Consider the following 144,179-nt stretch of genomic DNA (forward strand, 5'->3'; position numbering starts at 1 on the left):
AAATTTATGATTTGAGATGGCGTGATGGTAAAAAAGGAAATTTGAGGCTTTTATCTTTAATCGTTTTTGAGATATTCCTATTCAAACACTGCTTCGGATTTCAATCTGCGAAAAAAATGGCTTGAAAGTGGGTCAATGGACCACTTTTCAACACACCATATCTTGAAAAGTATTTGATATATGAAGCTAAAATTTCACAAAGATCATTATAAATGCTCAAATTTTCTACCATAAAAGTTTTATGTAAGCGAGCAGCAAATGTTCTAAAAATTGGCAGATTTCAGATGGGATGATGGGAGAAAAAAAACAAAACAAAACACAAACAAACTGTAATCATTGGTGCTGAAACGGTGTTAGCAAACAGCTGATTAACGACACATCTGGCAGCATTACTGCTCACTTAGAGCTGAATTTATACCCTCTTTGTGAACAGAAGTCAAATTTTCACTCTCATTTTAGCTCTGTTTTGTGTTTCGGCAGATACCTTCTTCAGCTCCATATTATCAGTCTCTAACAGCTCCTGTCTGCTGGGCTAAGAGGGTACAGTGCTGTCTCTCGAAACCATGCTGATGAGAGCAGTGAGGCCCGAAGCAGCAGGTGGAGCAGGTGATCTACAAATTGGGATGTTGGTGGTTCGATCCCTGGCTGCCTTAGTCTGCATGAGAAAATATCAGTGGGCAAGATACTGAAGCCTGAGTTGCTCCACATGTGTTCACTGGACTTTGAGTGTGTGCATGTCAGATAGAAACAGAAAGAGTGCTTGTATTAATGGGTAATTGAGACACACTGTGTAAAGCAATGAGCGCTCAAGTTGGATAGAACAGCGGTGTACAAGAATCAGTCCATTAACCATTCACCTTAACATCAATTAAATGTTGTTTAAGTTTTGTTTAGCCCTGATGAGCACCAACCCTACCCTATGGTATCAATGTGGTGATCTATTATAAAAGTCCTCTCATTTCTTCCCTAAATGCAGAGTTAGGGTTGCCAAAGATCATTGGTGTGGACTTTGACCTCAGATGGTTTGTTCACTTGTGATTTTTGGTGGCTGATTCCATTTTTACCATTAACATATATGAACAACAAACAAATAAAAGCTACTTATTAGCGCAGCCTTAAGGAATAGAAGTGAAGTGATTTCCTCAGCAGTGATCCAGAATCTAAAGGAAGTGATACGCATGAGATGCAAATCAGCGCTGACTGAATGGAGGTTTTAAGTATCATGAATTGAGTTTGACCTGCACCTCATAACCATTTAGTGTGCCCAAACTATTGCAATAAACTGCTGCTCATTAGTAAGGCCTACATGTGGAAAAGTGCAGGATGTAGATTCTTCTTGTTCCTTCATTGTATAATGCAGCCAGAAAGGCCTCACCTAAGGGCCGTCACTGCAACCAGAGCCTCGCTTTCCTTCATCTAACCTCATGCACAGACACAACGGCTCAACAGACCGCACGAGCACGAACCTTATCAGTAGGCAAAAGAAGTGCCCCTGCTTCGTACCAGAGCTGACAATTAACTGTCGCGCAATGACTGGATTTCTCTGATAACCTTTTATTTGTTCCGCCTGCACCTCGCCACTCCTGCAATCTCTCTCCATACATGTCCAGCCGGGGAGATATGAGCTGAGGTGAGCTCAAATCTCTTCCGACATATTGTACATATGTCACATCTATGTTGATAAATGCCCACTGTGTGTGTTAATCTAGACTGCTGCGCTTTCCCAAACACACCACAGTTTTGCTGTGAGGCAGTCCAGCGTGACCCAAATGATCTTAGTTGTCTCAGGCTGACCTCAGCAGTAAATCAGAGAGGTCATTAGGCCATTGACTGCATGCAGGTAAATGTGATGAGAGACACTGCCCTCTGGTGGCTAAGTGAGATACCAACGTCGAAATCTTTATTTGCAAGGACATGAAAAGAAAAATATGAAGAAGAAAAACATTATATAGGGAAGAAACTTTGAGTAACATATATGTATGCACAAACATGAAATAAGAAAATCCAGTTTAACAGAATTGTATTTTACTTCTTGAGAAAACATGGATGTATCAATTTTTGACAAGTACAGATTTAATAAATTGATACCTAGTATCTGGAACATGTGATTAAACTGCTAGGTGCTGCTAGGTTAAACTGCTCTTTCTATGACTATTCCCTGTAAACTCTAGAGAAATGTTTTCTGTAATTCTCAGCCTGTCTGGCTCCAGTAACCCTGACACATTCAAAATCACTTAAATCACGTTTCGTCTCCGTTTAGATGCTCGGTTTGAACTTCAGCAAGTCATCTCAATCATGTCCATGTTCCTAAACATGTGTGGCTGATTAGATATTTCAGTTAACGAGCAGTTGGACAGGTGTGCCTAATAAAGTGACCAGTGAAGGTATGTTACTATGTTGAATATTAATATAATGTATCTTTGTTCACACTTAATTCACTAGTTGTGATTTGGAACAATGTGCAGGAAAATCTACATATAAATACTTTGGTTCTCCTGTTAGTTCATTCTTGTGTTTAATCTTACTGTGAAGCGTTCTGTATGCAGCAGTGTAACATTATTAAAGTGGTAACAATAGTATTGAAAGGGAACTGTGGTCCATTTGTGCAGGTGCCAGAAGATTTCTGTGTGTGACTCATCAAAGACCCTGTTTTCCAGCAGGAAGGTTAATAAGGAGGGGAAACAGTTCACTTCCTTTTGTATAGCCAACCATAACTAAACAGCAATGCTGACAGTCCAACACTGTTAGAAAAAGAGAGAATTATTAAAAAACAACAACAACAAAACAACTTTTGTTTGGAAAGCTGCTAATTTTGTTACTTCAGCAGGACACAGGGAGTCAATAGCCTGCGAATGGCAATACATACTCAGATGAACAGTACATGATATATTACACTGTGCTGTTAATTACTGAACAAAAACAAAGAAGCAGAAGCTGTGTAAGAAACTAAGTTGATATAATGGGTTGTAGAACCACTATAACTGTATGACTTTATCAGTCTCTCACATACTTGTGGAGCAGTTTTAGTCCACTCTTCTTCACACTTTTTCTTCAGTTCATTGAGTTCACTGTTAAGGTCCCACCACAGCATTTCAGTCCTATTCAGGTCTGGACTTTGACTGGGACACTGCAGCACATCTACAGCCATTCTGCTGTAGTCATTTTGGGAAAAGCTTTAGCTGTTGGACAGATGACCTCACAATGGACTCTAGAATACTTTGTTATACAGAAGAGTCCGCGGTCGGTTTCATGACTGCATGGTCCCAGGGTCACATGGCTGCAAAACAAGCCCAAGCCATCATCCCTCGTCCACCGTGCTTTACAGTTGGTATGAGGTGTTTGCAGCAAACCAAACACATCATATATTTACTTTGGTCTCATCTGTCCAAAGAACATTCTCCCATAAGTGTGACCTCTGATCTTGGGGTGAATTAACTGGGATGTCCAGTCCTGGGAAAAACTGGCGACTGTCTTGAATGTTTTGGGCTTGTGAATAATCTTTCTTACTGCAGAATGATGGACTTTGTTTCGAAATGGCCTTATAACTCTTCCCAGATCAATGTGCAGCATCAGGATCATGTTTTTCCTTCTTGACTTTAACAAAATCAGATGGATTGCTCCAGACCAGCAAACTGTCAAAACTATGTGTTCATACTTGCTGATCATCAATCAAGTTTGATTGATCAGCACCTGGCTGCTACTTACCCCTTTCATTTTCAAGGAACCAGCAAGTCTATACTTACATTTTCACTCACTGCTTCTACATTGTGGGTGATTTTTTTGTTAGTAAAATAATGAAGCTGGGTATTAAGTCATGTTGTAGTTCATCTAAGGCTGTATTTCCCAAGTTTTAAGACTTTTATTATATCCTGATAGATAAAACCTCATACCGCAAGGAGGGTTTTCTTTTATATGAAATGCATTTATGCATTACAGATAACAAATAACATAATTTTAGTTTGAATAAGTAGTAATAGCTGCACACATGCAGAGGTCTAGTGAGAGCTGAACCCTTTCTCTTACTTAGTTCTACATGTACAAAGCATCATTTCATAATGAATTTCCTCAATTAGCTCTGAGCGCCATTTAAATTATAGAAATTTATTTCCTATAACATTTTTTGTAATGGCACCTGAAAGAAAAGAAAAAGGAAACTTTAATCAAAAGCTACCAAATAAATAAACTGTTAAGACATTAAAAACTAATCACACAGAGACCTACTGCTATGTACAACCTTTTATTTTTGATTTGCAAAACATCAGACAAAAATAACATTACATAAACACCAATTTATAATAGAAAAAGAAGATCTGAGACAAAAGATAAATTGCAATTACATTAGAATTTAGGTGACTTTGATAATTGGAGCCATATGATGCTGACCTACAGAGGCAGTTTATGGCTAGTAGCTTGATCAGTATACATGTGTTACAAACATTATATTAAGTGCTTTCGTTGGTTCAGGCATTGAAATTCAACGTGGCATGGATTTGGGTTCACAATGCAGGGAAAGGATTCAATACCAAATTCAAACGGATTCCTTATTTAAAAAATAAAAATAAAAATTAATTAATCATCAATACACGTGGCTGCCAGAGTACCAATTGAGAAGCCAATCGCACACTTGGACAACCTTCCCGCTCAAATTAAGCCGGGGAACATCTGAAGCCAGCTTTGTTAACACCCTCTCCTGCATGAAAAGGGTCATGTTATGGCACACAGCTCAGGGTTGATGTGACCACAGCGTTCCTCAGTATTGACTGATCAATAAAAACTCTCTAATTTTATTCAGTGTACACCTGAAGCAGTTTGACATGAAAGCAAATAAAAAGAAGGAATAAAGAGAGAATTAGAGAGAAAAGAAAGGTTGGTTTGAAATCACCAAAAGTGAGCAGTTGCTCCTTAAATATGATACTTGGGTCTGAATGGAATTACCCCCCCCCCAAAAAAAAGCAACTCCAAGCTGCACTTCCAAAGACACCATCTTCTAATGAGGCTTGTCGCGCCGCTGGGGGCCGACACTTTGGACGATGCCAGCATCAGGTAGCGTCAGTGTTGCACAACTTGGTGATGCTCAAGATAAAAGCAGCATTGCATGGACACTGAGGATTTCGCCACTCCCAATTCCCCTGTTTGACTGAAAAGCATCAGGAATGACGAAGGTGCACGACAGAAGGAGAGGTGATGACGCGGAGAGGGTACGGCGGACGTGATGGGACAAACCACAGGGCCATGGTCATGATGACGCACTACACAGCATAGGTCATGCTAACAGTACCAAGGGGAGCACAAACGCACCTCTCATTTCTCCTACTGCCACTTCTTTAAAGTTGCATTCACACCGAAAAGTCTTCAATTTGCCCTCGAAAGGGACAAATTACGTGCACGTATCTACACCCCTCTCGTCTGCAGTGGTATAAATGTGAAATACAAAGAAATTGTTCCTAAATGAATCTGCTCACAAGGTTTGTGGATTTGTCATTTAATCCTATTACTCTGCCACTAAAGACACATTAAATTCAACAGAAACACAGCTATTCTCTCCAAAACTTACATCAAATCAGTCTAGAGCAAAGGGTGTCAAACATAAGACATGTGGGCCAGAATTGACCTGGCAAAGACTCCAATCTGGCCCACTTGAAGGCTTTGAAAAGTGTGATGGAGCGCATAGATTTGGAACTCTTTGTATTTTTATACATTTTAACAGCTTTTCCTACTTATAAAGACCATTGTCACCCTGTATTTGCCATCCTCTTTCCTCTATGTACTAAAGAAATTAGTTTTCTTCCTAAGCTCAGTCCATATCAAAAACAAACAAACATACAAACAAAAAACAAAACAAACATTACAAATACATGTCAGTCTGGGCAAGGAGCTACCGGAACCTTTTCTGTAATTTTCCACGGTTATTGTGCAGAAAACTGAGATGTAGTGTTGAAATTGCACTGCTTTTTCTTGTATTAAGCCTTCTCAAAGATTAAATGTATACTTAAATGTCTTTACACTGACAGATAGGTTACTTTCACTGGTCCATCCCACGTAATGATCAAAGTGGGCTGTATGTGGCCCACGGTTTAAAATAAGTTCGACATCCCTGATCTAGACTGATAAATAGCTACAAGCCAGAGGAAAAACATGCACATTTCATTTTTGAGTAAATGGTCCCTTTAATGCCTGTAGGGATACTTGTCTGCAACACCGCAGCAAAATAAACTGCACGTGTTTCTGAAAGCAATGGAAGAAAGAAAAAAAAAAAAAACGAAAAACCCCCAACAACCCCGAAACAAACAAACAAACTACCGAGCTAAAGAAGCAGAGAAGAATGAAAGTAAATGCAGCCTCATCCTAGCCAGATCCCCGATGGTAAGAGTGCAGGCACTATTTTTAAAAAACACTCCTGGTATTTTTGTGCGTAAAAAAACAAAAATGCCTTTGCCAAGTCTGAGAAAAAAGACCAAACACAAAAAAAAGAATGAATTCTTTAGCTGGACTCTCCCAAATCTGTGAGATATCTCTGAGGTAATCATTGAAGTATGACTCATTAGACAGCAATAAATACCAACATGAATACAAATATTATAAAAGTAAAAACAGAGGCAAATGCTTAATGCTAAAGCAAAATCTGAGCTAAAAGAGGTAGGTTTTCTTTTTAGGTAGATTATGGTGTACATCCATTGTGGACACTCCTCTTTTTTGTAAGAACTACATTATGTTGATTCCATTACAATCCCTGTCCTAAAGGGAGGAGCAGAAAGAATACAAAATAAAGACTTAAAATCATTTGCATGGGAGATGGCCAACAGTCCTCTGTGAAGGCTTTCATACATGTTTTCAGACAGGATTTGTAATGGCAACAGTTACACACGCATGCACGCCCGCACACAAGCACGCACGCACACCCTCCCGCCCGCCCACCCACCCACACGCGCACACATGCATACACACACACACAAAACACCTCCTACAACATCTACGAATATGATAAACTGTAAAGCTTGCTGGTGATAGTGTACCATGAGCTGTATATTGCAGGCATTGTTACTGTGTTACGTCGCAGTTCTTACGGATATCTCAACAAAGATGGCTCCATCTATTTTGAGGTCGGATTTCCACTGATGTATAGATTACAAGTTCCAGTATTAGAACAACTACAATGTAGAGTTAAAAAAAAACCCAAAACTGAACAAATTCTGAGCAGCCTATCATGATGAAACCAAACAGGAATCTCTGGGAATGAACCACATTCAAATTTAACTTTATTTATGAGCTGTATATCGTGTTGGGACAGAGAAAGAAAAAAAAAATCAGCAATCAGACATTCGGTTCGTTAAAAAAAAAAAAAAGGGTGGGGTGGGGGATTCTTTTTACGACAGAAACTGTCACTACACAAATACTAACTGCTCATTTTATACATCCACAAGAGTTTTCCTGTTCGGTTTTCAAATCCCCAAACTCAACTCCTCTTTTTACCCTGTTTGTGTGTGGAGGGAACTTTCCCTGTGGCACTTACATATTCATCAAACCTCCTACTGTATTTAAACATACACAAGTCAACACTGCAACTTCTATCTCAAAAAAAGGAAACAGAACAAATTCAAAGCCATATCTACATACAGGAGTATGTATTTCGAAATAAAATCAACATGGAGACTTTTCCAAAAAATAAAAGAAGTCAAAAGTCAGTATTCAGTAACCAAGCACATCACACCCCTCATCAAACTGACATACTATACATACAAATGGTACTGCCTAACGACACTCGAGCTTCAACTCCTTAAAGATCAATCACAGCAGGGTAATTTGTGGGGCGTGCAGATTTTTTTGTTAGTATATTATATTATATATATCTCGATGATTTCTAGGAATAGGGCAAAATTAAAAGATAATACAAAATAAATCAAGCCTATTATGTGACTACAGGAACACTGAAAAAAGCGATCAAACGGTTTGTGATATGCGGATTATCTAAGCGTCGAGCCCCAGCTGTCAGCTTGTGGCGTTTCACAGTGACTGCAGAGAGTTGGAATAAAGCCACAGTGATGCTGAATGGACTTTAAACTGTTTAAAAACAGATCAAAGCGACACCTGTCACAACTTCTCACAAAGCAATTGTGAGAAAAACTTGCCATCTTCCTCACAGAGTAACCCTGGTCTACTGAGATGAAGGAAAATCTGTGTGTGACAAATGTGGACCGGACGGTCAATCGCAGGAACTCTTTAAAAGATTTCTTTTGTCACACAGCAAATACAGGACAAAGAAAAAGAAAATATAAACTTTTATATTTAATTCTTCAAATGACTTCCTTTAAGCAACACTGCCTCATGAAATCATGAGCACTTGGCAGGAAATCGACTTTACTTTAGGGAATTGTCTTGATGTAAAAGATATGTTGCCTTGTATAATTTTACCATAATCCCACATGCAGCAGGCCATATATTACTGGCCTGTAAACTGAAGCATTTAAAGTCTCTTGGCAGTTTGGTTTATAAGCCATTAAATGCTGTCTGATGAAGCATAAGCCAAAGATGACTGACAGCAGAGAGAAGGCATACAAGTTCTTATCATATACAAGTTCATGTTCCAAAAGCCACAGATAAATAGCATATGAATTCAGCAGATGGCACAATGAGAATGTCCAAGGTTCTGGAGTCATCATTTTGATGTACTGTAATGTACCAGGTGTATAGCTAGCTTAGTAATCTAAATGGCTTATATTTGAGAGCAGCACGGTTTGTTTAGGTTGTCCTTTTTTGTTCTGAGAATGAACCTTGGATATTCACATCAGTCCACCACTAAACAAAGAATTGTTTGAGTGTGTCAAATATACAAGCAGTTCCCTGTTTAAACCATTCCTAAATACCCCCCCCCAAAAGGAACTAAGACAAGAAAAACAAAGATCAAAGACAAGACAAAGAGCATAGTGTTTGGAGAACATGGTGCTTATGGGTCAGAAACAAAAAGTCAGTTGTGTTTGCATATATTTTTTTTTGAGGAAAAACAAAACAAAACAAAAGAATCTATGTAGCCCTATGTACAGCGGCAGACATTATTTATATATACCTGGTATTTACACAATGCAGCCACTAGAGGGCCACGCAGCATACATCATCAAACAGGAGGGCCCGGGTGGAGGACGTGCGCAGCAACACCACCACAAACAGGCCCCTGGACATTCTAGAAAATCCGCTTCCCAGTCAGAAACGAAAGGGGTGTGATATCTGTGGAGGTCTGAAACAGCTTCTCAAGCTCTCCATCCACTGAGCTCACTGTATACTGAGGAGGAACAATTCATGGAATTGTTTTTAAGGTGAAGTGACATATAAAAAACAACAACAAAAATATCTATTGCAATTATATCCGTAGCTATGCCAATTCTGAGTATGCTATGCAGCTATATATTAACAAGGCAGGCCCTTTGCTTTGCCATCAATTTACTATTCCAGTTAGATTTGGCATTTTAGCCCTTTAAAATCTGTGATAACATATCAATACATAGGCTTGAGTAAAAGGTGGTATAACAGTGCTTAGGATACATTTGATAGCAATTCTCTATTTACACGGGAAAAATAACAACAATTAAACAAGAGAGGAGAATAATGGAAAACAATTTCAAAAGAGAGCAACAAGCCATAAGGTTGGCTTGGTTTGATTGACAGTTAGCAGTGTAAAAGTAGCTAATACATTTAGTGGCTAATTCTCACCTCAAAACCAGGCACCCTAAGGTCCTACCAGAACCTCACTAAATTACAGTCTAAGCTCTGTACTCTGCTGTATAAACCTATAATAATATAACATTTTCCTTCATAGGCTGTGAGGCTAGTCAGACAACTTGCCGAGCGGCTGCATGAGTGAAGCGAGCCAAGGAGCAGCAAGGTTATTTTTAGGTACTGGAAGCTTTTTGAGAAAGTAGTTGACCATACCTTTGGTGAAAGGTGAAAGGCATGTGTTTGATTTGTACACAAAGTCATATACATATGCTGCCTTGGAGAGAAGCAGATTAAAAAACAAAAAAAAAAACCCAAAACAAACAAACACATAAAAATACATGATTTCTGAAAATCATCAAAAAATTCAAAGTAATGTGCAGGCACTGCGTTTGCACCGGTAAACTGAAATGTAATGCGTACTGTATCTAAATTGTTCAGGGTAAAAGTTTCACATTGGTGATGTAAATATAAAAACAACCCCAGTAAAACCAAGAGGTAGCTCAACTGAATGGCTAAATGAATAACTGAGTATGCTTGTTGTGTTGGTGTGTGCACCACAGGTACACACACATAATGTCCAGGCATTTGAAGCAGCTGTTTGTTGATTTAAATACAGACAAAAACACTGTATATAGCCAGAAGTCATATGTATAGTTTAATTTGTACTATCTGAAATTCCCTTGTTTACTCTATCTCTTCATATCTGCTTGCTCTCCTGCACAATCTTGGCCTCTACACCAAGACAGACTTCTTTATATGGGAATCCACACACACATGCAGTCGCACTCGCACTCACGTGCGCAGACACGCAGACACGCACACACACAATTTACTTTCTCTTTTTCATTTGCTTCATACACCACACCTGCATCTAGTCCAACCAGGACATTCTCAGCTCCCCTCTCTCTGTTTTTCTCTACCTACTGGGGTCTTGCCGCCAGCTTCCTCCCCGACCAACTGAGGTTCGGAGATTGCTTCTAGGAGACTTCACTGCCAAACACCTCCAGCACCAGTGGAGTGAGCTGCATGCTGTGCTCCGGCTGAAAGGACAGTGAGCGGTACTGTTTGGAGTGCTCCTCGTTAAGACTTCGCAAGTCGGCCAGCTTTTGGATCATCTTGGCGTAGAGCAGCCTCCCTCCCGGGTGGTGAAGCCTGATGTAGGCTTGCAGAGTCTCCGACAGTCGGTCTTGCAGGGCTTCGATCCGTGCATGATCCTGCACACCTGGGCGGTCTGCAATGAGGGAGGGGGGAAGAGACTCAGTGGCTTGATGTCAGAAAGGATTATGTCATTTGTGTTTGTTGTGAACTACCATACTAAAGAACAAGCAGAGGATCCAGTCATAATTCGTTTAAAAGCTTTGTGCTGCTTGTCACTTTTATATAATCAAGTGGACATGTGCACGAATAATAGCAAAGTTGGCAACAATGTTTCAAATATTTTCTGTTGCAAGAAGATACACCTCTACACTCAAATCATTCTTTCTACAGTCCTTTCTCCACACCTACACTACCTGGAGAAAGCAGACAGATGGCCATCAGCAGCACGTGCTCCTCCTCGTGCAGGTTGAGCTTCTTCAGTCCCACCTGGAACTTTACCAGCGGCTCCAACAGCTCCAGAGTGTGTCCCGCTGCAGAAGAGAAACATGGCATTAAAATGTGTAACCTACAACTCATTTCAGTGAAAAAAGGCAATCAAAGAAATATAACCAATTCTTGTTAAGACTTCATTTTCATTCTCCGCTTTGTTTACACTAAAAACCGGCAATTTCTGGCTCGCACAATTGTCTAATTACCAAAGTTGAATTAGGCTCGTTGTACAGACTAATAAGAAACAGCAAAGCTAAATTTTGCATGCAAATGAGAAGACACACAATTATATATAACAAATGAAAACCCCAACTAAAATTCCTAAAACACCAGTAGGCAGATCTCAACACTGTCTTTCTTTTGTCCTTACAGCAGTAAACATGGCAGCATTTAGACTGATGTTTGGACTGACCTTTGGTGACGTCACTGATCTGATATTTAAAGTCAGGTCCACCACAGCTCCAGGACATGTCTTCCAGGTTGAAGCTTTGATTTGAACGCAGCATGATCACCTCAATGGCACTGGACTTGAGCAGAGCAATCTGGTCCTCTGCAGTCAGCTCTCTACAGGGAAACAAATCATCCATTACGTTTGGATGCTTATTTAAACGATTAAAAGTAATAATCCTAAAAATGGCAACAGATGACCTGAAGATCCAGTACTGCTGTTGCACCAGATCACCTTACTGTTTAAATCACTCAATTGTATTATGTTAATTAAGAGCCAGGTTTTACTTAGCAATTTAGTAGAAATATGCAAATTAAATACTGCATGTGAACCCTCTCGGTCACGGAGCTTTCTCCATTGGATACATATTCAACCCAGGTTTATTCTGGTTTTACTTACAGTTTCTATCGCTCTCTTCTTCACCTTCTTTGCCTGCTTATTTTTGGGTTTTTTGCCTTTAATATAAAACAACAGTGGGAGTGAGAAACAGAGGCTTTTTTTTCTTGAGGAGGGTGTGGGTATTTCCTACAGTTACATTGGCCATGCCACCATTTTTGCTAACTAAATTACTGTTTTGGTTGTGGCTTTATTTAATTTAATTTATGTTGTAGGTTTTTAGTTTAGTGTTTTGTAAGCCTATACAATGGACCACAACAGCTGAAATATTAATTAATTAATTAATTAATTATTATTAATAATAATAAAGAGCAGTAATAATATCAATAACATATCATATATTGTGAAACTGCTAGAATATAAGCATGATGTTTTAAAATGTTTTTAAATCCCACTAGTAAGAGACAAGAGCTAAACCTGACACCCTTTAGGGAAGGTATGGACTGTTTTTTAAGGATTAATCAGAAGTGGACAAACATTCCAAAGGTCCGACACAAGTTGCTGGGAAGAATGACAACTTCCAGGAAATACGGGCCCTGACTCGTTTCAGCCTTGACCCCACGAAACACTGTGGATTTGTCAATGTAAACACAAGGAGAGAGTTTCATGTGTGGAAGGTGGGACCCTGGTCAACCATTCTAAATTTGTCTTTGTAGACATGTAATTTATTCTATGTGTTTAGAAAGAAAAAAATAAAATAAGATAAATCAGTTTTTCCTGGGGGTGCCCAACATAACCTGGTATGAAATGAGTTCCAGGATTTAATACTAAGGATGGTATAATCAATAAGTTATATATCTATTCTGCACTAGGGACTGAAGAAATCATGAAAATACATTTGCTATTTACAGGACTGCAGAAGGGGGCAGCATCCATAGGTAACATATATAGTATATAGGTAGGTAAGTTGGCAAATTTAGCAGTTTTAGTAGCTCAAACTTTTACTAATTTAAAAAAAGTGAAGTGAAATTTGCCTTTTAAATTTTGGTTTCCTTTTTGTTGCACAGTCTAGCACATTCTTGAAGATTTTTGGCACCCATGTGTGAACTTCAGTAATCAGTAAAGCACCTTTCAAGGTTCAAATGGCTGCCCCATTAAAGACAGATTACCATTTTACTGTTCTATCCCTCTCCAAATATTTTTTTGTATAGTTTTGTAGTAGTACCCTTGTAGAAGGCAAGTAGTTCAATCTGTGTCAATGGAGTAAGACATGATGCAAAACTTAGTGATATGTGTCTTTATTAAAAGGTCCCTCTGATCCTGTACAGATTACTGTAGAAACAAACCCCAAACTATCACAATCTGTTAACTTTGTGTGCATCTCACAATCATCTGTTTTGGTCATGTTAATTATTTTATAAATAAATAACTATTCATTAACTCTATGCTGATATCATGACTGAAAATCCGTAGTTATGGAAGCATGAAATTAATTGTTTTAAAATGTACATAAAAATGAAGATTGCTCATAGATCTGACTCTATAATGACTCCCTTACTGATTCCTGATCATAATAGCACACCTACACAGGTTTTCAGGTTCAACAACCGTTTTACTATCTTAGTCCAAACAAGTAGAAAAGAAAATATGCCTGCCTGCATGTGACTCAGCTGTGTAAAAGCTCTGCTGCTATGTGTTTGACATTACTGTTTTGCAATGAGAACTGCCAGAAAAAAACATGGCAGCATAGATAAAAGAAACTGATAAGCAGTGTTGGGTAAGTTACTTTAAAATAGTAACTTAGTTACATTACTAGTTACTTCTATCAAAAGTAACTCAGTTACTTCAAGTTACTCGTTACTTTCAAAGTAACTAGTTACTAGGGAAAGTAACTTTGGTTTTACTCAGAATTCTCTTGTTAATGTGTTGCTTCCATAACTTTGCCAGTCTTCTAGCTTGCTTACTTGCCACAAGTGCACTGTGCCACCTACCAATAGAAAGGAAAAGAAAATGTGCATATTTCCACGAGAGAATGCCATGATTCTAGCCTACGTCACAGCGTCATGTGCGCCTTTTACATCCAACACAAAAACTGCAGTCGTGGTGCTTTGATTGTACTCAGAACTCAGAAATTCTGCCTTCTGAATAGGAAGATGTAGGCAACACCAGACTGCAGATGAGCTGCATACAGAGCTGGACTGGGACAGAAAATTGGCCCGGGCATTTTGACTTGAGACTGGCCCGCCATTATATATTTTTTTTTTTTTTTTTTTTTTTTTTTTTTTTTGCCTGTCCCGTTTGGTTCTTTTGCCATCAGAATTATTGTCTAAAGGCGAAGAAAGATGCCCAACGGATTTTCTTTACCAAATTGACCATCCCAGCTTTGCCGTAATGGTCCATTTGATTCACCTTTTATTCTTTATTTTATTTTCATTTGCTGAATACGGGACAGACTTGACTGGGGGAAAGAAAAGGGAGAAAGAAAGAGGGGAAGAAAAACAGTTGAGAAGAGGGACGGGGGAGAAGGGCAAAAAACAAAAACCAACAGAATAAGCAGAAGAAAAAAAAAAAAAAAAAAAAAAATACATATATCGATCACCTGGATCACCTGTTGAGAAAGAAAAAAGAAAACAAGCAGAAGAAAACGAGAGTAATACAATAAACCACATCACAATGATATATGGGAATATGACAGTAAATACTAAATATTAAACATTATTGTGCAGCACGTAAGATCGACAGCACAGTGTGCATTGAGGTAGGAGCCAAAAAGGGTGTAGTTTGTGTGTGTGATCACCCGTGTGTACACCTGTGAGCATGGACGCGCTTGTTTTCTTAAAAGGTTCCCTCATGTAATGATCTGCTAGAGGGTCTGTGGGGGGCCACTGCCCCGTCCTCCAGGGCATGAAGCAGGTATGGAGGAGATCAAAACCCCAGACATCCAGAGGCCCCCAGAACACAAGAGACCAAGGAAGACCAACAGAGGGGCAGCCGCGCCACTGTCCCAGAAAGAGCTGAGGAGAGTCCCAGATGAGGGGTCACCCAGCAGCCACGGAGCAGAAGCCAGGGGGGGCTGCAGTGACGTGCCCGTGAGCTCCGCCGGCAGCCAGCTGTGCCTGAGTGACCGAGCCCCAGGCCGAGAGGCCGGGGGCACCCCACCTCCGAAGTGGCCCAAGCGAGCCCCAGGCTCCAGGCCCCGATAAGCAGCCGCCAAGGAGTGAGCCGGTGTGTACCCGGACGCCCACCCCCGGACACAAAGAACCACCAACGCACCGACGTCTGAGGGAGTCCGCCCCCGGCAGGGGAAGTGGTGGGGGGAGATAGGCCTCCAAACCTTGGAGGGCCTGAGCTGTCCTCAGAGAGGTGGCATCTGATACCCAACCTGACATACAGACACAGACATACAGGCACACACAGATACAAACATCCATTCCCACCCTCATGCTCTCATATGCACTTACTCCACACTCAACCAACGTGGAGACAGACATAAAGAGACGCTGTACACACAATCACACTCCCCAAGCGTACTCTACGAACCGGGTCTAGGTACCCTTGCCCCTGGAGGGGGGAACTGCACCCAGACCCAGGTTGTGTTACCCTTTTCCCTGCAGTGGGGAGAAGCAGACCGCCCCGACTCCGCAGCAGCAGGGAGGCCCCACACTCCGGACCCCAGTCGGACGGCCAACTCCTCCTCCTAGCCCCCCTGCCCGGCCCGCCATTATAGGAAAAATCATAAAGCCTTTGAATGAAAACAAACGCTGTTGTGACAGTGATGTTCACTGTTTTGATGGTATATATGCACCAATCTATCAATCGTTTGTTGTAAGATTCAGATAATTAATTTTTAAAAGCCAGACATTTTAAATGAGAATAAGAAAGAAAAGTATTTCCTTGTGCCCCCCTCTCCCTGTTAATGCCCTACTTGGCCCCCCTGGCAAACCTTTGCTAGATCCGACCTGCACAGTTACCAGCTGTCAGCTACCTAAAAAGGATCCTGGTGTTATTTGTCTCTCAGAAACAGTTCATAACTTCCCTTCAACTCATTCATGTCACCTAAAAGGTAAACCTGTTTCTCCATCACCTGTTCAGCTCTGATGATTCAGTAAGGACATCTCCTGGTTTCATCTTCATGTTTCCCTCTCACCAGATAACCAAACCGATATTATGACCAGCAGCTTTTTTGCAGCTGTGGCTCCAGCAAACATCAGCTGATACTAGAAATTAATATTAAATAAATTCTAACAACGGCTGCTCAAGCTTAAACGTGCTGCTGTTGTTTAGCGCGACATCGGCTTGTTTCCTCTTTCTGGCGCAAAGTGGGCGATAAACAAACAAGAGAGAAAAGCCGATCAGCTGATCATTGATCAGTTTTCATGATTGAAGTAGAAACAGGAGAGGGAGGGGAATGAAAGAAGAAGAGGCAGCTGTGCAGCAAAGACACAGAATAACTCCAGCTTTGTGCCTTTTTCATTGTAGCTGAATTACGGGACAAATTGTTCCTTTTCACCTCAATAAGAAACGCGTAATATTTTCTCTGAATACCAGACGGGACGGTTGGCAACTCTAATAACTTATGAACAAAATAAAGTTCAACATCATTAACTTCATAGCACCCACCCAGCTGTATAGAAACTCCGTCATGCTAGCTAGTACGCAGTACGGAAAAAGTCAGAATAACGAAAATAAACTCCACCTAAACTTGGTTTATATCTGACCCAGATAGACTGCAGGTCATAACTTCTTACCTGAAGTTCAGTTCACACTTGGACCGGCGGCCGCCTCGGGTCTCTTTTCCTTCTGCGTCCCCTTTCCCTCATCCACCTGCTGCCTCCACCACTTGCTAATGTTACAGAATCTGTGGAAGCTCCGCGATAGCCACCACACGAAGTAACGAGTAACGACCGTATCTAAATCCCAGTAACGACTAACGCGTTCCTGATTTTGGCATAATAACTAGTTACTGTGCTCGTTACCACAATAATAACGTAGTTACTGTAACGCGTTACTTAATAACGCGTTAGCCACAACACTGCTGATAAGCTTGGATGTAGGCTTGTCCTCGATACTGTGCTTGCTACTCCTCAAAGAGGTTTCACTCACAGTCATAAGAAAATCATTTCCACTGTAATAAAATTATTTTAAAATTGTTTTTGTGAAACTGGATTTCGTTTACTCAAGTAAGCAGACAGAGTACAGTACGCAATCTGTGTAATCTATGGCCTTTGGCCCAAAGCCATCACTATACCACAACAACAAATCAGGCAGAAAAAAAACAAGTACAAAGTCCTCAACACCAATTTAGGTAAAGTGTCACTGAGACCAGCAAATAAAGAATGCATAAAGAGAGGTCACAAAAGCACATTTAAGCAATCAGAATCAGAAAATATATTAATCCCTAAGGAAATTATCTGGGTTACAGTTCCTCGAAGACAGTAACAGACTAAACTATTTAAATAATACAATATGTTACTGAGTTTACAAATTTAAGAAATAGCATTAATATATACAAATGGCTCAAATAAAGGATTCGATTTTTCTAGAGCTGCAAATGCTTTACTATTCTAATGAGAGCCACACACACGGACGCACACCTAGCAGTTTGGTATGTGACCAAACTGCTTCACATACAGTTTGGTATGTGAAGGATACCAAACTGCTCAAAAAAAACAAGAACATTTTTAAATCTCTTTTCTTCCTGTCAGTGACTTTACTGTCTGCCAAGAGACACACAGATGAATAAATGAAAAAAAAAAATCAGCAACCTAAAAACAAAATTGGTCAGATGTCAATTATTGTAATGTTATTTAGTAATTATTCTAATTTAATTAGCCTTTCTTGACATTTTAACATCGTTTTATAATTACTAAGAACATTTTTTGGCTGCACCAAAGGCCTTGGAGTCAGATTAATCAGAAAACACTCTTGATTCTTTTGACTAACATCAGTCAGAGTGCACGCATATACCTGAAACCGGGAATCATCTTGGCAAAGCCGATGACCTTCTGAATACTATAGGAGACCAGGTCAGCCAGGTGGGGCAGCATAGAAAAGCTGGAGCCTTCTTCTTCACTGGAGTCAGGACTGCTGCCCTGATCCTGGTACATCATCAGCAGGTTGTTGAAAGTCATTTTGGTGTCAACTGACTCTGCAGTGATCATAACACAGAGAGCAGGGGGGGGGGGGGGGGGGGGGGGGGGGGGGGGGAAAGGAGAAAGAGATCAAACATGAAGCAAGAAGAGTAAAGTAGTCACATGATGGCATGCAACAATTTCACACCATTTCAGTGTGAATATGCACTCAGAGATAGGGCAGTTGTGAAAACAGAGAGGGCTTGTTGGTGAAGCTTTACGACTTTAAGCTAAGAGGAAGAGCGCTGAATATCCTCTGAGTGCAACTCAGGGAACATAGGAAGCTTCAGAGCTTGCTGTGGTTGTTTTAAGCTATCCGTCTCTGCTGTGTGCCGGTGCTAAGGCACGTGACCCTTGCTGTGCTCACACCATTACTGACATATGCAGTAATGAACTGAGAAGCCAGGTGTCTGAGGAGTGCAGGTAATTCACACGATTTCCACTGAATTCCCAGTAAAGCAGATTATATAAGTTAACGTGAAAATAACTGAACTGGAAAATGAAATCCTTTTCCAAGTCAGGTGTTCACTCTTAGTAATTTTCCCAAAACATGTCTACCAGAAAGAGGGGAAAAAAGGGTGTTTTCTGACTGCAAGCTATTAGTCATTTCTGCTTTAATATCTTATAATTGTAGCCTTTTTCTGCAGGACACTGCTTTCACTTGATTGCCAGTGAAGTCTTCACAGAATGTAAATTTTACCTGGAGAGTGACTGAAAGAATCAGAGGAGGCATCAGACAGGGAGTGGAGCGAGGCAGCTCTGCTAGCGCTTCGTGTCACTGGGCCCTCACGCACAGGGGGCTAGACATGAGAAAAGGGCACATGTAAAGGTTTCACGCAGTAAAAATTAAAATATAGACAAGCATTTGACCTAAAAGTACGCTATTTTTCTGCTGTAAAATAATCCAAACTTTTATGTAAACTGGGTTAGGGATTCCTTAATCAATAATCAATTTAAAACCATTATGGTAAAATAAGGTGAACTTTTTTGACTGGATGATGTTAATTTGATGAAGACACAAACCCTAAATCGGCCGAAGTCAGAATAGGAGTCGTCATATGTTTTATGGTGAGCCTCCACCAGCGTGGCAATGATCTGACTCTGTTCTTCGGTGAGTCTGGGTCGCCGTGCCTCTTTCTCCGCTTCGCGCTGTGCCTCCTCATCCTTCCTCCGCTGAATCAGGTCCTTCTTCCTCTGCACTTCCTCATCTGTCAGAATGACTGGATGGGGAAGATCGAGAGAAAGTGTGAGAATTGTCAGCAAAAGAGAAAAAAGTGCACAAATAAATTCTTTGCATGACAGTTAAGCTCAAACACATATACAAAGACAATATTAATGCAAAGAAAGAATAGGAAATATCTGGGGTAAAACTGGGAAAAATGAAGAAATGTATAAAAAGTTATAGTAACAGAAGTTCTAAGGTACACCACTTTTAAAGCTTTTCAGTCTGGATTTGTGTGCTACATTGTGTTGACAGCTATGTCAATGTTGTGCTGGGTAAAGGGTGTCTGTTGTTCTCTGGAGGAAGAGAAAGGCCGGGGATGGGTCCATATGGAGACCCCTGCTGCACTGAACAACTGAATGCATTGTCTTTGTTCTGTCCGCTCCTTGTTGTTCTAGCCACTGAATTAGCTCACAGAAACAGAAAGAGAGGCAGAGAGAGAACTGGCTCTCAACAACATGCTGCTGGTTTTGTTTTGTTTTTTCACTTTTAACAGCAACAGCAATGACACTGGCTCCTGTTCACATGCAGTAAAGTGAAGTGTTGTTGCCGCTACAAGAAACTTTTTTTTTTCTTATTGGAGGAGGGAGTGGGACATTTGGTTGGCAGGGAGAGACTTGGACAATATCCGGATATTAGCAGAAGAGAAGAAAACATGTATCTGCTATTTACAGACTATAAAAACAAACAACAGTGTGTGGAAAGAAGAACCTTGGCTAGACGGTACATTAGGTGTTTAAACTTCACATGGAGTATACTTACTGTACACAATGTGAGGAGGAACTGTTAGTTCAAATGAAATATGTAAACACTAAAGGAGCAAAGACCCAGAGATACTTGACCTCAGACCAAACATTACATAATGGTTACAAGCGGGACAGCAAGCCCCCATGGTAGCAAACACCACATGTGTACATTTTACTGTGAATTCAATAAAAAGAAACAAGAATGCTTTAATGTATCTAACACACAAATCTGTACACAATGTGTACATTTTTCAAAGTAGGAAGTTGGTCTTGGGCGGTCCGGGATTCCAACATTATATCCTGGATTGGTGTGAGATCCGGCATCCAGGGAACAAAGGCTTGTGGCTTCATTTCCAAGCCCATGTGCTATGCAGTTATTTCAAGAAAGAAGAAAAAAACTGATTGTTTTTTTTGAGAGAAGTTTTATTTATATAATTATTGTAATTTATTCTTTTAATCTTAATTATTTTGTTTCTTTTTGTGGCTTTTATGTTTTCTATGTATCTTTTTTAAATGTTAATACCTCAATTGGTACGCATTTTAGGTAAACTTTTGTTGTTTTTTTTTATTTTATGTGCCATTTAAATAGAAATGATTTGACTTCAATAATTAATAACCTGGTTTATTAGAACTGCAATCTGAACCCAAATTGAATCCACCTACATATGCGGGTTGGGGCAGTAACTGAAGACAAATGGGTGACCTGTCATACTTACACTCTTTCATCATGCCAATGTCCACACACCGTTTGAGGCGGCATGCCTGGCAGTGGCGCCTGTTGTCCTTGGTGATGGTGCAACTGCCGTTAAAGGGACATGTGAAGGTGGCCTTGCGCTTCATACTGCGCCTAAATATATTGTACACATTACACAGTATATTAAAATACAAACATAATGAAGTCTGTTAGCGCACAAAAATAAAAATCAAAGAATTAAATTAATACAACATTTATTTATTTTTATTTTTTTAAAGAGAAAGAGAAGAAGAACCTTAAAAGTGTTTGGCTGAATTCAACTGCTAAGGCAATGTGGAAACCTTTTGACAAATTATTTTGAGAGAATTTCCAAGACATCAAGAAATTCTGTACTTTTCCCCCTCTTTTACATAAATAAATAAAAGATACCGAATAGTAAAAATGCTGACTAAACAGGTTACCGTCTTTGTGCAATTTAAAAACAGCTGTATTGAAGAAGGTGGAAGGGCATATTGATTAAATGTAATGACCTGAATAATAACACTAGAAGACAGCAGAATCATCTCCAACAAAAACAACATGAAGAAGCTTCATAAATAAATTACAGCAGCACAGGTTGTGGTAACTGGATGTTGGGAAAAAACTGACATCTGTCATTTTGCCAGGTTAGAACACTGATGCTGGGTCTACTGAAACAATAAATGATTTACAACACTGTTAAGAACAGCATCGGTGGTCTGTTTCTTTCACAACATAATATTAAACATACATGGCAGAATATACCCATGACCACTACAGGGGTCACAGGTGCCGCTTCTCTTTAGTGCAGAAGGGGCACGTGCAATACGATTTCCTGTCAGTCAAGTGAGAATCTGCAAGATTCGGAAAATCCCAAATTCAAAGATCTTTGTTGACTTCTTATCATTCCCCTGAGAGAAAGGTTCCTCGGATTATAATCAAAGGGTGCTGGTAATATCAGTCTTCAGCTTGATAACAGAAGAAGTATTAAGCTTTTAGAATAACATAACAATTAATTAACAACAAACAAACAAACAAAACATCAAATGGGGAAAAAAACGAATGCCTGTCTCGATACATTGATTATTCTTGAGCAATCACCTCAGTCCACATACTTCCTATCTGCCTATTAAGACATATTGACTGCGTTGTTTAAGCATCTCTGCTTTAACTGCAGATAAATAAATAAATAAATGAATAGCTTCTTGGGACATTAACATGGAAATTAACTGCAGTTAGTATTTCTGTTCATCTTTTTTCTCCAAGGCTTCACAAATCCATACTCTTTCTCATTATTAGTTATTATCAGCTGTAATGCTACTGTACAGGCCATTTAAGAAAAAGAATCCTTACAATTTTTATGACCCTGTTGAGAAAATCTAATATAACCTCTGGATGGCAGAGTTGTTGCACTTGACTGCATTAGACTTTATAGGCATGCCTAATAAAATGGCCATTTAGTGTATAAATGAGTGCAAGAAATTTTAGATTTTATATTAAACATTTTATATTTTATTTCTGAATTAATGTAAAAGTTCTGTATATACTGTGTCTAGTTACACACCGTCATCGACCTCCTCCATGTGGTAGCCTCACGTGCTTCTTATTACTGACTTCTTAGAAAATCAACAGTTAGCACTATATATATAAACTGACTATTGCTTACTCAACATACTTTATCTAGGCCATCAGACCCAGATAAATATTTTTGACCTTCAAGTCTGAGACTGTCTAAAAGTAAGTCAAAGGCAATCTACGGGTCAAAAATTTGTCCTGCCAAACGGTGATGCAAGGCACAATGATTTACTCAGTAATGGACATTTATGTATGAAAATGTATACACAGATGTGAGCAAAAACACGTGCTTCGTGAAAGTTCAAACAAGGGCCATCAGCGAGCCGAGGAAGGAGATTATTAAACATCCGTCTCCCCCCCCCCCAACCTCCCGTTATATATATATCAACACTGCTGAGAGAAACAGGCGGAACTGCACGGACACATCAAACACACACACAAACACACCCGACACAAAATCATGACTTGCTCCAGTTTCGTCTTTGGATAAATTGGAAACTCATGTCTGTATCAATGAGCAAGGAGCAGCCAAGACATTAAATACAGGAATGGGCTCGTTTGTATTCTCGGCCTGCTGCCGAGCATTAGTGTGAACACGAATGCTGTCAGCTGGTGTGTGTGTGTGAGAAGCTGTGGGCAGCGACTATACTTTATATCATAATACATATATATCATAATATAAGCATGTAAGTAGCCATTATATATGCAACTTGTGACTGTATGTCAGTGTGTACATGTGTCAGTAACTTGGTCAACATGCAATATTTTCCAATCATTTTGAGCTTCTTCTTTTTTTTTTCCTGCTGGCCACACAAACGTTATGTCTGCACAGGCGAGAATTAAAACCATCAATTTTTATACCTGAAGAAGCCCTTGCAGCCCTCACAGGTCATGGCGTTGAAGTGGAAGCCAGTGGCTTTGTCGCCACAAACACCACAGATTCGTGGCACATTCCTATCGAACTCATCAGGGGCCACAGTGGACGTACTCACAACCGTGGGCTCCATCACTAAAAAGAGAGATGAAGTCAAAGGAGGAAGAGGGGAAACAAAAAGACACAGTAAACAACACTGTAGAAACTGTATGCAACAATTAACACACACACACAAGAAAAAGAAAAAAAGAAAAGAAAAGAAAAGAAAAGAAAAGAAAAATTGACCCGCTTGCCCAACAATCAGCTAAGGACCCGGGGTGGTGCAGCTATTCAGGCTGAGGCACCTGATCTGTTGAATTCTCTACCTGGATCTGTAAGATCTGCCCAATGAGTGAATTTCTTCAAAAGTCAGCTAAAGATGTAGCAGTTTAAAGGGACTGTTGAATTTCAGATACAGAATCTGCTTTTACATTTTGTGCACTTTTATTCTTTAATTCTTGCATTGCTTTCAACTTGTAATTTCTGCATGGCTTTAAATTCCATCATTTGTGTGCATCCTACATAGATAAACTTTATATTACTTAATAATTTAATTTAGTTTTAATTTTTTACACTGACGCACAACACTACATATTTGAGAACACAGATAATAAAAATAAAGTTCCACTGTCAGATTTTTAATTGTCTCTCAATTATTTGACTGTAAAAAGTGAAACACTTTTTTTTTTTTTTAATTTAAACTTCTATTTTTTTTTGTCCACGGGGAAAAAATGAAGACATATGAATTGAAAATAACAACAAAAAACAAGAAAAAAAACTTGTTAAACTTCAAAATGTTGAAGTCAGTCTCGGTAATTTGAGTCTGAGGAGAAGAAAAAACTACATGTCACCACAAGGCTAGCATCCTCATGAACAAGCGATGACTGTCTTTTTCACAAAGCTTCTTTCTTTGCTTGCACTCTACAATGAAAGTGAGATAAAATGATTGAAGTATGTGAGGAAAGGGAGGGTAAGTAAACCAGTAACCCTCTTCCTCAAAAAAAAAAAACCCCTAAAGAAAAGAAAAACAGCCACTGACATACCTGAATAATAAAAAAGTTTGACGGAGTTCTTCATCATTCACAGGTAATTAAGAAACAATATTCAGCCCAAAAGTCTCAGCGACTTTTGTTGCTTTTCTGTTAGTTCAACTGTGAATATTAATGGTGTTTTGTTAAATTAAGGTCCTCCTGGTCCAATTTCATTAAGGACGTTTAGTCTTCATTACAACAAAAGGTCTAGTCATTGCCCTTGTTCTTTGCACGCATCAAGTGTCTACAGTAGCTTCAACAGAGACCACATGCCTTAACCAGGAATATGTGCTATGGTACAGTAAGACTTGTCTGCAAATATTTGTTTAGCCAATTCAGCACATGGTCACACAAACGTCTGATAAACAGACCACAGGCAGACAACAGACAACTTTTCAGACTTTTCAGCCTCGCTTCTGAAACAGTGAGCCCCAGCGAGGTGATATAAAGAAAACTGAGCAATGTTTCGCATCCTACATAAGAAAAATAGTTATATCTAGACTAAAATGGAGTAGTTTTGTGTGAAAGCTGGAGAGTGTTTACCATCACACAACACTGGCTGTGAAAAAGCTCCTACGAATACTGTGGGGACCCTGTTTTGTTATTCCAACTAGTCTATAGTGACAGACTAGGCAGGGTGTGCCTAAACTCTTGTTGTTCTCTGTCGTCTCAGTGCATAGCTTGTGTTTCTTTTCCCACCTCCCCTTTCTCACATCCCTTTCTTTCTGAGTGCAAAGTACACAAGTTGTCTCAAAGGTCCTTCAGAGACTGCTATAAAGCTGCGCTAATCATCAATCATATGACCAAACATTAACAAATTTCATGTCTATGTGACAGTGCCCCCAGGTTACCATTACATGGCTATGCTTGATGAAAATATAAATGAACATAGGTTTTACATTTCAAGCACTGGGGCTCCATGTATCCAAAATATAGAGCATTACCTATGCTGGCCAGGATTCTGGATTTTGTTTGCAAACACCAGAATGACCCAAAACACATTTGAAGAGGCTGTTTCCAAAGCAAACCAAACAAACCCACAGATGCGTATACCACCTGGGTTAACCTTATGTAGTTGCAATCTTTGCCCCTAAAATTCTCACAGGTATGTGTTATAAAAGTTCTATCCTCTGATAGTTTTGCAGTGCCAGTAGATGGAAGGACTAACTCCTAAACAAAGAAATCACATCCAGGCAATGCAATGTCCCTGGGGGGGTTGGGGGGGGGGGGGGGTGGTCTCGTGGTGCATTTTTCTTCCTACATAAGAAAAATAGTTATATCTAGACTAAAATGGAGTAGTTTTGTGTGAAAGCTGGAGAGTGTTTACCATCACACAACAAAACCAAGAATACTCCATGATTCAGCAGAAAAAAGCAATGCTATGGCTGATTAAAATTTATAATAATCCTTTTCACGGGTTTAGTATAAGAACCACAAAGCTGTGAGTGCTGTCATGTAATATTACGCAATTATGACTGGTATAAATGAGAAAAGACCTTTACAGAAAAAAAGAAAACACACACAAAACATAAAACAAGTTCTACTAAACACAGGAAAACTACTCCCAGTACACATTCACACTCATTACTCACTGTGAACCAAAATGCCCATTTGCTTCACTAGATCATCAAATGATCACTGAAGTCAGCCTTCTGTGATTGCATTCAGGCTTGACAGGCCATTACACTAAATGCACAGTAGAATTGAGAGAGCTCTAAATAATGCATCAGGTTATTAGACCAGATCTGTAGTCATTCCAGTATTGGGCATGCAAAGCCAGGCGGCATGTTTTGTAGCTTCGGGCTTCTACTGAACATCTCACTCTTGAATGATATACATATTGTGTGTATGCCGCTTGCCATCAATCAAATCTGTCGCTGTGGTAATCATGCTAAATAGTATACTACACTGTGTGTTACAGTGGTATAAAGTATAACACTGATTTGCTTACAGAGTTGAGGCAAAGGGTAAAAGAAGACATTATGTACATTACAAGATATAACTCTGTACAATGACATTACAGCCTTTCACAAAAAATGGTTAAAGTTAACCTTTTGGTTTCCTCAATAATTTTGAGTTCCAGAAATTACAATATTTAAACATCAGAATGAAGTGCTAACTCATTTAGCAAGTTGTACCCACAAACTGAACAGGTGAAATGCACAGCCATACTTCATTCTTCTAGTCCCAAGTAGAAGAATAATACAAAGGCTAGAATGTGCTTGTCCTACATTATATGTATACACAGCAAGACATAAAATGTGGTACCTAAGTCCTTTATTAATGCTCCAAAAGGTAGCAACAGCGCAAACATGGTTGTGAGGTACAGTTCAGCAACTTTATCTAGAGAAGGGAAGAACGTTGCCTGTGTCGGGACACTTATTAGTCAAATGACCACACTACAGTCGTTATGACGGTGGAAATCAGCTATCTAAAACAGATTCCCTAGCAGCTTGTTATCACACTGTTTTTGTCTTTTTTCATTTTATGATGGTAGTCTACAGAGACTGACTTGATTTTGGAGCAACTCTCAAATGACTACTGGAGAACCTGTGATAGATTTCAAGCCAATAAAATATAACTTGTCACAAGATCTGTAATAAAGAAAAAAATATGTCTACAAAAGAGAAAGTGATTTCAGTTTTCTTAAGTGATTTTTTTTTCCTTCGAGTTATAAACTGCTGATACCGATTTTTGCTGACTCAGATTTTCTTCTTTGCCTCAACGCAAAATATTATTTTCATAATAACAATAACAAAAAACAAATGTCAGGTGCTTACATAATTTTCCAGGGTGTTTATAAATTTAACAGAACACGTGTCATTGGTCCTTGAAACTGCTTTGATTCTTTGCTCATACTGAGGCTGCCGACTTGTGGTTGGCTCAGAGGTCTGGAGAGCTAGCCACTGTCCCCTTTGTTGGCTTTGTTAAAATGTCCATGTTAAACTGGATGAAGGTAATTAAAGATTCTGATTAGATCTCTTGTTATGCACATTTTTTGTGGTGGCCCCCGTGTGATTTACTTTGGCAAACTTACAGTACCTACAGTCACAGTGAAGAACTTCCAGGATAACGACACATTGTTTGGCTGTTAATGCATTTGCACACGAAACTGACCAGCCGATAATTGGTCATACATGAGACTGACCGGCCGGTCACTGGTCATGACTGATAATACTGGACACGACCCACATGTTCTGATATAAATATCTGTATGGCTGTCGGTGTATCAATCAGTCAAACCACATTGTTAAGCAAAGTAAGAAACTTTCCCTATCTATGGTAATTTAACTCAAAGGTAGGGTTAAACCAGGCAGCAGCTCAGTGGAGCTGAGAGCTGTGCAGGAGCTCAGCTCCTCCTCCTCCTCCTCTGTCCCATTATTGCTAAATTGCACACAACTCTTAAAATGCACTTTCAGACACTGCAGATTTCTTTCTTCTTCATTAAGCAGGTCATCTCACAGCTGCAGGATCGATGTGTGGTTTTCTAGATTAGACCGTATAAATTTCTGAATTACTTAAATCTCCTGATATGATCTTATTGTAGCGTTATTAGAATAAATGCTTTTCTGAACAGCAAATAAGTGAGCATCTGCACTAGCTGATTCAAGTTTATGAAGGAAAATCATTTGAACCACTGCAAGATGGTTTCAAGTTATTTTCAGCAACAGTCCAAATATCACATTCGCCTCATAATTAAAGAATATAAAGACACTGCATTAGTCCAAACCGTCATTGGGCTGCAGTAACCCAAAAAAAATCTTGGTGTTAAAGTTGTGTGTAGTTGACAACAACAACAAAAAAAATCTCCAGGTTACTTTTAGATGACTTTAATGGGCCCTGGTGCAGAGTATCATGTATGTACTAGCCTTATTACTTTAATGGGCCCTCAATTACCTCAATTAAATTATATTAAAGTATATTAAATCATTTTCCCATAACATATGAGAAAAACTATTAATGCTATCAGACTTCATACCCTAAAAAACAATTTCCAAAATTACATATGTAATATACTGACTTTTTTTGTGTAGCTGCTGCTACTGACAAATGCCTGAGTAATCGAAGCTGTTCCTACCAAACAGTCATTACACCAAGCATTTCTGATATGTTCACACTAAAACTCTCAAGTGTTAAACAGTAAAGTTTAAAAGTTTATCTGACCATTCACCTTGCAGTGTAGGTGATGTAGGTTTTCAATTACATGCTGCAACGGCGTAGATGGTATTGTTTTCCCCTTCAGAATAAGTCTGTTTGTCATCATGGCAAAATGATCACCTCAAGGTCCATCTTCTGGAGGACAATTTTTTTTTCAAAGCAATATTATCACAGCCTTGAAAGGTGCAGATACACAACTTTACAGGTGTGCAGTTGACCATGGATTCAAGGCCCAGTTTGCACTGCAAAAGAACCAAGTCAGATTTTTCAAATTCTTATATTTTAACTTCGTGTTTTCTAGCATACTTGTTTTTGTTACTAGGTGGGAATATCTTGCAATAGACGAAGGGTTGATAAGAACTAGAATAAACTGAAAGTCAATGTGTTACTTGTTTCACTGTTATTATGCACAAAGCAGAGTGTGCTTTTGAAGACGCGGGCGGTCTAGCAATGCTTTTACCTTTTTTTCCATACAAGGTGCATCTAATCAACCATGACATGGCTGCACGAGTTATTCAAAAACATCACCATGTTGCCTCTGCTGTTATCTTAGCAGGAAGAAGGAAAAAAACTATCCTACTGTATATAAACATATTTTTATGGACATGAAGTCTGCCAATAAAGATTGAATTGAATTGAATTGAATAAACGATGGACACAGCCAATGAAGCCATTTCAAAAGTGCCAACTGAATAGAGATCTGAGAAAAATTACCCAAATGCTCATTTGATTTACGATACTAATGAGTGTATAGTTATAATCATTTGTTTCAAATTTTACTGAACACAAGCTGTTTTTCATTTTATAAATTATGGTCCTATTTAGCCTGAAAAAGACAAAAAAATGTAACAAACAACAACAACAAAAAACCCCAACATCATCCCCTTGCTTGTGATGTCTGGTTTCAAAACACAAGGCAAGAGCCACAGTGCTCAGCCTTAGGCTTCAACATTAGAGTCCACAAACCAGTGGGTGATGTCATGCTGGCTACATCCTCCTTCACAGTTTACCATCTTAAAGAAGCCATTTTTTATTCTTTTTTGATCTGGTGCAGTTGATGTTCATCCTTTTCTTTTAATTTCCAGGGCAGAAAAGAAGAAGAAATGTTAAGGGGAAAAAGAGATTAATTTTATCTTAATTTTAAGGCTGCTTTTATCTTCCTACAAGTTTGCTTACAAATATGCTCCCTTTTAAAGAACATGCTAAGCAATTGTGCATTGAATAAGCACAAGACAACATAATTTCATGTTATGATTTGCATCAGGACTGCCATCTTGGCAAATCAAATGAAGCAGGGCTTGAGAAAGAGGGAGTTACTATGAATTTGAAATGTATTGTATATTTGTGGCAAAAGCTCTAAATATAAAAAGAACATGAAGAGGTAAAACAAGGACAGTCAGTAAATGACACAGAAGGCTGTACATATTCTGTGTGAAATTATGTGGTACTGATGGCAATTAAGGTCACCCATCTCAGCCGTATGACTAGCACAAACAGGGATAAGTTTACCTCAGCTAAAAGAAAAAGAAAACTATAGTCTGACATGCTCATCTAGACACCTCCACTGGTTTATTTAAAATACTTTGAATCTCTTATGCTGCCTGGGTTGTTTATTGAATGTGGTCTGTCTCCAAAGCAATAGTTGCAGTGTACATGCACAAATTCATAGCTTTGCCCTTTGCTAAACCACTACTTAGTCATAAGTACAAAAATATGGGTTTAACAGTGTAACATCAAACGGTTTTGTTGTTGCACAATTTCCGCTGGATTCCATAATCTTCGTTTAATCTTGGTGTTGGGAACATCACAGGATGCAAATCTTTTCCCTTTCTTTATGTCTCAGTTACACCTAACTACAAGGATCATGGCTGTTTGCACTCATAAAGACGAAATGCCATCCCACAGAAGCGAGCAGTGAGTTTCGTAGGACAAGAAGGATGCAGACGAGAAGCAGGCCAGAGAGTGAAAGGAGATGTGGGGGTATTGGAGCAATAAGAGATAAAGACATATACAGCAAGTAGAGGAGGGGTGACCTCTTTGTCAATGTGACTCTGTGTCTCACAATGGCTCACTGTACCCTGCTTGCTGTTTTGGAAATGAGGAAGAAATAAATACTATGAGGAGCGGGCACACAGCACTGTCCCAAAGATGGCGATCAACACAAACAGCCTGTTTTTGTCATTTAAAAGGCTGACTAAAAATACACACAGTCATAAGCCACTTCAACTACTGGCTAAATATAAATACATGTCTCATCTTTGACAGGCCCTCATCTTGAGAAGGATCAGGGGGGAAAAAGCAATTTGCTATTTGTGTTGGAATCACATTTAGAGTATGATTTATTTCTGCTGGTCCTGCTTCACTCTCATTTTAAAATCAATGAGCTCATTTGGCTATTATCTGTTGTTGTATGCATACACACACACTAATGACTAAGTTTCTCTACTGATCGGTTAGGGATAACTAGGGCAGCTATTAACTGGTATATCTGACTATATGTTGCTTCATCATTAAACCTCCTAGAAATTCATAAAAATATATATCCCAAGGGCCTCAAATCTTTGCTAACAATCCAACAGCCAAAAATATTCAAAATATGAAAAACAAAAACTTTTAATCAATTTCTTAATACAGAGATAGAAATTGAGAAACAAATTGATTATAAAGCGTATAAGCAGCTTCTTTTGCACCGTTGGCACTGTTCTCTGAATAACTCTCATTTTAGAAATAATTGCTTGAAATGAAATGAAATTACAAAAAAAGGCAAAAGCAAAATGTACTGAAAGACTGGAGCTCGGAGGTCAGACATACAGTGGCAGTGGAGGATGAGCAAGAGAAGAGGGCCGCAGTAATTATGCACAGTACCACAAACTGACTCTAGCATGTCATTTTAACTGGGTGGTGAAAGCTGCAAAATAAAGACATTACCCCAATTTTGGATGAGAGGCTAGGGAGGTTCCCCGTCTTTTAACCCAAAAGACCAGCTGAGGGAGAACAAGTGCTACTTAACATGCAGTGGAGCAATGACTCATCTTTTCCTCCTTTGATTTATTCACATTATGGCTGAAATGACACGCATGTTTCTCATAATCCAGAGTAGGGCTGTGCGATATCACCAAAATCTCATATCCCGATATAAAACATCTATCATCCGATAACAATATAAATCACAAAAAATGTAATATTTTCTGTAAATTCTGTGAATCTCGGGTAGGTGAAGTGTTTCCAGCTGGGCGTCTCGTACCTGGAGTCAAGTGTTTTAACCGATGCATGAAACTATACATTTTTAGACATGGGTTGTAACGGCCGCCGTTTTCTTTGTGAGTATTTATTACACGGCGTGCTGCGGGGAAAAGCCTGTTCTAACGTTTGAGTCTAAGGTTTATTTTTTAGCACCTGACGGCTCTTTTTTTTGCTTCTCATCCGTCAATACTCTGCATACTTTTTCACGTGATTCCGTTTATTTTGAAAATTCTCAACAGGATCTTGATCTTTATTGTGAAAGGTTTATGTGGAAAATAAACAAGCGGACATGCGATGGTTTTACCATCGTTGTTGCTAACGACAACCCATAAAAACAGGCGCTTGTCCGTCCGTAGTGTGGTTATATTAAATATAAGAGAAAGAGAGAACTTTAAGAAATTAATATAGCCACTACAGTGACCATCAAAACAATGAAAAAAATATTGCCGTAAACAGTTTATTTTGCGACGCCAGGAAACAAACGATAGCGTAAAATGAAACCATAGACGTTTTTATATCGTCATCCGATATATATCGTTATATCGAACAGCCGTAATCCAGAGACTGATGCTATAACTGGTCCCAGGTTAGACCAGCACTGTCTGCAAAATGCTTAATGCTTCGCAATTGAGCAGCTCATCAATTCTTAAGATAAATGGTCTAGAACTGTGAGTGGTCTGGTCTGAATTAGCATCAATGTGCCTGAAAAAAATAAAATAAATTAATTTTAAAAAATTAATCACATCTTGCAATAAAACAGATTATCCTTATTTGCCTTAACAAATGAAAAAACATTTAATTAAATGCTAATTAATGAACACCTGGCAGGATTTTAACTCTGAGGACTTGGAGGAATATCCCACCAAAGTCTGCATAATTTCTTCAGAAAATGGCAACAACCACATCACATTTATTAGTGCAAAGTGTTTGCACCACACACATCCTTGTGTCCCAAATGATCACCTCTATAACCGCACCTTCTAACAGGTTGACATTTGATGTCAATCAATGCAAAAATGATGTCTTGAATACAGATGGTGTTAATTTGAGGAACACAGAGAGCAGACATCTTAAGAGCTAGTATATGACATGCAGTAACACAATAAACATGAAGGATTATTAATATAGTAATGCACCACTTTGTGTACCCCTGTGTGATTCTAGGTATCTGTAACAGTATATTTCTGCTACACTTACTGGATATACAGGGAGCTGCTGTGAAATATTCATACAGGGATAAGTGCCAATGTGAACCATGGCAAGAGTCCAAAATCACTCATAAGATAACTTATTTCCCTCTGTTCTTCTTGCCATTGAATTTCCAGCTGCATCACAAGTATGTGATTACCAAACAGGAAAGTGGTCATTGGTTTTCATTGTCAGGTGCCCTTGTTACTTACAGAAGAAAAATAAATAAGACTTCAGCTGTGAAAAAGATTTGGAACACAGCCCAGATGTTAGATTAACTTTCATCTCTGTCAATATCAAGTGATTATAAAACACACCCTCAACCCATGCCCACCATCTAACAAACCTAATTAAGTGGTGCCATTAGAGCCTGGATGCTGAAATGAACCATGCTTGAGGACAGGGCAGGATATAACAAAGCGAGTAACAGGGAGGACCCAGACAGCATTTTCAAGAAGGGATCATTTTAAGTGCACCCAGATATACAGAAGAGAGAGGGGAAAGCGGGAAATAAAAATCTCTGGCATCACGTCCCAAGAATGTCAGCAATGAACTTACAGACCACATCCCAACACATAAGAGTCAGAGTCAGAATCACATCCAGACCTACAACAGTACTGGAAGAAAGGGAGAGATTGCTATGGTGAGGGTGTAAACTAGAGAAGGAGGACCTGCACCACAGTCCAATGTGCATGCTCCATCTACATCACATGACGCAATCCCACAAATGAATCTGAAATTGTTCTCTTCTGCCAAAAGTTTTTCTTAAAGGGAAAAAAAAACAGACAGTTAAAGAGAAACCGATGGAGGGGGAGGTTGGGGAACAAAGATGAGTTTTTGAGGGAGTTAGAGAGAAAAAGGAAAAATATAGGCAATGGGTTTTACTGCATACTTCAGGCTGGGTCACTACGAGTACTTAACACATCAAACAAACTGGATCTGGAATGACCCTGGCTACAGAGGACTGTTCTACAATGGAAATACACAGCCTTGTGACTCATGCTTAGAAAGGTATATAGAGTAAAGCCAACAATACCATTTTTTTTTGGGGGGGGGGGGGGGGGACGAAAAAGGAAACTGAAGGAACAAGGAAGGTGGGTCTGAAAATAACACAATCTGGGATTAGTGAGGGGAAAATGTTCAATTGAGATATGACTGGCTTATATATAATATATATATAACTTTTAAGTTAGGAAAAATAATGAATAAATAAATGGAGGAAACTGTGTAGAGAAAACAATAGAACACCCCCCCTTCCAAAAAAAAAAAAGGACAACGTAGACCTAACAACAACAACAAAGCAGACAACCAGAGTCTGTAATGCAGCTAAACAACCGGCTGAGCAGACTAGTCCAGTCCTGTCTCTTCACTTTGCCTCTCTCTCATTCTTCCTCCTGCAGCCTCCATGGGACTATCTCATGCTCTTTTCCTACAATCGCAGGGAGCATGTTACAGCCGCAGTAATAGCACATGACAAGGTGACCTGTGCCCCACACAGGATGGGCTAAACTGGGGTTGGAAAGGGTGGGGGGTCCCATGTCCCGTGTCCAGCCCTATGGTCTCTGCAACCCCCTCCCCACCTCACGCTCCCCCAACACCCAGGCCCCTCTGCTGGCCAGCAACGGGAGAGAGAGAGAGAGAGAGAGAGAGAGAGAGAGAGAGAGAGCGAGAGAGAGAGAGTGAGAGAGAGCTGCAGTGACGGCAGGCTGCCCCCCTTATGCTGGGCCCCTTGCTGGACTCTGGAGGGGAAAGAGACGAGGCAAGGAGAGGCCCACTCAAACACACACCAAAAGTCTTGTTTATGTCTATGTTGAATTTGACAGAAAAATGCACATTCTCTAGCACACGGAGTCACACACGTAGAAAATCCAACTGGACAGAACCGGACACACTACAGACATGTGGGTGAGGTGGATGCAAAAACACTTAGCCGACATGTCAGGTTATATAACCACCATAAAATGCTCTCTCTCATTCAGGAAATAGTCCTATTAAAAGACATAAACTTAAAGAATTCACTGTTTGTATTTCTATAAAGAAGTCAGATTTTGAAAGGTGAAGAAATGTACAATGTCATTAAAATTTTGTACTTTACCTATTTATACTAAAATAAACAGGGGAAAAAAACAAAAACAAACCGCTACATGCAAACTGTCCCAGTTAAAAACAATGACATGGTTTGCTTTCCAGGAAGAATTCATTTCAGCATGACGCACTCCATATACATCATGTTACCTGTGTGATGCTTCTGGCCTAGAAAGCATCAACCACAAGATGTAAAAGAGGACCCAAAGACATTAGTGGGAACTTAACACTTCATTAGTCTTACAGGCAACAGAACATAAGTGTCAAAAAGCATGCATGCGCAGAGGTACATATAAGTGGGTCTTTACAGCCAAGCACAGCAGCTTCTCTCTTTCTATAGGGTCACATGTAAGAGGAAGCAACCAATTACCGTAGTCATGAAACAGAGGAGGGGGCTGGGGTATTTCAGTGTGTAGGAGACCTAATAGGTTATGCTATCACCACAGCATACCCCTCAATAAACAACCTGCTACCTGTTACTGTAAATAATGACACAAACCAGGCCTTTTTCGTAGCTTCCCACGAACCGTCTGTGCTCAGTCCTACAACAAAAATGATTTACGTCACCGAGCCTAGTTTGTCTTGATTTAGGTTGAGTTCAGGCCCTGACCCAAATAATACCAGTTCTTGAGTAAATTTCCAAGTTGTTTGAATTCAGAACATCATTAATCATATGTTAGTTAAGACACTGGAAAGAGACAGACCATTTATTTCACAATGCGAGGTGTGTACGCTGATACATTAACAGGCTCACTAGAAATCCAGTCTAATCCAAAAACACTAATTTTACAACCTTCTGAGTTTCTGTTGACATCAAAAGGCTGACAGTTTCTATTTTAGGTCTACTATTGAAGTCATACATATTGTGGAAATAAAATCCACTCCGATTTCTATAATTATTTCATTAGTCCTTTATTTATCCAGGTTAAAATTTCACTGAGGTTAAAAACTCATATCCAAGAGAGACCTGGCATCATAATAAACATAATAAAGTAGAATCATCACCTTAGACAAAATTTACAAAAACTGAAACTTTGTAAATGTCTAAGAGCTGGTGTTTTGCCTGGAATAGAATTTACAGCTATATGTAATAAAGTGAACAAGTGTGTATCTCCCATTTTTTCATCAAAAATGGATAGCTGTGAGCCCACTGGGAAAATAAGCAGTATATATACCCCTTGCTATTAGTTTTACCTGGACCCATAAGTTAGTTAAATGAAGAACAGGGGTAGGCAACCTGTGAGCAGCAGGTTGTTAAAATTTCAGACTTGAAAGAGACAGGAGGCTTGTGTTAATTAAGGGTGTCATTATTCTTAAATGGCTCCATTCCCCATTACTATTAATGCGAGTGCTTAAGGTGTAGTAGTATAAATAATTCCAGCCAAGCAGAAAGCAGTATGTATTGTGTTGTGTTACAGTGAAAGGGATTCTGCTCCCATGCTCACATAACAGTAGTAGCACAGAAAAAGCTGAATTGTACACCAAGTACATCAAGTCACTGCAGCTTCTCAGTATCTTATCATGTTCTTGTTGAGCCAATAAAATGTCAGCTGATATCAGTTTGTTATTAAAGGTGAATAAGCACGCAGCAATTTAATATTAATATTTTCACTCTGTAAAAGTTTTTATGGGGACATATAACAATAAATTTTAAGTAACCCTGATATTCACTTTTGCATATAAACACACCTTAGTTTTGGGACTGTGACTGATTTAGGTAACTTTCCAAAATTTTAAAACTACTGACGCTTTCACTGAAAATTAATTTAACTTGTCATGGGGTAATTAACTTATAATCACTCGGGTCCATGTTTTAAAAAAAACATCCAGACACTATGGGAAAATTTGCGTATGAACAAAGTTGCATAATTTCTTAGTGTACCAATATACTATTGCACATTGCAAAATGTGATTTAAAAAACAAAAGAGAAAGAAAAGTCTCACCTGACGCTTTAGCATGTCCTTGCACAATAGGTAAGACGTGAAACCCTTCTTCAATTTATCCCAAGTTCTTAATCCTGTTTAACAGAAAAGCAAAAATAAAGTGCAAGACGCAAGTCACTGAGTGGGCCTTTTCCAACGGTACCTGACCTGCAGTTACTCTTGTTTATGTAACGCTGAACTATTTTCAACAGCAACGTACTTACTCCGGGGTAATCATATAGCGTTGAGTGCGGGAACAAACACCGTGATAGAGCCACAGAGTGAAACTGCGCTAAATCAGTTTCTTCTAAAGTCTCGAGCGACTGAAATCACAACAACTCAACTCTCGACTTTAACATTCCTCCTGTGTGTGCGAGTTTCATACCTCAGCTCAACTTTTCCCCATCAAGACCGAGTTGTTTTTAATCCTCTTTAGTCGTCGTTCGTCGTAGTCGTCGTCTTCATGCTCTTGCAAAGTATGTCCCCTCCATGTTGACGAGAGGCAGGTTAGCTTAGAAAGGGAAGACGAGCGCGCGGCACCAAACTCAGAAACGTGTGGAGACTTCGGGGAGAAAACGTTAAACTCGTACGCCCTTCCAGACGTTGGCTCACACAGCAGCCGCGGTAGTAGCTAACGTTAGCGTGGCTAGCTTGGCTGCTTTAACCCTAAAACGCGGCACCAAGTTCAGCCAGCCCATTAACCGTTCTGCAGCCGAGCTCAACGAACGAGCCGCGGGGGGAACGGTTAACACGCAACTGGGTATCACTCAACAGGCAAATGCACGTGCCAAAATGATAATAACGCAATAACAGCGACGATACTCCGACGAGATTTAGGCTATCCCTCCTTCTTCAGGACCCAAATAGATGGCCATTACTTTTTTTTCTTTTTTTGTTATGCACCGCCCCCTCCCTAGGACCTCTACGGGAAAGAGGGATTTCCCCCCAGCCCCTACGGCAACCAATCACGCTTGGCCTTGATGTGTCTCCTCCGTTGTGGTTGGCCACGCGTCTCTCAAGCTCTAATCTGTTCGGTGGGCTCCGGTGCCAATAACTCGGAGTTCCGTCCCCCTCAAACAGGGGTGTGTCGTGACGTCAAAGGTAACGAAGAGGTAAACAACTTTGACCGCGTGAGGTTTAAAGCGACACCGTTTGTCTGTGATCCCTGATTCAACGGAGACCCGGTGTGGGGATTACCGTGCTTAACATTAGACACGGTATGTCGTCCCAATAGGTGGAAATTGCCTCTCCCGGGCCGTGTTTTTTTCACCTACACAGGAATGTCTTTGTTTGCAGCTACGTGTAATATGAACAATATTGATTAAAAACGTAAATATTGCCACAACACCCTCGCAAACAATAACACACATCTGAAACAATAACAAGAGTTCAATCTGGCTCTAAATCTTTTATTTTATGAATTTAACCCCGCGATTTTTTTTTTGACACTTCGCAGATGTGTGCATTGAGGCGTGCGTATAGGAGGGGTGTGTCTACTCTGCAGTACACTGGTAGGCTGGAGACGCAACGTCGCTGCATGGCGATGTTGCCATACATTTACAATACACCAGCGGTGGCCGAGTGTGCTAAAAACAAAAACAAAAAACCAACCCAAAAAAACCCCTAGACGATTACACACCTCCACTACACGCTTTCACAAGCAAAATACGGTCAGTATCTTGTGCTCTAGTGCATTTATTTATTTTGTATTCATTTGATTATTTTGTCGTAATTTGAGTGACGTTTCTTCGGAAACCGGCTTTGTGCGTGAATAATCTCTGGGATGTAGTTAAAATGGTGGTGGTGTGTGTGGTATTAGGGCCAGCGCTGGGGGGCCTGAGTGAAGGTCAGAGGTGTGTCTGTAATGTAAACACCATAAAGGTCTTAGATGTGGAGGGGAGAGGGAAAAAGAGAGGCGGCCTATCCGGTCCCAAGTATCCTTTTCCAACTAATTGTAAAAACAAGCGGTAGATCTGTGCCAATTGCAAAAAGAATGTCGATGTCAGTGCGGCTTTGAATATGATATTTTGTAAGCTCCTGTTCAAGTCTTAAGGTGTAATTTTTGCCGTTTTACAAGGCCTGTGTTTTACTGTAAAAAATAATACCGCTTTAGGATATATTGTGCATGAGCTTTACCATTTTATATATTACTTGTTTGTGCTACCTTGAAATGATAATACAGGCACACACACACACACACACACACACACACACACACACACACACACACACACACACACACACACACACACACATAGGCCTATCTTACAAAGTACATGGACATGTTGCATAGCCACCTCTGTTCATCAGATTGTATCACGTACTTTGCTGCCTCACAAGCCTTCCAATTATCTCTGCATTGATCTAACAGTGCTCGAGCCACAGTATATTGTGCACTGCTGTTCTGTTTTCTAAATCCCCTGTGAGTATAGCTTTGGCTCTAAAACAGCAAGAATTTTTTTTGCAACAAACATTCCCTAAATATTCTGGTCCATTCCTTGTCTGAGGGTTTTTACATTTGGTACCCCCTGTTTGGCAAGGATTAGGCACAGACCACTAAATAATTTGACTTGAACCATAAAACCCAAAGGTATGTGCAGAGTTCATTGTCGACTACAGATGTTTTTTATGCCAGGTTTTCTATCTGCACCGCAGAACTAGCATATCCAGAGCCTGCCAGCACCTTAGATATGTGTCATAAGCTTATTAGGTGTTGATTCATGTGCAGTAACTGGTAGTAAAGTGTGTGGGTGTTAGGTTAATGCTCATGGAGAGTTGATCCTTGTCCTGTGGCTTGGGCTATTTCCAAGTCTGGCACCAGCACTGGATCAAACCATTCTGCTGCAAGGGGTTTATTTGGCTCCACAGCACCCATGTCAGACATGTATCCTGGCCCAGCCATTTTGTGTCCTCAAATGCTCCGGCACTTCTCCGTGAGCTGGCTTGCTGTTTGGAAACCAGGAGAGTGGAAATAATAAATCAGAAACACTGACCCACTAAAACTATGGGAATAGTTTTCGTGGCACTAGTGCAGACACATAAATAACTTTCATAGTAACAGAGCTTAAACTGAAATATGCTCTAAGGACAGCTCGATTTCACTTTTGGCTATTATGCCAGGACACCAGCTGATCACACAGCCAAACTGCAATGGGGCTTTATGTGCACTTTGTGTATTATAATGCATTATGATATTTTTATTTTAGCAAGTAAAATAATTTGCTGAAGTGACAAATTTTACAGAGCAACTGCAAATCTATTGTGCAAAATAGTGCTGATGCACTGAAAGTGGAAAATTAATAAATTACAGAGGACGTTTGAGGGACAGGCTCAGAGGTCTGACAGCAATTGCAGAGCCTCCAAGGAAAGCCCAGCAATGCCAAATGTGTCTGCCTTTCTCCCAAACAAACACATTCTACGTGTCTTTTGAGAAGAAGAAGAAATAGTATATCTAACAGCACTCAATTATCCAGAGTGATCAAGAGTGGCCTTGGGTCCACCGGATCATGTAAAGTACCTGAGAGCTTTTGGAGCTAGATTGTGAAATCATGTGTTGATCAGCTAGTAGATGTCCTGCTGTGCAATGCTCATGCATCCATGTTATGCCTATGGAACTCAGGATATCCTGCTTGAGGCTCTGCCACCCTGTTCCACTTACATCTGTCATCATCGCATGCCTCGGGCTTCTGGTCAGAGCCCTCATGGGCTCACTTCCCCCAGGCAGTGTAGACGGTCGGCACTTTAGACAAGCAGCAGATCAGCTGAGGGTGCCAGCACTTTAACCCCACAATGCACTGTCTCCCAGAGAGAAAAGCAACAAACTGTAAGTGAGAAGATTGTTGATTACAACAAAGCATTCATTATAATTCCCCTCATCCACAGGGCACCGTGTCTGAGCACCATTATGTGCAAGTGAATCCTATACTTGGTGACAAGCAGGCTACTGGTGGTGAAAATGGGCACTTCCTCCACTGTTGTTCTCAGCAGTGCATGCTAACACCTACGGCAGTTCTCAGTGATCACACATATCTGTGGCAGAGCCTCATGTTTATCGGTATGAGAATGACACAACAGCCGCCACAGTTCTCACTGAAGAAGAAACAAGTCTAAATATTTCTGCACTTCAGCAACAGTCCAGTTTTTGGAAAAAAAAAAACCCCAAAACACAAAACACATATCTGGATGCAGAAATCACAAACATAAATCTGACAGTTTTGGATAAAAATATAGTCGTGTTATGAAAAAAATACATTTTTATGTAGAAATGTAAATCCATCCACATATTTCTTGTGATATGGTTTCAAGTGACGAGAGTGGAAGTACATGCGGCCATTGCCAGGAAAGAAGAGCCCCTTAATATGGTGACAGGGGAAGATGAAAGGCATGATGCTGGGATTCAGGAAACAGCAAGGACAAGGAGGAAACAACATGATCAATATGTGTGATGTGGAGTCAGCACTTTTCGGTTCCTTTGGCTCAGTATTACTGGGTAATGTAAACATCAAATTCAACATGGCTCTGAACATCTTTAGAACCTTTGAATCTGCTTGAATGAGAGTAACTGCAGCAGCTGCATCACTGCATGGTGTCCGGGCTGCGCCATGCTGAACTGTAAAACTATACAGCAGGTGATGTAAACAGCACTGTTTTTCAGCGGCAATAAATGGCCATCCCTCTAGAACATTTACCACAGGAGGTGCGTGAAGGAGAGCAATAAAGTCAGGCAGGACCAAAAACAACCCAGTTCTCAACTTTGCTTTCTTCTTCTTCTTCTTCTTCTTCTTTTAATTTAAAATCGCTGCTACAATTTAATTTGCAGAGCTAGCAGGTTCAGAACAGTATAACCATCAGTCTGGTAAATTAATAACTGAATATCGCCTTTGCCCATTCCGCCTTCAGTACCTGTACTACTATATACTAATTTTAATGTACCTTTGTTTGTATGGTCTGTTGAAGTCAACAAAACAAATGCAGTTCTTATTATATGTGACTTAGACTTTAGTGATCTTTAGTCTGCATTCACTCTCTGACTTTATAAATTCCTTTTTCATCTTCATTTTTTTTAAATGTATTTTATAAATGTATTTTTTAAAATAATTATTCGGGGTTGGGCGTTAGGACATGGAAGCTGTTCCTGGACTTTATAAGCCACGCACACAAACACACATTGAAGACAGTTACGTGAGTTGTTACATGATCCGCTTCTTGACTATAAGGGTGCGGCGAGACCAAGCATGTTTTTATTCACAAAAAAATCTTAAAGAGAAATCTTAAACCTCGACTTGTACTGTTTTCCCTTCAGAACCTCGCCAGGAGTAGCAATGTGGAGATCCAGTTGCTTATTAAAGTTCCTCTAGTTCCCTCTTCTGGAAGAATCAGGAAGGACATGTCTACTCGTCACACGTGGGTCCTTGTGATATAACAAAGCAACAGTACTAAAGCCCACAGGGTTAGATTGCTTCAGAACAGCGTAGAGCTATTCAGCCATAAATCCCTGCGTGCCTGCCAGCAAAATGCATTTTTATGCAGTAGTTGAGCTTATTCCAGCAATCATAACAAAGAAGCCTTTTGTTGTTTCAAAGAAACGAACGGGGGAAAAATACACAAGTATAAGCAACTTATGGCTCTCAACCCTTTCAGTTGATTTAAAATTTGAATATTGGACAGAGAACCTGCTAAACAACTGGGCTTGAAAAATACATAGGTGTGCGGTTATTAAGTACCCTGGAACACCTGATGTAATTACTGTGTCGTTATGTTCATTACACAAACCCTTACCTCAGTACACTATGTCCATGGCGCTTCTAGTGTCGATTTGAGTTGATGGCTTGCGACTTATTTTCTTGGATTAATAATTTCAAATGTATGTAATATTTCTCACCTATAGTGCTATTGGTTAAAAATAAAGCCTCGCTTTTCACATGCACAAAGCTTCACGGTATATTAGTTTATAAATTTAACTGAATCCACACTTAGCGCTAATGAAATTGGGGAAACTTTATTTTGAAAACGACGCTTTTATTTTGTCAAGTCGTATCGGATAACGAGTAGCTAGCTAGATTCTAAAGTGATTATCCCGTACGATACAGGATTGTATTGTTTTCATCAAACATGTCGGTTAGGCAGACGTGGTGAACAGTTTGCATCTTTACATCGATGCTTCGAATATAACGAATTAGCTTTTGTTTCTTATTCCGACACGGTCAAGTCTCTGAAGCTATGATTGTTAGCTTGGTTAGCTTTATATATACGTATATATGTGTGTAACCAGCAGTGTCCGAACACCAGGTAGTTGCAGCGAAAAGCCCAACGTTAGGCAAGATATAACCGGAGAACTAATGTGTTTAATCCTAAACGACAGGTTAACAGCGTAATTATTACCAGTGCGGACATTGGAGGAGAGTATGATGAAACATATATACGTGTACTTGAAGCCGTATGTGCGCAGCGCTAACGTAACCGGTCCCATGGTGTAATGGTTAGCACTCTGGACTTTGAATCCAGCGATCCGAGTTCAAATCTCGGTGGGACCTCGTCCTTTTAATCGATGCGTTGTGATTCCTGTCGTGCCTAAATTATGCGTTCAAAGGCTGAGATGCACCAAATCAAACTGGCAGCCAGATGTTTGCAATTAGAACGTCACAACTAAGCTATCACCTGTTCTTTGTAAGTAACACAGAGAAGATGATCCTTTAAACTGAAATTGTCTCAAGATGTGCGTAACTTATAACTTTAATTATGAAGACACTACTTGGTTTCAGAACACTTGCTTTAATGTTCTTGTCAAATATGACATACATCATTCTTTTCACCACCTCAGACACCTAAAATATATTACTTCTTGTACATAAAAATCCAATATGAAAAATAATAATTGTGCTGAAGTCACCTAGATACTGTTTCAGTGTACAGAAAAAACACAAATAGCAAAATGAAAAATATATTTCAAAAAAGAAAAAGCAACAGTTCAAAATATCACAATAGTCTTTGGTTTTAAGTGAAACAGTTCACTCATGAAGTGATTATTAACTAAAAACTTCTCTATGCGCTTTTATTATGACATTACCAACATAAGAAAAGTTGTTCATATTCATGTAATGCTTATGACCTCTTAACTTACTGCATGTTTGTTAAAATCTATTTTAAGATTATATTTTACATTACAAAATTTTTTGCTAGATAGTCTGCATTTTAAATTCTGGTTAACATAATGCTCTATTGTAGTTAGACCTTTATTAGTATTCATGCTGTGAGGACAAAACTGATAATGTTTCACTTTTATATGTAATGAGTGAGTTAAACTGCAGCCACACCTTTGCCTTAGATCATCAGAATACACACTTTCATGAATTCACTTGCTTTACTCTTTCTAGTGTTTCATAAGTGCAACTATACCAGTTTACCCTTGAACACATGACTCTTACTTCCTGCCACATTCTGAGCCCTTTTTCTTCAGCTTTTGATACTGATGTATGGAAAATGTTAGGAAAATAACATGGATGCTTGCTCATGCAGTTTCAAAAGTTTGTTCATCATGTGAACAGTTTGAAAAATGATAACAAATAAATGATTTTAACAACAATAATAAAAATAAAAGATACAAACACAAAACAAATTAAATCTCTTTTTCAGTCTTATTCAGCAAATATCACCAAGTTTAGGTCAATTATTGGCTATTCCTCTAAATAATACTTTGACCTACAGAGCAGTGATTTGTCAGAATTAGATTCTCTTATAAAAACAGTCATACAGCGAAGTACAGTGATGCAAATTGTGTAAACGCAAACAAAAATGGTATATACACACACTTCATGAGAAAATATGTCAAAAACCATTTTAATGTCTTCCCCAGATCCCTAACAGTCCAGAGAGGTTTTTTTTTTCCAAAAAATTCTCAATTTTTCTCATCTCCGTAGCTGTGGTCCCAGCATGACTTTGTTGATAAAGTTGACAATTGCTACAGCTGGTTGCTCGGGGTCCATCTCTGCAAACAGGTGACACACGTTCTCTGTAGCAGTGCCTGTCCGTCTCGCCACAAAGCCAAACATCCTGCACCAGAGGGCAAACACAAGAGTTCAAAAGAAAAAGCAAACCCCATTTAACACTGAGGGAAAGTCAATTGTCTTTTGAAAAGCGAGTAGCAAATCCAATGGTGATCAATTGCCATGCAAAGAAGCACATAGTGCCAGCTGGTAATGTCACTGATAAGGGAAAAACACTGCCACACAAGCACTTACTTGCTTGACGTGCTATCAGAATTAGTCCACCTGAAGCACGGGTACACAAATAGAGACAAAGTGACAAGGACACAGAGACTGTTTTACTAGGGAAAAGAGTAGCAATATACATCCATTTCTCACATAAAAAAGCGAATATGCAACTCACAAAGAGAACTTATATTAGAAAAATATAAGTCATTACAGCAGCGACAAACACACGTCTGTTCCCACCTTTACTAAAGATAATCAACAGTGACATAGAAACAAGGGTAGTTTTTTATTAACATGGATGAAACTGGTTTTAGTTTATCAGCGACCCACCTCTGATCATGAGGATCAAGACTGCTAAAGGTGATACTGTTGATTGGGTAGTGTCTCCTAAAAAATAGCCTTTGTAAACATACATAACATTAAGAGCCTTTGTCTGTCATGAAAGAAAGACTTCATACTTCCTATGGTTGTTTAATACAATAACAAATACCACAAAATTTACGAATAATACTCATTAAATGAAACTGACGCTCTTCCTAATATGTAACATTGTAGTGATTCATAAGTACCTTCTTTTGCTGTCGGTTAGTGTGATACCCTGAGAGGACACTTTGAAGTGGACCATTGTTGCCACTGGACATGGGTTCAGAGACAAAGTGAACTTCGTTGCCTTAGAAACTGCTTCGGGCCCAGTTAACGACTCTGTTTCCACAGAGTTCAGGTAGAGGACGTTGCACGCTGGTTCATTAGGGAAATGACAAAGATTATTATTATTATTCATATTATTCTTACAGGTCAACGTTGTGAAAATATGGAGCTTGAGAAGTACCTGCTCCTTGTTTGAGGAGCTCAGCTGCAGTGCTGGTATTTGTTGCACTCTGCATTTCCTGAAGCTCCCCAACCAGATCTGAAACATGATGAATTTCATTTAAGGCTGTAAAATGCCTCCTATTCACAGAGGAGCATTTAACTGTTCTCCTATAATAGATTTAGTTTTCAATCTAATTAAACAATTAATACCTTGTTCTGGGATGTGAAGAGGACATGGCAAAGAGATGGGAGTAATTGAATGCTGGTACACCAAGGCGGATAAACTTCCTGAGACAAAAAAAAAGGTAAGAAGATTGCAAATGTGACAGATTAGAAGGGATTAAAACACAGAAAGGCTTGGAATGTAGTAAATATTCAAAAACTGTATGTAGATTAAAATGCTAAGTTTATCACACAACACTGAAAATGTGAAATAAATGGCAGCATTTGCATCTACAGTGTAACTAACCAAAGTAGGACTCATTCTGACAGCCCTTGATCTTCACTCCTCGCGGCCCAGACTCAATCAGGAAGTGTCTCACCAGCTGTTCCAGAGGATCCCCTGGGAGACAGGAGATTTAAAAGGAAGGAAGGATGAAAAAGGGCTTATTTTGCTGCCAAAAATCTTCTATAAACATAAACCAAAATATAGCATAATGTAGCTGATATCTTTTATTCTGACCATATTATATTTATTATGTTCACCATGAACAATTTTAATACATTAACACACTGTATCACCATTACAAAATAATTTATTTGGTGTTTTTCAAAATGCAGCCATCAGTGTGTCTTTAGATGCTTGTCCATTTTATTTCTTTATTTCTTTCTGTGTTCCAGTTTGCATGCTTTATGGGCCCTTTATACCAGCCGTTTTCAACCTCACAAACAACACTGCATAGCAAAAGTGCCATACATTCTTTGGCGCAAGTGGTCATTTCGGCTGATTATGCACCTCTCAACTTTTGTAACTTCACCCAGGATCTGATTTATTTATTTATTACCAACAGTTTAACTATATATCAGTGCAGAAAATCATAGAAAAATTCACTCATAATACAAAAGGAGACATTGCAACACTGGTTTTGACTTCCTCTGATTTGGAGGTTTTGTCTCAGTGGTGACACCTATTGTTCAGGAGAATACTGCAGTGACAAGTTGTGCCCCAGAGCAGCGGTCCCCAACCCCCGGGCCTCGGACGATACCGGTCCGTGAGTCGTTTGGTACCGGGCCGCGAGAGTTGAGGCTCAGGTGTGAAATGTATGGTTTTCAGGGTTTTTATCGGTTTTCAGCGTTATTTTGTTATCGTTTTTATTGTTAACTCGGTTGTCCTGGGTCTTTTCACGTGTGTTATGAATAAATCTTCTTTTTTTTGGTACTGGTACTAGTTTTATTTTGATGTATTTATCCGCGACACCTTAAAGGCCAGTCCGTGAAAATATTGTCGGGCATAAACCGGTCCGTGCCGCAAAAAATGGAGGAAGGAGGAATTGAGGCACAGAGGTGTACAGTGCTGTACTGAAAACGTCCGGACGTCTGTAGTTTGCATGGAAGACGCTGAAATATATGCAAACATTTGCCAACTGCTTGCTGCAAACCATATGCAAATCAGACACATGAACTGTCAGCCTTCAGAGTAAAAACATTATGCTTTCTGAAATGTATGGGTTGCAGTAGTAAGGCACAATTTTACTTTGAATGCAAAGGTTCTCTGTTTCCAGTTTGTGTTGCACTAATTCAAGTTTTACTGTCTCTTGTCGAGTAGTCAATGAGTGATTGCAGACAAGTTGATACCTTCCATGCAAACTACTGTGTGCAGCAAACATTATTGTTTGCAGTTATTGCCTTGGTTACTAGCAGATTGCTGCTAACAAAGAGGTTTTAGCTGCAGCAACAAATTTCACCCAGCAGCAGCCAGCAACCTCCAGGAACTGCTTGTCAAATGGTTGGGCAATACACCGGTTCACTAGTGAGAGGTTGCCTGGGGGTCACCGACCAGTCTCTAAGCCTGTGTGACTGAGGCATTATAAACAAGCTAAACTTATGATAGATACCTTTGCTCCAAGAGAAGTTGGCATTAGGAGGAGGGGTAGCCACCTTGAGAGCCAGGCCATAGGCACCCTGGAAGGAATTGCTATCTCTGATGAGGAAACTTCCTGGCTCCTTGTCCTTCAACACAGCTATGGCTATGGTAGAAACATTAGAGCTATGATGTAATGGCCCAAAATAGACACACTGACCATAATACGAGTTAAATACGAACCATCCTGATGTATTAAGTGTTCCCGATACTACCAATTCATGTTTCATTAAAGCTCTCACCTTGGTCTCTGGTGATGCCTGGTTTGTACCAGTACTTGGAGCTGTCCTGGACAAACTTAGCATTGACCCTGATGTCTGGCTCCTCCCGGCAGCTGTGCTGTGCAGACCCCCTCCTCTGGTCTCCAACAGCAGGGGAGAAAGTAACATGATGTGTGGAGGAAGGAGCTGAGGAAGCCCGAATTAGAGAGTTGTGTCCATTTAGGGATCCTGCTGTTGTGGAAAAGCGTTTCTTCTCTGGGAGCGGTGGCTGGATGGCAGGGATAGTGACTGCAGTGTACCCAGTGTATGGAACATGGGGGACATTTAGTAATGAGTAGTAATAGGATGCTGAGGGAAAGTTTGGTGTATGGTATCCATCAGGAACAGGTGAAGGCGGTTTGGTGTCAGCTGAGCTGTCTCTGTCTGGAGTCAAGCTTTGTCCTGGTGTGCCTGTAGCAGATGAGGAGTGCAGAGGAGAAGACTGTAGCTCCGGGGAACCAATAGGAGAATTTGGGAAAGTGGTGGAAGGGCTAGAACTTAAACTAGTTGCTGGATTTATGGATATGCCTCTGCTGCTGTCTGATGGGCTATCATTAGGGAGGGCAGAACCATTGAGTTGCACTTGAACTGGGGTGATAATGACAGTTGCATAGCTTGAAGCATGTGATGTGTTAGATCCATGTGCATGTCCCGTTACCTTGACTGCTCCAAGCTTACCATCAGGACTGCTACTTTCAGAAGACTCACCTGATGTTTGCATTGGGTTGACAGGTATGATTGAACCTTGAGTTTGTGTTTCTGTTGGTTTCACATTTTTGTTACTTGCACTGGACTCTTGAGGTGTTGATGTGTCTTGGCTTTGAGAAGGACTGTCAACGTTTACACTAATGAAAAGACCACATATGATAATTTTCTTCATATCTTTATATGTAGCTGTATTTTCCAGAATTGTGAGATGTCAGAAAGCAAAGTTTCACTCACCTGTCTTCTGTGTGTGTGGGGCTGCTGCTACCAACCAGTGTGTAGTCATGGTCAGAGTCTGGTCCAGGGGTGCTTGATTGTCCATTAGAATCAGACTTAGTTTCTGAATGTTGGGATATCTCATCTTCTGCGTCTGTCTTGGCCTTTTCGACTTTGATAAGAGAGATTAAAATATATGAGATGAAAGTATAACATAAGAGAGTGATGATGATAAAAGAAGGGGAAAAAAGCATGTTAACCCATCCACTTAGTCCTTTCCTCTACCTTTGCAATGCTCATTGTGCATTTGGTCTCTGGATCCCAGTGGGGTTTTGGGCAGCTTTCCTTTTGCAGGTGATGGGCTATTAGCAGGTAGAGGGGAGGCTGATCCAGAGTGATATCCTGAGGCATAACCTCGGCTCTCATGGCTTTCAGCTGGAGATGACTCATAAGGTGAGCAGGGGCAGGAGTGGCGTGGCTGTAAGGGCGTGTGGTATCCACTGCTGGCTCCATCCCGTATATCTATTAGTGACTGGGGGATTGGGTAGTTCTGGTGAGGTGCAACAACAAATCTAGGGTGCTCTAGATTTGGACCTCGGTCCAGAGAGGGTTGGTAGAGATGAAATACAGGTGTATTGGTTTTGCACTGCCAAAATTCTGCCTCTTTTGCTATGTCCCATGGATTTTCAGTTTCCCATTGTGGAGGTACACCTGTTCCTTGAGACCAGTGTATTGTTTCTGATTGGTCTGGGTAAGCTGAGTGTATTGTTTTAAGTGAGGCTGATTGGTGTTCACGTCTGCAGGAGCAGTCTTGCCAGGGACAACCAGAGGACTGTGCAGGAGAGCCAAAGAACATCTCTCTGTAAGGGCTTGATGGCTGCGGCTGGTTGGATAGATGAGACCCTGGGATGTGGCTGGAATAATGAAGAAGGTGACACTCTTCCCCAGTGCAGAGTCTATTTGAGGCTGGCAGGGTGTGGCTGTGTGGGTGTGCATGATCGCGAGTGGAATAAGGGTAACATGGCCTATGGACAAAAGGTAGAGGTAGAGGGGGAGTTGAACGTTCCCATGGCAACTCTGGTAGAGGATGGGCACTGTGGCGATGACAGAGCTCCATATGAGCTGAATGAGGATGAGGGGACACTGATTTGGATGGTAAAACTGGCAGAGTTTGACTTTTTGGATGATTTTTAATGCTTTTGCAACGTCCAAGACAGTGACTGTTGGGAAGACAGGTCTCTCTGTCCCTCTCCAACCCCATGTCACCACACTTTATACTTGCTTGTCCGCAACACAAGTGCTCTCGTCTCAGCCCTCCAGGACCCAATGGGTCTGTATCATCTAATATAGCTGTTTCTCTGTCCCTTTCTTTTCCTCTTGTCTTCTCTTTTGTTTCATCTTCCCTATTGCTTCTCCTCAATGGATAGTCAATATTATCTCTTTCATTAATGGATAGAGCGGTGTCAGCCAGGTGATCAGAGGGGACTGAGGAGTAGCTGGAATTTGAGGTGTAGGTGAGAGTCTTGGATTGGGTGGAAGTTTGAGTCTTCACTGTTGGGCTGGTAGTGAGGCAGCCATTGGTTGATGCTGGTGAGGCAGTTGCTCCTGGTCCACGTCGCTTCCTCACTTGGGCGTATAAGCTTCCATCCAGCGGTCCCCTTGTATGAAAGATATCTAATAAAAACAAGATGGAAATCTGATTCCTCCTTCTTTATCTAAAGCTCATAGTCAAAATATGAAGAAAGCTCACCTTCTTTCTATTCTAATGTTTCTTTCAGGACACAAGAAAAAGAATCCGGTCGTTAGCAGGTCTAAAAAATAGGTAACTACAACCTCAGATGAACTACAGAATATGACATACTACACTGGGTCATTATTTAGCCGACTAATACTGAGCTAAAATGAAGAAACAGTGTGTCAAAAAATAAGTATATTACTGTTTCTAGAGAAATTAAGGGGACAATTAGTCCAAACCTCAAACCAGTTGAAATGCTGTGGTGAGAACTTAAGAGAGTTGTGCATAAATGAATGTCTGCAAACGTCAACGAACTGAAGCAATGCTGTAAAAAAGAGTGAGCCAAAATTCCTCCACAACTATGTGACAGACTGATAAAGTCATACCAAAGATGATTACTGCATGCTATCACTGCTAATTGTGGTTCTACAAGCTACTGAATCATGGAGTGTACTTAGTGTTTCATTGGACTGCGTCTTCAGTTGATCTGAGGTTGTATTTATCTCATTTTAAGCCCTGGTAAGGACTAGATGATTTTTTTTAAAAAATAAAACAGAAGACTTAACAGAATTTGACCATGGCTGTAGATCTTAGATGTATATGTAAAGCTTTTCTTACTTTCCATGCTGTCTTCATGATGCAGATTGAAATTCTCATAGGAGTCCCATCTGACAACAGGATCCGAGGTGTTATATTCCACTTTGATGGAGGTGTCATTCTGGTGGTATTCTTGACCTCAAACACAAAGTTTTTATTTGAAACATATTTACACATAACTCATTACTAATATATTAGATTTTATTAGTATTTATGAGTGGTGTCCTGTATGTGTATTGTTTTTACTTTATATAGCTATTGTATTAAGCCTGCTGGTATAGCAGAAGCTAAAATCAAGGAGTTTCATGCCGTAGAATAGAACCATAAAGTGTTGAACTTAATTTAAAATGAGAAAGAAGAGACTGGGTGCGAGGAATGCATGAAATGATTCAAAGATATGCAGGTAACAGTGATATTTACCTTTTATTTTTTCTGGTCCATTAGCGAAGATAAACTCCACTGTAGCATCGGGGGGGAACCTGTCATCTACAGAAAGGCAAACATAAAGGAGTGACTAAAATATCCAGACTGTAACTACAGAGAGACACCAAAACAAAGTAAATAAATAAAGATACTTGCTTTTACTCTCAGCATAATGGAAATAAATAGGCCAAAAAAGGAAACAGAGCACGGCACATCATAGAAGTCTATCTAAAATTAGCTTGTTTTTTAGTTTCATACATAAGTGTGGATTTAATATTAGTTGTATATTTTATGCATGAGTCAGCATGTAGCACTTAGAGGTACTGTCCTTAGCCTGCTGCTTAGTGAACCACGTTAAACCATTTCTGTTTCATCTAAGCTGACGCTGTCCTTTGCTATTTGTCTCTGAAGACAAACAAAACAATGGTCTGAGGATTAAGTGGGTCTTGAATAATACAGTCATGTAAACAATTTCAAGTTAGCAGCAGAATTATACAGCAGAAAGTTTCCTTTTTGTAGTATTTTATGCTGTGAGGCAGAGTCTAAACAACCATGCTGCAGTTATTTAGAGTACTAACAGTACCAACTCCCCTTCAAGATGGGGTGGAGCCAAAGGATAGCAAAGGGCGGCAACAATGACACAGACTAAAGTTTTACAACCACACACAGCAAGTAAACATCAAGTAAGCCTGCTGGGGGTGCTATGCACATAATTACAGGGATAGAGTTACAAACAGTAAATGCTCCTTTTCAGAACCATTGTAGCTATTGTCTTTATATGTGCACATTTCAAAGAGCACAAGTCATTTCAACAGTAATTATGTTATGAGCTTTACTAACAGTTACAGAAGAAAACGTTTGGCTAATGCTCCAGTTTTAAAAGAAAATTCAATTAAGAGTGACATAAAAAGCTTGTGATTGCTCAAAAAAGTTGAGAAACACTTTGAAAATAAATCAGATCTCAACAGGGAAAGAAATAATGCTGGATATCTGTCCTGATATGACTGGGTAATGTGAAAGAAAGGATGCCACATCGTTGGATGGGAAGAAAATTATCACCATGTCAAAGACACCTCAAAAATCAAAGTGAAAAAATTATGATGCAGCAGGCTAGTCCAATTTGTAGAAATTTCATTGCAGTCAAAATTGTAGTCAGTAGTTTGTATGAAGCTGGGCATTGTCGTGCACCAGGAGGAACCCAGGACCCAGTGGTCTGATAGTGGGTCTAAGGATAACATCCCGATACATAATAGCAGTCAGGTTGCTGTTGCCTAACCTGTAGAGGTGTGTGAGTCCCTTGATGGATATGCCTCCCCAGACCATCACTGACCCACCATAAAACTGGCCATTTTGAACAATGTTACAGCCAGCATAAAGTTCTCCATGGCTTATCTGGTTTTTTTCACATCTGTCACATGGGCTCAGAGTAAACCTGCTCCCATCATCTCAAATGCCAGTGAGGCTCCAAGGTGCCAGGCAGTGAGCACAGGGCCACTAGAGGACGTCAGGGCCTCAGGCCACCCTCATGAAGTCTGTTTCTGATTGTTTGGTCAGAGAGATTCACACCAGTGCTCATCCGGTTTCTCTTTGCAGAAAGGAGCAGATACTGGTCCTGCTGATGTGCTAAGCACCTTCTACAGCCCTGTCCAGTTCTCTTAGAGTAACTGCCAGTCTCCAGAAATGTAACTGGCCAAATCAATTCTCTAGAAGTTTAACTGACTTAATGCTATACTTTGATTAAAAACACTGTTCTTTTCATTTTTGAGCAGTGTAGACATAAGGAATGATGACATACCTCTACATTGCTGTTATGTCTGCAAAACAAATGCTTAAAGTGAGTTACAGAAAAAGTGACGTTGTCTGAAACAACTGACTGTAGTTACCAGCATCAGTTTCTATGCCCAATTGTCTGACTCTGTCATTGCTTCAAGCTGGCATTTTTTTTCTTGCCATTCCATGCTCCTCCAAACAACTGACAAACTTTGGGCTTGTAATTTTATACCTATGCAGGCTTGGTCGAGTTCACTCTTGCCAAACCACAGCTGGGCTCCATGAACAGTACAGGTGTGGAACTGGACTCTAAAGACCACCTCTCTTTCTGTTGCTCGTCTCCACCAGTGGTAGCACTTTACCTATGGACAAAGATGCATATAAAAAAGCAGTGTACAACGATAGTCTCAAGATAGCAGCCCCTTAAACTGAGATAAATAAAATGCCTTCTTTTATTCCTGGGCTGCTAAGGACTTGAATATTTTTATCCTCTTGATGGGAGAAAATGAGCATGCAGTCTCTGGAAGATTTAACGCTTAAGTGGTTTAAAAATAATAAAGCACTGTTCAAAAGTAAAGTTACAAAAGTGCATCAGAGTCAGGAGGGCAAAAAGTATTTTGTGTAGCCGTTTTGTTAAGCGTGGATAAAATCCTCTGACTACAGGATTTAGCTAAAAAAACATGCAGAAGTGTTGCAGTTATTGCAGTGATGTACTGTATGTATTTGTGGATATGGAGAGGATATAAATCAAAGAAAGGTTGTAAATTAGTGACATACAGTTAATCATGTGCTATTTCTCACCATAATGTCCCCCTTCAATAGTAGTGCTGGCTCCATAGTCACGCACAGCTTTCTTGCCCTGGAGCTTTGTGGATCACTAGACACACACACACACACAGGTACACGCACACAGAGTAGAAAAAATGGACAGTCCATCTTAAAATACATAAAACAAGTCAAAACATGCCACAGTTGGGTAAACACTGGCAAACAGCATACGCTTTAACATAAGCAGAGTCCCAGCTCCACCTAAACACAGACAGAGTCAACATGTGCCAAAGAGACTGAGGGAAGGAAAGACGTCTGCCCGCAGGAGGTGAGCTGAAAACACACACAAATATAGCTGACCAGTTACTTACTAGACTCCTGAGGTATACACCAGTTGAAGAGACTGGTAGATTTTCAGGAAAGGAAAAAAACCTGCAAATACAGAAATAAGTTTAGGGATAATAAAAAGGATAAGAATTTGCAGACAGAGGCTTTGTTGTTTTCTCTACCCCCCCCCCCCCCCACCCCAACAGTCAGTGTTGTAAAACACTGACTGTTTCCACTTTCACACTGAAAATTACCATTTAAAAAAAGTGCAGCCTATAAAACTGACCTCCTCCTGCCTGGAAGTTTGGTAGTGAAGGAATGAGGATTTGGTGCAGGAACAAGGGATTGCTGTTCATTTTGATGGTACCTGACAACAAACCACCAAAGTAGTAGATGTATCTGTCAAAGATAGGTGAAGAAATGGTGTGATGACACGGTGACTGAGGTGATAACTGTAACACAACAAGAAAAGATTAATGGCGGGCGGAGGAAATGGATGATATGCAGGGGACTGACACCTCTTCTGAGAGGGCTGCAGGGAAGAGGAGACTTTATCTTCACAGAACTTCCTCATGGCCAGTGTGGTGAGGGCCTGGTCGGCTCTGTGAACACGGGCAGAAGTGTATTAGTTTTGAGCTTGATGTTGATGAGGTGTATGCTAAGAGGAAGTCATGAAATCTGTTGGTGGCTTTATCTACAGATTTAAACAAATCCACAAAGATTGTTTTAGTGGCTTTTTTGGACATAAAGCAAGGGCTCATTTGTACAAACAGTAGATCCTTTCATATGCTGGCATATTGAGGCTAAGAGCAGACTAATAATCAAAATGCAGATTACCCTGCTGATATCTTGCTGTAGTGCATATAGGCTGCCACAATGACCCCTGTCTTTCCTTTGTTCCCCTGTCAAAACAAAAATCAAAGGGATTATCAAATCAGTTTTACTGGTGTTATAACTTTTTAACCGCTAAGGAATCAGATGAGTATTCAGACTACACTGACTTTGCAGTGGAGGACCACTACATTGTTTGGGTCAGAAGTTAGCCACGTCTCCATGGCCTTACAAACAGCACAGATCCTGTCCAGGGGTGGAGCATGAAGATCGGGCCAGGCGTAGTCCTGCACCTGCATCGCAGAGGAAGATATTTCAAATACTAGTGGTTTTATGCTTTGTAAAGTATTTTCATTAAGCCTAAATATACAGTGTATAAATGTACCTACAGTATATCACATACATTGCTCATGCACTTCGGTCTTAGTAGCCTGAGTTATGTGTCAGATGTGAGTGTCTGTACCTTTGGGTAGAGTCTGGTGATGTCATGTCTCTTCTCTGATAAATTTAGAAGCTGGGGGAAGGCAGAAGAAATTTAAAAATCCAAAACGCCGTTGCTTGAATCTAATATTAAACATTGTTATGCCTGTTTTGAATTTTATGTTTCTTATTGTTTCAGCCTTTCACACTGACCAGAAACTTATCTTGGTGCTTGGATTTCAGCATGGAGGCCACTTCCTGTAGGTTTCTGTGGTACTGCTGCTCCTCCAGGTCTGGCAGGAAGAAGACTGAGATGATCCTCTCTGTGATGTAGGTGAGGTCAAAGTCGTAGTGGCGCTCCATCACGTGCTCCATCACCTGTTCCACGCTTTTACTTCTGGACATTGTGAAAATCCATTCTTTTAGTTCAGGCAGAGCAATAATTAATGTCCTCACTGTAGATTTTACTGTTGTCTGTGTCTGTCTGTTATAAATGCACAAAAATGCCTTTTTTCTTTGGTTTGTGTTTTTGATCATGCTTTGCGGTACCTTGGTATGGAGCCTCTCTTTTTCTGCAAAGTTGATTTAGTGGAAGTGTGCTGCGAGACAAGCAGAAAAAGATCTCGGTGCTGCACTCACATCATCATAAAAATTTCTCTGTGACAAAAAACATGTGATCCCCCCCCCCCCCCCCCCCGACCCTACCACTTCTGGTGTTGAGGTGCAGCTGGGAGTCACCTGAAAGGAAAGAAAGCACGTGGTTGTTTATTTGCAGCTTTAACAGACCCACACATATACATTGGGAGGAAGCAGTTCATGCCAAGTCATGTGTTTGGTTTAATGCTTTTGGTGCAGCTCCAGTAGTACAGATGAGGAGATGGAACGCTGTGGAATAAGGAGAGCTGATGAAGAGGATAGTAAAATTCACTCTCGCTCTCCTCCGTCTCAGAGCAGCTGGTTTCAGGAAGAAGCTGCCGGTCAACAGATGCAGCTGTTCCTTATGATGGACTAGTGATGGATGACACACGTAGAATGATCTATACACTCAGTGGTGCGCACAAGCGTAGATGTTTAGAAACAAACTTCAACAGCTGCTCGTGTGTACATGTGTGTAAACAATTGTAAAAAAACAAAAACAACAAAAAGCCTGAGGCCAAAGAGTGTTCTTTCAATTCTTAGTCATTGCTAAATGGTGTTTATTGTGCTGACCAGGCAGCTGAATAAGCTGCTCAGGCTATTAAGGAGTGCTCAATAAAAATGATTGATTTCACTTTTTCATTCTTTTGGCCTCTTTAGAAAGAAACACTGATAGATAGACTTGAGGGGGACTCAACATGTGGCATCCAGTCCTTGTAGTGATGAGCCAAAGGTAAGTTGCCAAAGCTACAAACACACGTATACAGATGGAGAGAGACAGAGGGAAGCCGAGGTCATTTGAACAGAAGACAGCCACTGCTATGACAGTAAACTTGAACAGGTTCCTGTAGCTTCCTCTGTTCTGGATTATTTGATACTTTTCGGACTCATCTGGAGGTTCTCGTAAAATGTAAAAATGTATAATGCGGCTGAAATGATAGAAAGTAAGAGGGTAAAGAAAAATGGAAAGAAACGCATGGATAAAAACGAAAACATTCAGTAATCCAGTGCAACTAAGGGCCCCAGTAGTGCACTTTGACAGGTGACACCATGTCAGGTTTCAACCTTTGAACTTTCCCATGAGATTGAGCCGCCCTCCGTGGCTGTGTTGGCAAGTGCTGACAGGCCTAACTAGTCAAATGCCAATCATAGTGAAACACAGTGAAAGGAAAACAGGAAAATCTGCGACCATGCAGGATTACATTCACTAGCTCTGTGGTGACATAACAATACATTAAGACTGTGGCTGCTTTGAACACTGTCTTTAGTAACCATCTGCTGTCCAAGGTCATTATCAAAATCAGTCTGCAGACCCAATGGCCAGTTGACTGGTTAGCATCTGGCAAACTTTTATTTCCATGGCCTGCGTTGTAGCCAGCAGACAAATTTCTTTTTCCAACAAGGAATCAGTGTGTTTATGAATGCAGATCATTTTTATGCAGATTATTTTTGGATAGGCAAAGGTTTCAGGGTTGCATTTAAGCTATGCAATCCATCTCTCCGTGCAAATTTTATTCCTGCATGCAACCAGAGCCTGCTCTTCATGATAGATCAAACTAAGTACACAAAACCAGAAATTTTCTTGTAAGAAAAACCTCATCCTTTACCAAAAGGTTCTATGTCTTTATACGCAGCATCTGTCAAAGTAAGCCACTAGTACAAGCTGTGTTTCTTATTGAGTACTTAGTAATAGAGGGCTTGGTTAGCATTAGCCTGTCTCTTCAGGCTCACTAATGTGTTTGTTGTTTTCATGTTCAGTGCGTGTATCCTTATAGCTGTGCGTGTTAGCTCAGCTTGGTTTTAAATAGACACAATAAATGTTATGTAAAATGCAGCACTGTGATGTGACGATCACCAAATTAAGAGCTGAAGCAGCTGCATCACGATTGCTATTCAGCTTCTTAGAAAGAGACTTTATAACACACTGGTGCGCCAAAACATTATGACCACCACTCATATGTTGTTGGCTCTTTGCATGCTACAAATAACAAAGAACATATTAAGCCACTGAAGTTCTCTGAAGGTGTCTATGGTATCAAAAACTAGACATCAGCAGCAGCAGATCATCTGAGCGCTGTATCTTGTTGGCGAGGAGAGGTCGTCAGTCTGACTTATTCCTACTGCTACACTATTGTCAGTGAGTTTTCTGAGAAGTAGAACACAATTTATTTTAAGTCACTTTAAAAGAGCTTTGAAACCAGTAAAATTGGATTAGTTTAGTGTTTTGGCAAGAGGACAGTCGAATTGAAATTTCTACCCAAAATAAAACCTTCAAATTTTACAGTGCACATTTTCTAATACACAAAAAGCAGATTACAAGCAACGTTGCAGTGGTGACAAGTATTACACGCAGAAGGTTTAGGCCTGTGTGACCGGAAAAAAGGGAGACATAAATGAGCATGCAACCTAGGGAGAAATGAGTAAAAAGGGGAGTGAATGGCACAATTGCTGCTTCATAAATTAGCTCCTGCTGAAATTATAAGAAGGTCGTGTTATGTAACATCGTGTACCTCCTATAAAGACAGACAACCAGCATAACAACACTTATTTATTCAGCATAAACGTGGGACGCTTTAGAGTCACTGAGTCCATGAAGTAGTTATAAAACTTATAATAGGAAATGAAAGAACGCAGAGATTCAGCCATAGGGGATAACTCTTTTCTTAACAGGTTTAATAAAGGTTGTTACTGGATTAAGTAGTCAGTTCCTGGAAGGAACAGTGGGAGACAGACATAACACATGCATGTGTACCCATGTATAAACATGAACATGCACACACGCACACAAAGAAGACCAGGGTTTGAACCCAGAGGCATAGAACATAGAAATACAGCAGGAGAAAGACATCAGAGTCAACAGGAAGCAATTTGCAACAGGATGTCAGCGCTGCTCGGCCTAGGTTCACACGTAACGCACACACAAATTACACGCAGAGCATACACGTGTCTTTGGTAGCTCTGCCAGCCTCAGGGTCTTCATTAATGCATGTGGACTGTAAGCTGGAGCCACTGGGAAAGGAGCCATCTGGTTCAGTTTGTCTCGTTGATCAGTCAGCAATTACTGAGGTGCCAGTGACAGCACTCGACCCCCCTACACCACCCCCCGCTTCAGGGGACTCGACGACTGTTACTGAACTCATTAGCCGATTGATTTATCAGGTGAAACGTCATTTTTTTGTCAATGAGAAATCGTAAACATCCATCCATTTAGTTTCTTTGGTTTATCTTGGTAAAAAGAAATGGTAGCGCTGAGCAAAGGAAGCAAGTGATAACAAAAAGATGGGCTTTTTGAGATGTTTGCTTCCTTGCTGGCAGCTAGATGCCAATATCGATGCTACTCTCGTGTGCATATAAAATAGGACGCTACAGCTGATAGCTGTCTCACAAGAAAGAGTAAAAATGAGGAAGCACCAAAATCTAGCTCCTGCTGTCTGCTTCCAGTCTGAATCCATCTCAAACAGACAGACGTGTGATAACTCTTGGCAAGAAAGCAAATATTTCCCCCAAAATTATCTTTGAAAAGCTCTTTAATGTTTTCTTTCACAGTGTAGCTTAACAATAAATAAATAAATAAATCCTTGACTTTTAATCACTGTTTAGATCCACACTCTTTCCCAGATGAATGTGCCTGATCCCATCTGCCGGTGGATCACTGACTTCCTGACGGACAGGAAGCAACATGTGAGGCTGGGAAAGAATGTCTCAGACTCCCGGACCATCAGCACCGGCTCCCCTCAGGGCTGTGTTCTCTCTCCTCTGCTCTTCTCCCTGTACACTAACTGCTGCACCTCCACCCACCAGTCTGTCAAGCTAATCAAGTTTGCAGATGACACCACCGTTATTGGACTCATCTCGGACGGGGATGAGTCTGCCTACAGGAGGGAGGTTAAACGTCTGGTGTCCTGGTGCAGCCACAACAACCTGGTGCTGAATGCCCAGAAGACAGTGGAGATTGTTGTGGACTTCAGGAAGCACACAGCCCCACTCACCCCATCATCCTGACTGACACCCTCATCACCTCTGTGGGCTCATTCCGCTTCCTGGGTACCACCATCACCCAGGACCTGAAGTGGGAGCCCACCATCACCTCCGTCATAAAGAAAGCCCAGCAGAGGATGTACTTCCTGAGGCAGCTGAAGAAATTCAACCTGCCAACACGGACGATGATGCAATTCTACACCGCAATCATCGAGTCCATCCTCACCTCCTCCATCACCGTGTGGTACGCTGGAGCCTCTATCAGGGACAAACAGAGACTGCAGCGTGTTGTGTGCTCTGCTGAGAAGGTGATTGGCTGCAGACTCCCATCTCTGCAGGACCTGTACACCTCCAGGACACTGGGGCGTGCAGCTCGGATCACAGCTGACCCTTCTCACCCTGGACACAGTCTGTTTGACCTGCTCCCCTCAGACAGGAGGCTCCGGTCCATTCGCACCAGGACCTCTCGCCATAAGAACAGTTTCTTCCCCTCTGCTGTTGGACTCATGAACAATAACCATATGACTGTTGCCACCACTAACACATGACCCTACACTGTGTTCACTGGATCATTCCATGTTGGCACTGATCACCACCTGCACTCATGTATATATCTATCTACTTAGCACTTTTAATTCTTATTTTTATGTTTATTTAAGCGTTATCTGTCAGTATGTTTTGCACTAAGTACCGCAGCAATTTCCTAATGTTGTAAACCTGCTCAACATTTGGCAATAAAACCCTTTCTGATTCTGATTCTGATTAAACTCTCCCTCCTTTTAATCCCATCCACAGCACAGCAACTGCAGCTGGAATATGAATCCGATCTGACCACTGCCACATCCTGAATTATTCCTGGGAGAGGAAATCCAACACAGAGAGATCTGTCACAGCAGGGAAGGCAGAAGATAAATGTGAGTGTCTGAGACACAGGCGTCAGCGTGCCATGTAGAAGGAACGAGCTTCAATCTGACAGTCAACTCAGAGCTGACATCACGCTCCAGAGAGGGAGAAGTGAGTAAGCCTTCAAACCAGAAAGTGGAAAGAGCTAAATTACCAGGTTTATTCCATGTTCTGTACTCTCACAAAAAAGTCACTCATGCCCAAAGTTGCTGAAAGCTAAAATAAAATCTGTGGGCTTTTATTTTTAGCGGCTGGAGAGATTCAGGAGGCTTTACCTGAAACACGCTCTCTTTCTTGTCTTGTTAGCAGTCTGCCTTTCATCCTCCTGTCATCTTTGATCCCTCGTTTCTCTATTTCCTACCTCCTGGAGTCTGTCGCCCCCTTCTAATCCCCCCTCTCTGCCTCACTACTTAAAAAGCCATGGGGCAGGATGACCACAATCATCCCTGCCATGAAACGCAGGCATGTACTCCTCCTGAATAAACAACGTCAGATGACAAAGAGCACCTCGATAAGCATCACGCGCATCAAAGGTACAGCACCAACTAACTAACAAAACTGACCCATGGGATAAAGCAATAAGGGCTCAAAGTGAAAAACCAAATGTCGAGGGAACACAAAGTAGACATAGGAAAAAAGGAAGACAGGAAGAGGAAAGAGGAGAGGCAAACGGGGACAGTAAAAGAGACTGACCGCTGGCCAGGAGAGAGATGTCAACAGCTGAACATGCCTCCTGACCACTGACACAGAGCAGAGAGATTTCTCAGAGCTATTTTAATAGAGCTCCTTATTTTAGACTAAATGTCCCCCAGAACACTTACAGGCTCATTTTGTCTATTTGTCTGTCAATCATCCCACAAAGTCTCTTTTTCAAGAGATCTGGCAGTCGATTTTGAAGAATGTCTCATGTGGCTGCCTCATAACTAACATACATTTGGAGCTGGTCCCATTGTCACCGCATGCCTTTTGATATTCAGCAACTGGAAAAATAGCAGCAACTGAATCAAAACTTTCTATCTGCACCCCCTGCGCATTACAGTGACATCATCTAAGCTGACACCATTTTTTTTAAAACATTGTTAAGAAAATGGGAGCTGTATAATTCCTGGAATATTAAACAAAGCATTACGGTGTGGCTTAGCCTCTCAGGAAATTAAAAAATATAAACGCTTTGAGCGTGCATCTGTGTGCACCCTTGTGCCCGCCGATGCTTTATTGTTGCTAAGGTGAGTAAAGCAGTAAAATTAAATTAACCGTGATAATTATTTGTGGACAAGCACGTCATGGTTATAAAAAGCAGCAGCAGCACAGTGACAGTGATAAGCCACCACCCTAATTGAGTTACAAAGATAAACAATCTGTTGGAATTTTGTAATAAACGGCATCCACTTTAAACATCTGTTGACTTCTCGTCTACCTTGCGCCCCAGCTGTGAGACGTGCAACAGAAAGGAGAAGAGACTCAGAAAACCAGGACAGCTGGTCAAGAGCTAGACTAATAATCAGCATCTGCTCGAAGAAGAAGAAAAAAAGGAAATCCAGCCTATAATCTGTTGAGCATTTGCAAACTGATCTGAATTCGCATCATTTCAAACTCATGACCCCATGTCACTTCATATATCAGCACAAAACATTAGGAGAGCAGCTGGTGTGCATGAGCAGACAGTGTAAAACCATCTGTATTTCACTGCATGACATTAGGATCCATCAGATGGTGTCACGACAGGTGACTGGGTCCCTTTGTCTCTGGTGTCCTTTGGTCCTAAATGGTGACTTTGCATACACACAATAACAAACAGCACAGCACTGAGGCAGTAGACAGTAATCTGGAACCTGCATCCTCATATTTACAGGATTAATATTGATACAGTTAAAAGTAATAAAGTACAAGCAAATAAAAATACACAGACACAGTAGCAGACACACGCACACAAATACATCCAATCAAACCCTTAACAAGTCTTGCACAAAATGTATTATATATAAACGAATGAAACACAGATTAGGCCCAGTTCCCATAAACTACTAACCTGCTCGACTGTCTCATGAAAAAGTAAGTCTTATGAATCCATTCTCCAGTTTAAATAATTAAAATCAGCGTATTTTTGTAGGTCACAGCAGGAATCTCTGCTTAAATTTCTGCACTTTCCTTAATCACAGTAAACAAAATCCTCTTTCTGGGCAAAGCAAGAGCTCTCTGGCTACGGCTTTAATGGAATAATATGCACAATCACATGCCGCACAGTTTGAGCTAACACCGTAGAAAGATGGTAAGGCTGTTACTCGGTAGAAAATAAAAACCTAGACAAGCTGAAACTGATGCTGCAGCTGCAGACGAACTAAAGCAAAAAGCTGTAGTCAGTCAATATAGAGCGGAGCGTGTTTTTACCTCACAACAAGCAGCTTCAGTCTTTCCCTCTGCCTCTGAGCAGCGCTGTGTGTAGAGTGTCATACACTACCGCCCTCTCCCTCACCAACTAAGTTTGCCCCCCTCCCTCCCTCCCTCTCTTGCATACACTTGCAGAGTGCCAGCAGCACATGCAACATAGCGTTTCCCCTCCCGATTTGCCTGCGCCTTACGCACAGAAGGCAGCGACGCACATCAGCCATGCAAGCACTTTCCCTCGCTCGCGTACATCAATACGCCACATGCAGACAGTGGGTGCTGATGTACAGTGACCTCTCCGGTGCCCCGAGGGAGAGTGATGACAAGAGGCAGGAGGACAAATAGCAGCGGGGACATACACTTGATGAGATGGGAAAAGACAAGACGATGCGCAAAGGATACAAAATAGGGAGAAAAAAAAACATACTATAACTGTAGTGGTGACTGCCATATCACACTGATGAAAGGATCAAACATTTGAAAAGGAGATAAGAAAAAAATGACACAGAGAAGGTGGGAGATGCTTTAACTGTGACGGCAAAACATCAGAAAAAGGAGAAATCTAACAGATATTAAAGGTTAGAAGAGATGATGACAGTGAGACGCAAGAAATGAAAGAAGTGAAAAAGAAGGTGGTGTTATAACATGTTTTATAGCAAGAAGACAAACAGCAGAAACCTACGAGGGCTGGGGGGTATTGGTATATGAAGCACACCAGTCTGAAGCCTTGACCCAGTGTTCCTTTTTATTTATGAATAGCCCCAAATGGGACTGATCACACGCACTCTCACACAGACAAAAACTGCCTCCCCAGCTGCCTCTCACTTATTTGCGTCCCCTGTGATCACTCACTCGCAGGCATCTGCGGCACTCGCGTTATTTTCTATATTTACACGCTCAGACTTCTCCTATCCAGACTGATCATCATCCTGCGTGACGATATCCACTCACCGTGGCACCCGCTCTCCTGCAGCCTCCGAGAATTGTTTTTGGCTGTTGCCCCGGTGACCGGGGGAGGGGGGATGCATATGACAAAAATAATAATCCTCTTTTAATACGCGCAACTAAGTCACAACAGCTGGTAGAGGCGTGTCATACACCATTAGAGTGTGCGAGTTACCTTGGTGAAGAGAAGAGCAGAGAAATATATATGACGGGTCCTTCTGTGTGGCGCTGAGAGGGCAGGTGTGCTGCTTTTGGGTGCATGTATACGACTTGTGCTGCTGGATACTGAGTGAGACAAAACAGTCCCGCTCCAGCAAGGTCACGAACTCACTCAGTAGCGTGTGACACTGAGGTGATGTGAGTGGGGTCACATGAGAGTAGAAGCTGCTGCTGCCAATGGCTTGACATGAGCTGTGGATGGAGAGAGTGCTTCTCTCACACAGTTTAAATGAAACAGGCCACTCTTTGGGGGACTGTATAAGCAAAGGTCGGGACATCTTACTCAAAGTGTATAAGCAGCTTTTTTAAAACCAAGACTTACTAATGCACATATGCTGCTGTGGTGAAGCTCAGCTGAGCTTAAAGTGTTTACTGGGCAATTTCGTTTCTAATCACCGACAGACAAATGCAGATTGTCTTACGGCAGAGCATGTGGTTTGAAGCTGTGAGCACTAGCTTCACTGAGCTTTGTGAGTGCGTTTGTTCAGAGAGCACTACAAAGTGACTGCTTGCAAACAAGGGCCTTCCAGTTTTCCAGTTGAGAATCAACAACTTATCTGTAGACGGACACACAGACGGCATTTGTTTGCAACGTGCATTATCCCCTGAGCTGTGCTGCTTCTCATCTAGGCTCCTCCTCACTGATCCTCACTGTGCATTCAGACCACTGACAGCTCACAGATCCCTGTTGCCCCTAATTGATCACCCCGAGAGCTATTTTCACAGTGCTAATAATGAGTAATGATGTATCATATATACAGTCATGACCTCTAAAGCCACAGACTTTATTAAGAGTCACTTTGAAAAACAATGGAGACTTTCTGGGTGCTTGAGAGCTCACCCTCTCATCCATGTTACTGCATGGATGAGTGCAGTTCTGGAGGCAGGCCTTCTTTAACCAGACATCTAGGTCAATGCACATGGCTTATTCCACTTAAGACTAACATCACATTAACGTCGGTACCCGACAAACCTTTGAGAAAGGTGCACAGTTTGCTCTGGGCAGGAGGAGGTAAGGTATGCAGGTAGAAAATGTATAGCTCACCTTGGCTTCACATGTCTTGTGAACTGTAACCTTGCACTCTGTAAGCAAAAAGAAGCAATAATTTACTCCGAGAGTCAGCGAGCTGCTCTGACGTGCATCTAGATCTGCTACCACCCTGAAATGTGGACTCACCCTTGCAGAAAGCCGCAGGGGTGTCAATGTTGTGCTTGCACACATCACACATTCGTCTCCTCTTTAGTGTTTTCAGTGTGAAGGCATGGTTCCCTGACTTGGAGAGCTGTGGATACACAGGACAATCAAAACTGATCACCACACACGAGACATAGAAATGTTACAAAGGACGAAATAAAGGCTCCTTCTCAGTGGAAATCATTCATTTAGTGAGGCGGTAACTGTGTGCATGAAAGCAGCTTGAAACCATCGATCCCCTCGTGATAACATGAATAGTAGATTGTGGGCCTGCTTAGGTTTACCAAGTTTCTCAATTTCAGTTTAGCATTCTTCCATCTGAAGCACTAGATGTTCACTATCCCCTGCGTGGCTGCTGTCAGTACAGATATGCGCTGGTTTAGTGATACACCAGCATGAGCACTGGTGTCCTACCTGCTGTACGTTCAGCTTCCTTCACTAATATCAGCTGTCGTATCATGTTGTCTTTGAAGGCATCCTGTTGTCTTGTCTTTTAACTTGTCCTTATTCTGTCTCAGTCTGGGAGCTAAGACTGAAAAATGAAAAGCTTTACGTGCTGCTGTTCCCAGTCGACTGTGCAGTATGGTCACAGGCAAGATGAATAGAACCTAACAGATTCTGTCAGGGGATAAGAGTGTTTTAATCTTTTTATTATTTTACCGTGGTCACTGTTTTAAGCTTCTCTGTGTCTCCATACTGATCAATCACAACTTCACAACTGTCAGGTGAAGCAAATAACAATGATTGTCGCATTAAAGTCCTGCTAGTAAAACATTCACATGGGTTCTCGCATTCTTGTGCATGTTACTTTTACACATCGTATCCCCAAGTGTATCCAAAGTCTGCCTCATTCCTCTTTTGGTGATGGAATTCCCAAAAGCAGTGGCCTCCCCCGGCAGTTCAGGAACATGGAAAAAGTACCAAAAACACTGAGATGTCCCGTAAACTCCCCTACTCCAACTTTTCACCAACTAAAAACGAATATTCCCCGATGACTGAATCCTTGTGTTCCCCTAGTTTGACCTCTAGTGTCATTGTCAGGTTAACCTTTTTTCCTATTGGCCATTTCCCTGACTAATTTATGACCAATATTATGAATACACACATGCGTTGTCATCATCTCAAAGAACTGTGTTGCCTGCATACATACTGACTTTGAAGATAAATCTTTTTCAGCTAAGCAAAAGACTAATATTTAACTTACATTTAGTCTCCCTGTTAGTCTGGCTTAAGTAGCTGGGGCTTCTCCTCTTTGAAGACAGGCTCAGTTTCCTGTCAACATTTCAAGGTGGAACCACACTGGGCAGTCCTGGCAGCTGTGTAAACCCAGGGTTTGAGCTTCTTTACGCAAAGCCAAAGGTACAGTAAATCTGACATAAACAGGCTTAGTACGACTGTTCACTCTCTCTCAGAAAACAAACAAACATTATTTTGCTTAATATGGTGGGAATGATGATTGGCTGCATTATTCTTCATGTAAGCACTAATAAAAAACGATCATTTGAAAGCAGCGATTAATTTGAATGTCTTTAAGGCATATCCACACACAGTTGTGGTGAAGATATGCACTCTAATAATTTCACCTCCCTGAGTCATAATCCATGGATTTTTCTTTTTATAAACTCATACTCAACTGTCCCAGCGAGAAGCGGGACAATGTTTATACAGAGTTATGGCAACGCCTTCCCAAAGCAAAACCTTTTGACGGCATGTGAAGCAAATTAAACCATTACTTTTTTCCTTGAGCAGAGGACGAGGTGGGGCCTGGAAACATCAGGAAGGAGATGGTGTGAGAGTGTGGTATGTGTAGGAGAGGTGGAGGACAACAAACATCCCATAGTACCACTACATGCTGAAATTCCCCTTCATGTTAAATGCCTGTATCTAATTAAAAAAAACACATCTCAGCTGAGACATTTTTTTGGATTTGGATTGTTTTTTTGGACGCCTTGGTTTGACTTTAACTCGGGAAGGTGAACGCCGGTTTGGTCCGTCTCACAAATGATTATTGACTGGCCTCGTTTCCCTCACCGCCTTAAACCGTGAGTATCGCTAAACTGGAATGTTTTATAAAGGAGCCTCTCAAGTGGAGTGTACACCATTTAAATCCTTAATGACAAAAAATGTCAACTGAATGTTTTATGCGGCCTCACCTTCAGCTTTTGTGCGGCTGCTTATAATGCGAACGTAAACGCAGCTGATTTGCAGACACCACGCTTTGCAGCACACCATATAACAGCTGCAAAGTTTCTGACTTGCTTCATTAAAAATTCCAAATGCTCTTTAATTTGACATTTACTTGCTTACTAAACTCAAGTATTTCGAATTCAATTTCAGTTGAAAATAAAGGTTTACCGAGCAATAATGTTTAAGTCTCAAATTAAAGCACTGCAATTTATTTTAATCTCATTTTTGTTGTGAAATGACCTAAATAATCAGGAGCTTTAGAATAATACTTTTTTCTTGAAAATGCACTTATTTGCTGTCTTACTAAGCGTTAGACGAAGGCTTCTCCTGCTTGTTTGCTAAACATGGGATTACATCCAAGAGGTGGTTAGAACATTACTGTTATAATTGTTTTTTATGCCTTTATTTAATCACGTCTCGATTATTGTAATTAATTCACTTTGTTCACTAGTCTGAAGGAAGCTTTTTTGGAGCGTCTGCAGGTTGTTCAGAGGCTTCTGTCTAAGTCTTTTAAGTACTCACATGTCACACTGTTACTAATTCAGTTACACTGGCTCCCCATTAACTTTTGGGTCCACTATATGATTGTGGATTAGACTTTTAGGGCTCTGCATTGACACAAACCAGCATACATCAGTGAACTTTTACATCCATACATGCCCAACCTGTCCCCGAGGTCATGCAAGCAAGGCCTGCTGGCTGTGCTGGATACAAGGCTGAGAACTGAAGGAGCAGTGGCTACTGTGGCCTCCAAACATACAACTCGACCCCTCTGAGAGAGCCTGAGAGCTGTGGACCCAGTGATCTCTTCTAAAAGGCAGCTAAAATTGATTGATAAAAATTGATTATTGATTAAAACTCATCAATTGGGTAACCTTTTGTTTTGACGTTTTAGCATTTTTGTTGTGAAGCAGTTTGTGATATTTCTTTTGAAAGGTGCTAAAGTTTTACTTGCCTGCTTGACAGTATGAATGTGAGCAGAGGGAGCTAAGCATGCTATTTGATGGTGGGTTGGTGGATTAGAGTGGGCATATATGACTATAGAAAAAAAAAAGTTGCTATAATCTCAAATCCAGTGCTCAATTTTCTTCCACTTATGCAATACAGGTTTTGTGGGGGTCATCCCTCAATCAACCTAATCCCCAAGCATGTCTTTGGACTGCAAGAGGAATCCCATGCAAACATGCAAACTCCAAACAAACTGTCCTTGAGTCTAGGATCCTCTTGCTGTGAGGCCCCAGAACTAACCACTGACTTTGTCCAGTCATACTGTTCATACAGTATGGAGTAGATTTACACAGATGTCGGAGTACAGGTGTTTGAAAAGCTGTTACAGAGTGTGCTCCACCAAACAAAGGATTTCCATAATGAAATCACTGTTGCACTCATTTTTTCAGCCTGTCTAATATTTGTAACCCATCTAGCCACCAAGCCCTCTGAGATGAATTTGGCTGCTGCCTCTGATGGACCGCGTTACCATCATGCTGTACGCATTGATCTCATAAACAAAAGAACAGAGTACCGATTCATCTGACTATTGACACGTGCTCATATAAACGGTAACATCCAGTGAATGGGATGCATCTGGGTCTGTGTGTGTGGTAGTGTGGAGTATATGGGGGCGGGCGGGGGGAGACCAGAGGGCATATGAGGGGAGAGGATCACCATCATCTCATCTCAGTCGTTTACACTCTGAATGTTCTTATGTAACCCGTGAATATTGGAGATTGAATCAATTGGACTAATGCAACCCAAAGAGATGCGGTACACACAAATGCATGTGTCACTTCACAAATCTGAGATCGCCTGCAGAAATGTTCCCTTGGCTACGACACTGCAAAAAAACTGCAATCATCAGTTAACGTAAAGCAAACTGAATAAATATGGAAATCAATTACGGGAAAGGATAAAGACAAAAATCATTCAGTGGCATAAAAGCATTGTAATATGTGTAATACATACCTTAAAAATATTTTGTATGACACATGGTGACAGTACAAACTCTAATAGCAGTGAAGTAAACAACACTTGCGATGAAGTCACAGTTAGATGGCATGTGACTAACGAACATTGCATCGATTCTTCCTTTGTTTTTGCCGCGGGTCAAGTAAATGACAAAGACTTTTAATGTTGCAAATCTTTGAAGAAAAATCCCTCAAATATGGCTTTTTACATTTTTATTATAGAGATATGGCATTAAAGCAGCATATCAGTTCCACGCTATAACCGTGGCACTTTCCATCTGTTGTTGCCAATAAGTCAGAAAGTTGAACCTGAAATATCAGAATGTGTCAAGGCTGCTACCCAGTGGACACACTGTGGCAGTGCAGCACATTTTCCAACTGAGGACGTTTTCACTGTTAAACTTATTTGAAAAGCATAGACAGCTGTATATTTTTTTTCATCATGGTGATGCAATTCGTTTGGATGTACTGCTTTTGTTCCAGTGAACACATTCTTGTTACTGCTATACTTATATTATGCACTGCAGTGAAATTTGGTTTGAAGTTCTTACAGAAGTTTAGAAGATTAAGTTAAAGCTATAAAAGTATCCAATAAGTACACGGTAGAACAATAATACTGTGCACCAGTTCAGCAGGATGAGTAAAGTGGCATGTGCAACAACATCTAGTGTGAAAATAAATAGTTGATGACATACACAGATCAGCAATACAGTGTGTTACATTGGAAGGATATTTCCAGTCTTTATGTGTTCTTGGCCTCCACAGCTCTGGGGGGAAGCTATTGTTCAGCCTGGTTGTGTGGGTGCGACAGATGGCAGTAGTTCACAGAGGTGAGGGCATGGGTGTGTGGGGTCCTCACGGCTTTCCTGAGACACCGATTCCTAAAATATCTGAATGATCCCTCAATCAGCTGACACACACGTTTAAAGCCATTCATTTTTCATCTGGCATTTTAATCAGAATCTTAGGGAACAGTCTAGTTAAATAATAACCTTTATAAAGTACTTTTGGTATGTGAGCAGAGAGCACATTTAGTGGTAGTTATCTGTCAATTAACTCAGGATAAAGAACAGTCCTTTCCACGTATTCCAGCTTACTTAACAACATTAAGTAAGGCGAGCCAAGTTAAACAGCTTTGGAGAGATGCTATCATCATGAAACTGAAATGTACGGATTTAAACTTGTACTAAAAACAACATTTTCATGTGAACTGAACATATCTTTTCAACTTTGAAATTCAGTTGTTACAACAACACCGTCGTTGTTGTTTGCTCGTCTAAAAGTCATTCGATCTATAAATTTTTCCCAGGTCACATGTCTTACTGAGGTGTCGCCTCAGGGCGACAAATTTTCTCCCCATGATTTGAAAGTTGACAGCCGAGCCCATGATGGCAAAGCCCGCTACTGCTTAACTCTTGCTGCACCTTGTTTGGATTTTGTTCTAGCAGCCCATCATTATGGGTCGGGTTCACAGTGTTTCTGGATATAACTATACAAAAGGATTTTGTTCCATACAGAGGGACAGAAAATTACACATCGGGAAAGCATTTTTAACACCACGCTCAAAACATCAGGGCGACAAGAAGGACAACGCTGTCAAATAACTGGAGCACAACAAGACGGCCGAAGTTTAGTTTAAACTGGAACTGCACAAACAACTGTCGAGGCATTTGTCATACAAGCAGTACAGTTCAAAGCTGAGGTGATGCTGACAAATGCTTTGTCATTTTCATTTGACTCAGACAGTAAACACAAACGTTTTGGAACAATTTGCTAAATGCTTTGAAAGCCTTAAAAGTTTGAATAATTTGAGCTTTCTAATGAATTTTACTGAGTTTTTTCAACACTAGGACTGAATATAAGCTACGCTGTGCTGCACAGGTGTTTGCTAGATTATGCTCAACCCCCTTTATATGCAGTGATACCAGTAAGAAGGATCTTTGTTTGCGCGGACATTCAGTCTCCAGAGGCTCCCGTGGCTATCAGCAGTGTTGCAGTATTGCATTGCAGCATTAGAACCCCACCCCATTTGTTTTTCGCAGCCAAAGTCTGTGTCATTCTCCAGGCATCTCCACTGACCAAAGAGCCCGAAGGACTTCCATATCTAATGTGTGGATGAAGAAAGGGACTGAACTGCATTTATTAGGGCTTTGTTTTTTTTTACCCTGGCTTTTTAAAATGAAGCTGTAATGCCGCTTTGTGTCGTGAGAGTTTTCTGTCGTGTGCCTCAATACAAAGCTTTAGTTATCTGAAATATACACTGTACCACTGCCTCACATTGGCAAAAATATACAGCTGCAACCACATACGCCTGCACACATGCACGCACGCACGCACGCACGCACGCACGCACGCACGCACGCACACTGTAAATAAATACAGAGTACAGTGACACACACGCACGCACGCACACCTCCTTGACACTAAATGCCTCATTTCTTTTTTCAGCGGCACCTCACAAGTGATGACATGCTGGAGACCAGGAGTCACAAAACTCTCACACACACTCACACACAGACATACAATCCGCCCAGGAAGGGACGGGAGCAGGTGGCGAGCCAGGAGTGTGCCCAAGTTCTGGCTGGGTATTTATAACCTGCAGGAGTAGGGGGCTGTCGCCTCTAAAAGCTATGAAAATGCTCAAAATAGGAACGAGAATTAGTTCCCATTTTCATTTGTGTGAAAGAGAGGAAAAAAAAACGTGACTAAAAGACAGCACAAGAAACTGCAAACTTCCCCCCACCAAAACAAAAAAAACCCAAACTCCTGCACTGATAGTTGCATGTACAGATTCACACACTTCATTCTTCTCCACTTCATACGAGTCCGCCCATTCAGCTGGGACTATGTCATCACAATTTGGCATGCTCTGACACACACACACACACACACACAGGAAAACACAAGCAAGGGATATGAAGCCACAAATGATCTAATGTTTTTGTTCCAGCAATATCTCCAATATCAGAGAGAAACTACACACTCGTCACACAGAGCTTTCAGCTTCATTTTACTGTGTGTTTTATTAAAGATGCACAACTTTTTTCATTTCCCATTTACCTTTTTTGTTCTTTCGCTCTCTTCTAACACTGACACAGAGCATGCCACAATGTGATTTACTCTGACATGTGAGAACACACATATTCCAGTGCGCATACCTTTATTTTAGATTCCATAAAAGTCTCCCAGGAGGCTTCATGCATGTGGAAGTGTAGCTTGCACCTAAATCCATACATGTTCCTAAATAGAGGCTGCAGACAGGCAGGCGGTGGGTCAAAGCCAGACCAGTAACTTATACCACTTCCTCCTGAACCTTTGATACCCGAGGAACATCATTTAACAGCGATCGCATGAATCCCCCCTTCTGCTGCTCTGCATACCCCCCTTTTTTTCTTGGTTCACTGTTGATGACTGTGGTTTTAGTTTACAGTTTATTAGCTTTCTTAGCTCACAAGCTTCTAACAGAGGTCTAAAAGGAACATGCCAAACACTTTGATCCCTTCGGTATGCACACTTCTGTTTATGATGTGCTGCTGGAATATTTCATAAGAGAGACAGAGCAGCTCTGGAGTCCAGGCCTCGTCTAATTTGGAAACACAGTGGCAATTCTTTGGATTCCTTTGGTTGTTATCAAGCATGTGATGAGTGTATAAGTTCAGCCTCTGCTGCTGAGTCAAATGGCAAAGCAGATCGAGCGGGCGCTGTGGATGTAAAGTGAGAGCTAGTGTTTCAAACTGACTTTAACAGCTGATCTGTAATGACCTGTGATTTTACTTTATGTTTATCTTCAAACTGCACACGTTTGAGGATGGAACTGTGCACGACCAGCGTGTTGATGGTTACTCACTTACCTCAGCAAGCTGAAGGATTTCAGGAGGTACCTCAGGGTCTGCCTTCACAGGGGTTCCTCCAGTTTCTGAGTCATGTGTGTGCTTTTGTATCCCCACAGTGCTCGTACTGTGAATGCACCCCATTCTTGCAGCAAACACGCCTCTTGCACCTCTAATCTTTAAATTTCCTCAGCTCCTCGCGAGTGATTTCCTCTTCTCTTCCACCCCTTTCAGCACTTCATGTTTTCTCTCTTCTTGTTCTCCAGCATGTTCCTCCGTCCTTCTCAGCGACTCCTCACACCTCTGCTCTTCGCCTCTGACGGCTTACCCTGCCTCGAAACCCACCCCAGATAACTTTCCACCCCCTGACTTCTCTTCTTACAACCGCTCTTTCTCCCTCTGTCACCAAGAACCTACCCTTCAACCCACATCCCCTTACACTCCCCCTGCGTCCCTTGCTCTCTGACTATCTTCACTCTGAAAACATACAGGCATACACTCACCGCCTCTCTCTTCCCTCCCGCCCCCCTCCACCGTTTCCACTTGCTAATAACTCCTTCTCTCCAGCTTACAGACCCTCAAATATCTTGTGCTCTACACTTACAGACCCTCCAGTCTTCCCTGTCTCTCTCTCTCTCCCTCCCTTGCTGTGCAGGAGAAGGGGGCAGCTGTTTTGGCTTGTTGATGTCAAGCCCTTCCCTTATGCTTTGGCTTTACTGCAGCTCCTCTCACGCTCCTCTTCCTCATGGGAGAGTGATTAGTTTGAACCTCTTTCACACATGTCATCCTTCTGGTCTCAGTGGCTTTGCTCATGAGAACTTAACTGCTGGCTTGATAGCACTGATCACTCTTCTCCCTCTCCGCATTGTTTCGAGAAAAAGTCTTCTATCTCGGCGTGTCCCATGGGCGTTTATGTAGCCTAAAACGTAATCAGCTTCACCTCCCTGTTTGACAGGACAAATGACATCATCGCTGACCTCGCTTTATTTCCTCACTTGGATGCAGCTCTCTCTCTCCACTGAAATTAAAACAATGACACACTCTGTGCTTAAATTTTAGATCTGTGTTCCGCTACCCGTTAAATTCCTTCAGACTACAGCTCTCTCTTTCTCTCTCTCTTTCTGTAGCACACACACACAACTGTAATCCTCAAACTGGGCTCCCCAGACAAAATACTGCTTCAATCTGGGGGTTTTTGCAGTTGGGAGGGGAAAAGCTTCAACAATAAACTCCTTTTAAAGCCACATTTTTAGGGCTTGGTTAGGCTGTACAAAGCAGTCTTTGGTTTAAATGTGAGACAAATCTGAGGCCGGGAGCTAAATTGGGCATCAAATCATCAGCATCTACAGCAGCAGTGAGAAGAAATCAGGGATAGTGAGAGGTTAAAATCTGTATGCTATAAATTCAGATGAAATCAAGGCAGCTTTCTTTGAAAACTTAACGTGTGGACATGAACCTCTGTCATTTTGTGGTGTGAAGTGGAAAAGGGTATGGAGGACCCTCCTGTGTGTGCCATCCTCTTAACTGTGATGGCGACAGGTGTGGGGGCTGGTTATGTGTGGATACAGTGGGGGAAACAAGTATTTGATCACCTACTTGACCTATTTGTAAGTTTGCTCGCTTTCAAAGAAATGAACGTGCTTTGACTTCTATGGTAGTTTCATGTTATGAAACTACCATACCACTATCATGGGAGATATTGAATATCAACCAATAACCCAGAAAAAAACACATTACACAAAGGTTATAAACAGATGCATATCACTGAGTGAAATCAGTATTTGATAATTTAGTACTTGGTGGAGAAATCATTGTTGGTGTGATCTTTGTTGTAGTTGGTCACCAGGTTTGCACAATCTCAGGAGGGATTTTGGTCCAGTCCTCTTTACAGAAACTTGGCAGCTCGAAGCTTCAGTTTCTGCCACAGATTTTCTATCGGACTGAAGTCTGGAGACTGGCTAGGCCACTCCATGACCTTAATGTGCTTCCTCTTTAGCCACTCCTTTGATGCCATCTTCAGTGTTCTGACTGAAGGAAGGAGGATTTTACAGTAGCCCTGTTCACTGACCCCTCAATGCAGAGAAGAACATCTCTGTGCTTGCCTGTAAAGGATGGTGTTCTTTAGATCATACTCAGCATTTGCCTTCGACCAACTGCACTTTCTCCCAAATCTTTCCTGAATGATTTAGATGCTCATTAGCAAACTTAAGATGAACCTGTACAACTGCCTTCTTGAGAAGAGGGACCATACCAAGATTTCAGTCTATTACAATGTAGAGTTTTACCAGTGGTGACTGTGGTTCCAGCTGCCTTCAGATCAAGTTCCACGTTTTGGACTGATCCACCATTAGCTCCATGAGCTAAGATCTTGCACAGAGCTCCAGATCAAGGGTGTCTGGTGGTCATTTAAATTTCACTCACCTATATTTCACTCAGTGACATGTAAATAAATTTAAAACATTTTAACTTTTGGTTGATATTCTGTCTTCCCCCTCTCAGCACAACAAAGCACTCAGACCATGATTCTGCTCGCTAAAACTGCTCAACAGGACAGGTTATTGTAAAAAACACAGTTTTCCCCAATGTTCATGTTAAAACTGTTTTCACTGAAACAGAGTACCACAGTGAAAGGGCACTCAGATCTTTACCCAAGTAAAAGGAACAGCACTGCAGTTTATATAAATAATATGCTACCCCTCACTCTCCCAGTTGATGCACCTATGGTATCATCTTTCTTGATGTGTTCACAAGATTTTCAGAAAACGTGACCTTTGACCTTGAGGTCGAGGACACTGATATTCAAACTCGACCGAGATTTTTAGTAGACGCACATATTGCATAAGTTTCAAAATCCTACATCGCCTTGTTCTGAAGTTGTCACATTCACAAATTTGGATGTCCCGGCGGGGGGACGACAATACCCCATCAGGCTTTTATGGCTGAGAGACAATTAAAATAACACTATTACAAAAAGTGTTTGATCTAAATCAGGGGTCTCAAACTTAAATGAGCTGCAATCTCATCTCATTGGAGGGCCACTTTAGTGTTCAAGTAGTACAAAACAAACAAACAAGAAAACACCCGCAAATATTTCTGAAAATGTAGAATTTTGTTTGTTTCTTTAAAATTACAAATATTGTACAACAGGACAAAACTACAAACGTGAAGGCAATTTTTTTCCTCACTCTTAACTAACTGAAGCCTTTCATTGAGCTACCAAATAGACACATTAGTCCTCTCTTTCTGGCCAGACATGTGGCGGCACTTCTGCTATCATTTTGTTCGTATTTAAATAAAAATGCAGACTAAGTGTACACATTAGTTTTTGACTGCTAGTGAAAAATGTTTTCTTTACAAGTAACTATCTCACTGAGCTAACACAGACAATCCCTCAACATGTTTGTGCTCTCTGCTCATATTACCCTCACATTAAATCATTTTTTTGCTTTTTAAACAATTTATTTTAAAATTGCCTTCAACAACAAACAAAAGAACTAACTTCAAGGGCCAAATTGCATCATATTTCTTCACATCTATATAGTTTGAGACCCTGCCTCTGAAGGATGCATTCTTAAGCATTAATCTCATGGTGCAGCTGGTGCACTATTAAGCGCTTTATAAATGTGAATGATTATTGATTGAAATCAATGTTTAATATTTTAGAAGTCACATTTTGTATGTGAAACCTGAATCCATGGATGACCTTTAAAGAGGAAAATGACGCTTCTCCTTATAGTTTTCAAATGTAAAACACAGAAATCATACTGTCCAATGCTGTAAGCCTATCCCAGCTGTCATTGGTGGGGGGTGGGATGTACACCCTGAATAGGCTGTTGATCGGTCACATGGCTTTTACACAAATGTTCACATCTATGGCCAATTTAGAATCACTATTTAATCTGATAAGCATCTCTTGGGGCTGTGGGAGAAAGCCGGAGTACCTGGAGACAACCCACACAGTCACAGGGAGGACGTCCAGATTTGAACCCAGGATTTTTTCTCTGTAATTCTTTCTTATCTAGGCTTTATCATGATTGAAGTAATGTGGATTGTGTTCATGCACACACACAAACGCCTGCCTTGTTTTCCATGTCTGCTTCCCAGCTTTGGCATTGCTACATCATGGCCACTATTTTTACCTCATAAATATTTAAAAGACATAATTTGCACGTGCCTAAACACACACCCTTGGTGTCAATCAGTATTCTTTCCGATATCCGCTGCAAAGAATGGTTTGCTTTGAAGAAATCCCTTCTTGCATTAAAATGCGCACCTTCTGTGTGTGGAGGAGGGTGGGTGGGTGTAAAGCTCAGCAGGATCCTAACCAGCTGCCACCAGGAGCCGGGGCCTCAGCAGGGGGCCCCGAGTCTGAAGAAACACTGAGGAAATCTTATGCCTCACAGACCACACCGGGAGAGCAGAACGTTGGTTGAAGCAACTCGGCATATAGACAACCGTGTTTTCACGGGTGATGGTAAATCCCGTAGGTGTCACGAGAGTATGTGCTGCCCACTCAGCATAACAAAAGGTAGCAGGGAGGAGTTGCATTTTCCCACATTAGAACTTTAATAACCATACTTTTTGATTTCACATGATGACCCCATTTTATTACAAATCGGAAGACAGGTTCATATAACCTCATGAACACTCCCCCCCCCCCCCCCCCCCCCCCCAAGCAAATCCACCCTTTCTCCGTAGATTAGTACTCCTTCAGGGGCAATGAATGATTTACACAGATCTGTTAACGTGACTGGATACTGGAGTACCATGAGCATTTAACTGGTCTAATTCTAAGGTATAGAAACAGAGGGACATCTGTACAATGATGGGGATTGTAATAATGGCACTTAATTGATTCTCAAGGTAAAATTGTGTGGTGGCTTTTTTCTTTCTTCCTTCCTTCCCTGCAACTGTGAAAATATAAATCCTGCAAAAATATGTTTGGGAATCCTTTTGTTAACACCGTCGACCAGCTTATTTGTTGAATGGTGAATCACATGATTGGAAAAATCGTTAAATTAGCAGGTTTTGTCTCAATGCTCATGATAATGAGTACTGGAAGACGGGATTTTCAAATTTCAGCAGTACGCTTGTATATTTTTTAAAATACTCTATAACATCAAATTATTTAATAACGTATACAGAAGGGCTTGTAATGATGTTTTGCATTTCTCAAAAGTCAATAAAGGAGAGAGAGAAAAAAAAAAGCAAAACACGTTTATAAGCTCCATCTTCAGTCATTAGATGCGCCTGTGATCCACAAATATACAAAAATCATTTTTCCCCACTTTTTCCATTTATTTATTACAATGAATTCAATCTTATCCATCACGTTTTCATGTGTCATGTATTCCTCTGTTCCATTTAAAACAAGTCCAGTATGTGACTATTCTTTAGAACCTGAAGAGTCCTGAAGGTGGAGCAGGGGGCGGAGGGATGGGTGAATGGTTTGAAATTAAAGGACAGGTTTGTAGGAGGAAAACAGAGAGGGGTGATGATTCACCCTCCCTTCCCAGGAGCCACATCCATGTGAGGAGATTTTTTTTTCCCATACGCTATGTGAGATTATTATTTTTTTCTTCTTGCATTCATCGCTTTCTCTGTATCTCGTTGTTTTCCCTCTAATCGGCGTCATCTGCGTCTTCTCCTTGGTCACCATCCATTAGCAAAGCGGCGTACTTACTGGCTGAGCTGAACTTCTGCAACAAAATAAGAAAACTAATCAGTACTTTGACAGCACAGTGCAACTTTGCACAGATTTTGATGTGGCTGAACTACAGGACTTACGGGGGTTGGGGTCTCTTCGTATTTCTTTGGCTCTGGGGGTGGTCTGGAGTCTCGGTCTCTTCTGTTGTCCTTTCTAAAGGTCAGAGTGAATGCTGACGTTAGGAAGTATCTGCACTAAAAAACTAGTTGCGAAACCTTTAATGGCCACAGGTGAAAATAAATAAAGAGGAATCTGCTCATTTTCTGAAGATTAACAGCCATTTCAGAAATTTCAGTTCTGATTCATGTAGTTCTGACATGAATTATTTCTTGTGCTACAATATGGGGGATCATGATGATTTGGTGTAGCACAGATAAAGCATTCATGTGCACACCAGGAAACCCTGTCTTCCCAGTGACCCACAAAAAATAAAAATAAAAAAACAAACCACAAAGCACCATCAGTTGTGTAACCCGAGCACAGATGCCTGAAAAATATCCTCCCTGTCTCATTAAGAACTTTGCAGTTGCTAACCTGTCTGCCTCCTTCCTTCGGTCTCTGTTGGGCCCCTCTCCTCGCCCCCGCCCAGCTCCAGGCCCTGCAGGCCCCCCTCGTGCTCGTGAGGGCCCCCGGTCCCGACGCACACCATCAGCCTTGTTCTCATCTTAAAGAAGAAGCCAGACAGTTGAGTCAAGGGGGGCTTGGTGGACGGTGTACAGTAGACTACACTCTCAACGCACTGCAGCATAAACAGCTACTTTGGTTGGATTCAAAATGTGTTAGTCACTGATATAGGGCCAAATGAGAGGTGCACAACTGCCCCCACTACAAGAACGGGCCTCTGAGAAATCTGATGCCGGCTTGCAAAATGTGCCAAAAGGTTCCAAAACTTTAGAAAAAAGGGTGAGAGCCACCTTGTGGCACCACAGCCATGAAGATACTATTGTTCTTGTAGTGTTTCGGCATGCACGTTCTGAGCAGGACCCGCTCCTAGCAAGACTCTTTGCCAAATGCGTTCAGCACGATTTCTAGTAAGTGTGGAAAGCACAGATAAAAGCTGCACACCACATATGGTAAGTGAGCAAGCGAATCGATGAAACACTTTCTAAGGAAATCTGCTAAATGCATGAACAAAGCATTTGCACGACAACAAATGAAGTCCTGAACTATTCCACTTCCTTTTTCTGAGAATCTTGTGCTTTTCACAGTCTACAGAAACAAACAAAGAAACAAAAAAAAACAAACAAAAAAAGAAGTTCCCAGCTCTTTTTCCTGGACCACTCAAGGATTTGAAAAATCACTGTCATCACCTTTCAGGCGCCAGTACTTACAAGATGTACTCTATAAGCACGTGCAAATGCTTCAGCTGTTTTTTTGTTTCTCAGAGCACAGATGGGCAAATACAGCTGAAACTGATTAAGTGCACCATACACTGATGATGTCGAGAGGAGCCAGACAAGAAGTCAAAGGGGACAGGAAACTCAAAACACAACTCCTAATATCACCTCGTTGACCGGAAGACCTAACCAAACGCAAGTGTGTGACAAAGTAGGTTTACTTTTCCAGCATGGAATGAGATGGATTACTCACTGTTTTCAATTAAGACATGCAATATACTGTTTCTGCTTCACTTCTTCAGTCAGATTGTGCTTTTTTAAGATTTCTTCATTAGGTAATCGATGGAGACACCCTGGTAACTTGTTTTCGGAGTGGGGGAAATCCCACTGTGTTTAGCACTTACCCTTTCCAGATCCTCTTTCATCTGCAGAACTTGAGGAGCTAAAAGGAAAGGAGGAACAGTCAAGGCAAAGTATATTAAGGCTGTAGGGAATTCAGAGTATCAATTACTCAATCTACTACAATCTACTCATTCATTCATTCAAGAGCAGAATTTAAACATTGCAGGCTTCATTCAGTGAGTGCTCACCTGAACTTGGGAGGGGCTGAACCGCCTGGGGAGACCGGGGAGATCGGAGCTCGACCATCGCCCTCATTAGAGCCTGTGCTGGCTGCACTTCTCTTGGCCCATGCATTCTCCTTGGGAGGAGGTGCAGGCATCACCTTCAATGGCTCTTTAGAAGAGCTGGTGGAGGGGGGCCGGGATGAGGACCCAGGGGAAGTGGAGCCACCTTCTACCCCGCTGAATACCTCATTCTCACCGGAGCGCTCGCTATCTCGACACCGTGACCCTAGTGGGAGAAGGCAGTGTTTCAGTCCCAAGTAGGACAAAGACGAAGGAGAGATCGAGAAGAAGAAAGGAAGCAAGTGAAGAAACATCCCACCTCTTCCAGAAGTGCTTCCTTGCTGTGAAGACTCGCTTCCTGTGCGGGATCGCTCAGTATGAGATTCCTCGTTGCGCCAGCTCGGGTCCCTAAAAGCAAAAAGGAAATCTTTATTTTCTTTCCTTTAGACCTTTGGGTACATTATGCAAATCAAACCACTGTTGTCAGAAACCCAAACCACTATTTTAAGCACTTTGTTTCAGTGTAGCTACTCAAAGTGCTCACACCACATGAGGGGAAGTACAGTTGAAACACTGAAACACTAAATCTAAACAAAATTTAACACATGTTTTGGCTGATTGTAAACTGCAAATGGGGTAACAGGGTTTAAGCAAAGCAGGCTAAAAACACAGAAAAATCCAAGCAAACAAGTTTCTGAGTTTTTGCAGAGACTGTGGGGCATCTGAGACGGACTGTTTCGAGTGCAATGTGACGACCCGACCAATTGTAAAGCAAGAGCAAGAGTTCAGCCCTCACAGTTCTAGTAGGGGGTTGGGAAGCGCATCTGTAACCGGAAGATCGCCGGTTCGATCCCCGGGCTCTCTGTCCTGGTCGTTGTGTCCTTGAGCAAGACACTTTACCTACCGCCTACTGGTGTTGGCCAGAGGGGCCAATGGCACGATATGGCAGCCTCGCTTCTGTCAGTCTGCCCCAGGGCAGCTGTGGCTACAACCGTAGCTTGCCTCCACCAGTGTATGAATGTGAGAGTGAATGAATAGTGGCATTGTAAAGCGCTTTGGGTGCCTTGAAAAGCGCTATATAAATCCAATCCATTATTATTAGTTCTGCTCTATGCAAATGACATGATTAGCAGATTTTTGCAGTGGACAATCGTGAACACAAACCCTGCTGCAAACAGATATTAAAAATATCAGTTGTTTTTACCTTTGAGGAGATTTTAAAAAGTGTACCATGCAAATATTTGGAACTGCTACTATTATATGTAAAAACTTGAGCAACTTGTTAGGCCTTAACTTACTGATTACACAGACAAACAGCAAAGCAGTCAAATCAAGACCAACGTGAAAAGCGAGTTGCAGCTATAACAGAACAGTGAACCAAAGAACATCTTGAATCTTCTCTTCAAGAATCATAAGATGAGGCTTTGAGCGTCTGTCAAGTTGCAGGCAGATCTTATAAACATGCCATAAACATCTCAGAAATTAAACTGAGCTGCAAGAACTTATTCACGAGTGACGGAGAAGGGGGCGGGAGATCAACAGACGGATTGGTGCGGCGGCTGCAGTGATGCGGACGCTGTACCGGTCTGTTGTGGTGAAGAGAGAGCTGAGTGTAAAAGCGAAGCTCTCAATTTTATCTATGTCCCTACCCTTACCGATGGTCATGAGCTGTGGGTAGTGACCGAAAGAACAAGATTGCAGATACAAGATTGCAGATACAAGTGGCAGAAACGCGCTTCCTCTGAAGGGTCGCTGGCCTCTCCCTTAGAGATAGGGTAGAGCTGCTGCTCCTCCACATCGAAAGGAGCCAGTTGAGGCGGTTCAGGCATCTGACAAGGATGCCTCCTGGGCGAGGTGTTCTGGACATGTCACACCGGGAGGGGGCCCCGGGCCAGACCCAGGACACGCTGGAGAGACTATATCTCTCAGCTGGCCTGGGAACGCTTGGGTGTTCCCCCGGACAAGCTGTAGGAGGTTGCTGGGGAGAGGGAGGTCTGGGCTTCTCGATCCGGCCCCGGATAAGCGGAAGAAAATGGATGGATGGATGCAAGAACAGAAGTGAAGGATTCTAATGCAACGGCGACAACGGCTGTGGCTCTACTAATTGCAAGGATCGATGGTCTATGCCTGGCTCCTCCAAGGTACTGTACCCTAAAGTGCTCCCGGTGCATCTGTGTGAATGTTAACTTAAAGAAAGCACTTGTATGAATGTGTGTGAATGAGGCTTGGGGTAAAGCAGCAGAAAAGCACTTTGAGCATCAGTCCATTTAACAGAGACTCTGGCTGCAAAGAGCTTGTACAAGCTGTACAAGTCTCCACAGGATGCATCAACATTAAACACTTAATCATTAACATTTGAAAATAAAAAGGCTCTCTCCCATTTCTGCATTAGGTCTAATTTACTTGTGCTTGAGAAAAAAAAAAGGCAGAAAATTTAATGGTGTAATAAATGTACAATACTACTACATTCAAACATTACTCATCAGCCTCCCCGCTCACCTGTCCCTCATCTTTCTGTCCGGTCCCCTGCCTTTGTCCTCCTCCAGCTGCCTCTGCAGTCTCTCCTCCTCCTTCTTCAGCCTCTCCTCCACCTCCCTCTCCTTTGCTGCTGTGTCAACGGGTTTTGCTCCGCCGAAGATGGACGAGGCCCTGCTGCTGGAGCTTGAAGTGGCAGCAGGTGAAGTGCCACCACTGCCGGCGCTTTCCTCCTCTTTAGGTACACTACGAGGCTTCAGGTTCAACTTGGGTCTCTGCTGAGGAGCTAGGGTTGGAAAAGATGAAAGTACATACGTCACAAATGCACAACTTAACAAGATTTTTCCTGAAAATTAAGAATATTGACAAAGGATAGGATTTATACAATGAAATCGCACCTCTCTCTTCACGCCTGTCATGCCGGTCTTCACGGTCCCCGTAACGATCCCGTTCTCCGTAACGATCTCGATCTCCATAACGATCCCGGTCTCCGTAACGATCCCTGTCCCCATAGCGATCCCGGTCCCCGTAACGATCTCGATCTCCGTAACGATCCCGGTCCCCGTAGCGATCATTGCTACCCTGACTGTCATCATAATCACGGCGGAAACCACTACCAAAGTTACGACGACCTCCTCCACTACGAGAGTCATAACCTACACAGACAGCAGACCAAAAAAGAAACGTGAAAACAGAACGCTGTAAACACTAAATACAACCACAAAAAATAAAGATTTATTTGGGATCAGAATGTTAAAGTAATCTGGATCTTGTGCCTAAGAAGCAGTTTACAGAACTTATACAAACAAACCTCCATCATTGTTTCTGCGGTCCCTGTTGTCATAGCGATCCCGGTAACGACCTGCTTCATTACGATCACTGTCCCACCGCTGGCCATCTCTGTGACGATCAGACTCGTAACGGTCACGTGATCCTGCATTAAGCCGAAAGTAATGGGACGTGACACACTGAACGGCTGATTGGATGGTGTTACCACACATGTATTTTATATAAACAATTCAAAATTAAAGACAAAGAAATAATAAAAAAATAAATAACACCTGCTCCTCAGTTTGAAAGCTGAAAACCAGGGCTGTGACATAAAGCTAAGGCTAAGTTTCACAAAATTCTCCATAGTGCAAAAGAAGCCACTTAATGGACTTGTTTTAATTAATTAGTTCAGTCAATATACTCAAAAATTAAACTTTCATGCTTCAATTTGCGTAACTGAAATGGGAAAAATAATCTCAAGGCATTCTGTTTTTCTGTTTGTTTATTTAGGTATATTTTTGTCTTTAGAGGGAATCTTGTGCTATCATGGTAAAGCTCCAGCAGAAGCTTATTAGACTCACTGTCTCCGAAGGCATCGTCTCTCCTGGGAGGTCCATCATCAGCATCCGCACTTGGTCGAGCTCTCCAGTCACTGTCTGTCTTGTCAGGACCCATGTCAGCCATTCGCCCACCTCGGTCTCGACCACCCATAGGTCCGCTGTCTCTTTCTGAGATGTGAAGAAGGAGAGGAGACGCTGTGTTAAATTATCGAACACTTCAACGAGGGCAATGGAGCGGCGCGTGACTGCAGAGGCAGAGATGAGCGTTTCAAAATGTCCAGGAATAAAAGTGTACCTTTATCATTTGACTGGTCTGCAATATCCACACGAATCCGGCGGTTGCCCAGGTTCTGTTGGCATGAGCAAAGTCGTTAGTAGTAGTTGTTACAACTATTATTTACTGATCTTTCCTGCACTTTGGTGAAAGTCTCAGACTGTTTAATTGTGTCTTTTCCAACTTCAGGTTCTCTTACTTCCTCGCTGAGGCTGAGAGCCCTGAGAAGGGATTCTACGTCGTCAAATTCAGCATAACCAAAGCCTTTCAGCCTCTCTGGGTTACTGGGCTCTCGAGGCAGACGCACTGCACTGATCTGGACAGAGACAGTTAAAGTGAAACACACTGATGAATAACATAACGCTCTAATTACACTCATGACAACAGAAACACACTACCCAAGTTTTCAAAATGCAAAATAACAACAGAGAAAAAAAACAACAACAAAGACTTTGTGTCGTTGATGTGACACGTTGAGGAACAAGTGTGAAAACAAACAGAATAACAAAGTGGACCTCTGCATCCTGTTCTTTTTTAAAATGCAAATTCAATCTTGCTGTTGTGTGGACAGCCCCACGTAGATGTGGACTGAAACTTCAGAAATTAGCCACATGTGTAACTTCAAAGTGATGATCCGGGAACCTGAAATGTAACTGAAACTGCAAAACCAACACACACAGAAATGCTGGCATCCTAAATGTTATTTGCCTTGGCCGTTATATACAATTATGAGTGATGGCTGTGTGTATATCTTGCTAAACCTACTGCCAAGCCGCGGAAGAAGTCTTTGATTGAGTCCTCAGTGACATCATAGGGCAGGTTTCCCAGGAAGGCGGTGTATGGCGGGCTGCGGGGGAGCCTGGCCCGGTCAATATTGGGCTCGCGAGCTGAGCGAGGCGCTGTGGGCAGAATGGAGCGGTCGATGGGTGGTGCCCTGTACGTGTCCTCCTCTGTGTGCCAGGAAGTCGAGACTGCAGAGACATTGGAGGAATCTTCAAATAAAAGCTAATATTTGAGCTTCCTAAATTCACAAAATGCTTTGACTTTAAAAAAAAAAGAAGCTACCTATACTAGGGTTACCTGTGAGAAAACAAGAGAGCTCATTGCATAGAGATCACTGTTTTACATAATGCAAAAACTTGAGAAAAAAAACATTAGGTGCCATTGCCTGCTACAGTGCTTGCGCAAACTGGCCTGCGTTCGCATTCCCCTTAATGATCCAGACTCGACTACGCATCAGTTTGTCTCATCATCTCAGCTCCTCTCTTTCTAAACAAATGCCCCCCACATGGTGTGCAGCAATCACATTAGTCACACAAACTGGAGTTTAAGGGTCACACACACTCAGGTGTGGTGTAGATAGCCTAGTCTCAACATAGAAGCTGGAATAATTAACATACAAACAAACAGGGCATTGCCACTGACGCTGCATAAAAACCAAACTTTGACTTGGTAAATATGTTAATTAATACTTTCTTATAAATAAAATACATGCCTCATGTAACTACCCCCAGGTTGGATTAGTGTCATCACCCTCGTATTACAAGACATTTATATCTGCATATCATATCTATTCATATCTCACCCAGCTCATTTTCATTTAAACACTCTGCAGCACATTTCACATCCTGCCACATGTTTGACTACATGTGTTACTAGAATCGCCAGTTTGACCACATTCTTCAATTTTCCCAACGAATCTAAAAGATCTTCTGAACAAGAGAGAGAGCGAGCACACCGATTTTACTACAGTAATTGCTTTCAGGGCATTTCCACTGAGACTGGCTTGTCATACATAATATCTCCTTTAAAACATGTGACTGAATCAACACCTATGCAATTAAAATAATATCTCTGCCTACTGATTGCATAGCTAACCTGACTTACACTGACCATTTTGTTACCACAAACCACTCTGGCAGGTTGCTTCTTCAAATGCAAATAGCTCAGACAAACACTGCAGCCTTCAATTCAGAGGTTTTGAATTTGCAGTTAAGGGGAAAAGGTAGAGCTAAACAGTCGTTACCAAGAAACATAATGCAGACTGTTTTTTAGTTCACCTACTGTTATGAAATGCTGCTAAGATCCCTGTGTGCATTTCAGTGTGTGCTTACCATCTCCGTCCAGGTCATCAGTCTCATCCGCCCAGCTTGTGGACTTGGTTGGATAGCTGGGGGCGACGTTGCTGCCTCCACTGTCCTCCGCAAGAAAGTCAGTCAAAGTGAGGGTCTTCCCCTTCTTATTCTTCTTCTTAGCTGTAGGGAAGAACACAAGAGTAAGTAATGGTTACCTTGCCCATTGTGGACGTCTCTCTATGGAAGTCCCTTACAAACAAAGTAACATATGGAATAGCTGCAGACTAAACTACCAGAAACTGCAGCATCTCAACAGAAAAAAAAAAAAAAAAAACTAATGTTTTTGCCTTAAATGAGAGCTGCTGTTTAAATAGTGATTTTTAAGGTTTAGTAGTGAGATGATATACAACCAAGCAAGATAAGAGTGGGCCCCAGTGTGCGTGTGATAACAAATACTTCTTTTGCTACAAAAAAACAAAACTACACACACGAATGGGGAGTGGTCAGCCTGTCCAACCGTCACTGTGCAACAGACCAGAAAAGGCTGTTTAGCTCCAACTCAGGTGAGAACCATAACGATTTCAAAACAACCTTACTGCGTGTCTGCAACACGTTTTTGAGGTTTGACTGACTGAATCATGCACAGAATATTCTTGACAGTGTGTCCCAGTGCCAGCAGTTACCAGCCCCCAAGGGGGAGGGGGGCTCGCACACAGTTCATGATGCAGGTTTTGACTTGGAAAAACAAAAACAAAAAATAGGGGGTGAGAAAGCTGGCTGGGAGCTTTATTGTGAAAATCCCAGCTGTCAGGACATTCTTTTGCACACATTATTTCAAAACCTACACAAACGCAGAGACCAACAAAGACTGTTTACAGGTCTGGTCCAGAATATTACGCTCAGTTGTTGTTTACGGCCATCAGGTTTGATCAAAATGGCTATAACCGCTTGTACTTTGCAAAACCAGCAAGCAAAATATTGGCTGTGGTAGCCTGCTCAGCGATCCTCACTTGTGACATTGGTGAGCTAAGAGCTGCGTAACATTAAGTTTCAGCGGGTCTGTTTTCTTCTAAAACTACAACCCCCGCGGTCAAACTGTTAGGGTAACTATGCGGGTCTTTAGCTTGTCGTATACACTGATCGCTTTTGTCTTGGCGGCTATGCGGGCTTAGTCAGCAAAGGACTGCTGACGGGGGAAGTATCCCTGCTTAGCTGGCTAGGTTTTACGGCCTAGCTCGCGTCGCAGCGCCACGATCCAAGTGCGCCATCAATCGCGCAGGACTTGGCCGGCTGGGGGAAAAAAGATAGCTCAAAGTTGAGAAGGAGCTAGGGAAGTGTTTAGAATGCGGCCAAAACAGGCTCAGCTCCCCCATTTCATCAAACACCGACACCAGGCAGCCACGCTTGCACACGTGGGGAGACTCCTCGGGCAGCCCGGACTCCTCGGCCCGACCCCTCCTCCACACATCGCGCTTGCGCCCGGCGCTTATCTTGCTCTGAGCGCCACGGCGAAACCCGCTACGGTCATACAATGTGCCAGCTCTGCACGCAGTTCCGAACATTTCACAGCCTGTCAACCACGTCCACTGCGCACAACAACGGTTAAAGTCAAAAGCGGACTTTAGCAGCCGCAGTAACCGTGCCCAGAGGTAAATGCTACAAGTTCTCGGGAGGTTACAACGTTCACATTTATGCTAGTCGTTGCTCCGTTCATTCGCCTATGTCTGGCAGTATCGTCTTTACCAAGCCCAAAACAACCGGGAACCGCTTTTATACACGCGAGACAACGACGCGGAGCGATAAAGCGAAGAAAAAACAACCATCAAACTTCACGTGTTAAGTTGCATTGAAGTAAAATCCTCTTAAATTCTCCCCCGAACCAACCCGGATCGCTCACCCACATAAACCTCACCTGACGCCGCCATGTTGGAGAGCGAGTTCGTAGTAGTTCCCGGATGAAGGCGTCAGAGGTTTATTATCGGGAGCGCGCATCGTCGTCCACGAGAGCCTTGCCCCCTCCCTTGTTTACTTGCTGACCCACATCAGCTGCACCCCTGCTCCGTGCTCTGCTCAATATTTGTCGTATTTGTCACCGAACTGACTGCAGCTTTCCCAGCTGTGTATTTATTTTAATCTTATAGCAATTTCAATCCACCTTTTCTGATTTTTTTTGCTTAAAATTCTAATGAATTAGTGGTAATAAGCCATTAAGTACTGACCCGTGTCCCAGAGTTTACAGAACTTTGCTGAGTTTTCGTTTTTTTTATCCTTCTTTTTTAACACCTCCTTTTCTTTTTCATTTTTTTTCCTTTTTTGTCACTGAATGATTGATTTATTTTGAACATGACTAAAATAACAACAAAATACACTTTAAACAATAATGAGACAAAAAAAGGGTTGGTACAAACAGACTTAAAGGTAAACTCATTTGATCCTACCTCAATATACAATATACATGTATAATTACATACAATTATATAAGTCTACAAACAGATATCACGCATAAAAATCCTAATAATGATGAGTTTTCGTTTTTTAAAAAAGGTCCAAGTAGCATTTTTTTTTTGGTTAAAGTGGTTAACTTTATATCAGCTCTTCATGATGGCTTGCATATTATGTACAGGTTTGAATAACTGCCAGCTATCAGTTATATTATGCTGGTTTTAGGATTATACCTTGGATTATATCATCCAAGGTTATAGCCACTCCTTGGTAGGGATGGGTATCGTTTAGGTTTTATCCGATACCAGTACCAATACCAAACCGATACTTTTGAAACATGCTGGTGCTTAAACGGTGCTCAAACCGGTGCTTAAATAATGGAGAACACAAACTTTGTCCAAAAACCTCTCATGTTCAGCTGTTTTTTTGTAAAAAGATAACAATGTTAGCCTTTTCTGCAGCTATAGGGCATATATGGTATCACTCTTGGGTGGAAGCAGTGCTTAAACAATGGAAAAAACACAAACTTTGTCCAAAAACCTCTCATGTTTAACTGTTTTCCACTTTTTCTTTGGTCATTTTAGCCTTTTTGGCCAGGGTGAAGGGAGTATCTGCCATCAAACAAGAAGACAGTTGCATGTAACTACAACGGTGTTTGCTAGTTCACCTTACATGCATTAATGTAATAATGTGGTTAACCTACTCAATGTAAATTACACACGAACAACATTAAGCTACTGACCCAGAGAAGAACGGCTGCTGCTGCTGCCATCATCATCCGTCATCATTTCTGCTACACTGGCAGGGCTAGGGGCCAGGACTCTACTCTTCCGGTTTTTGGGGGATGTTGCTAACTCCGGGTCCGATAACAGGCACCACACCCGCAGTAGATGGGTGTGAGCTCTGGCAGCAATCCATCAAATACGGCGCATTTCTCGGCTTTTTAAAAAAAACTGCTATGCGTTGCCAGGTATTTCATAGGATTTGAGGTGTTACCTCCTTTGACAGTATCACAGTATCAGTTTAAAGCACTTGTTGCAGGCTGCTCAGTTTGCATCTTTTGCTGTGAAGTACAGCCAGACTTTTGACCGCTTGGCTTTGGGCATTTTTAATCTGTAGCTCTGCTCTAGTACGTACCTGGGCCCGCCTACTATCCTCGAAACGTAAAATGATTGGCTAGAATCCAAAGTGTATCACAGCTCAGGAAAAAAAAGCACCGAAATGTGCGCTGCTTTTCGGTCTGGTTACTACCGTTTATGTCAGAACCGGTACCGATCCCTACCGCTTGGTGCATATAAGTAGTAAGGCAAATTCTTATGCAGCCACCTAGGTGGCTCATTTTGGACTACTTCTTCCCCCTAGTGTCCACTTATCATGTTGCATTTGTAAGATGAGCCACGAGTGAATCATATGGATGGATCATGGCTTTTATTTCATCATAATATTTTGAGATGCAGCAAATGATAACACAGATAACAATTTCCCTGAATAAGATAGCACTATAGTCAAGCAAATTTGTGGATATTTTCTTTTTATAAATTGTTGGTTTCACCAACAGTAATGATCAGTTATTTTATTATTATTATTATTATTATTATTATTATTATTATTATTATTATTATTTATTTATTTATTTATTTATTTATTTATTTAAATTTAGTAAATGCCTTTACCTACCAAGTGAGAACCAGACAAAAACTGTGAATTCAGGTTTAAGAAGTGGTTTTATTTGTTTTTATTTTGTGGTCAGATCAGGCAGTGATCCATGTTTCACTGTGGTGGAATAATGCCTTTATTAAAAACTGCTTAAATCAGGGTTCACTTGACATGTGGTTATAGTGCAAAAAATGTCAAAACTCCTCCACCCACCCCACTCATTAATGGGTGTGGGCAGATTGCTTCCATTGTTGCGATGACTCCCAATCCTTTGTTCCAAATTAGTCGGCGGCCTCCAGCTCGTCCAGTGCATCCTGGAGCCTGTGCAAAACACAAATGAAACATTTTGACTTCCAGAATATTCACATTAAACTGGCCTTGAGACCATAACCAGCTGAGATTTCTGCCTCGCATAATGTCTTGATGCATGCTCAATCATCCAGGTAAGGAAATCCCAGAAAGTTGATTCTGCTCATCTAGATGTTGCGTTTTCAGAAAACACTACATCTAGATAAACAGAATCAACTTTCTGGGATTACCTTGCATAATGGTGTAGTTATTTTTGGCCATGCAACTCATGCTATCAATTTATTTTCATATTCACCTCCACCATCACCATCATCTTGCCTTGACCTGCATTTTTTTTCTTCCACCACATCTTTATAGCTCTTACTTGAAGTCTCCACCATCCAGCAGAGTCTTGTAAGTGCTGATCTCGCCCTCAAGTTTCATCTTCATGTTGAGCAGCGCCTCGTACTCTTGGGTCTGCTGCTGTATGTTCGCGCGTAAGCTAGCCAGCTCCTCCTCCAGCCGGATAATGAGGGCGTTATACTTCTCCATTTCCATGTTGTTACGTAGCTCTGTGTTGTGCAGGGTGTCTTCTAAAGAGGCTTTCTAATAAAAGGAGAAATAAAAGCTGTAAGTATAAGAAAAGATGAGGAAATATATGCTTTGCTAACTAAGAGTGGGCGCAGTGGTCATGGTATTCAACTGTGCCAATTTTGTAGTAAAAAGATATAGAGAATGCATTATGGAATAGGGTCATAAACTTAGAAAGGATTTGATAATTTTATGTTTATAAATAAAATCAGTGAAAATGCTTACTAAGCTCTGTTGAGATGCAAGTTCAATTTCCAGAGTCTGTATCTGTCGTGATAAGTCGCTCTTCTCCATTTGGGCCCCCTGGAGAGCCTCTGTGTTCTGTGATACCTGCACCTGCACATCTGCAATCTGCCGGGGACACGAAAGGAAGACGGTCAGAAACACATTGGCTCAGCGTGTCTTTTGAATCAAACTTCTTGATGTCCACCATACCTGATTTTCATGCCACCGTTTGAGGTCCTCTGCGTTTTTCAATGCGATCTTCTCGTAGTTGGCTCTCATGTCCTCCATGATCTGGGACAGGTCCTGACCTTTGGGAGCGTCTACATCCACCTGCACACCTGACTGTGAGATCTGACTCCTCAGCTCCATCACTTCCTGTTGGATCAGCAGAATGAGAAAAGAAATGAAGACGACAACAAAACGTGTGACTCTATATGTTATTATCAATCTGATGAACCGCAAGCTCACGTTCTCATGGTTCTTCTTTAGGAATAGAAGCTCCTCCTTCACGGCTTCAATCTCGTTCTCGATGTTGAGCCTGCTCATGTTCGTTTCGTCGAGGACTTTCTTCAGCCCGCCAATGTCGGCCTCCACAGACAGGCGGATCGCCATCTCATTCTCAGATCTGTGGGAATGAGCAGACACAGTGTATGAGAGACACAATCGCAGAGTGTAAGAAGGACTCCACATGCAAAGACGAGACGATCACATACTTGACTTTGAAGTCGTCGGCAGCGAGGCGGGCGTTGTCAATCTGAAGCACTAAACGAGCGTTATCCATTATTTTATCGAAGATCTGGACAGGAAAATAAAACATTGTTTAAAAAATTCTTATTTTATTATTTTCATTTTACTTGATTCTGCTGTTTAGAAAGAACAGAGCTGCTTAACCCGTGCACAATTCAGTAGTCTGTTCTAATAATTATGTGCTTTGACACAGCAGTTTTTGTAGGCCCGACTTGCCTTAACCACCGATACTCAAAAAGTCAAACTGCAAAAACCGACCGCAGCATGATTGAATCCATAGTAACCTGTAGTCATAAAAGAAGAACCATAAACTGAAGAACAGGAAGCGAGGGTGTTCCTGTGCCAAAACAGAATCTGGTTTGTTTAAGCGTTGCCAGAGCAACGTGTATCCTGTCTCAATAAATCATAGAGAGAAAGTTTCTCTTCTGTCCACCCAACTGCACATGTCTCTGTCTGTCTGTCTCTGTACGTATCACCGATCGCATCTATGCGTGCACAGAGGGGAAAATTCTTTATCGTGACTGTGGCAGTGAGTCTATGATTTCTTCTTGTTTCCTGTCACAGAAGGGAAGGGGAAATACTTTAGTGTGGTAAAAAAAAAAAAAAAAAAGTAAAAAAAAAAAACAAACCACCATAAATGTGTCATTATGTGATGCAGAAAAGCGGGACTCTGGAGAAGAATGTGACATTTGACTCTGCTGATTATTATACAACCACTGCACTGACACGCATCTATCTGTGCGTGTGTGTGTGCACACTCACTCTGGCACTATGAGATCGCTTTGTATGTACGAGTGCCACACATCTGTTTCCCATTGAGCGCCTCCTACACTACGCATGCTTGTAGAATCCACATCTAACAAGCAGAACCATTTAGAAATGCTTTTGTCTGCTGGTTTTCTGAGAGCTTCTCAGTCCGTCTCTCGTGATGATACCCTTGTGTTGGTGATTCATCAGAGGAAGTTGGTTCCAGTCGAGAGTTTTATGGGGGAGGGGACTGGCTACAGTTGAGCTGCCACACCCGTCGTTCTCTTTAAAGAAATTTGATAACTTACAAAGGAAACACTGCTGGTCTCAGTAAAAGCATTCTCCAGCTTCATTTTCAAACACAGGTGATCTTTAAATAAAGATTATGTTAAAACCTTCTTGCTGGAAATATGCAGTGTTGAGTGCTGTCACATGCACTCATTGATTCTCAAATTTTACCCCAGCTAAACTATTTCTAAAGTATCTTTCTCACTGTGTCTTATCAAACACCTTTTCACTTTTCTAACATTTTCATTTGTTCTCAGTTCTTACCTGTCTGCGTAAGTCGTCTATGATGGGCTCATACTTGCTGTAGTCTCTCATGTCAGGCCCTCCTTTCTCCAGGGTCTCCATGATCTTCAGCTCCAGTTCCTTGTTGGCCTTTTCCAGGGTCTTCACCGTCTCCAGGTAATTGGCCAGGCGATCGTTCAGGTTCTGCATGGCTCCCTTCTCATTGCCCAGGATCGAAGCACCGGAGCCACCGCTGGCTGTCACGGACGCGCTGGCACCGCCGTAACCGGCGCCCATGCCTCCACTCAATCCACTGCTCAGCTTAAAGGAGGTTGAAGGTCTAAGTGGAATACCAGAACGCAGGGAAGATGCAGAAGCAGAGGAGATGCGAACATCGTGTCCACCAGCACCAGCATAAATACTGGCAGCACGGTACACTGGGGTAGAGCGGGTGAAAGACATCCGACTAGATCTTGTGGTCATGTTGGAGAAGTTTAGACACGGCAGAGGATGCAGTGAAAAATGAGATGTGGAGACTCACTGCTGGCTGGTCTAGAAAATGACGCCGGCAGTGGGAAGTGGGGAACTTATACTCCTGCCTCTCTCCCCCAATGAAAGCTGGTCTCTCAGACCCTGCCCACTTCAACATCACCCCAGTCTTTGTTTCCTGTTTCACTCACTCACTCACGCACTCACTCACTCACTCTCTCATATGCTTCCTTTTTAACCCACAATGTTTTTTCTGTCTCCAAGGAAATGTGTTAAACATATTTTGTGGTGTAAACATGTAATAGCCTTCTGAGCAGATAACGGAACTACAGAGACCACATAAACCAACGCACACAACAAATAACAGAAAGCAGCAATGGACAAGCATATGTTTCTAGCGAGAATTAAAAGCAAATATTAAAGGGTAAAATATGGTGAGTATGCAACTAAATACTTTTGGTTTGCCCGAGAAAGGAATAATGCTTAGTACTTGCTGCATGCTTGCAAGTTTGTGGTCAGCCAGGCCCAAAATAAACAGACTGTGCCAGCCTTCCTATCTTAACTGAACTGAATACAGTATGAAACAGCTACAACTAAAACATGGCGTTAAAGAAATGTCTCGATCAGATTAAGCAGAATTAGAAAAACCACACCAGAAGTGATGCCCTCTGATTTACTAACAGACTCAGCCACGACTGTGATCGAATTCCAGCACACTGAGTAGGATGAACAATGATGAACAAAGAAATCGGACATAGTGCTAGGAATACCTGTGACACCCAAGCTTCAGCTGGATCTAAAGGCTCTGCAAGAGATGAAAAACAAAGGTTAGCTGATACCCAGGTCAAAGTACAATCAAAAGGAAATAAAAGCTGCCCTCATTCAACTGTCACAGTATAGGCAATTATGTGCACAAATGAATTTCTATTGAGGATTCTGAACAATTATCTTTGAAGTCTTATCTTATTTTGTGCCTCTGGACATTGAAGTTTTTCTCTTATCCTTTGAGAACCTCAAAGAAAGTAAAACAGAATACTGCAGTGCTCCTTGTAGCTGTCCTAAAAACGTGTTTGCAACATGATGAAGGTGAATAAACGAAGTGGAACATACGTATATAGAGGGCTGATATATATACTGTAGTGAAACCCTGTGATAGACTCTCAAACACAAAAACCTTTACTTTTCTTAAATCCAGTTGCAGTATTTAGTGCTCCAGCATGACCTTGGAAGCGCTTAAGTGAACCTAAAGTTGTGGCCAGAGAGGGTTTTCCTCTCTGAGCCCTTAGAGACCTGGATAATGAAGCACCCACAGGGGGAAATTCCAAAGACTCAAACAACCTCCTGCGCCCCCTTACAACCTCATTCTTTTCATTTCTGTTCCTCCCTTCGCTTCCAAGCTTGATCAGCTTTCACCGTGTCTCATTCCCACCCTATTACTGTGTATGTCTTTATTAATTTAATTTAGTAACACTCAGTAAGAAGAGAAGAGCTTGTACTGTAGAGTGGCAAAATTGCAAAGAAAAAGCAAAGAATGCACCGCAGCAGAGGCAGATTAGAGGAACGATGAATTAAATCAGCATGACTCATACCTCATGACTTGTGGCCGCCGTCTCGTTTGTTTGAATATGTGTTGGCAACCTTTTCCCCAGGCCAGTAAGTCCCAAACCTTGCAGTGATAAACAAACTTGAGCTACAGGTTTATATAAGACAGCTTAATCTCTAAATTGCAGAAAACATCCCAGATTCGATCAAGACTCTTATCTTTAAATCCTGGCTCACACCACTAAGATTTATTTTTAAACCAAAGATTATAAAAGGAAAATAAGGGGATACTGGAGAGAATGGCGACTGTGAGTCATAGTAACAGACAGCAGGAGTCTGGAAACCACTGCAGAAGTTTCTGTTCTTTTACAAATCTTGGCTAACTGTCAGATTACTGCCATGCTCAGCCTGCTGCGGCCTTGAATTCATTTTACTTCCCTCCTTCTTTCTCTTTAGTTTCCTTTCTTTACAGTGTAAACCGTATGCTCCTAGATGTATACAAAATCCAAAATCTACATTTGCATAGATGCATTTACATATTTATTATCATGCATATTGTATCTGTGGTCGCGTCACACATACACAAAACAGTGCTGACATGCATGTGAGTGTGATACACTCTAAGTGACTCACATTTCGGCATCCTCCCTTCCTCTTTTTTGTCATTCTTTCACTGACTCATCCAAGATGCTCAAAGATACCAAAGAAGGGACCTTGTTTAAATTTGTACATACAGTACTGTGTAAAAGTTGTGAGCCATCCCTGACTTCTTTATGTTTTGCTTCCCAGGAGCCACTTTTTTAAAAAAGTGGTCTTGAGCAATAGTTCTCCAAGCTTTCTTAAGGTCTTTCAATTTTTCTTTGGAGATTAGCAGCTGTTATACTTTTAGTCCATTCCTTGCAGCTGACTATTTTTAGAGCATTTTTGTATGTTAAGCCACTCAACACTGACCTATGAATCATTCAAGTATGAACAACTTAATAAAGAGTCCATTTTAAATCTTTAGGCACTTTTTCCTCTAGCAGCCTGTAGACTTGTAGTCAAGACCGCCTAAACCAAGACCAAGACAAGACCAAGACCAGTGGGTATCAAGACCAAGACAAAGTCGAGATGAGCAAAGACCGAGACAAAAAAGTCTTTAAACTGCAGCCAGATGCAACTTCGTTTACTGGTGTCAGGCATATTTATATGCACTCGCACAGCCCTCCTCACCACTGTCTACTGTCTCACTCACTTACTGAGAGGACAGACACACGCTCCACTTGACTGTCACATCTCTTACCCTCTCTGTTTTTCACATAATGATATTATCCTAGATCCTCACATGTGATTGGCCACAGTATGGAGGGATTGGAGCATAGCTGAGTCACTGTGTGAGAGCTGAGCAGCGAAAGGAAATTAAGTCAGGAGCCGGCTCTCGCTCAATGGGAGTCGACTCTTCTGATTCACTACAAAGCACTCTCTAAGCACGGCTCTTAGAGCTGATGCTTTTGCGCATGACACATTATCGAACGTTACGTTGTGTGTCATGGATACTGTTGACTCCAAATCTCCCGACCACTATGTCGATCTGAGACAGCAAGACAGAGACAGTGAGACCAAGACAAGACCAAGATCAAAGTCCGTCGAGACCAAGACAAGATCAAGTGAAGACCAAGACCGGTCTCGAGACATCCTACTCTAGCAGCTTGTTACAAAATATGTTCTCATTTATTTACTTGATTCTATGAAAAATGTCAAAAATAACACATTTTGAAAGGCATAAAATGTTATCTTTGGATCAATGAGGTAATTCCCAAAGAGCTATTAGCTGAAAACGTGGCATATCTTAACACTGTGTGCGGTGTGTCCTTAGTGTTGCCTGTGACGTAAAAACTATCTACAGCAGATAATCGGTGCCTGAAAGTCATGTCCTCTCCACAGAGCTCGGACCTCGACATTACTGAAGCAGTGTGGGATCATGGAGAGAGAGAGAACGGAACAAAAGCAAGCAAGCATCCAAAGAAGACTACTTAAAGAAATGATAAGAAAGCTGCCTCAGAGATTCCAGGCTGCGTTAAAGAATAGAGGTGGTCACACTGGATATTGTCAGTAGAATTGTACAAACACATTTATCTTCTAGGTTAATGGGTCCTATGGACCATTGGCAGACAGGAAAGCTCACACAGCAGAGGTTATTGAATTGTGTCGCCTAAGAGACATTTTCTCTGTGAGATGTCATTTTCATTTCTGGCACAAAGACATTTCACAGGAAGACCTAAAATGAGCCCGAGCTATGAGTTCAAGCTGATGCATTGGAGAGTCACCTACATGCCCCTGTGCACAAGGAGACAGATTAGTTTAGGTTCATTGCAGAGTTCAGCAATATAACTGATTTAAAAAATATCTGTTTCAGTGTTAATTTCATGATTTTATTCATTGTGTTTCAAAACGTATTTGAGGAAATGTGCGAGTTTATTCTCTACCAAAGTCCATGCCCTATTTCTCAGTTTTAAAGTGATTCACACTATAATTCTTCAGTTTAATATCTTTTACTATGCACCTCCTGTAAATTAAGATTCACAATGTAGACGTTTGCACAATACCAACAAATAAATGACTTGCTTTATACATGGAAATGGATTCACTTTACTGAATCTACCTCTGCGGTCCAACCACAAGGGGGCACAAGTCTCAAAGCAAACAAACCTACTGGAGTGGAAGAATGGGTGGTCCTCTGCCTTTAGCGAGTTTATGTCCATTGAGTTTATATACCTCTTACCAAGCATGTAAATGTGTATTTCATCACTGTATGTGGGTGTTTTTTGTTTGAACAGGCATTCAAGGGTGAAGCAGGAAAAGAGTTTTATAGCACATACTTTTGATTGCTTTCAAGGCTTGGCAAGCTCCTCTAAACACAGCAAAGTCCAACTTTTGAAACCAAAGAAGAAAAAAATAACAGCAACGCCACTTCTTACTGTAATGAATATTTTTGCATGCCTGCTTTTTATGCCATTTCTAAGTATCTGCATTTTAATCTTTTATCATATACCTGTCAAATGATAGCTACACAACAGGGGAAATAATTGGATCACTTGCTGAATTTGTAACTTTTCTCATTTGTAAAGAAATGATCCGTCTGTCATTTTTATTGTAGTTTAATTTTAATGGGGAGAGACAGAATATCAACAATTAAAAACAAAACACATTATACAGGGTGGGCCATTTATATGGATACACCGTAATAACATGGGAATGGTTGGTGATATTAAAGTCTTGTTTGTGGCACATTAGTATATGTGAGGGGCAAACTTCTCAAGATGGGTGGTGACCATGGTGGCCATTTAGAAGTCGGCCATCTTGGATACAACTTTTGTTTTTTCAATAGGAAGAGGGCCACGTGACACATCAAACTTATTGACAATGTCACAAGAAAAACAATGGTGAGCTTGGTTTCAACGTAACCACTTATAAAATGTGTTCAATGTGCTGCCCATTGTGTTGGATTGTCAATGCGACCCTCTTCTCCCACTCTTCACACACTGATAGCAACACCGCAGGAGAAATGCCAGCACAGGCATCCAGTATCCGTAGTTTCAGGTGCTGCACATCTCGTATCTTCACACCATAGACAATTGCCTCCAGATGACCCCAAAGATAAAAGTCTAAGGGGGTCAGATCGGGAGACCTTGGGGGCCATTCAACTGGCCCGGCTCTGGAGGACTCAGGGGTCCGTGAGCAATTTTGACTGTTGTTGTTATTATTATTATTATTACTATCGTTATTATTTGGTGATGTGTGTGTCTTTCTGCACAATGCTGTGTTAGTCTGTGTTCCACTCATTATATGTATAGGCTGGGTGTGGGTGTGTACATGTGTGGCTGGAGGATGGAGAACCGCCACATGCAGGCCTGATGGGTGTGGCCCTGCAGGAGGACTGGCCACACCTGAAGTTCCTGCCACACACCTGTTGGTGATCAGGGCTCGTCGGGGGAGCTACTTAGGAGAGTGTTGGAGCTCCCACCAGTGCGGGATCATTGAGTTGTCATCCCAAGTCAGTGTGTCTCAGCCTATGACAGTGCTGTTCGTGTATGCCTGCCGGGGTTAGTGTTGATGGCTGTTTCTGTGGTTTTCCTGCAGGAGGAAGAGTGGACCAGAACGGCAGCATGCACGGGGTGTGCGGAAACACAACAGTGGGGAGCACGAGCACAGACGTCGGAGGGAAGCACACACACGGGATTCAAGGGAGCAACGGGGATTTATTGTGTTTACAGCTTTCACTGTGAATAAAGAGAACTGTTTGCATCGCAGAGTCTGCGTTTTGGGTCCTCACGCCCCATTTCCCCACGGTCTGCCAGCCAGACCGTGGGGAAATCCACTTTCCAGGAAACTGTTCATCTAGGAATGCTCGGACCTGGCACCCATAATGTGGTGGTGCACCATCTTGCTGGAAAAACTCAGGGAACGTGCCAGCTTCAGTGCATAAAGAGGGAAACACATCATCATGTAGCAATTTCAAATATCCAGTGGCCTTGAGGTTTCCATTGATGAAGAATGGACCCACTATTGTTGTTGTTTGTTAACTTCACCATTCACATAAAAGTTTGCCTCATCACTGAACAAAATCTTCTGCGTGAACTGAAGGTCCTGTTCCAATTTTTGTTTTGCCCATTCTGCAAATTCTGTGCGCCGATCTGGGTCATCCTCGTTGAGATGCTGCAGTAGCTGGAGTTTGTAAGGGTGCCATTTGTGAGTAGCTAATATCCACCAAAGGGATGATCGACTAATGCCACTCTCCAGTGACATGCGGCGAGTGCTACGCTGTGGGCTCTTGCTGAATGAAGCTAGGACAGCCACTGATGTTTCTTCATTAGTGACAGTTTTCTTGCGTCCACATTTTGGCAAATCCAACACTGAACCAGTTTCACGAAACTTAGCAAGCAGTTTGCTGACTGTAGCATGGGAGGTGGGTGGTCTCGTAGGGTGTCTTGCATTGAAATCTGCTGCAATGACCCGGTTACTGCGTTCACCCGATATCAACACAATTTCGATCCACTCCTCACGTGTTAACCTCTTCGACATGTCAATGGCTGTGAAAAAAGAGAAACTTGTAAATAACTCATGAAAGAATACAGTTACGTTGAAACCAAGCACGCCATTGTTTTTCTTCTGCTTTACCAATAAGTTTGATGTGTCACATGGCCCTCTTCCTATTGAAAAAACAAAAGTTTGTATCCAAGATGGCCGACTTCTAAATGGCCACCATGGTCACCACCCATCTTGAGGAGTTTGCCTCCTCACATATACTAATGTGGCACAAACTTTAATATCACCAACCATTCCCATGTTATTACGGTGTATCCATATAAATGGCCCACCCTGTATAACAGTTATAAATTGATTTGCATGTCACTGACTGAAATAAGTATTTGATCCCCTACAATTCAGCCAGAATTCTGTCTCCCTTATATTGGCTATGTTCCCATACGGCACTCAAATTGCAATTAATCAATCACAGATACTCCTGAGCTGAATTCATTATGTGTGTAAAGTTGTCCTCAGAAGTAGTTTCTTCTATTCCAAATGGTACCACCACAGGAAAGACCAAAGAGCCCTTAAAGGATGTCAGGGAGAAGATTTTAGAGCTGTATAAGGCTGCATGGGCACTAAAACCATCAGCAATTGTGATTATTCATAAATGGAAGAAATATACAATGACCATCAGTCGCTTTCGGTCTATAGTTAGATGCCTCATGAGAAAGGTGGCAGATCGGCCCAAAACTACAAGAGATGAGCTTGTTAGTGATCTGAAGGAAGTTGGGACCACAGTCACCAAGAACACTATTGGTAACACACGACACCGTTACAGATTAAAATCTTGTAACACACACAATCAGTTTCAAGGTCTGACCAACCATTTCAGCTGTGGGAAAAAAATGACAACCAATAAAATTCTAAAAGACAACATACAATGATCAAAAAAATGAAGGAATAGTCAAGTCCAGTGTCCCACTTGCAAAAGGATAAAACACACAGTCCAAGGCCAGAGCCAGCTATGCCACAACTCAGGCTGGTAATCACTCTGGCCCCAGCAACACAACTATAGACCCAAGTCTATAAATCTGAGTCTTTATATCTCTGTGAAGCCAGTCCTTTTGTTTTTTTCTTGCTGACCGTCTAAGTTCTTGATAAATGAGTTCTGTCTCTGCGCCTCCTGGGCCAACTTCTGGAGAGATTCCTGTAGAAAGCCAAAACCCGACCCAGGTGGAACAGATCTACAAGTCTGTGGCAATTTATTTACAGATTTGAAACTTACTGGTTGATTGTCTCCACATGACTATCAGATTCTGAATTGCAAAGGTCTCAATAAGTTATGACAACGTTTGTTAATGAACATCTAAGTGATTCAGAGAAGGCTTGGGAGAAAGTTCTGTGGTGAGATGAAACCAAAATCGAGCTCTTTGGCGTCAACTTGGCCCGTCGTGTTTGGAGGAAGAGAAATGCTGTGTATGATCCAATAAACATCGATCTTACAGTCAATCATGAAGGTGGAAACATTATGGTTTGGGGCTGTTTTTCTGCTAGGGGTACAGGATGAGATCACTGCACTGTGGGGCCGATTGAGGGGTCCATCTACCATAAAATCTTGGATAAGAACCTTCCTTCAGGAGTTCTGAAGAAGGGCCGTGGAGGGGTCTTCCAGCTCAAACAATCAAACAACATTACCCCAAGTGTATGTATATTGTTGGGTTTTATAATAATAATGAGCATATTGGTCTGTAAAAAGAATGAGTCACTGATAACTGCTCATGTAACTGTAAGTTAACTTGCTGTGCATCCCACCCTGTCCAAAATGAACTTCTCAGTGAGAGTCAGTGGTTGTGAAATAGCTTTGTTTCTTATCGCTGCTAATTGCCTTCTCATATACCCCACCAGCTCGTCTTCTCAGCACCCCTCCTCACTGGCTTGTAGCATGTATGTGGATCTTTCTCAGCACATTCCTGTCCTGATGTGTCATCTAGCAGCTTCACACAAACCATAACATCACCAGCCTCAGAGGAGCGTTGGGGGATTAACTTCTGAAATGAAACTTTTCACTTTTCTCACACAGAAAAAAAAAGGAATTATCAGGAGAGATGAGACAACTAGCTCTAATCATGTGTTAAAAAATAAAATTGGCCCAAAGTGCAGCTCTGTTCATGAGCTAGTGCTCGTCGGAGAGGCTGAGTTAGTGAAACAGCAAAAAGGCATTGACTTGTACATATATGGTTGTCTCCAACTTTAGCACAAGTGCTCCATTGTGAAGTACCACGTCACCGTTTGAGATTAGCCAAGTGAAACACACATTTTTTGATCAGCCTACAAGTCTTTTTTTCAGGTTGTACTTTCCATAAGATGTACCCCCTTGTGTCTGTTCACATTTATTTCGCACATGGCAGTGTACCACGGGATTTCTCTCTTTCCGTGAGCTCATACATAGGTGGTCTTTTTCCCCTCCCTGACAGATAAAACCTGAAAAACAAAGAACAGACGTTTGCTAAAAATGTTGGTAGAGGGAAGACGTTGGGTTATTCTGGTTAAATTAGGCAACAGCCATTGAAATGCCCTGAAAAGATTGTGAGTCATAAATCTGCCAAGTGATAAATCAATGAAGATTTCCACAACGTGAATTGATGGAGTTGATGGATGTGTGTATATCAGCAGGTGAAGCGCAAACACAGAAGGAATGTTTATCAATGTGTGTGTGCACATAGCATAAATCGGTGGCAATTATTGCTGATAATGAAACACCCCGCCCATTACATAGTTTCTTTGTGCAAGCTGCACATTTGCACAAATCTGGTCCAACAGGTAACAAAACATTTGGTATAAAATGTTAAAAGACATATCTCAAAAAATACAAAGACAAAAAAGTGGTGGAACATATTCAATGTTTTAAATCTGCAGTTGTTTTGCTGGGTTTACACAGTCGATGCCCACCAGCTAGGAGAGGGTATCATACTGTTCAAGCACAGTTTACTTTGCCATATATCACAGCCTGTCAGAGGTGTTATAAGGTAGAAGGGAAGCTCATAAAGTGGCGTACATGTTCCTTATACCCAGTGTTTGCTGTGTGTGTATAAGTATGTATAAAATACAATGAGGATGTAGATTGTATGTGTCCAAGGTGTGACTAAAGCATGTGAAGTAAACTTGGTTGCAAAATAATTTCAATGCAACTGTAACTATGAAACATGGAAAATGCAACTTCACAAAGGTTGTTTTCCAGGTTTCCAGAGCTTCTACATTCAGAAGCTCTGGAAACCTTTTTTTTATATATATATATATAAAAGGCATTCTGATATTACGTAATTCTTGTGCTTTTAATGTGCTGTAAAAGTGTAACGTGATGTAATTTTCTCCCCTGACATTCCCTCATCTCTCCCCCTCTTGCTCTTTCTCCCCCCTTATCCTTCACTCCCCTACTGAGGACACCAGCCAATCGCACCTCAGCAGGGTTCCTCCCCTACTCTGATAAATAGTACACAGGACCAGGGTGGGTCTATCTGCCTGACTCTCCTCTCAGCAGTCTCTCCTCTCACAAAACCTCAGTGCTACAGACTTCCTCCTACACCATGTCTGTCAGAGCTGTGAAGACCACCGCCTACTCCACTGTGTCCTCACCCAGAAGCCCAACGCTGGGCTTCAGCAGCCGCTCCTTCTCTGGCTATGGAGGTCATGGTGTGGGGAGTGCCAGGCAGAGCTACGCTGTCCGCAGCTCATATGGAGGAGTGGGCAGCAGTGGTGCAGCTGTGGGTGTTGGGGGCTGTAAGACGGTCGGTGGGTTTGCCGCTGGGGGATCCGGACAAAGATTAGGTGGCGTAGAGTTTGGATATTCAGGCTTTGGTGGAGGTGTAGCAGGTGGCATGGCCAATGAATTTGTGGCCCCCATCACAGCAGTGACAGTGAACAAGAGCCTGTTGGCTCCCTTGAACCTGGAGATCGACCCCACCATCCAGGCAATCCGTACCGAAGAGAAGGAGCAGATCAAGACCCTGAACAACCGCTTTGCTTCCTTCATCGACAAGGTCAGTCGAGGTTGTAATGAAATGTGAAATCTTGTGTTTGAAATTCATGCTGCAGAAAAGCACATACAAACAGCAAAACACCAACAGCAAACAATCCATACTTCTATAAGTGACAGGAGTGCTGGGGTGAAACTGAATGTGACGACAGTAGCAGAATAGCACATACAAACTGCAGAGATACGCTACAAGCCAAAATAAGTGAAAGATGAAAGAAGTTTGATTTCACAGAAGAGATCATCCTTAAGACATTCCCTGTCAAAACTTCATAACAATGTGCCATCTATACAGTCTGCTGGGAATATTGCCTGGTTTGCTTAGTGGCTTTCCTGCTTCCAGTGTTTTCAATCTCAGGCGAGATCATAGAGCTCAGATAAAAGGATCAACCTGGATACAGAGTACAGGAGTGGGATGAAGAGCAGATGAATTTTGCTCGAATGAGTGCATTCCCCATACAAGCAATATTCTGCAAAACGAGTGGTTGTGAAAGTAGAGAGCGAAGTGTCAGGTGTCTACCAAACAGAATCGCGTTTGGAAAATCTCATTTACCGAATTATTTTCAACGTTCATGATCTGAATTTTCATCACCAGACACCTACCACATTCTTTCGTTATCTGTCACTGAAACCCATAAACAGACGTCAAGGTTCACAAAGCTTTCAGGAGAGCAGGGTGGGACAGAAGTTGATATAAAAATCAATCACGCTGAGGCTAATTCTCCTGCTTGTAAAACACAGCTCACGCGTCCACTCCTTTGCACACTGGTGTGATATGGCACACCCACAAACAGCAGTCTGCCTCTCCTGTGTTTGCTGAGTGGTAGCATGGACTCCACCCAAGGTCATGACGCTTAATGAAAGAGCTGTAAAAGGGGCAAGCTGTGTGGCAAGTGAGAAACAGTGCCACTTTGTGTCGAAACGCAACACAGTGGGTTAAACTTGAGATCGGAGTATTTGCTGTGACAGATAGAAGCAGCTGGAGGCCAGAGAAGTCTGGTTACTCATTTTTTCCTTTCAGTTAATCTCTCTATGTTTTGGATTCAAACAAAACTCTTCAGTCACACCCACCCTATCCACCACATATCCCAGTGACCAACCATTCCATTATTTATTGTTTTCTATGGAAAGGTTTTGATATTTGTCAGAGCTTCAGTCATCACATACACCCACTCGTTTCTGCCCATTACATGTTTCCTTCCTTTTTCTTACTAAGCATTCATCCACCTTTCAATCTTCAGGTACGCTTCCTCGAACAGCAAAACAAAATGCTTGAGACCAAATGGAAACTTCTGCATGAGCAGACCATATCTCACTCAAACGTCGATGCTATGTTCGAGGCCTACATTGCCAACCTGCGCAAGCAGCTGGACAACTTGGGTCACGAAAAAGTCAAACTGGAGTCTGACCTGCATAACGTAACGGGCCTGGTGGAGGACTTTAAAACCAAGTGGGTGGAGTTGAGATTTTTCACTTTAATCTTGCACTCTAGCATAAGGCATGCTTTATTTGACCAAGATTTGGGAAAGTCTTAAACTGCCAACGATACTCTATTTCCAGTTTTCCTAGACTTGTGCAGTTTGGCTTTTAGAAAGCCTGAAGAGCTATTTTTAACTTCCTGTCAGGAACCCAAAGTTTCAACAAGATAGAGCAGATAAGAAGATAAAAATAATCATTTGCAGTGTGGTGGAGCAAAAATAACAATAACCCTGAATATTCACAGTTAATATTCACTGTCAGCACCACATGTATTCACGGAGGTTTTCTTACTAGAATAGCTTATGATTTAAACAGCTGCTCCTTTATTCAGAAGGGGTTGCCACAGCACACAGCTCTGCATGTTTGCCCTGGCAGACTCTGGGATTTTTCACATATTAGGCAAAGATAGTAACTTACGGAACCATTTCCATATTAACTTATGGAGTTATCAGTTCTGAAAAAGCACCTTTCCCACCATGATGATTGCACACTACCTGTTTTTCTTTATATACAGACTAAAAAAAATCTCCTTTTCCGCAGGTATGAGGACGAGATCAACAAGCGCAATGAGTGTGAGAACAACTTCGTCTTATTAAAGAAGGTCTGTGCAGACTTTCTAGTAAATGCTTGATCTTGAAACTACAATTAGCTTTCATGCTCAATGAGGAAAAATAATGCCCTCTTTTTAAACTTTGACTGTAATGAACAATGAATGTTCTCAGTGCTGTCTTTTTTCCAATAAAGGATACAGATGCAGCATACATGATGAAAGTGGACCTCGAGGCCAAACTGGATGGACTTTCAGATGAGATTGAATTCTTGAAGCAGCTCTACGATGCAGTAATTACCTCATTTCATTTTTCACTTCCAACCTAATAAAAATGTTTCTACAGGAGGCATCACCAAAGTTGTATTTTTTCCCACTTTTTTGTCCTTCATAGGAAATTAATGAGTTGCAGAGCCAGATAAAGGACACGTCTGTTGTGGTGGAGATGGACAACAGCCGTAATCTTGACATGGACACGATTATCGCTGAAGTGCGTGCCCAATATGAAGACATTGCCAAAAGGAGCAGAGAGGAGGCTGAGTCATGGTATCAGACCAAGGTGGGACCACAAAGCTATGGGAAACTAAAGTCCACAATTACGTAATAGATCATCATCTGTGAGGACAGTCCATTAAGCTTATTTAATGTTCATGAACATTTAAAACTGAAGAGCATGAACTCAAAATCTTTGCATGGTACACGAGTTTTACTTGTGGCAGATGGTGTGGGATGCCTTCTCTTTTCTGACTTTTCGGACCTCTATCGTCTCCTGATATTCTATCTTAGCCTACTTTCCTTTACTTTTATTGCAACATACTGAAAAGTTTCATATACAAAGAAGTCAAAGAGCAGAAAGCTAATATGGATCTGGAGATTGCAAACTGTATGTTGGAGTGCTGCAACATGATTTCCTGATCCCCATGTCAAATTAATTGTGCAAAAAACCTGCCAGCAGTATCACTTTGTGTTTTAAAGTTTCATTATGATCTGTCTCTTTTCATGCCAGTACGCAGAGATGGAGCAGTCAGCGGGTAGATATGGAGATGACCTCAAGTCAACCAGGGCTGAGATTGCTGACATGAACCGCAGGATAGTGAGGCTCCAGTCTGAAATCGACATGGTTAAAGCTCAGGTGAGGGACAGAGATTTTCTTCTGTTCATTCGAATGATTTGAGGTTTTGACATTAAGGTAATAATTCAAACTGCATCGCCAGCCTTATGAAGACCATTGAATTCAATGCCTCGCTCTGCTTGGCTTCTCCCACTTTTAGCGAGGCAGTTTGGAAGCTCAGATCGCAGAGGTTGAGGAACGCGGCGAACTGGCGGTGAAAGATGCCAAACTCCGCATCAGAGAGTTGGAAGAAGCTCTTCAGAGAGCCAAACAGGATATGGCACTCCAAGTCCGCCAATACCAGGAACTTATGAATGTTAAGCTGGCTCTGGACATTGAGATTGCTACATACAGGAAACTGTTGGAAGGAGAGGAGAACAGGTCATCTAACAGCACCTATGCTCTCCTACATCTTACATAGCAATATACTCATGCTTTTACTTGTTCTTGTCTTTTATTTATTATTTCTTTCTTCCCAAAGGTTGGCAACTGGAATTCAGACCACTGTGTCCAAGCAGACTTGTGAGTTCATACTTGTGTGCAACTATTTCTAGTTCTGCTTTGTTAATTGTTGCTATATAGAGCATTTTCTGGTCAGACAAGCCCACAACCTTGCCATGACTGAAGCCATGTTATCTAGATATCATATCTGAGAATACAGTTTATATTGTTAGAATCTCATAATATCAACTCTCTGATATATTACCATGTGTCAATGTTAATCACTCACTTCTTCCTCTGAATTTGTAGGTGTGAACTACAATGCCTACGGTCTGGAGAGTTCCTACATCCCTTCCTACATCAGCAGTTCCTTTGATAAAGTCAAAGCAAGCAGTGGGTCTACGTCAGCAGTCGAGGGAACGGCAGTGAAGAGCACCACAGTCACCAAGACGGAGACAGTGGTGATGAAGACTGAGGAGAAAAAAGAGAAGGAAGAGAATAAGGAGGAGGAGAAGGAGCAGGTGGAGGAGGAGAAGCCAGCAGCAGCAGCCGAGGAACCAGAGGCTGTGGAGAAGAAGGAGCCGGAGCACGTGGAGGCCGAAGCTGCAGCCGAAGAGTGATTTTCCATCCTGTTTTGAGAAATTCATGATTTGTTGTTGAAGATTAAGAAAAAGCACATTCTTTTTCATTATCCAACTTTCACCCAAAAAATGTGTGAAGATGTGTAAACACACCTTTCCTTCAGATATCTTTAACACAGTGGTGCTTATTGAGCTTAAATATCCAAAAGCTCTCTAAAATTCTCTACTGTCACCTGAAACAGTGCCAGACTTTAACTCTTTTCCCCTTAAAGATGATATTTGATGACCTCCCCATACCCCATGACAAGTGTTGACAATCACAATATATATTAAAGGTAAATATGTGGTTTGACGACCGTTTGAATAGTTTGAGTTTGTTCTATAAGCAGCCCTGAAATAAAGGGAAACCTCCAGGTTAAGAAAATAGCTTCAAGGTTTACTCAAACTAGGCTTTCGAGGGCTAAAGAGTTAAACCTTTCACTGCACCACACTTTTTTAGCCAAAAGGCGGCAGTATTGTTTGTGTTTTCACCCTGTGTACTTCAACCAACAGGAGGCACTGCTATCACACCAACCTGTAATTCACAACTTTTAAAAGAAGGCCATTATATGCTGAGCAGGGAGTGACAAACCTGTTGTAGTTAAACTCTTAAATGTGATGAAGAGCAGCCACACGAGTTCTTGTGAGTTCTACTTTCTGAGTCCTGTTTGCACAATAATAAACGTTCAAACAGAAATCTACATGATGTGCTTGTGTTGCGTTTGTGCTGAAATTCACTGACACTGTTAATTTTTCTGTAGTTTGTTAGGTTGATAAGAAAGTGAATGTCACGCCTTCGGAAAACAAATAGACACGCCTTAAAGATGCACAGAACAGTCGTTACAAAGCATTGGAAATCACCTCAAGGGAATTGCTATCTTGGTTTTTCCGGCTGCTAACAGTTGTTTTCTCCAACACAAACAAGTACCGCTTTTGATAAAGGACGCTTTCGACATACTAACATGAGAAAGGATGATAATCCACACAAATCTTTCCCTGGAATACCTGGCAAGTCCCAGCCTGCCTTGTTCACCCTATTTCAAGAGTTTCTCTTTCACAAAATGAACTGAACGTTAGGCCTTCCTCAAAAATGTCTGCAACTGTCATATTGTCTCTTAACACCAACTAAAAGCTCACATAAAGTGTGACCAAAACAAAGAAATCCAACACATATCCTAAAAAATAAAAAAACAAACAAACATCAAACAAGCAAACTAAAAAAAAAAAACCAAACCCCTAAAACATACATTTCATACGAAAGCTGACAGTGTTGAGAATCTGCAAGTGCTTGGAAGGAACACATGTAACATATCTGAGGACAGGAAGGGTTTCTCTTAGAGTCCATTGTTCCTTAAGAGGCCTTTTCAGCCCATCTAGGAACAGGTTTGAACATGAATTATGGGTGGTGGTGGTGCCCCACCCAAGGCCATAGAGCCTCTCATGAGGTTATAGACAGAAAACTTTGCAAATACCACAATCCCACCCACTGTTCACGACACTTAATGTACTGCGGCCAGACACAGGGAGAGACTAGAGCATGTTCAGGGTTTGAAAGCCTGATTGGGAAAAACAGTCAGTGTTTATAACAGCATAGTAACAGCAGAGCTGAAATGAAAGTAGTAGCTATAAACTCAGGCTTATCATGCTTTAAATATCCTCCCTGAACTTAACATATCCAGCTTTGCTCAAACTGAATTTAGTCAACACTGCATAAGGTTTCATTTTGAAAGGATGAGTATGAGAAATGTACTTTTACCTTTTCACTCAGTTGAAACTACAAAGATAGCGGGGCACTTTCATTTGCTTTCCTAGTAGAGAGTTAGATAAGAACACATGATACCATCCATATCTTCCTGCATATTAACTGCAACCTGCAGTTAATGTAGCTTAGCACTAAGCCTGGAAACAATGGGAAGCAGCTAGCTCAGTCAAAATGCAACAAAATCCAAGCTCAGTTAAATTAAACACAGTGACTGTTGTTATGTGCAAAAAAACATAGCTGGAAAATGAAAACTAACCATTTTGTGTACTTAACCTCTGGTGGGAGCAGTTTCTTTCTCAAGGGTGCTGGTACAGAATTTTTAGTGCTGTAGCTGCTTTCAATGTCTTTGTGAAATACAGCCCTAAAACATTAAACGTTAAACTTGAAATAGCAAAATACTAAAAAGAAAGAAAAATCTAAGCAAAGTAACTTAACCTGTCCGCCACTGCAGATCAGACCCTGACAGTCCTGTATCCCCAGTGGCCTCAGTAATTCAGACCCAACCAGGAATAGGTCACAAGTATATTGTCTGGTGTATATGCTCTGTGGTATCTGGTTTCTTTCATGATCTATTCATGCTTATTAACCCAGCAGCCTGTTCTTATTATTCTTATTATTTTATACTTGGTCTTTTTATAAGTACTTACTGAAACTTAAACCAGTGGGTGATGATTTTATTGCCTTGTGCAACCATCTGCTCTGAATGTTTTTTGCTATAGCAATACTCTGCTGTGACACACAGAACAGCACGGCGCTGCATCGTTTGTTGGCCAATCTGTCCCAGAAGCTGCAGACCAGCTACTGTATCCATAACCTCAGGTCCTTGATGTAATTTAACTCATTAATTCAATGTGATGTTGCAACATTCATTCAATCGGCTGTGTCATCTGCCCTGAGGATCCATTGCACTACATTGCAAGTACGCTGTGAATAACAGACTCCTTGCAGCAGTACTGCTGGATTAATGTGCATCATTCTTGTTGAAACAGGAAAAGCTGACTAAGCCGCAGGTCGCTGTGTTGAAAAGCACTGACACTGCCCCATTGTGTCATATCTGCCCCAGCACCCCTTTCAGGCCTGTGAAGAAAGGCATATGTAGAAAAATGGCTTTTTCAGAAACTGTAGATCTACTGGGATTTTCCCACACAACTATTTACACATAAGTATTTCAAGAGTGAATGGTCCAGTATGAGCAAAGTGTACCTAAATAAGTAGTCAGTGAATGTATCTGAGGACACTTTATTCTTGCTGAAAGCAATCTAAGTTTTGAGACTCATTATTTGCTAAGTGATTGTAGTGCCAATTCACATAGCACTTTGTACTGTAAGGTAAAGACCCTGCAGTATCTGTGAGAAAGATCCAAAGATCACATGACTGCCTATGAGCATGCACTTTGTGACACTGAGAAGGAAAAACTCCCTTTTAAGCAGAAGAAACCTCAAACAGAAGCAGGATCAGGGACGGGCAGTCATCCATCATGCCTGGTTGGGTTGATGGAAAGAGAAAAGAAGAAGAAGGCCTGGGCAGACAGGACAAAAACAGAGAATGGGAGAGATGACTTTAAATTATAATGACATGTTGCAGTCATTTAGAAAATAACTGAATAATTCATTTATGAACCAGTGACACACTGGCATTCAAGGAAGTTGCTTTGTGAGAAAATGGCACAAAAGTTGCCTGTCATCAGACAGACTGTTAGCGTGTCACAGAGCAAAGCAAAAATAGAACATTAAGTCATGCCTGTGTGTGTGTGTTTGTTGAGAATAATTACCTGAAATTAAGAAGACTTATATTATATATTATCAGCCTAATATGGTAACAATTTAGGATGATTGAGAGACTCAATTAAACATATTAAAGTCAGAAGTCACTTAGGTGCTTTTCTTTACATAGAGACATTTCCATCACAAAATGAGGCAGACTCCACCCGCTTGTATTCCCTCCCAATGCCTAAGCGAAACCTACACCCGTGCTGTGAGGGGTGGGGAGAGGCTATAGTGACAAGAAATGTGAAAGAAACTTGGCGGTTGCTGTGTTTGGCTGTGTGAGTCACTGATAGCTTAGGGGGTTAGAACATGTCTTATATTCACAGTTGTTAATTCTATGTTTATGTTATGTAATCTATAGAATGTACCCTTGTCCAACAGCTGAATTCCTTTGTGAGAAAACGTGTTCACGCCTGAATGACATGAAATAATAAATGCTTTCTCCGTGTCACCCACCTGCATGCATGCAAATCCTGTAACACTGTGCTCTTAAATTTGTATCGTTACATTAAGAGATCTTTAAACAGTATAAACAGCAATCTAATACTTGCTTTAATCTAATTAGCTTGACACTGCAGTGAATTTTCAGTCAACATGCCCGGCTCGTAATGCACCTGAAGTAACTTTTGTATCACGTAGCCAACCCTACACAAAAACACAGGGCATGCATAAGCCTACTAAAAAAATAGATTACTAAAGTAGCAATGAGTCACATCATTAGCTCATGAAAGACAAAGGTTTTTTTTCTTCCCAGACTTGTTCAAATGTCTGACATAAACTTTGGCATTGCTTTCAGAAGATAATCAACTTATTGTGCGTGATGACATCATTACAAATCAAAAACCTAGCCTGAAGTGGTGACTGATCAAGTTATAACAAGTGCCTGCAATGAAACACGATGACTTGCATCATGTCTTTCCAGTGTTTTTATGATTTAGTGGAGTGAACAGGCAGATTTAGTAGTCTCGGTTCTCTAAAACCACACTAGCGGCAATTTGGGTAATCGCTACATCAATTAGTCTCATCTAGAATTTGTCTGTACAAGTTCTGACACAAAACGTTTCAGATGTGTTTCTTTACTATAAAAAAGACCGGCTATTCAGCTTGAGTAACAGGTCTTAATGCCTCTGCAGTTTTGGGGTGGAGGTGACTGACAGACCCACATCAACAAAAAGCAAGGGTGAATATTCTGGATGTCTGCTAGAGGTGTGCCTCTTTTCTTTTGCTAAACTGAGGCACGCACCTGCAGCAGGTACTGCTTTCTGAAGATATTATTTCTTCGGGTCATGATGCAGGACACTCACATTGCATTTTGACAATTTCTTGCAGGTACCAAATGAAATTGATCCTGATTTGATCCTGGCTCAGGCCCTCAACTTTTTGGAGCTTGAATGGCTTCTTTCCAGTTCTAAATTGAACATAGTTGTGACTGTGAGTGTGAAAGGTTGTCTGTCTTTCTGTACGGGGTGATCGTGGCTCAAGAGTTGCCAGTTTGTCTTGTAATCGGAAGGTTGCTGGTTCGAGCCCCGGCTCGGACAGTCTCGGTCGTTGTGTCCTTGGGCAAGACACTTCGCCCGTTGCCTACTGGTGGTGGTCAGAGGGCCCGGTGGCGCCAGTGTCCGGCAGCCTCGCCTCTGTCAGTGCGCCCCAGGGCAGCTGTGGCTACAATGTAGCTTGCCATCACCGGTGTGTGACTGAATGTGTAAAGCGCTTTGGGGTCCTTAGGGACTATACAAATACAGGCCATTTAACATTTACCCCTACAGGATATCTCAGTATAAGCTGAGATAGGATCAAGCCCATTCTTGCGAACCTAAACTGTATAAGTGGAAGACAATGAATGGATGAATGGAAAATCTCCTTAATTGTAAATTTGCATTTGTTGCAACACTTTCTCATCCATTCATCCATGCATACGTACATAGGGATGGGTACCGGTATCCGGTGCCATGATGGTTCTGACATAAACGGTAGTAACCAGACCGAAAAGCAGCGCACATTTCGGTGCTTTATTTCGGTGCTTTTTTTTCCTGAGATGTGATACACTTTGAATTCTAGCCAATCATTTTACGTTTCCGGGGATAGTAGGCGGGTCCAGGTACGTACGTTCTTTTAGAGCAGAGCTACAGATTAAAAATGCCCAAGGTGAAGCGGTCAAAAATCTTGCTGTACTTCACAGCAAAAGATGCAAACTCAGCAGCCTGCAACAAGTGCTTTAAGGTGATACTGTGGAAAGGAGGTAACACCTGAAATCCGATGAAACACCTGGCGACGCATAGCGTTTTTTTTAAAAGCCGAAAAATGCGCCGTATTTGATAGCTTGCTGCGAGACCTCACACCGAGCGCATCTACTGCAGGTGTGGTGCCTGTTATCGGACGAAGAGTTAGCAACATCCCCCAAAAAGCTGAAGAGTAGAGTCCTGGCCCCTAGCCCTGCCAGTGTAGCAGAAATGATGAGGATGATGATGGCAGCAGCAGCCGTTCTTCTCTGCGTGAGTAGCTTAATGTTGTTCGTGTATAATTTACGTTGAGTAGGCTAACCACGTTATTACATTAATGCATGTAAGGTGAACTAGCAAACACCATCATAGCTACATGAGGCTGTCTTCTTGTTTGATGGCAGATACTCCCTTCACCCTGGACAAAAAGGCAAAAATGACCAAATAAAAAGTGGGAAACAGTTAAACATGAGAGGTTTTTGGATAAAGTTTTTGTTTTTTCCATTGTTAAAGCACTGCTTCCAGCCAAGAGTGATACCATATATGCCCTATAGCTGCAGAAAAGGCTAACATTGTTATCTTTTTACTAAAAAAACAGCTGAACATGAGAGGTTTTTGGACCAATTTTGTGTTCTCCATTCTTTAAGCACCGGTTCGAGCACCGGTTCGAGCACCGTTTAAGCACCGGCACCGTTTCAAAAGTACCGGTTTGGCACCGGTATCAGATAAAACCTAAACGATACCCATCCCTATACGTACATCCTCTTCTGCTTGTCCAATTCAGGATCCTATTCCAACTACCGCAGCTCTAGAGGTGGGGTGGACAGGTCGCCAGCCTGTCGCAGAGATTTTATCCTTATTAATTAACAGGTGTATAATCAGCTTAATTGGGCCAGTGTGGGCCTAGTAAAAGTAATTTTAGCAAGCAAAATATGTCATTCACACCTTCACTGCACCCCTCTCAGCCATCCAAAGCATTCTTATGTTTGTTTTACTGACATGTCAGAAAAGCTACTTGGTTTAACAAGGCTGTCAGCTGTCATTTTTCACTGATACAGATCGAAAAGTTGTTCACTCCCTGCGGGGCATCTGTTGAAGGCAGAAGGGAAAGGACACTTTGGTTAAACTGCTGCATAACTCTGGGGCAACTGACAGCAGGACCAACTTGTCAGATGGAACCAGTTTGGTTAGAACCCTGATTGGGCGTGTAGCTCTGAGAATGGAGGAATGTCAGAAGATCTTTCCACAGTTAAATTTTTACTTCTGGTGATAACAGCACAGACTGGTTTTCTGTTTGTTCTGTGCTAGTGATGAATCCACAAAACAACAACAAAAGGCCAAATATTCTTTGCTTATTTGCATGCAGATTAAGTTGTATTGTTTTGGTTCTCACTGGTTATGTTGTTTTCTTTAACCCCTCTTTGTAAGAGCATGTGTTTAGTTAGCAAAGTTTGATTGTGTGTTGACAGAAATGGTGTGTAGGTATGCCAGAAGATAATATTAAAAAGTTGTCCCTGAGATGCAGGTCAGTCATATTAATTATGCTTACTGATTTATTCAAGGTAGCTCATGCATGAAGAGTTGTTCTGCATGTTCACATTCTGATCTCTCTGGAAATCACTCGTGGTGAGATAATTAAGGTGTGGGCCTCCCCTCCACCCTTAATCACTGATGTCCTCTGATAGAGAAACAGAAGTATTTCTCTTTGTTCCACTAGGGGCGTTTGATGGGTTACCACATTCCAATGGACCAATATAATGAAACAATTTTGACATAGGTTTGGTCTTAAGGATCTGATAGTTTGTGTTTGTGCATGACATTGCAGCACAAACATGTATTTGCAAGATAGACTGGAATAAATAATGACGCATCAAACATTACATAGGCTGCAGTGAATTCCTGTGGATGCAGGATATTGAGCTTTGAGGTTCCCAGTCAAACTTAGCTTTGAAGCACATGTGAAAAGCACTTTTACTCTTGTATTTTTCATAAAAAGAGACCATACCCAAAATATTAACTCTAGAAACAAAAACAAAAACAAAAAAAACCCCAATCACAGGACATTTTGCACAGTTCAAACCTGCAGCTGCAGCGCAAACAACAACAAACACTGTTTGTAAACGTGTCCTGGAGTTTATGCAGGTGCAGACGTTGCTACTGCTGTAAGTAAACCTAACAGCTTCCAGACCATTTATTCTGGCAATATGGCAAGAAGGTGGGAGTGTCCCCCCCCCCCCAGAGGGACAAAGGGACCCCCTGATGATCCTCTAATCGCCTGAGCCAAGGTGTGAAACTGGGTGTGAACTCTGGCTGATTGGGAACCACATCCAGTTCAAAGCGTATAATATCTAAATTTGAATTATATTTTGGTTTTCATGACTAGGACTGGTGCTAATTTAAAAAATCAAGTCAATGAAAGTAGAAAAATGTTTTAATATATATGAATTTTATAGTATTTTGAAAACGTAAACAGGGGTGGCCATTTTTGGCCACGAGCAAAATGAGAGGGATTTTTTTTTGTTTTTCTGTCACTGCACAAAAAACCAAAGATACATAAAACTCATTGATACTTTTAATTATTGCTATGCATCTAACCTCCATCATGGTTAGAAAATAAATCAGTTTGCATGTATTATTTAGAAAAAAAAATGGGGATTTTATGCTTTTATCCCTTTATCCCTTTATCCCTTTGTAAATCATTAAAAAGTATGTAATTTAACTGGTATTTAAAGGGTTAAAAGTCCTGGATTTGAATTAAATTTTGGTCTTGATGAACAGCACTGATACTAATCTAAAAAATCAAGTCAATGAAAGTAGAAAAATGTTTTAATATATATGAATTTTATAGTATTTTGAAAACGTAAACAGGGGTGGCCATTTTTGGCCACGAACAAAATGAGAGGGATTTTTTTTGTTTTTCTGTCACTGCACAAAAAACCAAAGATACATAAAACTCATTGATACTTTTAATTATTGCTATGCATCTAACCTCCATCATGGTTAGAAAATAAATCAGTTTGCATGTATTATTTAGAAAAAAAATGGGGATTTTATGCTTTTATCCCTTTATCCCTTTGTAAATCATTAAAATTATGTAATTTAACTGGTATTTAAAGGGTTAAAAGTCTGGATTTGAATTAAATTTTTGTCTTGATGAACAGCACTGATACTAATCTAAAAAATCAAGTCAATGAAAGTAGAAAAATGTTTTAATATATATGAATTTTATAGTATTTTGAAAACGTAAACATGGGTGGTCATTTTTGGCCACGAACAAAATGAGAGGGATTTTTTTTGTTTTTCTGTCACTGCACAAAAAACCAAAGATACATAAAACTCATTGATACTTTTAATTATTGCTATGCATCTAACCTCCATCATGGTTAGAAAATAAATCAGTTTGCATGTATTATTTAGAAAAAAAATGGGGATTTTATGCTTTTATCCCTTTGTAAATCATTAAAATTATGTAATTTAACTGTGATTTAAAGGGTTAAAAGTCTGGATTTGAATTAAATTTTGGTCTTGATGAACAGCGCTGATACTAATCTAAAAAAAATCATGTCAAAAAAAGTGGAAATTTTTCTTAATATATATGAATTTTATAGCATTTTGTAAATGTAAACAGGGGGTGGCCATTTTTGGAAGTTTTTATGTTTTTCTGTCACTGCACAAAAAAACAAAGATGTATAAAAGTCATTGATACTTTTAATTATTGTTATACATCTAACCTCCATCATGGTTAGAAAGTAAATCAGATGGCATGTTTTATTTGGAAAAAAATTGGGGTTTTGTGATTTTTTCCATTTATGAGTTCCTAGGATTATGTGATCTAACTGGTATTTAAAGGGTTAAAATTATGAATTTGAATGAAATTTTGATTTTCATGAACAGCACTGGTACTAATCTAAAAAATCATGTAAAAAAAAGTGGGAATTTTTCTTAATATATATGAATTTTATAGCATTTTGTAAACGTAAACAAGGGGTGGCCATTTTTGGCCACAAACAAGCTGAGAGGAAGTTTTTATGTTTTTCTGTCACTGCACAAAAAAACAAAGATGTATAAAAGTCATTGATACTTTTAATTATTGTTATACATCTAACCTCCATCATGGTTAGAAAGTAAATCAGATGGCATGTTTTATTTGGAAAAAAATTGGGGTTTTGTGATTTTTTCCATTTATGAGTTCCTAGGATTATGTGATCTAACTGGTATTTAAAGGGTTAAAATTATGAATTTGAATGAAATTTTGATTTTCATGAACAGCACTGGTACTAATCTAAAAAATCATGTCAAAAAAAGTGGGAATTTTTCTTAATATATATGAATTTTATAGCATTTTGTAAACGTAAACAAGGGGTGGCCATTTTTGGCCACAAACAAGCTGAGAGGAAGTTTTTATGTTTTTCTGTCACTGCACAAAAAAACAAAGATGTATAAAAGTCATTGATACTTTTAATTATTGTTATACATCTAACCTCCATCATGGTTAGAAAGTAAATCAGATGGCATGTTTTATTTGGAAAAAAATTGGGGTTTTGTGATTTTTTCCATTTATGAGTTCCTAGGATTATGTGATCTAACTGGTATTTAAAGGGTTAAAATTATGAATTTGAATGAAATTTTGATTTTCATGAACAGCACTGGTACTAATCTAAAAAATCATGTCAAAAAAAGTGGGAATTTTTCTTAATATATATGAATTTTATAGCATTTTGTAAACGTAAACAAGGGGTGGCCATTTTTGGCCACAAACAAGCTGAGAGGAAGTTTTTATGTTTTTCTGTCACTGCACAAAAAAACAAAGATGTATAAAAGTCATTGATACTTTTAATTATTGTTATACATCTAACCTCCATCATGGTTAGAAAGTAAATCAGATGGCATGTTTTATTTGGAAAAAAATTGGGGTTTTGTGATTTTTTCCATTTATGAGTTCCTAGGATTATGTGATCTAACTGGTATTTAAAGGGTTAAAATTATGAATTTGAATGAAATTTTGATTTTCATGAACAGCACTGGTACTAATCTAAAAAATCATGTCAAAAAAAGTGGGAATTTTTCTTAATATATATGAATTTTATAGCATTTTGTAAACGTAAACAAGGGGTGGCCATTTTTGGCCACAAACAAGCTGAGAGGGTAGTGATTTTACTGGAATCCAGTGTGTTAATCTGTGTCTGGGTCTCACACATAACTTTCACTCCAAAGTATGCACGGGTGTGTCAAATGAACGTTTCCTGGTGTTGCATAAAAGAAAGAATGCTTATTTCAGCTGCTCCGTCGCCACAGCGGGTAGTGGCGCACATTTGATTTGGCAGAATTTCACACTTATCATATGCTGAGAGGCAGGGTACACCATACAAAGGTCACCAGTCTGTCACAGGGCTATTATGGAGAGACAAACAACCATTCACAATCACAAGGCCACTCCTAAGGCCAATTAAGGATCACCGGTAAACCTAATCCTGTGCAGGTCTGTGGGCGGTAGCCGGAGTACTCAGAGATGGCCCACAAAGACACACGGTTTCTTAAATTCAATCTCCCTCTACTTAGCACAAAATGCTTGTTTGAAAAATTCACGTTGTGAAACCATATATGATCATAATTCCCTGAAATGATCTTCCTGTAGATGGGGCAACCTCATCTTTCTTTATTTGCAAGTCTGGAGTAAGTAATATAGTTTCTTACAAAAACCCCCATTAAAATCTCTTGTCTTTCATCATCGCTACTTAAAAGACTGCATTATATTTGTTTTGGCAGATTTATTGAACTATATTTCAGCATGGGTTTTAACATTTGCTTGTTATTATGTGAAGTAAGGCCATAGGTTTAGCGTTAGTGTCATTTAAGAGCTAATAATCAGCAAACTACAGGCATCCTGTTGGCAGAGTGTGTTTTATGAGCACAAGTTAATAATTTACTACTATCAAAGCTGGCGTTCACAGTGTATGAGGCTAAAAGTGCTGGGAGGTTTGATGGTATCTCCTCGCTTCTCTTTTACTTGTTCAAACAGGCAACTTTGCACCGGGTATATGCCAAGCAGAGTAAGGTAGTTTTTGAGCACGTCTCTGTGTGTTTGAATGCTACAATTTTCTTATTCCAGCCCCTCATTTATTGTAACATTTACACTAGGTGCTATCTGAATTATCACTATAAACACGCCCATGTGTGTATGTGTGTGAGTGCAGGCACACACATACAAACACACACCACAAGCTACGCAACAGACATTATAGAGGCGACGTGTAAGCAATGATGAGAAAGTGGTTGCTAGGCAATACAGTAATAATAACAGTAGACGGCAACACATCACACAGCATGAGTTATGGTGAAAGAATGTTGTTTGTGTGATGACAGGAAATACACTCATGAGTTAGTTTTACTATATATGGCTATTAAAGGATATTCCTGTTCATTTCACCTGCTTAACCCCCAACATGCACAATCTTGTACAACACGGTATGAAAATAATAAACAGTAAATTCTTGCAAATAAAGTCATTATTAGTCCAACATATTCAGCCACAAATCATGATGTCATGACGGTTCTAATTCTCTATGAATAGGGAAGGCTAGCACAGTTTACTCTGTGAGAGGAGAGTGAGGTGTCACCCTTTGACTGCGTGTGTTTGACTGTAGTTTACCTGCACAGCCACACACTTGAGTTAACCTGTAGGTTTCAATGTATGTGAAGAGCATATAGGAGTAAATTCTGTTGCTCTCTATTCAAGGTAATGATTGATAAGGAGGCTGAGGTCGGTGCTTGCCTTGTATAACGTGTTGAATTGAGTCACTGAGAGGACACTAACGGTGCTGAACCACCTCCGATCGGGTGGGTGGTGTCCTCAGAATGTGCTTGCTGCAGGCAAAATAGACAAACCTGCTTGTGCAAGTTTTTTGTGTGGCTGCCCAGCACTTAATAGATACATGGGGGCCTTTTCCTTTCTATAGTAGTCCAACATGACGTACCCACATGGCGCATATAAACAAAACACTGGTGAAAAATGTTTTCCTATGGTTAAGTGAGTTCTTCCTGCATGCTTGGAAAGGCCTGGTTTTAGGAAAAGTTATCCACCAGTGCTAGGTGCTACTAAACCCTCACACAGCTGGTTCAGCTGAGTTGCATACTAGAGTGGCTAACAGTCATCTAAAGATTAAAATATGACGGAGAACTGAAACCTAATATAACCCTGATTTAACAATGGAGCTTGCAAGGAGCTAGGCCTGGGATTTGGGAATTGAGTGAGACGCTGATTTATTTTGATGGTAAAAAAATTCAAGCCAAAAATATGAGTATTTACTTTCAATAGTTTTTGAGATATTCATATTCAAACATTAAAAATATTTGATATCATTTCACATCAATCATTTCATATGTCCAAACTTTGGACCGCAGCATATTTTTAGGCAAATTATTGCTGGTCGATCAGAATGTGTTCCAAAAATGGAATGATTTGAGATGGAATGACCCATGTGCAAAGCAAAATAATGGGGGGAAAAAATCACACAGTGGCACTGTTGTATGTAATGCAAAAGGCTGAGTCAGGCTCAACCTTTTCTGATTTCTGGACATTCAACCAGAGCTTGCTGCAACCCCACTGTGACTGTCTTAACTCTGACAAATGGGAGAGGCGCTGTTCGAATGCTCAGTCTAAACAAACAGAAGGGTCAGGCCAGCCAGGTGTGCAGGCCTGTGAGGCTGTAGTTACATGCAGCACTGCTGTGAGATAAATAGTACTGGCATGCACTATGAAAATCCAAACATGCTGAGGGTTAATATAACGGTTAAATATATGACAACTTTGTTATATTTGTTAAACCTCTTAGCATATTAAGATTTGCAAAACAGCGACAAAACAACTGCGGAGGCTGCTGGGAATACCAATAGTTGGTAGGCCTAGTAGGCAAACTGAAAGCTTGAAAGAGTTTAAAAGTTTGGGCGATCACAAAAGTCAGTTGGATTTTGTAGCGGCTTGCTTTGAAATTTGATCTATCACAAACAAACCCACACACCCACAGAGAGACAGAAAGACACACACAGACGCGCGTACAGTTTATATTTGCTCATCACCTCAGACAGAACTGATGCTGTTCAGTTGTGGCACAACTGTTGAAACAACAAGAAAATAGAACAGAAATGAGAAAACAAGACAGTGCAGGTACTGTCTGTGACATCATGCAAAAGCAGGTGTTTTCAAATGCCCACAAGCAAATGAGCTGGTTGCTAGGCTTTCATTTGGCTAGACAACTTTCTTCCTGGTGTGACAAAGGGTGAGTCATCGAGTTAGGCTGCCGTTTGTGCCAGAGTTCCCATGCGTGCCTACAACAGTAGTAAGGCGGTTTTTGAGCACGTCTCTGTGTGTTTCTGTGCGCGTGCATGTGTGTACACTACAAGTTAAAATGTTAAAGTCCAAAACTGTAAAGCAATATCTCTTGGTGATGTCTTACTGAACTGCGTGGGTATGTCTGAGCGTGTGTTAGTGTGCCAATAAACTGTCAACATTGTGACTGTGAGAACTTTGTGAACAGCAGCAGCTCTGCAATGCAGCTTAGTTTCTTAGCATCGCTTTGTTGCGTTAACCTTTATAAATGTGTCCCAGTTTAACCACATTCTCCTGGTTTGGCATCTACAAGATATTTCAATGCATGACTTCTGGCTTGTGCTGTGTTGTAAGGGTGTGCACCCTGATTTTCTTTTTTTCTTTTTTTTGCAGGTGGTGAAATTCTGAGGCCTAAGAGTAAAATCCAGGGCGACATCACTCCCTCCTAAAGAACACACCCACAAACTTAAGCCAAAGCAAGCACAAAGAGGGCCATTGATGTGTCCAAAGGTTTTGGCTTCTCTCTTTTATGTCCACTATTCCTTTCATGTTTAGTCAATAGTTTACATTTGATTGTAAAGTCCACTTAATACATAAGGCTTTGATAATTTTCTAGTGAGAATACAAATGAACATTGCAGAGGACAGGACAGTAAATGTGTGCAATTCTATAACATGGAAAGAAATGTGCTTAACATAGAGTAATTGTGGTGCTGTACAAAGACACTGAAGTCACAAATGAAGAAATGTGACCCTGTTTCAGATCTGGATTAAAGTGATCAGACAAGTGTGAATATCTGTTGGTATAGAAGTGAGAGAGACAGATGTACATCCTTTATTAATTCAGTTGCAGATAGAAGAGAGAACATCACAAATTAGCTGTTTATATGAGCATACTTTATCAGTATGCTAATATACAGAGTGGTGCAAATATTAGTTCAACAGGTCAACTTGTGGCAGTGTCTTAATGAATTTCTTTGGATTTCACAGTAATCAAGAGGTTGAATTATTCATGAGTACCAATATTTACTATGAAATGAATATCCACATTAATGCTTTGCTAGGTATGCATTTGTATCACATTTTAACACATAATGCTATAAATGCAAGTATTTACCAGGTTATTAAATGCTTCTTAGACAGCTCTGTGTAACTTCCTGGTTTGCTTATGCACAACAAATCTTTCATGATGATGCTCTCCTAGCATGGATGGTGACTTTGTTTGACTTCAGGTGTATCGGCCAAGTTTCTCTGGACCCCCCGAACCCTGGTCTCTAACACTAACACACAGTTAATTCTATATTTGTTGTAAGTCTACTTAACATCAAAGGTCGATGTAGCTTGCTGATGTTTCTGTACCCAGTGGTTTAAATGCACATCTGTATGTAAAATATGTAGGTATGCAGGCACGTTAAACATAATGTAAAGGTTGATATCTGGGTAAAGAATGTAAATAAAAGACACAAGGGCATGTATAATTATAATTCGTTTTTTTGTGGGCGGATGTCAAAAACCACCATATGAAGAATTTGGTATCACCTCTCTGAAAAACTCAAAATAGTTTTATAACTGATGAAACTGTTGCACAACTGTTCCCTTGGTCACAGACTCAAGAATTCGTAAAGAGTAGACTGATTAATCAGACTTTCACAACCTGCTTATTTTGACAGGAATGTGCTCCACCCAAAGTCACATCAGACACGAAGATGACTATCTCACCCACAGTGGACAGATATAGTGATCTGATAAACTAAAAGTAAATAAAATAAAAGGAGCAGCAATTGTTTTAATTATTAACAGAAGCGCTGAAATAATTATGAGCGTCCATTCCAGCTTAACGAAAGAGAATGCACTTTGTTAAGTGCGTTAAGAAAACAACTGAGTTCAAACTAACAAGATGCAAGGCATAGCTGCTCAGCAGGTTTTCTGCAGCTAGAGGCAAGGCCAGAGGCTAAGCTTCAAAACAACAATGGAAAGTTTAGATCACATTAACAAGAAAAAGAAAATGCAGGTAACGTTTTGGCTCTTCAGAAGTGGAGTTCCTTGTTTTGTGCTTCACTTTTACTACCACACTTTTCTTTGAACTGGACATGACTAATAAACAGAGAAGGTTGCATGTTTAGCAGATTTTCAATTACAACCTGAAACATTTAATTTTTTAATATATTTGACTTGAATAGGGATCATAATGTAGAAAATGAACATGTTGTTGTATCCAGTAAGACTAGGAAGTAGCAATACTCAGTATCAAATTTTATGCCACCTCATCTGCCAAGATGCTGCTTTATGGATGTAGTTGTTGTCCTAACCATGCAGCAGGGTACCTATTAGTTAACATGTGCCACCAAGTGATCCTAATAAAATGTTTCAATCAGGGCCGTGCAGAGAGGTTTAAAGGGGCGGGTGCTCAAAGTTAAAAAGGGGCACATTGAACCAGGCTGAATAACAACAACACACATTCATCAAGAATCTAATATGGGCAACAAGGCAAAGCAAACGTAGCCGATGTTTTACCTGATGGGTACAATGTTGCTGTTGAGGGGTAGCTGCTGATAGTGCTGGAGGGCAGGGCTGTGCTGATCTGTAGACATTAAAAAGTCCATAGGAGAGATGGTAGCTGATTAAACAAGTGTCATGAGATAATAACAAAATGCAAAGATTGGTGACAGCGCTTGGAACCACAAGGCAACAAAAAACTGTGAGAAATAATTTAGGCTCTGCCTGTGAATCACTCTTTGCTTCTCTTCTTCCTTCCATCCCATCATTTCATATATCACTCTCCACTTGCTGTCTATCTGAGAACAAGGCACAACTTTCTATTGCAATAAACTATAATCTAATTATCCACACCTAACAACTCTTGCACTTAATCTATAATAAAATGATGACAGAAAAATGTTATAGCACTGCCTTTAGTAGCCTCACACAGCTCCTACTGTTTCCTCCTCATGTCCTTACCACGCATGTCTGGACAATGTTATATCAGGAGTAATATTTTTTTTTTAAAAATCCATCTAAATAAAACACACACATGCACACACAGTGACATTTTAGACCTTCTTTAGAATACTGTGTATACTATGGGCATCATGGTGCTGATCCAGAATCCTTACATTATTATTTATTACTAGAGCTACAATAATAAAGCAATGAGGAGGGGGAAGTAATAAATATGAAATAATGTATTTATGATGATTCCATTTGTTTCACTATCCACTCTGTGCAGGGGCAAAGCTTATTACATTTTTAAACTGTAGAGATACAATAATTTTACTGCTGTAAAATCCAAATTTTGTCTTATTTAAAATATAAATCTAATATAATCTGCTTCTTAATGTATGTTCTTTAAAATACAGCGTGTGTTTTTTAATATATTATAATTATAATAGTGCATAATTATGTGGACATGCATATTAGATTGTTTTTTTTTAGTGAAATATAATCCCTCCAGAAAGGCAGGAAAAGCCCGGAAACTTACTTTAAAACTAAATATGTTCCCTAAAACGGTGACAGAGCTACAGACCCATGACAGCCTTACACAGGTAGCCAGCAGCTATGACCAGCACTACTTGTGCAGTTAATAAAAGGACAGGTAATGTTTGTCACGCTGTTGCACACACAGCACGCTCGTTTGTTTCAACATACCAACGTGTACGTAATAAGCTAATACTCCTGTGTGCTATACACTACAGTGTACACTGTACACCTACTTACTGGTTTTGTCGCATCAGTCTGTGTCTCTGAGTTAATTCGTGTTTCTCCTACAGCTCCGGACCGCAAAAAATGCGCGTGCTCTTTGTGAGCTCGTTCCCGGCTCGTAACCAGCGCGTTCTGCCGTCAAGGGCGATCATTGGTTAAATGTGATCATGTGACTGATGCAAGCCAGATCCTTTTATTTAGCAAAACTGTGATTAATAGTTAAATATTATTGTTGAGGGGCACAGACAGGACTCCGCACGCACACATTAAAAAAAATAAATAATTTTTTTAAAAAAGTTGCCTCAACAAAAGGGCACTTTGGGCACCCATCAGGAAAGGGGCGGGTGCTCAAGCCCCTCTAGCCCCCCCCTCTGCACGTGCCTGGTTTCAATGTGGTGAGGTGGGAACAACTTCTGAAATCAACTCCCCCAGCCTGAACATAAATGTTCAGTTTTGTTAGTATGTTGAGAGAAAGAGTAAAATGTGTTGCCTTAAATGAGATACAGCAATGCAACTTACAGTACTAGTTAGATACTCATCTCAAACGTGCACTGCATTCACAGATTGAACATAGCTTTCATTCACTCCATTCGATTCCTTATTGAAAAAGTCAGTATGAAAAGGCATAGCCTACCAAACCACACCTTCACAGTGTAAAACTGTCCACACCCTGGTCACACATACTACAGTGGTACAAAAGGGAATTCCAGAAACTAGGTTATACTATGTGCCATAGTTTTTTTTGTTTTTGAGATATAAAATTATATCACTTCATAATGGAACTTTTTAAATGTTTTGAGACCTTTATTCAACCATAACTTACAGCCTATCACATGCGCCGTCAGTCAGGTGTGCAGCTGGAATGGCGCTGTTACTGAACTCCCCATAATTACTGAGCTATGCTTTGATAGTTTGTTCCTTCACAAGTATGTAAGACAGGCACGAGAAAGCCATTCAGAGTGGGTGGAGACAGGTTTTTAGAGTAAACACTGGAGCCTGGACACATATAAAGAGTTGGTCACAGTTCTTGAAGCCCAAAAGAAATACCACTGACACATTTTAACTCATTTTAAAGGCTTTATACATCTTCACAGGAAGCCTGACTTCAGTGTTTTGGGTTTTACACTTCAGATTACTCAGACTTGACCAGCTTGAGCTTTTTAATTGTGACATGGTCATGGCTGATGACAGTTCAAACAAGGACAGACAAAACGTATAGCGATAGTGATCTGTCGTGATCACTTTGTTGCTACATTTACCAAGATTTTATTTGAATTTTTTTATTTTTGTCTTTGCTTTTCTACTGGAACTGCACCACTCCTAATTCCTGTTTATCAAATATCTCAATGAAACAATTGTTTGGACCAGATACCAGGGCCCCACCCTGTTTGGTGATTCCTACTGTGTGGGTTGACTTATTGGCACTCAAGTTTGCACGCTGAGAATTGCTGTGAAAATACCGCACAGCATTAGAGACAGCACTGAAACTGATCTGTGTATGCAGGTAACATAATCCCGGGTCTCTAACTGACTGTAATGCAACTGTTTGAATTCAGTGAGATACAAGAGTGGAACATGCATTTTCTCAGAATCACAGCTGGGCAGCAGCTAGTTGAGCTTTTAGAGTAAATTCCACACCACGGTAGAAATTAAAGGCATGTGCATGTGAAAAGTTGGGGAAGAATGAAAAAGAATGCAGACCTCTCCCACAAAGGTACAGAGGTGAGAAACTAGTGTGTCAGTGTTTAAGTATGGGAGCGGTGGGCGCGGTCAAGTAAGCACAAAAAACAACCACTCAATCTTGAATGCACATTACTGATTCATGGAGCAGATTATTTTCAGTCGAACAAGGAAGAACAAACTATAAGCGTAAAGCATTATTTTATACAACAATGTTCTGGCAGCACTTATGTTGAACTCTGCCTGGGGCATTTGACTTTATACTTTATTCTTGAAGTTTATTCCTTTCTTTGCAGTAATCCATGCTTGAATCTCTCAGGTTTGCGTAAATACTGATAACACAGATGAGTTAAGATGTCTAGAATCGGTATTCAAAATGCAAAACAGTGTAAAAGCAAACAAGTCCAATGCAAATGTGTATTTAACTAGATGCACAATGTGATACATGCACTTTTAATTGTAACTACAGGAAAAGATTGTTTGAAGTGAGTGCAGTTTCATGTTGGATTCTTATTGTTTCTGTTGTGATGCAGATGCCTCATTTGCATTTGCATGTAGTGAACTATATGCAGTATATTTTTAAAACTTGTTTTAAGGACTGTGTGGACATTTATTTTGCTATAGCTATAACTATACTGTACTGTGCAGACTGCTATCTACCACAGCATGCTAACACAATGCTAACAGCAATGCTAACAGCACGCTATTCTTTTAGACGCAAACATTTCTCTCTAGAAAACTAGCAACACTAGGCTGGGCCATTTGTTTTGAATCATGACAAATGTCCCCATATGGAAAAGATATATATAAATCTTATAAAGTTTGTATCTGTCTTGTGTGAAACTTGTATGAAAAGCATACAAGAGTAAAAACAGATATAAGATCCATTGAAAAATTATATAATGAAACTTGTATGTTTTGGATACTTACTAAAACAATATATGAAAGTAATGAGAAAGTGGCCACTTTCATGAGTAAATCATGTAAGCCTTATATGATTTACTCATGAAAGTGGCCACTTTCATGAGTTAAGTCATATAAGTTTTTACTATTTCTTTTCCATATGGGTCTTTACAAATGGCAATCATAGATGGTAATATTATTCGACTCCACGTACCAGACCATGTATAGCTGCGGTGGTAGATCTGTTATACTAGAATGGGCACTGGTACATTCAACTGCTCATGAATTTAGCCTGTTATAATTAGGTGAATATGGAAATACAAACTTGCTAAATATCAGGTTCTTATAATGCTGTTAGGATGATTGGTTGGGAAATGATTTGTTTGGCAATGCTTCCGATGCTACCTTGATGCCAGGGACAGTAGTCAAACCGCTGGTGCACATCTCAGCTACATATTCTGGCCTATACTCTCTAATAAGTGTTTCATGAATGTCATTACTGCTGAAAAGATTTCAGTGTTCATGAGAATTTTAGTCACTTTCTTGTGCTTCCTAAAACTGATCTTGACTTCGAATGATTTAATTGTAGTTTTGATCAGAGAGGACAATACAAACAAAGTGAATACTAGTGATAAAATAGCACATACGACCGTACAAGCACCATCCAAATTTTGGTTATTTATTGATGCATTTTGTTATGATGTCAGTGAAAAGCTTACACAATGTAAACAGTAGTTAGGGTGGAGCCAGCTTCATCTAATTAATATATAATGATGTTTTTTGTTTGTTTGTTTTTACAACTTTTGGACCATTGTATGGTCTGATCCAGTGCTTTATGTTAAGGTGTTACTAAGAACTAATCAGTAACTGTTATGGTATCTAAGATATTGCCATATAAATTTAGCAAAGGAAAAGTATGGTATGTGCAGCATGACACATGTCACACTTAAATATATTAACCTGATTGTATCTGCTAAATAGACAGTTCATAATGAATGCACTAATGAGGCAAAGAGTCATAATTTGAGTTGAGCTTAGTATTACTTTGGTGATTTGTTTGTCAGTGGTTGGAATATATGTGCATGCTTTGATAAGAGAGGAGAAAGCTAGTTTATATGAAAGAATGTACATATCAAGACTACTTGTGTGTTGGTAGTGTATAAGTTTATGTATTTTGTGATATATTTTGACTGTAATTCAAATTTTTATCTTTTGCTTCAGTGGATGCAATAATAAACATAGAGAATACATAAAAGGTTTTCTTTGGGTTTTTTTTATTCCACTTCAGTTGGCTCTGCGTTACTTCTTTGCTCATTCTCCCTTGTCCTGTTGCAGGGTGTGTCCAGGCTTATCTCCCTGACAATCCCTCCCTACCTGTTTTACAGGACTGGACACTCCTGTCATTGAGAGTAAGAAGCGTGTAAGCTGAGGTGGAGGGAAGGCTTGAAAGCCAAACTCAGAGGGCAGGTGAAGATCCTCCCACTAGCTTGTACAGCCATAAAAGCAGCGAGAGTGTGCTGTCAGACACTCAGAGGGACTTGGCTCTCCTTTTGAAGACTTCTCAGCGTCAGTTTGCTTCTGCTCAACAAGTTGAAAATGTATCAAAACAGGAAGGCAACATCAGCGATCTACAGCAGCAGCAGCAGGAGGTCGGTTCCCACCACAAGCTCCTACTCCATCAAGAGAACCACATATGGTGGTGTTGGTTCTGGTTTTACTCCTAGCATAAGTGCATCAAGCAGTTATGGCCTTTCTAGCCAACCACTACTTGGACCACCAATCACTGCTGTCCAAGTCAACCAGAGCCTGCTGGCTCCTCTGAACCTGGAGATCGACCCCACCATCCAGGCTGTCCGCACCCAGGAGAAGGAGCAGATCAAGACCCTGAACAACCGCTTCGCCTCCTTCATTGACAAGGTTTGTTCCTCTGATCTCTCTGTCTGACTGCCTGTTCTATGTACAATTTACTGCAGGCCTCATTATTGTGGTACAGAGAACTTGCATGCCTCTTGGGCCAGATTTATCTCTTGCTTCTGCTACACGTGAATAGTTCAAAGTTTTCATCTTGGATATGTGAATGAAAACAAAAAGGATTAGAAAGTTAAAAGTAAGTGAATTGTCTAGCACACTAATGGCAATCTGTTTTCAGACGAGTACCACACTCAAAATGCAAATATGCTCTTGACATTAGCAGAACTGACAAAGAAAGGCAGTTGTGACTCTTATCTGGGTGGTGTATTCACCAGTGTCTTACAGCCTTTGCGATTAGAGAAGCATTTGAAAACCTCAATTCTGTCAGAGGTCATGACAGAGTTGACTTTAAACTAGCAGCTCCAATTAAAATCTGCTCTGAATAACAGCTGGCTTATAGCCCCGTCCAAGCCTATCTATCCACTGTCTAAACATGGGTGGCGATTACAATGCAACGACTCGCCTATTCCTCACTTGGCAGACGAGCACAGGGAACAGGGAATTATCTGCACTCTGTCTGCATAGTCCAAAGTCTGCAATTTGCACATTGCACTTATCACCTGGTTGTTATAGGCAACACAAGGACAGAGCTGCAAATCAGCCTTTACTTCATATAGATGTTACAGTCATACTGTCTGCACTGATGGGAACTATGGGTCATGGGTTTCTTCGTGTGAAACTGTAAATGGTATACCTTGACACTCGGACACACAAAACAACAAGTGCTGCAATTCTTTGTCTTCTGTGGTTTAACTGCCACACCCAGTTTTTATGGCTGGAGAGCCAGTGTGGCTTTCATAGCTCAACAATGCACGTAGGATGACTCATAGCCAATTTGCAGACCCAATAAGAGAAATCCTCAAGGCCACGTAGACGTTGGTGAAACATCTGCATGGAATATTCTGCATTATTTAAAGAAAATAAAATATAAAATGATACGTGTTCCAAAATAAAAAGGCCTAAAAGTTTACTTTAACACTTTTAGTGTACATTTGAAGAACTGCCTTCATGAGTCACAGCTATTGTGACTGGGGCGTGGCAAGTCAAATAGATGTCTAGCTGCTCACTCAGTAAAGTTGTGCAATCCCTATATCTGATAACAAAAGTGCTGCACATTATACCCTTCTTTAAAAATTAAAAGAACCGAACCACCAAACAGACCTCAGGCCACATTCATATATGATTCAACGTTAAAAACACATGAAAATGATCAGCATCTGATCTTTTGTCTTAAATTTTGTGCTGTTTTCCAGGTGCGTTTTCTGGAGCAGCAGAACAAGATGCTGGAGACCAAATGGAGCCTCCTGCAGCAACAGACCACCACCCGCTCCAACATCGACGGCATGTTTGAGGCTTACATTGCCAACCTCCGCAGGCAGCTCGATGGGCTGGGTAATGAGAAGGTCAAGCTGGAGTCAGAGCTGAGGAACATGCAGGGCCTGGTTGAAGACTTCAAGAATAAGTAAGTGTTAACATGGCACATATACTGACCAGCACCTCCTCTAAAGAGCAGACATAAAAAACGGAGAGGTGCTGATGTATTGCATTGTGTTCCAACAGGTACGAGGATGAAATCAACAAGCGTGCAGCAGCAGAGAATGAGTTTGTGCTCCTGAAGAAGGTGGGAAAATGTCAAGATGACCCTTTAAGTTTTTTAAAAAATGTGTGACTTTTGATGTGGTAAAAGTGACCGTTTTTTGTTTGTATGTGACCTCATTTCCAGGATGTTGATGCTGCCTACATGAACAAGGTGGAGCTGGAGGCCAAGGTGGATGCTCTTCAGGATGAAATCAACTTCCTCAGGGCTATCTATGAGGCTGTATGTAGTTTCTAATGCCTAATTTAACCAACTTATTGTGATTTCTCTTTTTGCACCATAATAATTGTTTTTAACTGTTTTCCATAAACAATTTGTTCTGTAGGAGCTTCGTGAGCTGCAGGGCCAGATCAAGGACACCTCTGTCATTGTGGAGATGGACAACAGTCGTAACCTTGACATGGATGCTATTGTGGCTGAAGTGCGTGCTCAGTATGAGGACATTGCTAACCGCAGCAGGGCTGAAGCTGAGAGCTGGTACAAACAGAAGGTGAGGGAGCAAAGCTGATGCTCATCCCCTCTCTGCTTTTAATACACACTACAAAAGGTCTACTCTCTGGATTATGTTTCTGATGCACCTTGTATTTTTTTCATAATAGTATGAGGAAATGCAGACCTCTGCTGGACAGTATGGTGATGACTTGCGCACAACCAAGGCTGAAATCGCTGAGCTGAACCGTATGATTGCCCGTCTTCAGAATGAGATCGAGGCTGTCAAGGGACAGGTACATTTCAAGGCCTTTTACTCTGAGTACACCTTATAGTGTAAAAAGATTGGCAACTATTAAAGAATGCGTGACATGATTCTCCACAGAGGGTCAACCTCGAGGCTCAGATTGCAGAAGCCGAGGAGCGTGGTGAGCTGGCAGTGAAAGACGCCAAGCTCCGCATCAGGGACCTGGAGAATGCTCTGCAGAGAGCCAAGCAGGACATGGCCCGCCAGGTGCGCGAATACCAGGAGCTCATGAACGTCAAGCTCGCCCTGGATATTGAAATCGCCACCTACAGGAAACTGCTGGAAGGGGAGGAATCCAGGTGAGATAAACTGAATTGTTTAGTTTCATGGCCCATGCATTAGGCTCATATCTAAATTAAACACTAACTCTCTATTATTAAACCATTAGACTGGCCGGCGGAGGCGCCAGTGCAACCATCCATGTGCAGCAGAGCAGTGGTGGTAAGTTATTTTATAAAAAAATAAATAAATCATGTATAAAACATAAGCTAATAGATGACATAGACAGGATGGATCATCACTTTACATTCATGCTTTGCTTTCTTCTCTAGGACACTCCAATTCCTACGGTGGTTATGGTAGCGGTGGTGCCATCACCAAGTCTACAGTGTCATCTGTCAGCAGCAGAAAATACATCTGAAGTCTTTCGAAAAAGGAGAGCCGTCCCCCTTTCCCTTCAGAAACTCTTGAACTTACTCTAAATCTCTAGCTTTTTCATGGTGCTATTCAATGCTGTTAAACATGTTCAACCAGAGTGCTGAATATGCCCCCAAAATCTGTGATTCCTAACACGGAAACTCTTGACTTTGTTCTGTTCAACAACATTGTAGCAGGAGTTTCTGAAGGGAATCTTAGCCTTTAACACACAAGGGCCAGGTCAGTTAGCGAGGGATCATTTCTTTTCTTTCTGCACTGACTTCCTGAGAAAAATAAATAAATAAAAAATGGAGTGCTAAAAACTAGGCAAGGAAAGACCTTTAAAATTGTGTCAGGAAGAAGAGCAAGTCACTGACCAGATCTGATCACTGGAAAAAAATACAGGAGTTTGAAATTTGTGTCTTTACATGTTTACAGTTAAACTTTGAACTGATTGGTTATTGTCTCGCTCTTTTTTTTGTTGGTTTTTTACTGTTCTGTTCATTTTTTCCCTGCTTGGTTTTGCCTTCAGACTAAAACTACTTCGAAACCAGATTTATTTTGTAAAGCGACACGACTGAGTGTTTCTGCAAACAACATCGAATAAATCCAAATTAAATAAATCTGAGATTAAAAAAAAGGTTGTCTCTTACTCTTGTTATTGTTGTTGTAAATGAAATCATTCCTGACTACTTCAAGCTGAGGAAGTTTTTTTTTGGTTTTTTAAACAGGAAGGTTTCTTTGCTGAGATTTCACATGGGGGCAGTGCTGCCACAGTTTTAGACTTTGAACTCAACCAGGAAGCATTCACTATGTGTGGTCTCCAAATATCAAAGTCATAATCCATGTTTCAGAGGTTTATTACGTTATCGCTCAGAGTGATCACACAACAGCTGTAAAAAGGACAAAAAATCTGACCTTTTTAATCCAACAATCACTTTGACAGACTGCTGTGTCAGCAAAAGAGAATATCTGTGTAACATGAGCAGTAGAGATAACAGAGACGTAGCGTGGGAGGTTTCAGTTGGGAATTTACTGCATCTGCAACCATATGACACAAACATAGAAAATAGGAAGTGGAAGGCTCCAAAGCAAAGGGTTAGGCAAACAATGGCATTTCTATGATGGTAATAAATAAGTAATGCCGCAAATCTACGTCTCTGTTTTTCATATTGTGAATGACTTAACCATAGACCGCAGGCTTTTTCTCTAAAATATTAGTTTGTGAAACCAACACGCCTCAATGCTTCAGATTAGAACAATAACACTCCCCGCAAAGAGGTGGACAAAAGAGTAGGAAAGAAGAAACACAAGTACTACAGTCTACCCTACATTCACCACGAAATCCGAACACTGTGTCAACATACAGTATTTATATTCAACACATGTTGCGGAACAACTGCTTGCAGGATTTTACGCCTTGACCTTCATATTGTGTGAGCTCAAAAACCAACAACAAAACAGGCCGAGTTATTTTTAAGTGTGCTATTTTCTGCACACTCAAAGGTGTATTTTTAAATGTGCCTCCCGCAATTTAAGTCTACATTGGCAGGTTAACAAGAAAAATCCCTTTTATTAGCTTCACCTGGAGCACAAAACTTCTGGCAGTGATTGTACAATTTATTGACTTTAATCCCAGAGGAATTAACGTCAGATCGACTCAACATAATTGTGCCAGACACACGCCAATTGCTGTATTCACTCGTGTTTTTACATTAAACCAGTTACATCACAGCTGAAACAGTTGTGAGGGAGTTGTCTTTTCACCCTGAGGTGGCCAGAAGGAAATTACACTTCCTACAATTATAAATGCTACATTTATCCCGAGGACAAACCAACAGTTTTGGCTGAAACACGTTAATACTTGCACAGCTTGCATACCTGCTTTTCAGTGGCACGGTGTTTCCTGCTGTGCAGCACTGTTATTATCCAGTATATGTCTATTTGGGCAATTAAGACAGCCTCAATGAACATTCATCGGCAAATGAGAACAACTACTCCTGTAATGTTGAGCATGAAAACACAAGAGGGGCAAGGATGGAAAGGCACCGGTCATTAACCTCCCTGGAGAGACTGTAGAGTCTATGAGCAGCTTGTCCTTGAAAAGGATCAGTGGTCTTATTGTTTCACACGTAACAATTTCTCTGTGTCAGCAGGGATGGGACAGAAAACAGGTACTGTGCCCCCGTTTAAAGGAGAGACAACCTTGCAGGAGCGCAAATGAAAAAAAAAAAAATGCACCAGCCCCTCTAATTAGCTAGGATATTCTTTTTTATACACATATAGATAATCAGGACAATAATAGTGATCTTGAACAATAGCAGAAGAATTAAAATGATGACGAATGCTTGAATTAGAACTATGGTGTCTACAAGTACACGTGGCGCTAACACCTGCGACCTCAGACAAGCGTGGCTGCAGTAGAGAATAAATCAAAAGACACTGGGGAAAAAAGAATTGTCTATGCAATACTTACTATGACATATTTGTAGTAAAACACAATTATCTGATAATAAACGCCACTTTAAAACATATTTAGTGCTAGGTGAACATATTCATATTTAAAAACTCACATTGTTAAATATTATTATATTGATTTTAAACAGGATTTGTTCAGTATTACAATAAGTTCCTACTTTTTTTTTCATTTTTGTTACACTCTGGGTTTGATAAATCTTCAGTTTAGAAGTTTAGTCTTCATTAATTTTTTTTTTTTTTTTTTTTTCCGCCTGTCCCATTTGGTTCTTTAGCCGTCAGAATTGTTGTCTGAAGACCAACAAGGATACCCAATGGATTTATTTTGCCAAATGGATCATCATGGCATTGCCGTATTGGTCCATTTGATCGACCTTTGTTTTTATTATTTATTTTATTTTCAGTTGTTACAGACGGGACAGACATGAGTGAGGGATAGGAAAGGGAGAAAGAAAGAGGAAGGAAAAGAAAAACAGAAGGGGAGAGGGACAGTGAGAAAGGGGAGAAGAAAAAATATCTCCGGGATCACCTGTTGAGAGAAAAAGAATAGAAAACAAGCAAAAAAAACAAAACAAAGCAACATACTAAACACAACACTATCGCATTAATCTAGCTAAGTGTAAACAGCAGTAAATACTAAATATTGAATGTTGTTGTGCAGCACGCAGGACAGACAGCACACAATGTGCTTTGAAGTAGCAGCCAAGAAAGGTGTGATTTAAGTCTACGAACAGTGAACACCCCTGTGAACACCTGTGTGGATCGGCGCGCTTGTATTCAAATGGTTTCCCCATGTAATGGTCTGCTAGAGGATGTAGAGAGCCATAGCCCTGTCCCCCAGGGCATGAAGCAGGCATGGAGGAGATCCAGGCCCCAGACATCCAGAGGCCCCAGAGTGCAAGAGCCCAAGGAGGACCACCGGAGGGGCATCCGTGCCACCTTCATGGGAAGGGCTGAGGATCCCCAGACGAGGGGTCACCCAGTAGCCACCGGGCAGAAGCTAGAGGGGGCTGCACCGGCGTGCCCGCCGGCTCCGCCGGCAGCCAGCTGTGCCAGAGTGAACCGAGCCGCAGGCACAGAGGCCGGAGGCCCGAGGGCCCCCCGCGCCCCGGAAGAGGCCTGACCGAGCAGCAGGCGCCAGGCCCCGCCAAGTAGCCACCGGGAGTGAGCTGGCACATGACCTGAGCGCCCAGCCCCGGACACCAAGAACCAACAATGCACCGACCCCTGAGGGCATCAGTCACCGGCAGGGAGTGTGGTGAGGGGAGATAGGCCTCCACACTTGGAGGGCCTGGGAGTTCCCAGAGAGGTGGAGTCTAAGACCCGACCTGACATATAGACACAGACAAACAGGCACACACAGACACAGACATGCATTCCCACCCTCATGCACACATATACAAACACTCAGCACTCACCCAACGTAGGAATAAACGTAAATGGACATGTACACACAATCACACTCCCCAAACATACTCTATACCCCGGGTCCAGGTATCCTCACCCCCAGAGGTGGAAACGGTACCCAGACCCAAGAGATGTTACCCTTCCCTCCGGGGTGGAGGCAAGCAGACCGCCCCAGGCTCCGCAGCAGCAGGGAGGCCAATCGGACAGCCAGCATCTCTTCCCAGCCCCCCCGCCCCGATGGCTAGCAGAGAACGGGGGTTTGTTAAGACCCCATACCTCCCTCCTCCCGCTCAAGTGTAGTGTTGCTGCGTGTTGCTGCGTGTTGCTCCAAAGTGTATTTAAAACAAGGGAGAGCATGGTGCTGCTGCCAGAGAGCAGCAGGTGTTAGCACGGCCCCTCCCGAGAACCCTCAATGTCTACATGGATTTAAAATTGAGAGGTGGGCACCGGCGCCAGAGGTAGGTTTGAATACACAGACCGTCTACTGGACGCCGTTAACGTGCCCACCCTCAAGGCCCTGTATATATATATATATATATATATATATATATATATATATATATATATGTGTGTGTGTGTGTGTTATGAGAGTGTAAGTAGAGTGGATGTCTAAGTTGTGAGATAAAATTGAGGCACAGGTGGCCAGAAGAGGACAGAGGGGGGGGGGAATGTCTCCCCTGCACCCTGGTGACACACTCGCACCCCAAAGCCCTACCTGTGTGGGTGGGTGTGGTGGAGCGGGAAGAGGGAGGCAGCCGGGGATGGGGAGGAAAAGAAGGGAGGGAAGGGTGTCCCTCCCTAGGGCCAGCTCCCCCGCTGACCCCAATAGGCACCCCCGTCCTCTGGTATCCACCAAGGCAAGGGAGCCCAGGCCCATCCAGACCGGGGCCTACGGCAGCAGCACCGCCAAGCCCCACAGGACCCGGGGCAGCCCACCCCACCCCACCGCAGAGGAAACTGTACCCACCCCAACATTCAATCATCTCCCAGACTACACAAGACACAGACACCCAGGTTAAGTTTATTCTCCACCTCTCCTATGTCTCTCCCCCACCTGCAGAGTGGACTCCTGCAAAGATGGAACAACCTCCCTGCCAGTTCAAGAGCCCCCCGGTTAGGCCGATGCACAAGAGGCCCCCTGCGCCAGGGCTGAGCCCCCGTGCACCCACCCGCCCACAACCTCGGCGACACACCGACGAGGACCGAAGCCCCCAAGGCCCAGCCAGAGCCCCAGCACGGAGGCGAAGCACCCCCGAACCCCAAACCCCCACGCCCGCCCCGGATCCACTCAGGGGCAGCCAGGCCACCAGGCCAGTAACCTACGTCCGCCAGCACAGACCATCCTCCATCCCCGCTGCACGCGGCCACGAGGAGAACAACCTCTGAGAGCGACCAGAGCCACTAACCAGGTTATGAACACAACCCCCGGGTTAAGCCCTCCAGGGATAACGTCTCTAGGGGTCCTCCAGGTGCCCTAAGCCCATCCCAACCTCCACATCAACCACAATAGCCAAGGCGGGACCAAACCACGACCCCCCACCCCCGCTAGGTGATGGAGCCGATCAAAGGAGGCCAGAGGGATTGATCTAATGTGGTGGCAGAGGCTATATCGATACTAATGTGATCTATTAGATAGTTTCTATATTGGCTAGAATTAAGATTATTTTTATTTTTCCAGTTCATGAGGACCGTTTTCTTGGCGATGCATAGGGCAATAAAAACCATGTGGACTGTATTAATTTCTGTAGTGACATCATCCAAATTTCCCAACAAGCATACTTAAGGGGAGGTTGGAATTTTACATTTCAGACACTTTGATAAGTCCTCACATATCTCGTGCCAAAACTTCTGCACTGGTGGACAGAACCAAAGAGCGTGGATGTAACTGTCTGGTGTATTGCCTTGACAGTGTGAGCAGTTGTTGGCGGATGTAAAGCCCATCTTAAACATTCGATGACCTGTATAGTGCACTCTATGCAGTATTTTGTATTGTATTAATTGCAGATTGGGATTTTTAATCAATTTAAAGGTTTTTAAGCAAATCTGAGACCAGACGTTTTGGTCTAAGCTGACTGATAAATCTGCTTCCCACTTTGCAATAGGAAGGGATATTGATTCATCTATTTTAGAAAGTGTTCTGTATATTTTAGATAATAGTTTGGGGGATTTAAGAGTAAGAAATTGAACCACACTTGGTGGTGTTTGTAATTCAACTTGACTGAGGTTAAATTTCTTTTTTACTATGGATTTAATTTGTTGATATTCTAAAAATCTTTTCTTGTTGATCCCATATTGTGTAACTAGTCTGTCAAATGGAATAAATTCTGTTCCCTCTAATATATGTTCTAAGTATTTAATTCCTTTACAACTCCATTCTGGGAAATTAATCATATTATTGTTTTGTAATATGTCAGGGTTATTCCAGATAGGTGTACGTTTGCATGGGATTAATGAAGACTCCGTTATTTTTAGAAACTCCCACCATGCTGTCAGAGAAAAGCTGATGTTGATGCTTTTAAAGCATTCATGTCTTTTGATGTTTGAGCTAATAAATGGTAGGTCTGAAATCTCTAGATCATTGCATAGTGCCTGTTCAACATCTAGCCAGGGCTCATCTAAGCGGGTACATTTTAACCATTCTGAGATGAACTGAAGCCTGTTGGCTAAGAAGTATTGGTGAAAATTAGGCAGATCTAATCCTCCTCTATCCTTGGTTCTTTGTAGCGTTTTTAAGCTGATGCGTGGGGGTTTATCTTTCCAAAGGAATTTAGAAATATGTGAATCCAGAGATCTGAACCAATCTTGTGATGGTTTGTTAGGGATCATTAAAAATAAGTAATTTATTTTTGGCAAGATCATCATTTTTATAGTGGCGACCCTTCCCATGAGTGATATGGGTAGAGATTTCCATCTAGTCAGATCGCCTTCTACTTTCTTTAGAAGTGGGATGTGGTTTAATTTAATTAAGTCTGAAAGCTTAGGAGAAACATTAATACCTAAATATTTAATATTTCCAGATTGTAGTGGGGCAGAAGATGAATTATGGAAGGAGCAGTTAATGGGAAGAACTGTAGATTTTGGCCAGTTAATTGAATAATCTGAAACTCTTGAAAACCAGTTTATTAGAGTAATTACCTCAGAGAGGTTGATTTGTGAGTTTTGCAGAAAAAGCAACACATCATCCGCATAGAGACTGATTTTATGTTCTACGTTCTTACATTTTATGCCCTTAATTGTTGTAGCCTGTCTAAGTGCTGCTGCTAGAGGTTCGATAAAAATTGCAAAAAGTGAAGGGGAGAGTGGGCATCCCTGTCTGGTGCCCCTCAGGAGATAAAAGCTGGAGGATGTCTGGTCATTTGTTCTGATACGAGCTCTTGGGGAATTGTATAATATTCTTATCCAATTTATGAAAGAGTTTCCAAAACCAAATTTGTGTAAAGTTGCAAATAAAAATTTCCAGTTAACTCTGTCAAATGCTTTTTCTGCATCTAGAGATAATATTATGGTTTCAATGTTTTTATTGTATGAGTAGTCTATTAAATTAAGTAATCTACGAGTGTTTGTTGAGGAGTGCCGACCTTTTATGAAACCAGTTTGGTCAGGATGAATTAAGAGGGGGGTTATTTTCTCTAATCTCTTTGAGAGAGCTTTGCAGATTATTTTAAGGTCTACATTTATAAGGGATATTGGACGATAACTTGAGGGAAATAAAGGGTCTTTTCCTGGTTTTAGCAGGAGACTAATGTTAGCAGAATTCATATTTGGTGGTAGTCTGCCATTTTTCTTGATTTCCTGCAACATTCCATGGAATACTGGTGCCAAAATTGTCCAGAATTCTTTGTAGAATTCTGCAGGAAAGCCGTCTGGACCTGGAGCCTTATTATTGGGCATACTTATCAGGGCTTCCTGGAGTTCACCTGGCGTCAGTGGCGAATCCAGTGCCATTGCTTGACTGTCTAGTAATTTTGGAAGAGTTACGTTGTCAAGAAACAAATCAATTTCATTTTTAGACGGGTTTATTTGTGGTGAATATAAAGTTTCATAGAAATCCCTAAAAATCTTGTTTATTCTTCCAGGGTCATATATTGTGTTCCCCGATAAATCTTTAGTAGCACATATAGTTGTTTTTTCTTTATTTATTTTTAACTGGTTTGCTAGAAATCGACCTGATTTGTTACTGTGTTCAAAATTCTGCAAGCGAAGTCTTTGTACAAGGAATTGTGTTTTTCTATTAATAATTTCATTTAATTCTAGTTTTGTTTTGCATATTTTGTTCATTATTTCTTGATCTTGGTGGAACGCG

General features: G+C 41.2%; 7 protein-coding genes, 1 long non-coding RNA gene and 1 other non-coding gene across 14 annotated transcripts; 5 read left to right on the forward strand and 4 right to left on the reverse strand.

Moving 5' to 3' along the window:
- Positions 1-4,550: 4,550 nt before the first annotated feature.
- LOC146518834 (vitamin D3 receptor B) lies at positions 4,551-37,886 on the reverse strand. Its single transcript, XM_085160363.1, has 10 exons — positions 37,392-37,886; positions 37,028-37,101; positions 23,327-23,474; positions 20,895-21,025; positions 19,234-19,430; positions 18,911-19,010; positions 18,047-18,227; positions 11,708-11,859; positions 11,220-11,336; positions 4,551-10,939 (listed from the first exon to the last, which is right to left on the reverse strand). The coding sequence occupies exons 3-10, from the start codon at positions 23,470-23,472 to the stop codon at positions 10,686-10,688; spliced, it is 1,278 nt and encodes a 425-aa protein (XP_085016489.1). The 5' UTR covers positions 23,473-23,474; positions 37,028-37,101; positions 37,392-37,886; the 3' UTR covers positions 4,551-10,685.
- A 145-nt stretch (positions 37,887-38,031) lies between these two features.
- LOC146518835 (uncharacterized) lies at positions 38,032-56,492 on the forward strand. The gene is made up of 2 exons (XR_014874202.1): positions 38,032-38,676; positions 56,358-56,492. It is a non-coding gene; the product is annotated as an uncharacterized LOC146518835 (long non-coding RNA).
- Positions 43,468-43,539, forward strand: trnaq-uug (transfer RNA glutamine (anticodon UUG)). Its single transcript has one exon. It is a non-coding gene; the product is annotated as a tRNA-Gln (tRNA).
- On the reverse strand, positions 43,764-75,550 carry LOC146518837 (tensin-2-like). 4 transcript variants are annotated; one of them, XM_085160344.1, is made up of 27 exons: positions 74,422-75,550; positions 66,402-66,507; positions 66,270-66,307; positions 56,864-56,896; positions 56,708-56,757; positions 56,372-56,555; positions 56,202-56,252; positions 55,909-56,031; positions 55,745-55,809; positions 55,426-55,509; positions 55,194-55,306; positions 54,952-55,012; positions 54,614-54,689; positions 54,045-54,174; positions 52,040-52,105; positions 51,641-51,757; positions 49,573-50,961; positions 49,309-49,459; positions 48,349-49,211; positions 48,081-48,212; positions 46,496-46,588; positions 46,237-46,314; positions 46,046-46,123; positions 45,786-45,954; positions 45,547-45,615; positions 45,244-45,273; positions 43,764-45,055 (listed from the first exon to the last, which is right to left on the reverse strand). In XM_085160344.1, exons 1-27 carry the CDS (start codon positions 74,542-74,544, stop codon positions 44,911-44,913), a joined length of 4,617 nt encoding a protein of 1,538 aa, XP_085016470.1. In that variant the 5' UTR covers positions 74,545-75,550; the 3' UTR covers positions 43,764-44,910. The 4 variants fall into 4 exon arrangements, with proteins under 4 accessions (XP_085016470.1, XP_085016471.1, XP_085016472.1 ...); XM_085160345.1 differs by lacking the exon at positions 45,244-45,273; XM_085160346.1 differs by lacking the exons at positions 66,270-66,307; positions 66,402-66,507.
- On the forward strand, positions 60,690-99,026 carry LOC146518838 (uncharacterized). Its single transcript, XM_085160369.1, has 2 exons — positions 60,690-61,786; positions 81,493-99,026. Exon 1 carries the CDS (start codon positions 60,910-60,912, stop codon positions 61,318-61,320), a length of 411 nt encoding a protein of 136 aa, XP_085016495.1. The 5' UTR covers positions 60,690-60,909; the 3' UTR covers positions 61,321-61,786; positions 81,493-99,026.
- eif4ba (eukaryotic translation initiation factor 4Ba) lies at positions 79,675-90,258 on the reverse strand. Of its 2 annotated transcripts, XM_085160355.1 has the most exons (15): positions 90,138-90,258; positions 88,265-88,405; positions 86,916-87,121; positions 86,350-86,466; positions 86,172-86,226; positions 85,898-86,044; positions 85,357-85,479; positions 84,944-85,201; positions 84,570-84,831; positions 82,390-82,478; positions 82,035-82,296; positions 81,849-81,886; positions 80,642-80,771; positions 80,188-80,260; positions 79,675-80,099 (listed from the first exon to the last, which is right to left on the reverse strand). In XM_085160355.1, exons 1-15 carry the CDS (start codon positions 90,148-90,150, stop codon positions 80,022-80,024), a joined length of 1,992 nt encoding a protein of 663 aa, XP_085016481.1. In that variant the 5' UTR covers positions 90,151-90,258; the 3' UTR covers positions 79,675-80,021. The 2 variants fall into 2 exon arrangements, with proteins under 2 accessions (XP_085016481.1, XP_085016483.1); XM_085160357.1 differs by lacking the exon at positions 80,642-80,771.
- On the reverse strand, positions 92,077-95,914 carry krt18b (keratin 18b). Of its 2 annotated transcripts, none has more exons than XR_014874200.1 (7): positions 95,474-95,914; positions 94,141-94,223; positions 93,896-94,052; positions 93,638-93,802; positions 93,428-93,553; positions 92,928-93,217; positions 92,077-92,644 (listed from the first exon to the last, which is right to left on the reverse strand). XR_014874200.1 is itself a non-coding variant. In XM_085160364.1 (7 exons), the coding sequence occupies exons 1-7, from the start codon at positions 95,912-95,914 to the stop codon at positions 92,605-92,607; spliced, it is 1,233 nt and encodes a 410-aa protein (XP_085016490.1). In that variant the 3' UTR covers positions 92,077-92,604. The 2 variants fall into 2 exon arrangements, 1 of the variants encoding a protein (XP_085016490.1); XM_085160364.1 differs by having other exon boundaries at positions 92,997-93,217.
- A 6,941-nt stretch (positions 99,027-105,967) lies between the features above and the next one.
- On the forward strand, positions 105,968-111,401 carry LOC146518841 (intermediate filament protein ON3-like). The gene is made up of 9 exons (XM_085160358.1): positions 105,968-106,509; positions 107,744-107,952; positions 108,522-108,582; positions 108,726-108,821; positions 108,923-109,087; positions 109,535-109,660; positions 109,800-110,020; positions 110,121-110,161; positions 110,390-111,401. The coding sequence occupies exons 1-9, from the start codon at positions 106,057-106,059 to the stop codon at positions 110,698-110,700; spliced, it is 1,683 nt and encodes a 560-aa protein (XP_085016484.1). The 5' UTR covers positions 105,968-106,056; the 3' UTR covers positions 110,701-111,401.
- A 21,165-nt stretch (positions 111,402-132,566) lies between these two features.
- LOC146518842 (keratin, type II cytoskeletal 8-like) lies at positions 132,567-136,634 on the forward strand. Its single transcript, XM_085160362.1, has 9 exons — positions 132,567-132,971; positions 134,279-134,487; positions 134,586-134,646; positions 134,749-134,844; positions 134,948-135,112; positions 135,222-135,347; positions 135,437-135,657; positions 135,747-135,799; positions 135,910-136,634. The coding sequence occupies exons 1-9, from the start codon at positions 132,651-132,653 to the stop codon at positions 135,996-135,998; spliced, it is 1,341 nt and encodes a 446-aa protein (XP_085016488.1). The 5' UTR covers positions 132,567-132,650; the 3' UTR covers positions 135,999-136,634.
- The last annotated feature ends 7,545 nt before the right edge of the window (positions 136,635-144,179 follow it).

Source organism: Neolamprologus multifasciatus, chromosome 5, assembly GCF_963576455.1.
Source record: "Neolamprologus multifasciatus chromosome 5, fNeoMul1.2, whole genome shotgun sequence".
Taxonomy (NCBI): Eukaryota; Metazoa; Chordata; class Actinopteri; order Cichliformes; family Cichlidae; genus Neolamprologus; species Neolamprologus multifasciatus.

Coding starts and splice junctions, on each gene's coding strand:
- LOC146518838 (XM_085160369.1), top strand. CDS start 60,910: ATGTACTTCCTGAGGCAGCTGAAGAAATTCAACCTGCCAACACGGACG.
- LOC146518841 (XM_085160358.1), top strand. CDS start 106,057: ATGTCTGTCAGAGCTGTGAAGACCACCGCCTACTCCACTGTGTCCTCA. Junction 106,510..107,743: donor TTGCTTCCTTCATCGACAAG/GTCAGTCGAGGT, acceptor TTCAATCTTCAG/GTACGCTTCCTCGAACAGCA. Junction 109,661..109,799: donor TCGACATGGTTAAAGCTCAG/GTGAGGGACAGA, acceptor TCCCACTTTTAG/CGAGGCAGTTTGGAAGCTCA.
- eif4ba (XM_085160355.1), bottom strand. Junction 86,467..86,915: donor ACTTCTTCCGCGGCTTGGCA/GTAGGTTTAGCA, acceptor GTCTCTGTCCAG/ATCAGTGCAGTGCGTCTGCC. Junction 85,202..85,356: donor CCGCAGAAACAATGATGGAG/GTTTGTTTGTAT, acceptor CTGTCTGTGTAG/GTTATGACTCTCGTAGTGGA.
- LOC146518837 (XM_085160344.1), bottom strand. CDS start 74,544: ATGGGGTGCATTCACAGTACGAGCACTGTGGGGATACAAAAGCACACA. Junction 50,962..51,640: donor TCATGAAGACAGCATGGAAA/GTAAGAAAAGCT, acceptor TGTTTTTATTAG/ATATCTTTCATACAAGGGGA. Junction 49,212..49,308: donor CCCACACACACAGAAGACAG/GTGAGTGAAACT, acceptor TCTTTTCATTAG/TGTAAACGTTGACAGTCCTT.
- LOC146518834 (XM_085160363.1), bottom strand. CDS start 23,472: ATGGAGCCCACGGTTGTGAGTACGTCCACTGTGGCCCCTGATGAGTTC. Junction 21,026..23,326: donor GGCTGCAAGGGCTTCTTCAG/GTATAAAAATTG, acceptor CAATATATTTAG/GCGCAGTATGAAGCGCAAGG. Junction 19,011..19,233: donor CTGACTTCGGCCGATTTAGG/GTTTGTGTCTTC, acceptor TCTCATGTCTAG/CCCCCTGTGCGTGAGGGCCC.
- LOC146518842 (XM_085160362.1), top strand. CDS start 132,651: ATGTATCAAAACAGGAAGGCAACATCAGCGATCTACAGCAGCAGCAGC. Junction 134,647..134,748: donor AGTTTGTGCTCCTGAAGAAG/GTGGGAAAATGT, acceptor CCTCATTTCCAG/GATGTTGATGCTGCCTACAT. Junction 134,845..134,947: donor TCAGGGCTATCTATGAGGCT/GTATGTAGTTTC, acceptor TTTGTTCTGTAG/GAGCTTCGTGAGCTGCAGGG.
- krt18b (XM_085160364.1), bottom strand. CDS start 95,914: ATGACCACAAGATCTAGTCGGATGTCTTTCACCCGCTCTACCCCAGTG. Junction 93,803..93,895: donor TAAAGAAGAACCATGAGAAC/GTGAGCTTGCGG, acceptor CTGATCCAACAG/GAAGTGATGGAGCTGAGGAG. Junction 92,645..92,996: donor CTGGATGGTGGAGACTTCAA/GTAAGAGCTATA, acceptor TGTTTTGCACAG/GCTCCAGGATGCACTGGACG.